The following is a 144179-nucleotide window of genomic DNA, read 5'->3' on the forward strand; positions in this document are numbered from 1 at the left end:
ATGGTCGTTTCTACGTTCCGGGCAACCTAGGCTTCACTCTAGGGCGTAGCTCCACCAGATCGAATAGCTCCGGCCTTAGAAGTCAACGCCTGAAGCATAAAATACAATAAAGGTACAACAGCTTTTCCATCGTGTATCAGAAGTAATTGCAACCAGTGTGAAAGTAATGGCCATTTCTACTTTCCGGGCAACCTAGGCGTCACTCTAGGGCGTTGCTCCACCACATCTAATAACTGCGGCCTTAGAAGTCAACGCCAGGAGCATAAAATACAATATAAATACAACAGCTTTGCCATCGTATAAAATGAATAATTGCAAACAGTGTGAAAGTAATGGTCATTTCACCGTTCCGGGCAACATAGGCTTCACTCTAGGGCATTGCTCCAGCAGATCGAATAGCTAGAATCTTTGAAGTCAACGCCCGAAACATAGAATGCAATATAAATACAACAGTTTTTCCATCGTATAAAACGAATTATAGCAACCAGTGTGAAAGTGATGGTCATTTCTACGATACGGGCAACCTAGGCTTCACTCTAGGGCGTTGTTCCACCAGATCGAATAGTTAGGGCGCAAGAAGTCGACGCCAGGGGCATAAAATACAATATAAATACAACAGCTATTCCATCGTATAAAACGAAGAATTGCAACCAGTATGAAAGTTATGGTCATTTCTACGTTCCGGGCAACCCAGGCTTCTCCCTAGGGCGTTAGTCCACCAGATCGTATGGTTAGGGCCTTAGAAGTCAACGCCCGAACCATAAAATGCAATAAAAATACAACAGTTCTTCCATCGTATAACTGGATTAATTACAACCAGTTTGAAAGTGATGGCCAATTCTACGTTCCGGGCAACCTAGGATTCACTCTAGGGCGTTGTTCCACCAGATGAAACAGTTAGGGCCTTAGAAGCCAACGCCCGAAGCATTAAATACCAAATAAATAGAACAGTTTTTCCATTGTATAAAACGATTAATTGCTACCAGTGTAAAAGTTATGGTCATTTCTCCTTTCCGGGCAACCTAGGCTTCACTCTAGGGCGTTGCTCCACTCGATCGAATAGCTAGGGCCTTAGAAGTCAACGCCAGAAGCATAAAATACAATATAAATACAACAGCTTTTCCATCGTACAAAACGAATAATTGCAACCAGTGTGAAAGTTATGGTCATTTCTACGTTCCGGCAACCTAGGCTTCACTCTAGGGCGTTGCTCCACCAGATCGATTAGTTAGGGCCTTTGAAGTCAACGCCCGAAGCATAAAATACAAAATAAGTAAAACAGTTCTTCCATCGCATAAATCGAATAATTGCTACCAGTGTGACAGTTATGGGCATTTCTACGTTCCGTGCATCCTGGGCTTTACCCTAGGGCGTTGTTCCACCAGATGGAATAGTCAGGGCCTAAGAATTCAACGCCAGAAGCATAAAATACGATATAAATACAACAGCTTTTCCATCGTATAAAACGAATAATTGCAAACAGTGTGGAAGTTATGGTCATTTCTACGTTCGGGGCAACCTAGGCTTCACTCTAGCGCGGTGCTCCACCAGATCAAATAGTTGGGGCCTAAGAAGTCAACGCCAGAAGCATAAAATACAACATAAATACAACAGATTTTCCATCGTATATAATGTATATTTTCAAAGAGTGTGAAAGTAATGGTCATTTCTACGTACCGGGCAACCTGGGCTCCATTCTAGGGCGTTGCTCCACCAAACCGAATAGCTAGGACCTTAGAAGTCAACGCCAGAAGCATAAAATACAATAAAGATGCAAAAGTTTTTCCATCGTATAACAGGAATAACTGCAAACAGTATGAAAGTACTGGTCATTTCTACGTTCCGGGTAACCCTGGTTTCACTCTAGGGCGTTGCTCCACCAGATCGAATAGCTAGGGACTTAGAATACAACGCCATAAGAATAAAATACATTATAAGTACAACAGTTTTTCCATCGTATAAAATGAATAATTGCAACCAGTGTGAAAGTTATGGTCATTTCTACATTCCGAGCAACCTAGGCTTCACTCTAGGGCGTTGCTCCACCTGATCGAATAGTTAGGGCCTTAGAAGTCAACGCCAGAAGCATAAAATACAATAAAGATGCAACAGTTTTTCCATCGTATAACAGGAATAACTGCAAACAGTGTGAAAGTAATGGTCATTTCTACGTTCCCGGCAACCTAGGTTTCACTCTAGGTCGTTGCTCCACCAGATCGAATAGTTAGGGCCTAAGGAGTCAACGACAGAAGCATAAAATACGATATAAATACAACAGCTTTTCCATCGTATATAATGTATATTTGCAAACAGTGTGAAAGTAATGGTCATATCCACGTTCCGAGCAACCTAGGCTTCACTCTAGGGCGTTGCTCCACCAGATCGAATAATTAGGGCCTTAGAAGTCAGCGCCAGAAGCATAAAATACAATATAAACACAACGGCTTTTACGTAGTATAGAAGGAATAATTGCTACCAGTGTGAAGGTTATGGTCATTTCTACGCTCCGGGCAACCTATTCTTCACTCTAGGGCGTTGCTCCACCAGATCGAATAGTTAGGGCCTTAGAAGTCAACGCCAGAAGCATAAAATACAATATAAATACAACAGCTTTTCCGTCGTATATAATGTATATTTGCAAACAGTGTGAAAGTGATGGCCATTTCTACGTCCCGGGCAACCTAGACTTCACTCTAGGATGCTGGTCCACCAGATCCAATAGATAGGGCTTAGGAAGTCAACGCCAGAAGCATAAAATACAATATAAATATAACAGTTTTTCCATCGTATAAAACGAATAATTGCAACCAGTCTGAAAGTAATGGTCATTTCTACGTGCCGGGTAACCTAGGCTTCACTCCAGGGCGTTGCTCCACCAGACCGAATAGTTAGGCCCTTAGAAGTCAACGCCGGAAGCATAAAATACAACATAAATACAACAGCTTTTCCATCGCATATAATGTATATTTGCAAACAGTGTGAAAGTAATAGTTATTTCTACGATCCGCGTAACCAAGGCTTCACTCTCGGGAGTAGCTCCACCACTTCGAATAGCTCCGGCCTTAGAAGTCAACGCCTGAAGCATAAAATACAATAAAGGTACAACAGCTTTTCCATCGTATACCAGGAATAATTGCAACCAGTGTGGAAGTTATGGTCAGTTCTACGTTGCGGGCAACCTAGGCTTCACTCTAGGGCGTTGCTCCACCAGATCGAATAGATAGGGCCTTAGAAGTCAACGCCAGAAGCATAAAATACAATCGAGATGCAACAGTTTTTCCATCATATAACAGGAATAATTGCAACCTGTGTGAAGGTAATGGTCATTTCTACGTTCCGTGCAATCTAGGCTTCACTCCAGGGTGTTGCTCCATCACACGTAATAACTACGGCCTTAGAAGTCAACGCCAGGAGCATAAAATACAATATAAATACAACAGCTTTTCAATCGTATATAATGTATATTGGCAAACAGTGTCAAAGTTATGGCCATTTCTTCGTTGCGGGCACCCTAGGCTTAACTCTAGGGCGTTGCTCCACCAGATCGAATAGATAGGGCCTTAGAGGTCAACGCCAGAAGCCTAAAATACAATAAAGATGCAACAGTTTTTCCATCGTATAACAGGAATAATTGCAACCAGTGTGAAGGTAATGGTGATTTCTACGTTCCGTGCAATCTAGGCTTCACTCTGTGGCGTCGCTCCACCAGATCGAATAGCTAGGGCCTAAGAAGTCAACGCCAGAAGCATAGAATACAATATAAATACAACGGTTTTTCCATCGTATATAATGTATATTTGCAAACAGTGTGAAAGTAATGGTCGTTTCTACGTTCCGGGCAACCTAGGCTTCACTCTAGGGCGTAGCTCCACCAGATCGAATAGCTCTGGCCTTAGAAGTCAACGCCTGAAGCATAAAATACAATAAAGGTACAACAGCTTTTCCATCGTGTATCAGAAGTAATTGCAACCAGTGTGAAAGTAATGGCCATTTCTACTTTCCGGGCAACCTAGGCGTCACTCTAGGGCGTTGCTCCACCACATCTAATAACTGCGGCCTTAGAAGTCAACGCCAGGAGCATAAAATACAATATAAATACAACAGCTTTGCCATCGTATAAAATGAATAATTGCAAACAGTGTGAAAGTAATGGTCATTTCACCGTTCCGGGCAACATAGGCTTCACTCTAGGGCATTGCTCCAGCAGATCCAATAGCTAGAATCTTTGAAGTCAACGCCCGAAACATAGAATACAATATAAATACAACAGTTTTTCCATCGTATAAAACGAATTATAGCAACCAGTGTGAAAGTGATGGTCATTTCTACGATACGGGCAACCTAGGCTTCACTCTAGGGCGTTGTTCCACCAGATCGAATAGTTAGGGCGCAAGAAGTCGACGCCAGGGGCATAAAATACAATATAAATACAACAGCTATTCCATCGTATAAAACGAAGAATTGCAACCAGTATGAAAGTTATGGTCATTTCTACGTTCCGGGCAACCCAGGCTTCTCCCTAGGGCGTTAGTCCACCAGATCGTATGGTTAGGGCCTTAGAAGTCAACGCCCGACGCATAAAATGCAATAAAAATACAACAGTTTTTCCATCGTATAACAGGATTAATTGCAACCAGTATGAAAGTGATGGTCATTTCTACGTTCCGGGAAACCTAGGCTTCACTCTAGGGCGTTGCTCCACTAGATCGAGTAGCTAGGGCCTTAGAAGTCAACGCCAGAAGCATAAAATACAATATAAATACAACAGCTTTTCCATCGTATAAAACGAGTAATTGCAACCAGTGTGAAACTTATGGTCATTTCTACGTTCCGAGCACCCTAGGCGTCACTCTAGGGCGTTGTTCCACCACATCTAATAGCTACGGCCTTAGAAGTCAACCCCAGATGAATAAAATACAGTAAAGGTGCAACAGCTTTTCCATCGTACAAAACGAATAATTGCAACCAGTGTGAAAGTTATGGTCATTTCTACTTTCCGGGCAACCTAGGCTTCATCCTAGGGCGTCGCTCCAACAGATTGATGAGTTAGGAGCTTAGAAGTCAATGCCCGAAGCATAAAATGCAATAAAAATACAACAGTTTTTCCATCATATAACAGGAATATTTGCAAACAGATTGAAAGTGATGGTCATTTCTACGTTCCGGGCAACCTAGGCTTCACTCTAGGGCGTTTTTCCACCAGGTCGAACAGTTAGGGCCTAAGAAGTCAACGCCAGAAGCATAAATTACAATATAAATGTAACAGCTTTTCCATCGTATAAAACGAATGATAGCAACCAGTGTGAAAGTTATAGTCATTTCTACGTTCCGGCAACCTAGGCTTCACTCTAGGGCGTTGCTCCACCAGATCGATTAGTTAGGGCCTTAGAAGTCAACGCCCGAAGCATAAAATACAATAAAGATGCAAAAGTTTTTCCATCGTATAACAGGAATAACTGCAAACAGTATGAAAGTACTGGTCATTTCTACGTTCCGGGTAACCTTGGTTTCACTCTAGGGCGTTGCTCCACCAGATCGAATAGCTAGGGACTTAGAATACAACGCCATAAGAATAAAATACAATATAAGTACAACAGTTTTTCCATCGTATAAAATGAATAATTGCAACCAGTGTGAAAGTTATGGTCATTTCTACATTCCGAGCAACCTAGGCTTCACTCTAGGGCGTTGTTCCACCTGATCGAATAGTTAGGGCCTTAGAAGTCAACGCCAGAAGCATAAAATACAATAAAGATGCAACAGTTTTTCCATCGTATAACAGGAATAACTGCAAACAGATTGAAAGTGATGGTCATTTCTACGTTCCGGGCAACCTAGGCTTCACTCTAGGGCGTTTCTCCACCAGATCGAATAGTTAGGTCCTTAGAAGTCAACGCCAGAAGCATAAAATACGATATAAATACAACAGCTTTTCCATCGCCTAAAACGAATAACTGCAACCAGTGTGGAAGTTATGGTCATTTCTACGTATCGGGCAACCTAGGCTTCACTCTAGGGCGTTGCTCGACCAGATAGAATAGTTAGGGCCTTAGAAGGCAACGCCCGAAGCATAAAATACAAAATAAATAAAACAGTTTTTCCATCGTTTAAAACGAATAATTGCAACCAGTATGAAAGTTAACGTCATTTCTACTTTCCGGGCAACATAGGCTTCACCCTTGGTCGTTGCAGCAACAGATTGAATAGTTAGGGCCTTAGAAATCAACGCCCGAAGCATAAAATACAAAATAAATAGAACAGTTTTTCCATCGTATAAAACGAATGATAGCAACCAGTGTGAAAGTTATGGTCATTTCTACGTTCCGGGCAACCTAGGCTTCACTCTGGGGCGTTGCGCCACCAGATCAAATAGTTAGTGCCTAAGAAGTCAACGCCAGAAGCATAAAATACAACATTAATACAACAGATTTTCCATCGTATATAATGTATATTTGCAAACAGTGTGAAAGTAATGGTCATTTCCATGTACCGGGCAACCTAGGCCCCACTCTCGAGGGTTGCTCCACCAAATCGAATAGCTAGGGCCTTAGAAGTCAACGCCAGAAGCATAAAATACAATAAAGATGCAAAAGTTTTTCCATCGTATAACAGGAATAACTGCAAACAGTGTGAAAGTAATGGTCATTTCCATGTACCGGGCAACCTAGTCTTCACTCTAGGCCGTTGTTCCACCAGATCGAATAATTAGGGCCTAAGAAGTCAACGCCAGAAGAATAAGATACAATATAAGTACAAAAGCTTTTCCATCGTATAAAATGAATAATTGCAAACATTGTGATAGTAATGGTCATTTCTACGTTCCGGTCAACCTAGGCTTCGCTCTATGGCGTTGCTCCACCAGATCGAATAGGTATGGCCTTAGAAGTCAACGCCCGAAGCATAAAATACAAAATAAAAGGAACAGTTTTTCCATCGTATAAAATGAATAATTGCAACCAGTGTGATGGTAATGGTCATTTCTACGTTCCGGGAAACCTAGGCTTCACTCTAGGGCGTTGCTCCACCAGATCGAATAGTTAGGTCCTAAGAAGTCAACTCCAGAGGCATAAAACACAATATAAATACAAGAGGTTTTCCATCTTATATAACGAATATTTGCAACCGGTGTGAAAGTTATAGTCATTTCTATGTTCCGGGCAAACCTAGGCTTCACTCTAGGGCGTTGCTCCACCAGATCGAATAGTTAGGGCCTAAGAAGTCAACGCCAGAAGCATAAGATACAAAAATACAACAGTCTTTCCATCGTACGACAGGAATAACTACAACCAGTGTGAAGGTAATAGTCATTTCTACGTTCCGGGCAACCTAGGCTTCACCCTAGGGCGTTGTTCCACCAGATGGAATAGTTAGGGCCTAAGAAGTCAGCGCCAGACGCATAAAATACGATATAAATACAACAGCTTTTCCATCGTATAAAACGAATAATGGTAACCAGTGTGAAAGTTATGGTCATTTGTACGTTCCGGGCAACCTAGGCTTCACTCTAGGGCGTTGCTCCACCAGATCGAATAGTTGGGGCCTAAGAAGTCAACGCCAGAAGCATAAAATACAATCTAAGTACAACAGTTTTTCCACCGAATAAAATGAATAATTGCATACATTGTGAAAGCAATGGTCATATCTACGTTCCGGGCAACCTAGGCTTCACTCTAGGGCGTTGCTCCACCAGATCGAATAGCTAGGGACTTAGAATTAAATGCCAGAAGCATAAAATGCAATATATATATAACAGTTTTTCCATCGTATAAAATGAATAATTGCAACCAGTGTGATGGTAATGGACATTCCTACGTTCCGGGAAACCTAGGCTTCACTCTAGGGCGTTGCTCCACCAGATCGAATAGTTAGGGCGTAAGAAGTCAGCGCCAGAAACATAAAAAACAATATAAATACAACAGCTTTTCCATCGTATAAAACGAATAATTGCAACCAGTGTGAAAGTTATGGTCATTTCTACATTCCGGGCTATCTAGGCTTCACTCTAGGGCGTTGCTCCACCAGATAGAATAGTTAGGGCCTAAGAAGTCAACACCAGAAGCATAAAACACTATATAAATACAACAGCTTTTCCATCGTATAAAACGAATAATTGCAACCAGTATGAAACTTATGGTCATTTCTACTTTCCGAGCTACCTAGGCTTCACCCTAGGTCGTTGCTCCAACAGATTGAATAGTTAGGGCCTTAGAAGTCAACGCCCGAACCATAAAATGCAAAAAAAATACAACAGTGTTTCCATCACCTATCAGGAACAATTGCAACCAGTTTGAAAGTGATGGCCAATTCTACGTTCCGGGCAATATAGGTTTCACTCCAGGGCGTTGCTCCACCAGACCGAATGGTTACGGCCAAAGAAGTCAACGCCAGAAGCATAAAATACGATATAAATGCAACAGCTTTTCCATCGTATAAAACGAATAATTGCAACCAGTGTGAAAGTAATGGTCATTTCTACGTTCCGAGCACCCTAGGCGTCTCTCTAGGGCGTTGCTCCACCACATCTAATAGCTACGGCCTTAGAAGTCAACGCCAGAGGCATAAAATACAATATAAATACAACAGTCTTTCCATCATATAACAGGAATAATTGCAACCAGTTTGAAAGTGATGGCCATTTCTACGTTCCGGGCAACCTAGGCTTCACTCTATGGCGTTCTTCCACCACATCGAATAGTTAGGGCCTAAGAAGTCAACGCCGGAAGCATAAAATACAATATAAATATAACAGTTTTTCCATCGTATAAAACGAATAATAGCAGCCAGTGTGGAAGTTATGGTCATTTCTACGTTCCGGACAACCTAGGCTTCACTCTACGGCGTTGCTCCACCAGATCAAACAGTTAGGGCCTTAGAAGCCAACGCCCGAAGTATTAAATACAAAATAAATAGAACAGTTTTTCCATTGTATAAAACGATTAATTGCTACCAGTGAAAAAGTTATGGTCATTTCTCCTTTCCGGGCAACCTAGGCTTCACTCTAGGGCGTTGCTCCACTAGATCGAATAGCTAGGGCCTTAGAAGTCGACGCCAGAAGCATAAAATACAATATAAATACAACAGCTTTTCCATCGTCTAAAACGAATAATTGCAAGCGGTATGAAACTTATGGTCATTTCTACTTTCCGGGCAACCTAGGCTTCACCCTAGGGCGTCGTTCCACCAGATCGAATAGTTAGGGCCTAAGAAGTGAACGCCAGAAGCATAAAATGCAATAAAAATACAACAGTTCTTCCATCGTATAACTGGATTAATTGCAACCAGTTTGAAAGTGATGGCCAATTCGACGTTCCGGGCAACCTAGGATTCACTCTAGGGCGTTGTTCCACCAGATGAAACAGTTAGGGCCTTAGAAGCCAACGCCCGAAGCATTAAATACCAAATAAATAGAACAGTTTTTCCATTGTATAAAACGATTAATTGCTACCAGTGTAAAAGTTATGGTCATTTCTCCTTTCCGGGCAACCTAGGCTTCACTCTAGGGCGTTGCTCCACTCGATCGAATAGCTAGGGCCTTAGAGGTCAACGCCAGAAGCATAAAATACAATATAAATACAACAGCTTTTCCATCGTACAAAACGAATAATTGCAACCAGTGTGAAAGTTATGGTCATTTCTACGTTCCAGCAACCTAGGCTTCACTCTAGGGCGCTGCTCCACCACATCGATTAGTTAGGGCCTTAGAAGTCAACGCCCGAAGCATAAAATACAAAATAAGTAAAACAGTTTTTCCATCGCATAAATCGAATAATTGCTACCAGTGTGACAGTTATGGGCATTTCTACGTTCCGTGCATCCTGGGCTTTACCCTAGGGCGTTGTTCCACCAGATGGAATAGACAGGGCCTAAGAATTCAACGCCAGAAGCATAAAATACGATATAAATACAACAGCTTTTCCATCGTATAAAACGAATAATTGCAAACAGTGTGGAAGTTATGGTCATTTCTACGTTCGGGGCAACCTAGGCTTCACTCTAGCGCGGTGCTCCACCAGATCAAATAGTTGGGGCCTAAGAAGTCAACGCCAGAAGCATAAAATACAACATAAATACAACAGATTTTCCATCGTATAAAACGAATAATTGCAACCAGTCTGAAAGTAATGGTCATTTCTACGTGCCGGGCAACCTAGGCTTCACTCTAGGGCGTTGCTCCACCAGACCGAATAGTTAGGCCCTTAGAAGTCAACGCCGGAAGCATAAAATACAACATAAATACAACAGCTTTTCCATCGCATATAATGTATATTTGCAAACAGTGTGAAAGTAATAGTTATTTCTACGATCCGCGTAACCTAGGCTTCACTCTCGGGAGTAGCTCCACCACTTCGAATAGCTCCGGCCTTAGAAGTCAACGCCTGAAGCATAAAATACAATAAAGGTACAACAGCTTTTCCATCGTATACCAGGAATAATTGCAACCAGTGTGGAAGTTATGGTCAGTTCTACGTTGCGGGGAACCTAGGCTTCACTCTAGGGCGTTGCTCCACCAGATCGAATAGTTAGGGCCTTAGAAGACAACGCCAGAAGCATAAAATACAATAAAGCTGCAACAGTTTTTCCATCGTATAACAGGAATAATTGCAACCAGTGTGAAGGTAATGGTACGTTCTACGTTCCGGTCAACCTATGCTTCACTCTAGGGCCGTGCTGTACCAGATTAAATAGTTAGGGCCTAAGAAGTCAACGCCAGAAGCATAAAACACAATATAAATACAACAACTTTTCCATCGTATATAATGTATATTTGCAAACAGTGTGAAAGTAGTGGTCATTTCCATGTTCCGGGCAACCTAGTCTTCACTCTAGGGCGTTGTTCCACCAGATCGAATAGTTAGGGCCTAAGAAGTCAACGCCGGAAGAATAAAATACAATATAAGTACAAAAGTTTTTCCATCGTATAAAATGAATAATTGCAAACATTGTGAAAGTATTGGTCATTTCTACGTTCCGGGCATCCTAGGCTTCACCGTACGGCGTTCTTCCACCACATCGAATAGCTACGGCCTCCGAAGTCAACGCCTGAAGTATAAAATACAATAAAAATACAACAGTCTTTCCATCCTATAACAGGAATAATTGCAACCCGTGTGAAAGTGATGGTCATTTCAACGTTCCGGGCAACATAGGCTTCACACTAGGGCGTTGCTCCACCAGATCAAACAGTTAGGGCCTTAGAAGTCAACGCCCGAAGCATTAAACACAAAATAAATAGAACAGTTTTTCCATTGTATATAATGTATATTTGCAAACAGTGTGAAAGTAATGGTCATTTCCATGTTCCGGGCAACCTATGCTTCACTCTAGGGCGGTGCTCCAACAGATTAGATAGTTAGGGCCTTAAAAGTCAATGCCCGAAGCATAAAATGCAATAAAAATACAACAGTTTTTCCATCATATAACAGGAATCATTGCAACCAATTTGAAAGTGATGGTCATTTCTACGTACCGGACAACCTAGGCTTCACTCCAGGGCGTTGCTCCACTAGATGGAATAGCTAGGGCCTTAAAAGTCAACGCAAGAAGCATAAAATACAATATAAATACAACACTTTTTCCATCGTATAAAACGAATAATTGCAACCAGTATGAAACTTATGGTCATTTCTACTTTCCGCGCAACGTAGGCTTCACCCTAGGGCGTTGCTCCAACAGATTGAATAGTTAGGACCTTAGAAGTCAATGCCCGTAGCATAAAATGCAATAAAAATACAACAGTTTTTCCATCATATAACAGGAATAATTGCAACCAGTTTGAAAGTGATGGTCATTCCTACGTTCCGGGCAACCTATGCTTCACTCTAGGGCGTTGCTCCACCAAATCGCGTAGTTAGGGCCTTAGAAGTCCACGGCCGGAGCATAAAATACAAAATAAATAGAACAGTTTTTCCATTGTAAGAAGCGAATAATTGCTGCCAGTGTGAAAGTTATGTTTATTTCTACGTTCCGGGCAACCTAGGCTTAACTGTAGGGTGTTGCTCCAACAGATCGAATAGGTAGGGCCATAGAAGTCAACGCCCGGAGCATAAAATACAATAAAGATGCAACAGTTTTTCCATCGTATAACAGGAACAATTGCAACCAGTGTGAAAGTAATGGTCAGTTCTACGTTCCGGGCAAACTAGGTTTCACTCTAGGGCGTTGCTCCACCAGATCGAATAGTTAGGGCCTAAGAAGTCAACGCCAGAAACATAAAATACGATATAAATACCACAGTTATTGCATCGTATAAAACGAATAATTGCAACCAGTATGAAACTTATGGTCATTTCTACTTACCGAGCAACCTAGGCTTCACCCTAGGGCGTTGCTCCACCAGATCGAATAGTTAGTGCCTTAGAAGTCAACGCCAGAAGCATAAAATACAATAAAAATACAACAGTTTTTCCATCGTATAAAACGAATAATTGCAACCAGTATGAAACTTATGGTCATTTCTACTTTTCGAGCAACCTAGGCTTCAACCCTATGGCGTTGCACCAACAGATAGAATAGTTAGGGCCTTAGAAGTCAACGCCCGAAGCATAAAATGCAATAAAAATACAACAGTGTTTCCATCATATAACAGGAATAATTGCAACCAGTTTGAAAGTGATGGTCATTTCTACGTTCCGGGCAACCTATGCTTCACTCTAGGGCGTTGCTCCACCAAATCGCGTAGTTAGGGCCTTAGAAGTCCACGGCCGGAGCATAAAATACAAAATAAATAGAACAGTTTTTCCATTGTAAGAAGCGAATAATTGCTGCCAGTGTGAAAGTTATGTTTATTTCTACGTTCCGGGCAACCTAGGCTTAACTGTAGGGTGTTGCTCCACCAGATCGAATAGTTAGGGCATAAGAAGTGAACGCCAGAAGCATAAAATGCAATATAAATACAACAGTTTTTCCATCGTATAAAACGAATAATTGCAACCAGTATGAAACTTATGGTCATTTCTACGTTCCGGGCAACCTAGGCTTCACTCTATGGCGTTCTTCCACCACATCGAATAGCTACAGCCTCAGAAGTCGACGCCTGAAGTATAAAATACCATAAAAATACAACAGTCTTTCCATCCTATAACAGGAGTAATGGCAACCCGTGTGAAAGTGATGGTCATTTCTACGTTCCAGGATACCTAGGCTTCACTGTAGGGCGTTGTTCCAACAGATCGATTAATTAGGGCCTAAGAAGTCAACGGCCGAAGCATAAAATACAAAATAAATAGAACTGTTTTTCTATCGTATAAAACGAATAATTGCTACCGGTGTGAAAGTTATATCCATTTCTACGCTGCGGGCAACCTAGGCTTCACCCTAGGGCGTTGTTCCACCAGATGGAATAGTTAGGGCATAAGAAGTCAACGCCAGAAGCATAAAATACAATATAAGTACAACAGTTTTTCCATCGTATAAAATGAATAATTGCAAATATTGCGAAAGTAATGGTCATTCCACGTACCGGGCAACCTAGGCGTCACTCTAGTGCGTTGCTCCACCACATCTAATATCTACGGCCTTAGACGTCAACGACAGAATCATAACATACAATACAGATGCAACAGCTTTTCCATCGTATAAAACGAATAATTGCAACCAGTGTGAAAGTTATTGTCATTTCTACTTCCCACGCAACCTAGGCTTCACCCTAGGGCGTTGCTCCAACAGATTGAATAGTTAGGACCTTAGAAGTCAGTGCCCGAAGCATAAAATGCAATAAAAATACAACAGTCTTTCCATCATATAACAGGAATAATTGCAACCAGTTTGAAAGCGATGGTCATTTCTACGTTCCGGGCAACCTAGGCTTCACTCTAGGGCGTTGCTCCACCAGATCCAATAGTTAGTGCCTTAGAAGTCAACGCCAGAAGCATAATATACAATATAAATACAACAGTTTTTCCATCGTATAAAACGAATAATAGCAACCAGTGTGAAAGTTATGGTCATTTCTCCGTTCCCGGCAACCTAGACTTCACCCCAGGGCGTTGTCCCGCCAGAACGAATAGTTAGGGCCCAAGAAGTGAACGCCAGAAGCAGAAAATACAATATAAATAAAACAGTTTTTCCATCCTATAACAGGAGTATTTGCAACGAGTTTGAAAGTGATGGTAATTTCTACGTTCCGGGAAACTTAGGCTTCACCCTAGGGCGTTGCTCCACTAGATCGAATAGTTAGTGCCTTAGAAGTCAATGCCAGAAGCATAAAATACAATATAAATACAATAGTTTTTCCATCGTATAAAACGAATAATTACAACCAGTATGGAAGTCAACGCCATTTCTACTTTCCGCGCAACCTAGGCTTCACCCTAGGGCGTTGCTCCAACAGATAGAATAGTTAGGGCCTAAGAAGTGAACGCCAGAAGCATAAAATACAATATAAATACAACAGTTTTTCCATCGTATAAAAGGATTAATTGCAACCAGTTTGAAAGTGATGGTCATTTCTACGTTCCGGGCAACCTAGGCTTCACTCTAGGGCGTTGCTCCAACAGGTTGAATAGTTAGGGCCTTAGAAGTCAATGCCCGAAGCATAAAATGCAATAAAAATACAACAGTTTTTCCATCATATAACCGGAATAATTACAACCAGTTTGAAAGTGATGGTCATTTCTACGTTCCGGGCAACCTAGGCTTCACTCTATGGCGTTCTTCGACCACATCGAATAGCTACAGCCTCAGAAGTCGACGCCTGAAGTATAAAATACCATAAAAATACAACAGTCTTTCCATCCTATAACAGGAATAATGGCAATCCGTGTGAAAGTGATGGTCATTCCTACGTTCCAGGATACCTAGGCTTCACTCTAGGGCGTTGTTCCAACAGATCGATTAATTAGGGCCTAAGAAGTCAACGGCCGAAGCATAAAATACAAAACAAATAGAACTGTTTTTCTATCGTATAAAACTAATAATTGCTACCGGTGTGAAAGTTATATCCATTTCTACGCTGCGGGCAACCTAGGCTTCACCCTAGGGCGTTGTTCCGCCAGATGGAATAGTTAGGGCATAAGAAGTCAACGCCAGAAGCATAAAATACAATATAAGTACAACAGTTTTTCCATCGTATAAAATGAATAATTGCAAATATTGCGAAAGTAATGGTCATTCCACGTACCGGGCAACCTAGGCGTCACTCTAGTGCGTTGCCCCACCACATCTAATAGCTACGGCCTTAGACGTCAACGACAGAATCATAACATACAATACAGATGCAACAGCTTTTCCATCGTATAAAACGAATAATTGCAACCAGTGTGAAAGTTATTGTCATTTCTACTTCCCGCGCAACCTAGGCTTCACCCTAGGGCGTTGCTCCAACAGATTGAATAGTTAGGACCTTAGAAGTCAGTGCCCGAAGCATAAAATGCAATAAAAATACAACAGTTATCCACCATATAACAGGAATAATTGCAACCAGTTTGAAAGCGATGGTCATTTCTACGTTCCGGGCAACCTAGGCTTCACTCTAGGGCGTTGCTCCACCAGATCCAATAGTTAGTGCCTTAGAAGTCAACGCCAGAAGCATAATATACAATATAAATACAACAGTTTTTCCATCGTATAAAACGAATAATAGCAACCAGTGTGAAAGTTATGGTCATTTCTCCGTTCCCGGCAACCTAGACTTCACCCCAGGGCGTTGTCCCGCCAGATCGAATAGTTAGGGCCCAAGAAGTGAACGCCAGAAGCATAAAATACAATATAAATACAACAGTTTTTCCATCATATAACAGGAGTATTTGCAACGAGTTTGAAAGTGATGGTAATTTCTACGTTACGGGAAACTTAGGCTTCACCCTAGGGCGTTGCTCCACTAGATCGAATAGTTAGTGCCTTAGAAGTCAACGCCAGAAGCATAAAATACAATATAAATACAACAGTTTTTCCATCGTATAGAACGAATAATTGCAACCAGTATGGAAGTCAACGCCATTTCTACTTTCCGCGCAACCTAGGCTTCACCCTAGGGCGTTGCTCCAACAGATAGAATAGTTAGGGCCTTAGAAGTCAACGCCGGAAGCATAAAATGCAATAAAAATACAACAGTTTTTCCATCGTATAAAAGGATTAATTGCAACCAGTTTGAAAGTGATGGTCATTTCTACGTTCCGGGCAACCTAGGCTTCACTCTAGGGCGTTGTTCGACCAGATCGAATAGTTAGGGCCTAAGAAGTGAACGCCAGAAGCATAAAATACAATATAAATACAACAGTTTTTCCATCATATAAAACGAGTAATTGCAACCAGTATGAAAGTTGTGCTCATTTCTACTTTCCGGGCAACCTAGGCTTCACTCTAGGGCGTTGCTCCACCAGATCGAGTAGTTAGGGCCTTAGAAGACAACGCCAGAAGCATAAAATACAATAAAGATGCAACAGTTTTTCCATCGTATATCAGGAATAATTGCAACCAGTGTGAAAGTAATGGCATATCATTGTTCCGGGCAACTTAGGCTTCACTCTACTGCGTTGCTCCACCAGATCAAACAGTTAGTGCCTTAGAAGTCAACGCCAGAAGCATAAAATACAATATAAATACAACAGTCTTTCCATCGTATAAAACGAATAATTGCAACCAGTATGAAAGTAAACGTCATTTCTACGTTCCGGGCAACCTAGGCTTCACCCAAGGGCGTTGTTCCACCAGATCGAATAGTTAGGGCCTAAGAAGTGAACGCCAGAAGCATAAAATACGGTATAAATACAACAGTTTTTCCATCGTATAAAACGAATAATTGCAACCAGTATGAAAGTTATGGTCATTTCTACTTTCCGTGCAACCTAGGCTTCACCCTAGGGCGTTGCGCCAACAGATTGAATAGTTAGGGCCTTAGAAGTCAACGCACGAAGCACGAAATACAAAATAAATAGAACAGTTGTTCCATCGTATAAAACGAATAATTACAACCAGTATGGAAGTCAACGCCATTTCTACTTTCCGCGCAACCTAGGCTTCACCCTAGGGCGTTGCTCCAACAGATAGAATAGTTAGGGCCTTAGAAGTCAACGCCGGAAGCATAAAATGCAATAAAAATAAAACAGTTTTTCCATCGTATAAAAGGATTAATTGCAACCAGTTTGAAAGTGATGGTCATTTCTACGTTCCGGGCAACCTAGGCTTCACTCTAGGGCGTTGTTCGACCAGATCGAATAGTTAGGGCCTAAGAAGTGAACGCCAGAAGCATAAAATACAATATAAATACAACAGTTTTTCCATCATATAAAACGAGTAATTGCAACTAGTATGAAAGTTGTGCTCATTTCTACTTTCCGGGCAACCTAGGCTACACCCTAGGGCGTTGCTCCAACAGGTTGAATAGTTAGGGCCTTAGAAGTCAATGCCCGAAGCATAAAATGCAATAAAAATACAACAGTTTTTCCATCATATAACCGGAATAATTACAACCAGTTTGAAAGTGATGGTCATTTCTACGTTCCGGGCAACCTAGGCTTCACTGTATGGCATTCTTCCACCACATCGAATAGCTACAGCCTCAGAAGTCGACGCCTGAAGTATAAAATACCATAAAAATACAACAGTCTTTCCATCCTATAACAGGAATAATGGCAATCCGTGTGAAAGTGATGGTCATTTCTACGTTCCAGGATACCTAGGCTTCACTCTAGGGCGTTGTTCCAACAGATCGATTAATTAGGGCCTAAGAAGTCAACGGCCGAAGCATAAAATACAAAATAAATAGAACTGTTTTTCTATCGTATAAAACTAATAATTGCTACCGGTGTGAAAGTTATATCCATTTCTACGCTGCGGGCAACCTAGGCTTCACCCTAGGGCGTTGTTCCACCAGATGGAATAGTTAGGGCATAAGAAGTCAACGCCAGAAGCATAAAATACAATATAAGTACAACAGTTTTTCCATCGTATAAAATGAATAATTGCAAATATTGCGAAAGTAATGGACATTCCACGTACCGGGCAACCTAGGCGTCACTCTAGTGCGTTGCCCCGCCACATCTAATAGCTACGGCCTTAGACGTCAACGACAGAATCATAACATACAATACAGATGCAACAGCTTTTCCATCGTATAAAACGAATAATTGCAACCAGTGTGAAAGTTATTGTCATTTCTACTTCCCGCGCAACCTAGGCTTCACCCTAGGGCGTTGCTCCAACAGATTGAATAGTTAGGACCTTAGAAGTCAGTGCCCGAAGCATAAAATGCAATAAAAATACAACAGTTATCCACCATATAACAGGAATAATTGCAACCAGTTTGAAAGCGATGGTCATTTCTACGTTCCGGGCAACCTAGGCTTCACTCTAGGGCGTTGCTCCACCAGATCCAATAGTTAGTGCCTTAGAAGTCAACGCCAGAAGCATAATATACAATATAAATACAACAGTTTTTCCATCGTATAAAACGAATAATAGCAACCAGTGTGAAAGTTATGGTCATTTCTCCGTTCCCGGCAACCTAGACTTCACCCCAGGGCGTTGTCCCGCCAGATCGAATAGTTAGGGCCCAAGAAGTGAACGCCAGAAGCATAAAATACAATATAAATACAACAGTTTTTCCATCATATAACAGGAGTATTTGCAACGAGTTTGAAAGTGATGGTAATTTCTACGTTCCGGGAAACTTAGGCTTCACCCTAGGGCGTTGCTCCACTAGATCGAATAGTTAGTGCCTTAGAAGTCAACGCCAGAAGCATAAAATACAATATAAATACAACAGTTTTTCCATCGTATAGAACGAATAATTGCAACCAGTATGGAAGTCAACGCCATTTCTACTTTCCGCGCAACCTAGGCTTCACCCTAGGGCGTTGCTCCAACAGATAGAATAGTTAGGGCCTTAGAAGTCAACGCCGGAAGCATAAAATGCAATAAAAATACAACAGTTTTTCCATCGTATAAAAGGATTAATTGCAACCAGTTTGAAAGTGATGGTCATTTCTACGTTCCGGGCAACCTAGGCTTCACTCTAGGGCGTTGTTCGACCAGATCGAATAGTTAGGGCCTAAGAAGTGAACGCCAGAAGCATAAAATACAATATAAATACAACAGTTTTTCCATCATATAAAACGAGTAATTGCAACCAGTATGAAAGTTGTGCTCATTTCTACTTTCCGGGCAACCTAGGCTTCACTCTAGGGCGTTGCTCCACCAGATCGAGTAGTTAGGGCCTTAGAAGACAACGCCAGAAGCATAAAATACAATAAAGATGCAACAGTTTTTCCATCGTATATCAGGAATAATTGCAACCAGTGTGAAAGTAATGGCATATCATTGTTCCGGGCAACTTAGGCTTCACTCTACTGCGTTGCTCCACCAGATCAAACAGTTAGGGCCTTAGAAGTCAACGCCAGAAGCATAAAATACAATATAAATACAACAGTCTTTCCATCGTATAAAACGAATAATTGCAACCAGTATGAAAGTAAACGTCATTTCTACGTTCCGGGCAACCTAGGCTTCACCCAAGGGCGTTGTTCCACCAGATCGAATAGTTAGGGCCTAAGAAGTGAACGCCAGAAGCATAAAATACGGTATAAATACAACAGTTTTTCCATCGTATAAAACGAATAATTGCAACCAGTATGAAAGTTATGGTCATTTCTACTTTCCGTGCAACCTAGGCTTCACCCTAGGGCGTTGCGCCAACAGATTGAATAGTTAGGGCCTTAGAAGTCAACGCACGAAGCACGAAATACAAAATAAATAGAACAGTTGTTCCATCGTATAAAACGAATAATTGCTATCAGTGTGAAAGTTATGGTAATTTCTACGTTCCGGGCAACCTAGGCTTCACTCTATGGCGTTGTTCCACCAGATCGAAAAGTTAGGGCCTAAGAGATCAACGCCAGTAGCATAAAATACAATATAAATATAACAGTTTTTCCATCGTATAAAACAAATAATAGCAAACAGTGTGAAAGTTATGGTAATTTCTACGTTCCGGGCAACCTAGGCTTCACCCTAGGGCGTTGTTCCACCAGATCGAATAGTTCGGGCCTAAGAAGTTAACGCCAGAAGCATAAAATACAATATAAATACAACAGTTTTTCCATCCTATAAAACGAATAATTGAGACCAGAACGAAAGTTATGGTCATTTCTACTTTCCGGGCAACCTAGGCTTCACGCTTGGGCGTTGGTCCAACAGGTTGAGTAGTTAGGGCCTTAGAAGTCAACGCCCGAAGCATAAAATGCAATAAAAATACAAAAGCTTTTCCATCGAATAAAAGGATTAATTGCAACCAGTTTGAGAGTGATGGTAATTTCTACGTTCCGGGCAACCTAGGCTTCACCCTAGGGCGTTGTTCCACCAGATGGAATAGTTAGGGCATAAGAAGTCAACGCCAGAAGCATAAAATACGGTATAAATACAACAGCTTTTCCATCGTATAAAACGAATAATTGCGACCAGTGTGAATGTTATGGTCATTTCTACTTTCCGGGCAAACTAGGCTTCACTCTAGGGCGTTGCTCCACCAGATCGAGTAGTTAGGGCCTTAGAAGACAACGCTAGAAGCATAAAATACAATAAAGATGCAACAGTTTTTCCATCGTATATCAGGAATGATTGCAACCAGTGTGAAAGTAATGGCATATCATTCTTCCGGGCAACTTAGGCTTCACTCTAGGGCGTTGCTCCACCAGATCGAATAGTTAGTGTCTTAGAAGTCAACGCCAGAAGCATAAAAAACAATATAAATACAACAGTTTTTCCATCTTATAAAACGAATAATTGCAACCAGTATGAAGATTAACCTCATTTCTACTTTCCGGGCAACCTAGGCTTCACCCTAGGGCGTTGCTCCAACCGATTGAATAGTTAGGGCCTTAGAAGTCAACGCCGGTAGCATAAAATGCAATAAAAATACAACAGTTTTTCCATCATATAACAGGAATATTTGCAACCAGTTTGAAAGTGATGGTAATTGCTACGTCCCGGGCAACTTATGCTTCACTCTAGGGCGTTGCTCCACCAGATCGAATAGTTAGTGCCTTAGAAGTCAACGCCAGAAGCATAAAATACAATATAAATACAAAAGATTTTCCATCGTATAAAACGAATAATTGCATCCAGTATGAAAGATAACGTCATTTCTACTTTCTGGGCAACCTAGGCTTCACCCTAGGGCGTTACTCCAACAGATTGAATAGTTAGGGCCTTAGAAGTCAACGCACGAAGCACGAAATACAAAATAAATAGAACAGTTGTTCCATCGTATAAAACGAATAATTGCTATCAGTGTGAAAGTTATGGTAATTTCTACGTTCCGGGCAACCTAGGCTTCACTCTATGGCGTTGTTCCACCAGATCGAAAAGTTAGGGCCTAAGAGATCAACGCCAGTAGCATAAAATACAATATAAATATAACAGTTTTTCCATCGTATAAAACAAATAATAGCAAACAGTGTGAAAGTTCTGGTCATTTCTACGTTCCGGGCAACCTAGGCTACACTCTAGGGCGTTGCTCCACCAGATCGAATAGTTAGGGCGTTAGAAGTCAACGCCCGAAGCGTAAAATACAAAATAAATAGAACAGTTTTTCCATTGTATATAACGAATAATTGCTACCAGTGTGAAAGTTATGGTCATTTCTACGTTCCGGCAACCTAGGCTTCACCCTAGGGCGTTGTTCCACCAGATCGAATAATTCGGGCCTAAGAAGTTAACGCCAGAAGCATAAAATACAATATAAATACAACAGTTTTTCCATCCTATAAAACGAATAATTGAGACCAGAACGAAAGTTATGGTCATTTCTACTTTCCGGGCTACCTAGGCTTCACGCTTGGGCGTTGGTCCAACAGGTTGAGTAGTTAGGGCCTTAGAAGTCAACGCCCGAAGCATAAAATGCAATAAAAATACAAAAGCTTTTCCATCGTATAAAAGGATTAATTGCAACCAGTTTGAGAGTGATGGTAATTTCTACGTTCCGGGCAACCTAGGCTTCACCCTAGGGCGTTGTTCCACCAGATGGAATAGTTAGGGCATAAGAAGTCAACGCCAGAAGCATAAAATACGGTATAAATACAACAGCTTTTCCATCGTATAAAACGAATAATTGCGACCAGTGTGAATGTTATGGTCATTTCTACTTTCCGGGCAAACTAGGCTTCACTCTAGGGCGTTGCTCCACCAGATCGAGTAGTTAGGGCCTTAGAAGACAACGCCAGAAGCATAAAATACAATAAAGATGCAACAGTTTTTCCATCGTATATCAGGAATGATTGCAAGCAGTGTGAAAGTAATGGCATATCATTGTTCCGGGCAACTTAGGCTTCACTCTACTGCGTTGCTCCACCAGATCAAACAGTTAGGGCCTTAGAAGTCAACGCCAGAAGCATAAAATACAATATAAATACAACAGTCTTTCCATCGTATAAAACGAATAATTGCAACCAGTATGAAAGTAAACGTCATTTCTACGTTCCGGGCAACCTAGGCTTCACCCAAGGGCGTTGTTCCACCAGGTCGAATAGTTAGGACCTAAGAAGTGAACGCCAGAAGCATAAAATAAAATATAAATCCAACAGTTTTTCCATCATATAAAACGAATAATTGCAACCAGTATGAAAGCTATGGTCATTTCTACTTTACGGGCAACCTAGGCTACACCCTAGGCGTTGCTACAGCAGATTGAATAGTTAGGGCCTCATAAGTCAATGCCCGAAGCATAAAATGCAATAAGAATACAACAGCTTTTCCATCATATAACAGCAATAATTGCAACCAGTTTGAAAGTGATGGTCATTTCTACGTTCCGGGTAACCTAGGCTCCACTCTAGGGCGTTGCTCCACCAGATCGAACAGCTAGGGCATAAGAAGTCAACGCCAGAAGCATAAAATACGGTATAAATACAACAGCTTTTCCATCGCATAAAGCGAATAATAGCAACCAGTGTGAACGTTATGGGCATTTCTACGTTCCGGGCAACCTAGCCTTCACCACAGGGCGTTGTTCCACCAGATCGAATAGTTAGTGCCTAAGAAGTGAACGCCAGCAGCATAAAATACAATATAAATACAACAGTTTTTCCATCATATAACAGGAATAATTGCAACCAGTTTGAAAGTGATGGTCATTTCTACGTTCCGTGCAACCTAGGCTTCACTCTATGGCGTTCTTCCACCACATCGAATAGCTACGGCCTCAGAAGTCAACGCCTGAAGCATAAAATACATTAAAAATACAACAGTCTTACCATCCTATAACAGGGATAATTGCAACCCGTGTGAAAGTGATGGTCATTTGTACGTTCCAGGCAACCTAGGCTTCACTCTAGGGCGTTGTTCCACCAGATCGAATTGTTAGGGCCTAAGAAGTCAACGCCAGAAGCATAAGATACATAATAAATATAACAGTTTTTCCGTCGTATAGAACGAGTAATAGCATCCAGTGTGAAAGTTATGGTCATTTCTACGTTCCGGGCAACCTAGGCTTCACTCTAGGGCGTTGCTCCGCCAGATCAAACAGTTAGGGCCTTAGAAGTCAACGCCCGAAGCATAAAATACAAAATAAACAGAACAGTTTCTCCATTGTATAAAACGAATAATTGCTACCAGTGTAAAAGCTATGGTCATTTCTATTTTACGGGCAACCTAGGCTACACCCTAGGGCGTTGCTCCTACAGATTGAATAGTTAGGGCCTTAGAAGTCAATGCCCGAAGCATAAAATGCAATAAAAATACAACAGTTTTTCCATCATATAACAGGAATATTTGCAACCAGTTTGAAAGTGATGGTAATTGCTACGTCCCGGGCAACTTATGCTTCACTCTAGGGCGTTGCTCCACCAGATCGAATAGTTAGTGCCTTAGAAGTCAACGCCAGAAGCATAAAATACAATATAAATACAACAGTTTTTCCATCGTATAAAACGAATAATTGCAACCAGTATGAAAGATAACGTCATTTCTACTTTCTGGGCAACCTAGGCTTCACCCTAGGGCGTTACTCCAACAGATTGAATAGTTAGGGCATAAGAAGTCAACGCCAGAAGCATAAAATACAATATAAATACAACAGTTTTTCAATCGCATAAAACGAGTAATTGCAACCAGTATGAAATTTAACGTCATTTCTACTTTCCGGGCAACCTAGGCTTCACCCTAGGGCGTTGCTCCAACAGATTGAATAGTTAGGGCCTTAGAAGTCAACGCCCGAAGCATAAAATACAAAATAAATAGTACAGTTTTTCCATTGTATACAACGAATAATTGCTACCGGTGTGAAAGTTATGGTCATTTCTACGTTCCGGGCAACCTAGGCTGCACCATAGGGCGTTGTTCCACCAGATCGAATTGTTAGGGCCTAAGAAGTCAACGCCAGAAGCATAAGATACATAATAAATATAACAGTTTTTCCGTCGTATAGAACGAATAATAGCATCCAGTGTGAAAGTTATGGTCATTTCTACGTTCCGGGCAACCTAGGCTTCACTCTAGGGCGTTGCTCCACCAGATCGAATAGTTAGGGCGTTAGAAGTCAACGCCCGAAGCGTAAAATACAAAATAAATAGAACAGTTTTTCCATTGTATATAACGAATAATTGCTACCAGTGTGAAAGTTATGGTCATTTCTACGTTCCGGCAACCTAGGCTTCACCCTAGGGCGTTGTTCCACCAGATCGAATAGTTCGGGCCTAAGAAGTTAACGCCAGAAGCATAAAATACAATATGAATACAACAGTTTTTCCATTCTATAAAACGAATAATTGAGACCAGAACGAAAGTTATGGTCATTTCTACTTTCCGGGCAACCCAGGCTTCACGCTTGGGCGTTGGTCCAACAGGTTGAGTAGTTAGGGCCTTAGAAGTCAACGCCCGAAGCATAAAATGCAATAAAAATACAAAAGCTTTTCCATCGTATAAAAGGAATAATTGCAACCAGTTTGAGAGTGATGGTAATTTCTACGTTCCGGGCAACCTAGGCTTCACCCTAGGGCGTTGTTCCACCAGATGGAATAGCTTGGGCCTTAGAAGTCAACGCCAGAAGCATAAAATACAATATAAATACAACAGTCTTTCCATCGTATAAAACGAGTAATTGCAACCAGTATGAAAGTAAACGTCATTTCTACGTTCCGGGCAACCTAGGCTTCACCCAAGGGCGTTGTTCCACCAGATCGAATAGTTAGGACCTAAGAAGTGAACGCCAGAAGCATAAAATACAATATAAATACAACAGTTTTTCCATCATATAAAACGAATAATTGCAACCAGTATGAAAGCTATGGTCATTTCTACGTTCCGGGCAACCTAGACTTCACTCTAGTGCGCTGCTCCACCAGATCGAATAGTTAGGGACTTAGAAGTCAACGCCAGAAGCATAAAATACAATAAAGATGCAACAGTTATTCCATTGTATAGCATGGATAGTTGCAACCAGTGTGAAAGTTATGGTCATTTCTACGTTCCGGGCAACCTAGGCTTCACCCTAAGGCGTTGTTCCACCAGATGGAAAAGTTAGGGCCTAAGAAGTCAACGCCCGAAACATAAAACACGATATAAATACAACAGCTTTCCATCGTATAAAACGAATTATTGCAACCAGTGTGAAGGTTATGGTCATTACTCCGTTCCGGGCATCCTAGACTTAACTCTGAGGCATTGCTCCACCAGATGGAATAGCTACGACCTTAGAAGTCAAAGCCAGAAGCAGAAAATACAATAAAAATGCAACAGTTTTTCCATCGTATAGCATGACAAATTGCAACCAGAATGAAAGTAATGATCATTTCGACGTTTCGGGCATCCTAGACTTAACTCTGATGCGTTGCTACACCGGATCGAAGAGTTAGGGCCGTAGATGTCAGCTCCAGAAGCATAAACTACAAAATAAATGGAACAGTCTCTCCATCGTATAAAACGGATAATTGCAACCTGTGTGTAGGTTATGGTCATATATACGTTCCGGGTAACCTAGGCTTCACTGTAGGGTGTTGCTCCACCAGATCGAATAGCTAGGGGCTTAGAATTAAACGCCAGAAGCATGAAATACAATAAAAATACAACAGTTTTTCCATCCTATAACAGGAATAATGGCAACCCGTGTGAAAGTGATGGTCATTTCTACGTTCCAGGATACCTAGGCTTCACTCTAGGGCGTTGTTCCAACAGATCCATTAATTAGGGCATAAGAAGTCAACGGCCGAAGCATAAAATACAAAATAAATAGAACTGTTTTTCTATCGTATAAAACGAATAATTGCTACCGGTGTGAAAGTTATGGTCATTTCTACGTTCCGGGCAACCTAGGCTGCACCATAGGGCGTTGTTCCACCAGATGGAATAGTTAGGGTCTAAGAAGTCAACACCGGAAGCATAAAATACAATATAAAAACAACAGCTTTGCCATCGTAGAAATCGAATAATTGCAACCTGTGTGAAGGTTATGGTCATATCTACGTTCCGGGCAACCTAGGCTTCACTCTAGGGCGTTGCTCCACCAGATCGTATAGTTAGGGCCTTAGAACTCAACGCCAGAAGCATAAAATGCAATAAATATACAAGAGTTTTTCCATCGTATAACAGGAATAATTGCAACCAGTGTGAATGTGGTGGTCATTTCTACGTTCCGGGCAACCTAGGTTTCACTCTAGGGCGTTGTTCCACCAGATCGAATAGTTAGGGCCTAAGAAGTGAACGCCAGAAGCATAAAATGCAATATAAATACAACAGTTTTTCCATCGTATAAAACGAATAATTGCAACCAGTATGAAACTTATGGTCATTTCTACGTTCCGGGCAACCTAGGCTTCACTCTATGGCGTTCTTCCACCACATCGAATAGCTACAGCCTCAGAAGTCGACGCCTGAAGTATAAAATACCATAAAAATACAACAGTCTTTCCATCCTATAACAGGAATAATGGCAACCCGTGTGAAAGTGATGGTCATTTCTACGTTCCAGGATACCTAGGCTTCACTCTAGGGCGTTGTTCCAACAGATCGATTAATTAGGGCATAAGAAGTCAACGGCCGAAGCATAAAATACAAAATAAATAGAACTGTTTTTCTATCGTATAAAACGAATAATTGCTACCGGTGTGAAAGTTATATCCATTTCTACGCTGCGGGCAACCTAGGCTTCACCCTAGGGCGTTGTTCCACCAGATGGAATAGTTAGGGCATAAGAAGTCAACGCCAGAAGCATAAAATACAATATAAGTACAACAGTTTTTCCATCGTATAAAATGAATAATTGCAAATATTGCGAAAGTAATGGTCATTCCACGTACCGGGCAACCTAGGCGTCACTCTAGTGCGTTGCTCCACCACATCTAATAGCTACGGCCTTAGACGTCAACGACAGAATCATAACATACAATACAGATGCAACAGCTTTTCCATCGTATAAAACGAATAATTGCAACCAGTGTGAAAGTTATTGTCATTTCTACTTCCCGCGCAACCTAGGCTTCACCCTAGGGAGTTGCTCCAACAGATTGAATAGTTAGGACCTTAGAAGTCAGTTCCCGAAGCATAAAATGCAATAAAAATACAACAGTTATCCATCATATAACAGGAATAATTGCAACCAGTTTGAAAGCGATGGTCATTTCTACGTTCCGGGCAACCTAGGCTTCACTCTAGGGCGTTGCTCCACCAGATCCAATAGTTAGTGCCTTAGAAGTCAACGCCAGAAGCATAATATACAATATAAATACAACAGTTTTTCCATCGTATAAAACGAATAATAGCAACCAGTGTGAAAGTTATGGTCATTTCTCCGTTCCCGGCAATCTAGACTTCACCCCAGGGCGTTGTCCCGCCAGATCGAATAGTTAGGGCCCAAGAAGTGAACGCCAGAAGCATAAAATACAATATAAATACAACAGTTTTTCCATCATATAACAGGAGTATTTGCAACGAGTTTGAAAGTGATGGTAATTTCTACGTTCCGGGAAACGTAGGCTTCACCCTAGGGCGTTGCTCCACTAGATCGAATAGTTAGTGCCTTAGAAGTCAACGCCAGAAGCATAAAATACAATATAAATACAACAGTTTTTCCATCGTATAAAACGAATAATTGCAACCAGTATGGAAGTCAACGCCATTTCTACTTTCCGCGCAACCTAGGCTTCACCCTAGGGCGTTGCTCCAACAGATAGAATAGTTAGGGCCTTAGAAGTCAACGCCGGAAGCATAAAATGCAATAAAAATACAACAGTTTTTCCATCGTATAAAAGGATTAATTGCAACCAGTTTGAAAGTGATGGTCATTTCTACGTTCCGGGCAACCTAGGCTTCACTCTAGGGCATTGTTCGACCAGATCGAATAGTTAGGGCCTAAGAAGTGAACGCCAGAAGCATAAAATACAATATAAATACAACAGTTTTTCCATCATATAAAACGAGTAATTGCAACCAGTATGAAAGTTGTGCTCATTTCTACTTTCCGGGCAACCTAGGCTACACCCTAGGGCGTTGCTCCACCAGATCGAGTAGTTAGGGCCTTAGAAGTCAACGCCAGAAGCATAAAACACAATATAAATACAACAGTTTTTCCATTGTATAAAACGAATAATTGCAACCAGTATGAAAGATAACGTCATTTCTACTTTCTGGGCAACCTAGGCTTCACCATAGGGCGTTAATCCAACAGATTGAATAGTTAGGGCCTTAGAAGTCAACGCCGGAAGCATAAAATGCAATAAAAATACAACAGATTTTCCATCGTATAAAAGGATTAATGGCAACCAGTTTGAAAGTGATGGTCATTTCTACGTTCCGGGCAACCTAGGCATCACTCCAGGGCGTTGCTCCACCAGATCGAATAACTAGGGCCTTAGAAGTCAACGCCAGAAGCATAAAATACAATATAAATACAACAGTTTTTCCATCGTATAAAACGAATAATTGCAACCAGTATGAAAGTTATGGTCATTTCTACTTTCCGGGCAACCTAGGCTTCACCCTAGGGCGTTGCTTCAACAGATTGAATATTTAGGGCCTTAGAAGTCAACGCCCGAAGCATAAAATACAAAATAAATAGAACAGTTTTTCCATCGTATACAACGAATAATTGCTACCGGTGTGAAAGTTATGGTCATTTCTACGTTCCGCGCAACCTAGGCTGCACCATAGGGCGTTGTTCCACCAGATGGAATAGTTAGGGCATAAGAAGTCAACGCCAGAAGCATAAAATACAATATAAATACAACAGTTTTTCAATCGCATAAAACGAGTAATTGCAACCAGTATGAAATTTAACGTCATTTCTACTTTCCGGGCAACCTAGGCTTCACCCTAGGGCGTTGCTCCAACAGATTGAATAGTTAGGGCCTTAGAAGTCAACGCCCGAAGCATAAAATACAAAATAAATAGTACAGTTTTTCCATTGTATACAACGAATAATTGCTACCGGTGTGAAAGTTATGGTCATTTCTACGTTCCGGGCAACCTAGGCTGCACCATAGGGCGTTGTTCCACCAGATGGAATAGTTAGGGTCTAAGAAGTCAACACCGGAAGCATAAAATACAATATAAAAACAACAGCTTTGCCATCGTAGAAATCGAATAATTGCAACCTGTGTGAAGGTTATGGTCATATCTACGTTCCGGGCAACCTTGGCTTCACTGTAGGGTGTTGCCCCACCAGATCGAATAGGTAGGGCCTTAGGAGACAACGCCCGAAGCATAAAATACAAAATAAACAGAACAGTTTTTCCATTGTATAAAACGTATAATTGCTACCAGTGTAAAAGATATGGTCATTTCTACGTTCCGGGCAACCTAGGCTTCACCCTAGGGCGTTGTTCCACCAGATCGAATAGTTAGGGCCTAAGAAGTCTACGCCTGAAGCATAAAATACATTAAAAATACAACAGTCTTTCCATCCTATAACAGGAATAATTGCAACCCGTGTGAAAGTGATGGTCATTTGTACGTTCCAGGCAACCTAGGCCTCACTCTAGGGCGTTGTTCCACCAGATCGAATTGTTAGGGCCTAAGAAGTCAACGCCAGAAGCATAAGATACATAATAAATATAACAGTTTTTCCGTCGTATAGAACGAATAATAGCATCCAGTGTGAAAGTTATGGTCATTTCTACGTTCCGGGCAACCTAGGCTTCACTCTAGGGCGTTGCTCCGCCAGATCAAACAGTTAGGGCCTTAGAAGTCAACGACCGAAGCATAAAATACAATATAAATACAACAGTTTTTCCATCATATAAAACGAATAATTGCAACCAGTATGAAAGCTATGGTCATTTCTACTTTACGGGCAACCTAGGCTACACCCTAGGGCGTTGCTACAGCAGATTGAATAGTTAGGGCCTTATAAGTCAATGCCCGAAGCATAAAATGCATTAAGAATACAACAGCTTTTCCATTATATAACAGCAATAATTGCAACCAGTTTGAAAGTGATGGTCATTTCTACGTTCCGGGTAACCTAGGCTCCACTCTAGGGCGTTGCTCCACCAGATCGAACAGCTAGGGCATAAGAAGTCAACGCCAGAAGCATAAAATACGGTATAAATACAACAGCTTTTCCATCGCATAAAGCGAATAATAGCAACCAGTGTGAACGTTATGGGCATTTCTACGTTCAAGGCAACCTAGGCTTCACCACAGGGCGTTGTTCCACCAGATCGAATAGTTAGGGCCTAAGAAGTGAACGCCAGCAGCATAAAATACAATATAAATACAACAGTTTTTCCATCATATAACAGGAATAATTGCAACCAGTTCGAAAGTGATGGTCATTTCTACGTTCCGTGCAACCTAGGCTTCACTCTATGGCGTTCTTCCACCACATCGAATTGCTACGGCCTCAGAAGTCAACGCCTGAAGCATAAAATACATTAAAAATACAACAGTCTTTCCATCCTATAACAGGGATAATTGCAACCCGTGTGAAAGAGATGGTCATTTGTACGTTCCAGGCAACCTAGGCTTCACTCTAGGGCGTTGTTCCACCAGATCGAATTGTTAGGGCCTAAGAAGTCAACGCCAGAAGCATAAGATACATAATAAATATAACAGTTTTTCCGTCGTATAGAACGAATAATAGCATCCAGTGTGAAAGTTATGGTCATTTCTACGTTCCGGGCAACCTAGGCTTCACTCTAGGGCGATGCTCCAACAGATTGAATAGTTAGGGCCTTAGAAGTCAACGCCCGAAGCATAAAATACAAAATAAATAGAACAGTTTTTCCATCGTATACAACGAATAATTGCTACCGGTGTGAAAGTTATGGTCATTTCTACGTTCCGGGCAACCTAGGCTACACCCTAGGGCGTTGCTCCTACAGATTGAATAGTTAGGGCCTTAGAAGTCAATGCCCGAAGCATAAAATGCAATAAAAATACAACAGTTTTTCCATCATATAACAGGAATATTTGCAACCAGTTTGAAAGTGATGGTAATTGCTACGTCCCGGGCAACTTATGCTTCACTCTAGGGCGTTGCTCCACCAGATCGAATAGTTAGTGCCTAAGAAGTCAACGCCAGAAGCACAAAATACAATATAAATACAACAGTTTTTCCATCGTATAAAACGAATAATTGCAACCAGTATGAAAGATAACGTCATTTCTACGTTCTGGGCAACCTAGGCTTCACCCTAGGGCGTTACTCCAACAGATTGAATAGTTAGGGCCTTAGAAGTCAACGCCCGAAGCATAAAATACAAAATAAATAGAACAGTTTTTCCATCATATACAACGAATAATTGCTACCGGTGTGAAAGTTATGGTCATTTCTACGTTCCGGGCAACCTAGGCTGCACCATAGGGCGTTGTTCCAACAGATGGAATAGTTAGGGCATAAGAAGTCAACGCCAGAAGCATAAAATACAATATAAATACAACAGTTTTTCAATCGCATAAAACGAGTAATTGCAACCAGTATGAAATTTAACGTCATTTCTACTTTCCGGGCAACCTAGGCTTCACCCTAGGGCGTTGCTCCAACAGATTGAATAGTTAGGGCCTTAGAAGTCAACGCCCGAAGCACAAAATACAAAATAAATAGTACAGTTGTTCCATTGTATTCAACGAATAATTGCTACCGGTGTGAAAGTTATAGTCATTTCTACGTTCCGGGCAACCTAGGCTGCACCATAGGGCGTTGCTCGACCAGATGGAATAGTTAGGGTCTAAGAAGTCAACACCGGAAGCATAAAATACAATATAAAAACAACAGCTTTGCCATCGTAGAAATCGAATAATTGCAACCTGTGTGAAGGTTATGGTCATATCTACGTTCCGGGCAACCTTGGCTTCACTGTAGCGTGTTGCCCCACCAGATCGAATAGGTAGGGCCTTAGGAGACAACGCCCGAAGCATAAAATACAAAATAAACAGAACAGTTTTTCCATTGTATAAAACGAATAATTGCTACCAGTGTAAAAGATATGGTCAGTTCTACGTTCCGGGCAACCTAGGCTTCACCCTAGGGCGTTGTTCCACCTGATCGAATAGTTAGGGCCTAAGAAGTCTACGCCTGAAGCATAAAATACATTAAAAATACAACAGTCTTTCCATCCTATAACAGGAATAATTGCAACCCGTGTGAAAGTGATGGTCATATGTACGTTCCAGGCAACCTAGGCCTCACTCTAGGGCGTTGTTCCACCAGATCGAATTGTTAGGGCCTAAGAAGTCAACGCCAGAAGCATAAGATACATAATAAATATAACAGTTTTTCCGTCGTATAGAACGAATAATAGCATCCAGTGTGAAAGTTATGGTCATTTCTACGTTCCGGGCAACCTAGGCTTCACTCTAGTGCGCTGCTCCACCAGATCGAATAGTTAGGGACTTAGAAGTCAACGCCAGAAGCAGAAAATACAATAAAGATGCAACAGTTATTCCATTGTATAGCATGGATAGTTGCAACCAGTGTGAAAGTTATGGTCATTTCTACGTTCCGGGCAACCTAGGCTTCACCCTAAGGCGTTGTTCCACCAGATGAAAAAGTTAGGGCCTAAGAAGTCAACGCCCGAAACATAAAACACGATATAAATACAACAGCTTTCCATCGTATAAAACGAATTATTGCAACCAGTGTGAAGGTTATGGTCATTACTCCGTTCCGGGCATCCTAGACTTAACTCTGAGGCATTGCTCCACCAGATGGAATAGCTACGACCTTAGAAGTCAAAGCCAGAAGCAGAAAATACAATAAAAATGCAACAGTTTTTCCATCGTATAGCATGACAAATTGCAACCAGAATGAAAGTAATGATCATTTCGACGTTTCGGGCATCCTAGACTTAACTCTGATGCGTTGCTACACCGGATCGAAGAGTTAGGGCCGTAGATGTCAGCGCCAGAAGCATAAACTACAAAATAAATGGAACAGTCTCTCCATCGTATAAAACGGATAATTGCAACCTGTGTGTAGGTTATGGTCATATATACGTTCCGGGTAACCTAGGCTTCACTGTAGGGTGTTGCTCCACCAGATCGAATAGCTAGGGGCTTAGAATTAAACGCCAGAAGCATGAAATACAATAAAAATACAACAGTTTTTCCATCGTATAACAGGAGTAATTGCAGCCAGTGTGAATGTAATGGTATGTCCTACAGTCCGGGCAACCTAGGCTTCACTCTAGGGCGTTGTTCCACCAGATCGAATAGTCAGGGCCTAAGAAGTTAACGCCAGAAGCATAAAATACAATATAAATACAACAGCTTTGCCATCGCATAAAATGAAAAATTGCAAACAGTGTGAAAGTTATGTTCATTTCTACGTTCCGGTCAACCTAGGCTTCACTGTAGGGTCTTGCTCCTCCAGATCAAATAGGTAGGGCCATAGAAGTCAACGCCCGAAGCATAAAATACAATAAATATACAAGAGCTTTTCCATCGTATAAAACGAATAATAGCAACCTGTGTGAAAGTAATGGACATTTCTACGTTCCGGGCATCCTGGACGTCACTCTACGGCGTGGCTCCAGCACATCTAATAGCTACGGCCTTAGAAGTCAACGCCAGAAGCATAAAACACAATATAAATACAACAGCTTTGCCATCGCATAAAATGAAAAATTGCAAACAGTGTGAAAGTTATGTCCATTTCTACGTTCCGGTCAACCTAGGCTTCACTGTAGGGTCTTGCTCCACCAGATCGATTAGGTAGGGCCATAGAAGTCAACGCTCGAAGCATAAAATACAATAAATATACAAGAGTTTTTCCATCGTATAACAGGAATAATTGCAACCATTGTGAATGTGGTGGTCATTTCTACGTTCCGGGCAACCTAGGTTTCACTCTAGGGCGTTGCTCCACCAGATCGCATAGCTACGGCCTTAGAAGTCAACGCCAGAGGCATAAAATACAATATAAATACAACAGCTCTTCCATCGTATAAAACGAATAATTGCTACCAGTGTAAAAGTTATGGTCATTTCTACGTTCCGGGCAACCTAGGCTTGACCCCAGGGCGTTGTTCCACCAGATCGAATAGTTAGAGCCTAAGAATTGAACGCCAGAAGCATATAATGCAATATAAATACAACAGTTTTTCCATCGTATAAAACGAATAGTTGCAACCAGTATGAAACTTATGGTCATTTCTACGTTCCTGACAACCTAGGCTTCACTGTAGTGTGTTGCTCCACCAAATCGAATAGGTGGGGCCATAGAAGTCAACGCCCGAAGCATAAAATACAATAAATATACAAGAGTTTTTCCACCGTATAACAGGAATAATTGCAACCAGTGTGAAAGGTATGCTAATTTCTACGTTCCTGGCAACCTAGGTTTCACTCTAGGGCGTTGCTCCACCAGATCGCATAGAAAGGGCCTTAGAAGTCAACGCCCGAAGCATAAAATACAATAAAGATGCAACAGTTTTTCCATCGTATAACAGGAATAATTGCAACAAGTGTGAAGGTAATGGTATGTCCTACTTTCCGAGCAAGCTTGGCTTCACCCTAGGGTGTTGCTAAACCAGATCGAATAGGTAGTGCCCTAGAAGTCAGCGCCAGAAGCATAAAATACAATATAAATACAACAGTTTTTCCATCGTATAAAACGAATACTTGCAACCAGTATGAAAGTTATGGTCATTGCTACTTTCCGGGCAACCTAGGCTTCACCCTAGGGCGTTGCTCCAACAGATTGAATAGTTAGGGCCTTAGAAGACAACGCCGGAAGCATGAAATACAAAATAAATAGAACAGTTGTTCCAACGTATAAAACGAATAATTGCTACCAGTGTGAAAGTTATGGTAATTTCTACGTTCCGGGCAACCTAGGTTTCACTCTTGGGCGTTGCTCCACCAGATCGCATAGCTAGGGACTTAGAATTCAACGCCATAAGAATAAAATACAATATAAGTACAACAGTTTTTCCATCGTATAAAATGAATAATTGGAAAGATTGTGAAAGTAATGGTCATTTCTACGAGCCAGGCAACCTAGGAGTCACTCTAGGGCGTTACTCCACCACATCTAATAGCTACGGCCTTAGAAGTCAACGCCAGAAGCATAAAATACAATATAAATACAACACCTTTTCCATCGTATAAAATGAATAATAGCAAACAGTGTGAAAGTAATGGTCATTTCTACGTTCCGGCAACCTAGGCGTCACTCTAGGGTGTTGTTCCACCACAGCTAATAGCTACGGCCTTAGAAGTCAACGACAGAAGCATAAAATACAATATAAATACAACAGCTTTTCCATCGTATAACAGGAATAATTGCAACAAGTGTGAAGGTAATGGTATGTCCTACGTTCCGAGCAAGTTTGGCTTCACCCTAGGGTGTTTCTAAACCAGATCGAATAGTTAGGGCCTTAGAAGTCAACGCCCGAAGCATAAACTACAAAATAAATGGAACAGTTTTTCCATTGTATAAAACGAATAATTGCTACCAGTGTGAAAGTTATGGTCATTTTTACGTGCCGGGCAACCTAGGCTTCACTCTAGGGCGTTGATCCGCCAGATCGTATAGTTAGGGCCTTAGAAGTCAACGCCAGGGGCATAAAATAAAATAAAGATGCAACAGTTTTTCCATCGTATAAAACGAATAATTGAAACCAGTGGAAAAGTAATGGTCATTTCTACGTTCCGGGCAACCTAGGCTTCACCCTAGGGCGCTGCTCCACCAGATCGAATAGGTAGTGCCCTAGAAGTCAGCGCCAGAAGCATAAAATACAATATAAATCTAACAGTTTTTCCATCGTATAAAACGAATAATTGCAACCAGTATGAAAGTTATGGTCATTTCTACTTTCCGGGCAACCTAGGCTTCACCCTAGGGCGTTGCTCCACCACATCTAATAGCTACGGCCTTAGAAGTCAACGCCAGAAGCATAAAATACAATATAAATACAACACCTTTTCCATCGTATAACAGGAATAATTGCAACCAGTGTGAAAGTAATAGTCATTTCTACGTTCCGGGCAACGTAGGCTTCACTCTGGGCCGTTGCAACACCAGATCGAATAGTTAGGGCCTTAGAAGTCAACGCCCGAAGCATAAAATAATATATAAATAGAACAGTTTTTCCATCGTGTAAAAAGAATAATTGCTACCAGTGTGAAAGTTATGGTCATTTCTACGTTCAGGGCAACCTAGGCTTCACTCTAGGGCGTTACTCCACCAGATCGAATAGTTAGGGCCTTAGAAGTCAACACCAGAAGCATAAAATACAATAAAGATGCAACAGTTTTTCCATCGTATAACAGGAATAATTGCAACCAGTGTGAAGGTAAAGGTATGTCCTACGCTCCGGGCAACCTAGGCTTCACTCCAGGGCGTTGCTCCACCAGATCGTATAGTTAGGGCCTTAGAAGTCAACGCCAGAAGCATAAAATACAAAATAAATAGAACAGTTTTTCCATTGTATAAAGCGAATAATTGCTGCCAGTGTGAAAGTTATGTTTATTTCTACGTTCCGGGCAACCTAGGCTTAACTGTAGGGTGTTGCTCCAACAGATCGAATAGGTAGGGCCATAGAAGTCAACGCCCGGAGAATAAAATACAATAAATATACAAGAGTTTTTCCATCCTATAACAGGTATAATGGCAACCCGTGTGAAAGTGATGGTCATTTCTACGTTCCAGGATACCTAGGCTTCACTCTAGGGCGTTGTTCCAACAGATCGAATTGTTAGGGCCTAAGAAGTCAACCCCAGAAGCATAAAATACAATATAAATGTAACAGTTTTTCCATCGTATAAAACGAACAATAGCAGCCAGTGTGAAAGTTATGGTCATTTCTACGTTCCGGGCAACCTAGGCTTCACTCTAGGGCGTGGCTCCACCAGATCAAACAGTTAGGGCCTTAGAAGCCAACGCCCGAAGCACTAAATACAAGATAAATAGAACAGTTTTTCCATTGTATAAAACGAATAATTGCTACCAGTGTGAAAGTTATGGTCATTTTTACGTGCCGGGCAACCTAGGCTTCACTCTAGGGCGTTGATCCACCAGATCGTATAGTTAGGGCCTTAGAAGTCAACGCCAGGGGCATAAAATAAAATAAAGATGCAACAGTTTTTCCATCGTATAAAACGAATAATTGAAACCAGTGGAAAAGTAATGGTCATTTCTACGTTCCGGGCAACCTAGGCTTCACCCTAGGGCGCTGCTCCACCAGATCGAATAGGTAGTGCCCTAGAAGTCAGCGCCAGAAGCATAAAATACAATATAAATCTAACAGTTTTTCCATCGTATAAAACGAATAATTGCAACCAGTATGAAAGTTATGGTCATTTCTACTTTCCGGGCAACCTAGGCTTCACCCTAGGGCGTTGCTCCACCACATCTAATAGCTACGGCCTTAGAAGTCAACGCCAGAAGCATAAAATACAATATAAATACAACACCTTTTCCATCGTATAACAGGAATAATTGCAACCAGTGTGAAAGTAATTGTCATTTCTACGTTCCGGGCAACGTAGGCTTCACTCTGGGCCGTTGCTACACCAGATCGAATAGTTAGGGCCTTAGAAGTCAACGCCCGAAGCATAAAATAATATATAAATAGAACAGTTTTTCCATCGTGTAAAAAGAATAATTGCTACCAGTGTGAAAGTTATGGTCATTTCTACGTTCAGGGCAACCTAGGCTTCACTCTAGGGCGTTACTCCACCAGATCGAATAGTTAGGGCCTTAGAAGTCAACACCAGAAGCATAAAATACAATAAAGATGCAACAGTTTTTCCATCGTATAACAGGAATAATTGCAACCAGTGTGAAGGTAAAGCTATGTCCTACGCTCCGGGCAACCTAGGCTTCACTCCAGGGCGTTGCTCCACCAGATCGTATAGTTAGGGCCTTAGAAGTCAACGCCAGAAGCATAAAATACAATATAAATACAACAGTTTTTCCATCATATAAAACGAATAATTGCAACCAGTATGAAAGCTATGGTCATTTCTACGTTCCGGGCAACCTAGACTTCACTCTAGTGCGCTGCTCCACCAGATCGAATAGTTAGGGACTTAGAAGTCAACGCCAGAAGCATAAAATACAATAAAGATGCAACAGTTATTCCATTGTATAGCATGGATAGTTGCAACCAGTGTGAAAGTTATGGTCATTTCTACGTTCCGGGCAACCTAGGCTTCACCCTAAGGCGTTGTTCCACCAGATGAAAAAGTTAGGGCCTAAGAAGTCAACGCCCGAAACATAAAACACGATATAAATACAACAGCTTTCCATCGTATAAAACGAATTATTGCAACCAGTGTGAAGGTTATGGTCATTACTCCGTTCCGGGCATCCTAGACTTAACTCTGAGGCATTGCTCCACCAGATGGAATAGCTACGACCTTAGAAGTCAAAGCCAGGAGCAGAAAATACAATAAAAATGCAACAGTTTTTCCATCGTATAGCATGACAAATTGCAACCAGAATGAAAGTAATGATCATTTCGACGTTTCGGGCATCCTAGACTTAACTCTGATGCGTTGCTACACCGGATCGAAGAGTTAGGGCCGTAGATGTCAGCGCCAGAAGCATAAACTACAAAATAAATGGAACAGTCTCTCCATCGTATAAAACGGATAATTGCAACCTGTGTGTAGGTTATGGTCATATATACGTTCCGGGTAACCTAGGCTTCACTGTAGGGTGTTGCTCCACCAGATCGAATAGCTAGGGGCTTAGAACTAAACGCCAGAAGCATGAAATACAATAAAAATACAACAGTTTTTCCATCGTATAACAGGAGTAATTGCAGCCAGTGTGAATGTAATGGTATGTCCTACAGTCCGGGCAACCTAGGCTTCACTCTAGGGCGTTGTTCCACCAGATCGAATAGTCAGGGCCTAAGAAGTTAACGCCAGAAGCATAAAATACAATATAAATACAACAGCTTTGCCATCGCATAAAATGAAAAATTGCAAACAGTGTGAAAGTTATGTTCATTTCTACGTTCCGGTCAACCTAGGCTTCACTGTAGGGTCTTGCTCCTCCAGATCAAATAGGTAGGGCCATAGAAGTCAACGTCCGAAGCATAAAATACAATAAATATACAAGAGCTTTTCCATCATATAAAACGAATAATAGCAACCTGTGTGAAAGTAATGGACATTTCTACGTTCCGGGCATCCTGGACGTCACTCTACGGCGTGGCTCCAGCACATCTAATAGCTACGGCCTTAGAAGTCAACGCCAGAAGCATAAAACACAATATAAATACAACAGCTTTGCCATCGCATAAAATGAAAAATTGCAAACAGTGTGAAAGTTATGTCCATTTCTACGTTCCGGTCAACCTAGGCTTCACTGTAGGGTCTTGCTCCACCAGATCGATTAGGTAGGGCCATAGAAGTCAACGCCCGAAGCATAAAATACAATAAATATACAAGAGTTTTTCCACCGTATAACAGGAATAATTGCAACCAGTGTGAAAGGTATGCTAATTTCTACGTTCCTGGCAACCTAGGTTTCACTCTAGGGCGTTGCTCCACCAGATCGCATAGAAAGGGCCTTAGAAGTCAACGCCCGAAGCATAAAATACAATAAAGATGCAACAGTTTTTCCATCGTATAACAGGAATAATTGCAACAAGTGTGAAGGTAATGGTATGTCCTACTTTCCGAGCAAGCTTGGCTTCACCCTAGGGTGTTGCTAAACCAGATCGAATAGGTAGTGCCCTAGAAGTCAGCGCCAGAAGCATAAAATACAATATAAATACAACAGTTTTTCCATCGTATAAAACCAATACTTGCAACCAGTATGAAAGTTATGGTCATTGCTACTTTCCGGGCAACCTAGGCTTCACCCTAGGGCGTTGCTCCAACAGATTGAATAGTTAGGGCCTTAGAAGACAACGCCGGAAGCATGAAATACAAAATAAATAGAACAGTTGTTCCAACGTATAAAACGAATAATTGCTACCAGTGTGAAAGTTATGGTAATTTCTACGTTCCGGGCAACCTAGGTTTCACTCTTGGGCGTTGCTCCACCAGATCGCATAGCTAGGGACTTAGAATTCAACGCCATAAGAATAAAATACAATATAAGTACAACAGTTTTTCCATCGTATAAAATGAATAATTGGAAAGATTGTGAAAGTAATGGTCATTTCTACGAGCCAGGCAACCTAGGAGTCACTCTAGGGCGTTACTCCACCACATCTAATAGCTACGGCCTTAGAAGTCAACGCCAGAAGCATAAAATACAATATAAATACAACACCTTTTCCATCGTATAAAATGAATAATAGCAAACAGTGTGAAAGTAATGGTCATTTCTACGTTCCGGCAACCTAGGCGTCACTCTAGGGTGTTGCTCCACCACAGCTAATAGCTACGGCCTTAGAAGTCAACGACAGAAGCATAAAATACAATATAAATACAACAGCTTTTCCATCGTATAACAGGAATAATTGCAACAAGTGTGAAGGTAATGGTATGTCCTACGTTCCGAGCAAGTTTGGCTTCACCCTAGGGTGTTTCTAAACCAGATCGAATAGTTAGGGCCTTAGAAGTCAACGCCCGAAGCATAAACTACAAAATAAATGGAACAGTTTTTCCATTGTATAAAACGAATAATTGCTACCAGTGTGAAAGTTATGGTCATTTTTACGTGCCGGGCAACCTAGGCTTCACTCTAGGGCGTTGATCCGCCAGATCGTATAGTTAGGGCCTTAGAAGTCAACGCCAGGAGCATAAAATAAAATAAAGATGCAACAGTTTTTCCATCGTATAAAACGAATAATTGAAACCAGTGGAAAAGTAATGGTCATTTCTACGTTCCGGGCAACCTAGGCTTCACCCTAGGGCGCTGCTCCACCAGATCGAATAGGTAGTGCCCTAGAAGTCAGCGCCAGAAGCATAAAATACAATATAAATCTAACAGTTTTTCCATCGTATAAAACGAATAATTGCAACCAGTATGAAAGTTATGGTCATTTCTATTTTCCGGGCAACCTAGGCTTCACCCTAGGGCGTTGCTCCACCACATCTAATAGCTACGGCCTTAGAAGTCAACGCCAGAAGCATAAAATACAATATAAATACAACACCTTTTCCATCGTATAACAGGAATAATTGCAACCAGTGTGAAAGTAATAGTCATTTCTACGTTCCGGGCAACGTAGGCTTCACTCTGGGCCGTTGCTACACCAGATCGAATAGTTAGGGCCTTAGAAGTCAACGCCCGAAGCATAAAATAATATATAAATAGAACTGTTTTTCCATCGTGTAAAAAGAATAATTGCTACCAGTGTGAAAGTTATGGTCATTTCTACGTTCAGGGCAACCTAGGCTTCACTCTAGGGCGTTACTCCACCAGATCGAATAGTTAGGGCCTTAGAAGTCAACACCAGAAGCATAAAATACAATAAATATGCAACAGTTTTTCCATCGTATAACAGGAATAATTGCAACCAGTGTGAAGGTAAAGGTATGTCCTACGCTCCGGGCAACCTAGGCTTCACTCCAGGGCGTTGCTCCACCAGATCGTATAGTTAGGGCCTTAGAAGTCAACGCCAGAAGCATAAAATACAAAATAAATAGAACAGTTTTTCCATTGTATAAAGCGAATAATTGCTGCCAGTGTGAAAGTTATGTTTATTTCTACGTTCCGGGCAACCTAGGCTTAACTGTAGGGTGTTGCTCCAACAGATCGAATAGGTAGGGCCATAGAAGTCAACGCCCGGAGAATAAAATACAATAAATATACAAGAGTTTTTCCATCCTATAACAGGTATAATGGCAACCCGTGTGAAAGTGATGGTCATTTCTACGTTCCAGGATACCTAGGCTTCACTCTAGGGCGTTGTTCCAACAGATCGAATTGTTAGGGCCTAAGAAGTCAACGCCAGAAGCATAAAATACAATATAAATGTAACAGTTTTTCCATCGTATAAAACGAACAATAGCAGCCAGTGTGAAAGTTATGGTCATTTCTACGTTCCGGGCAACCTAGGCTTCACTCTAGGGCGTGGCTCCACCAGATCAAACAGTTAGGGCCTTAGAAGCCAACGCCCGAAGCACTAAATACAAGATAAATAGAACAGTTTTTCCATTGTATAAAACGAATAATTGCTACCAGTGTGAAAGTTATGGTCATTTTTACGTGCCGGGCAACCTAGGCTTCACTCTAGGGCGTTGATCCACCAGATCGTATAGTTAGGGCCTTAGAAGTCAACGCCAGGGGCATAAAATAAAATAAAGATGCAACAGTTTTTCCATCGTATAAAACGAATAATTGAAACCAGTGGAAAAGTAATGGTCATTTCTACGTTCCGGGCAACCTAGGCTTCACCCTAGGGCGCTGCTCCACCAGATCGAATAGGTAGTGCCCTAGAAGTCAGCGCCAGAAGCATAAAATACAATATAAATCTAACAGTTTTTCCATCGTATAAAACGAATAATTGCAACCAGTATGAAAGTTATGGTCATTTCTACTTTCCGGGCAACCTAGGCTTCACCCTAGGGCGTTGCTCCACCACATCTAATAGCTACGGCCTTAGAAGTCAACGCCAGAAGCATAAAATACAATATAAATACAACACCTTTTCCATCGTATAACAGGAATAATTGCAACCAGTGTGAAAGTAATTGTCATTTCTACGTTCCGGGCAACGTAGGCTTCACTCTGGGCCGTTGCTACACCAGATCGAATAGTTAGGGCCTTAGAAGTCAACGCCCGAAGCATAAAATAATATATAAATAGAACAGTTTTTCCATCGTGTAAAAAGAATAATTGCTACCAGTGTGAAAGTTATGGTCATTTCTACGTTCAGGGCAACCTAGGCTTCACTCTAGGGCGTTACTCCACCAGATCGAATAGTTAGGGCCTTAGAAGTCAACACCAGAAGCATAAAATACAATAAAGATGCAACAGTTTTTCCATCGTATAACAGGAATAATTGCAACCAGTGTGAAGGTAAAGCTATGTCCTACGCTCCGGGCAACCTAGGCTTCACTCCAGGGCGTTGCTCCACCAGATCGTATAGTTAGGGCCTTAGAAGTCAACGCCAGAAGCATAAAATACAAAATAAATAGAACAGTTTTTCCATTGTATAAAGCGAATAATTGCTGCCAGTGTGAAAGTTATGTTTATTTCTACGTTCCGGGCAACCTAGGCTTAACTGTAGGGTGTTGCTCCAACAGATCGAATAGGTAGGGCCATAGAAGTCAACGCCCGGAGAATAAAATACAATAAATGTACAAGAGTTTTTCCATCCTATAACAGGAATAATGGCAACCCGTGTGAAAGTGATGGTCATTTCTACGTTCCAGGATACCTAGGCTTCACTCTAGGGCGTTGTTCCAACAGATCGAATAGTTAGGGCCTAAGAAGTCAACGCCAGAAGCATAAAATACAATATAAATGTAACAGTTTTTCCATCGTATAAAACGAACAATAGCAGCCAGTGTGAAAGTTATGGTCATTTCTACGTTCCGGGCAACCTAGGTTTCACTCTAGGGCGTTGCTCCACCAGATCAAACAGTTAGGGCCTTAGAAGCCAACGCCAGAAGCATAAAACACAATATAAATATAACAGTTTTTTCATCGTATAAAACGAATAATAGCAACCAGTGTGAAAGTTATGCTCATTTCTACATTCCGGGCAACATAGGCTTCACTCTAGGGCGTTGCTCCACCAGATCAAACAGTTAGGGCCTTAGATATCAACGCCAGAAGCATAAAATACAATAAAGGTGCAACAGTTTTCCCATCGTATAAAATGAATAATTGCATACATTGTGAAAGCAATGGTCATTTCTACGTTCCGGGCAACCTAGGCTTCACCATAGGGCGTTGTTCCACCAGATGGAATAGTTAGGGCCTAAGAAGTCAACGACTGAAGCATAAAATGCAATAAAAGTACAACAGTTTTTTCATCGTATAACAGGAATAATTGCAACCAGTGTGAAAGTAAAGGTCATTTCTACGTTCCGGGCAACCTATGCTTCACTCTAGGGCGTTGCTCCACCAGATCGAGTAGGTAGGGCCTTAGAAGTCCACGGCCGAAGCATAAAATACAAAATAAATAGAACAGTTTTTCCATTGTAAAAAGCGAATAATTGCTGCCAGTGTGAAAGTTATGGTCATTTCTACGTTCCGGGCAACCTAGGCTTCACTCTAGGGCGTTGTTCCACCAGATCGAAAAGTTGGGGCCTAAGAAATCAACGCCAGAAGCATAAAATACAATATAAATACAACAGCTTTGCCATCGCATAAAATGAAAAATTGCAAACAGTGTGAAAGTCATGTTCATTTCTACGTTCCGGTCAACCTAGGCTTCACTGTAGGGTCTTGCTCCACCAGATCGAATAGGTAGGGCCATAGAAGTCAACGCCCGAAGCATAAAATACAATAAATATACAACAGCTTTTCCATCGTATAACTGGAATAATTGCAACCAGTGTGAAAGTAATGGTCATTTCTACGTTCCAGGCAACCTAGGCTTCACTCTAGGGCGTTGCTCCTCCAGATCGAATAGTTAGGGCCTTAGAACTCAACGGCCGAAGCATAATATACAAAATAAATAGAACAGTTTTTCTATCGTATAAAACGAATAATTGATGCCAGTGTGAAAGTTATGTTCATTTCTACGTTCCGGGCAACCTAGGCTTCACTGTAGTCTGTTGCTCCAACAGATCGAATAGGTGGAGCCACAGAAGTCAACGCCCGAAGCATAAAATACAATAAATATACAAGAGTTTTTCCATCGTATAACAGGAATAATTGCAACCAGTGTGAAAGTGATGATCATTTCTACGTTCCGGCCAACCTAGGCTTCACTCTAGAGCGTTACTCCACCAGATCGAATAGTTAGGGCCTTAGAAGTCAACACCAGAAGCATAAAATACAATAAAGATGCAACAGTTTTTCCATTGTATAACAGGAATAATTGCAACGAGTGTGATAGTAATGGTTATTTCTACGTTCCGGGCAACCTAGGTTTCACTCTAGGGCGTTGCTCCACGAGATCGAAAAGCTAGGAACTTAGAATTCAACGCCAGAAGAATAAAATACAATATAAGTACAACAGTTTCCCCATCGTATAAAATGAATAATTGCATACATTGTGAAAGCAATGGTCATTTCTACGTTCCGGGCAACCTAGGCTTCACCCTAGGGCGTTGTTCCACCAGATGGAATAGTTAGGGCCTAAGAAGTCAACGCCAGAAGCATAAAATGAAATAAAAATACAACAGCATTTCCATTGTATAACAGGAATAATTGCTACCAGTGTGAAAGTGATGGTCATTTCTACGATCCGGGTAACCCATGTTTTACTCTAGGGCAATACTCCGCCACATCGAATAGCTACGGCGGTAGAAGTCAACGACTGAAGCATAAAATGCAATAAAAGTACAACAGTTTTTTCATCGTATAACAGGAATAATTGCAGCAAGCCTGAAGGTAATGGTCATTTCTACGTTCCGGGCACCCTAGGCATCAGTCTTGGGCGTTGTTCCACCAGATGGAATAGTTAGGGCCTAAGAAGTCAACGCCAGAAGCATAAAATACGATATAAATACAACAGCTTTTCCATCGTATAAAACGAATAATGGTAACCAGTGTGAAAGTTATAGTCATTCCTACGTGCTGGGCAACCTAGGCGTCACTCTAGGGCGTTGCTCCACCACATCGAATAGCTACGGCCTTAGAAGTCAACGCCTGAAGCAAAAAAAGGCAATAAAAATGCAACAGTTTTTTCATCGTATAACAGGAATAATTGCAACAAGCGTGAAGGTAATGGTCATTTCTACGTTCCGGGCACCCTAGGCATCACTCTTGGGCGTTGTTCCACCAAATGGAATGGTTAGGGCCTAAGAAGTCAGCGCCAGAAGCATAAAATACGATACAAATACAACAGCTTTTCCATCGTATAAAACGAATATTGGTAACCAGTGTGAATGTTATGGTCATTTCTAGGTTCCGGGCAACCTAGGCTTCACTCCAGGACGATGCTCCTCCAGATCGAATAGTTAGGGACTAAGAAGTCAACGCCAGAAGCATAAAATACAATAAAGATGCAACAGTTGTTCCATCGTATAACAGGGATAACTGCAAACAGTGTGAAAGTACAGGTCATTTCTACGTTCCGGGTAATCCAGGTTTCACTATAGGGCGTTGCTCCACCAGATGGAATAGCTAGGGACTTAGAATTCAACGCCAGAAGAATAAAATACAATCTAAGTACAGCAGCTTTTCCACCGAATAAAATGAATAGTTGCATACATTGTGAAAGCAACGGTCATTTCTACGTTCCGGGCAACCTAGGCTTCACTCTAGGGCGTTGCCCCACCAGATCGAATAGCTAGGGACTTAGAATTCAATGCCAGAAGCATGAAATACAAAATAAATAGAACAGTTCTTCCATGTATAAAACGAATAATTGCTATCAGTGTGAAAGTTATGGTCATTTCTACGTTCCGGGCAACCTAGGCTTCACTCCAGGGCGTTGCTCCTACAGATTGAGTAGTTAGGGCCTTAGAAGTCAATGCCCGAAGCATAAAATGCAATAAAAATACAACAGTTTTTCCATCGTATAGCAGGAATAATTTGCAACGAGTGTGATAGTAGTGGTCATTTCTGCGTTCCGGGCAACCTAGGTTTCACTCCAGGGCGTTGCTCCTCCAGATCGAATAGTTACGGACTAAGAAGTCAACGTCAGAAGCATAAAATACGATAGAGATGCAACAGTTTTTCCATCGTATAGAACGAATAATTGCAACCAGTGTGAAAGTTATGGTCATTTCTACATTCCGAGCAACCTAGGCTTCACTCTAGGGCGTTGCACCACCAGATCGAATAGTTAGGGCCTTAGAAGTCAATGCCCGAAGCATAAAATGCAATAAAAGTGCAACAGTTTTTCCATCGTATAACAGGAATAATTGCTACCAGTGTGAAAGTGATGGTCATTTCTACGATCCGGGTAACCCAGGTTTCATTCTAGGGCAATACTCCGCCACATCGAATAGCTACGGCCGTAGAAGTCAACGACTGAAGCATAAAATGCAATAAAAGTACAACAGTTTTTTCATCGTATAACAGGAATAATTGCAGCAAGCCTGAAGGTAATGGTCATTTCTACGTTCCGGGCACCCTAGGCATCAGTCTTGGGCGTTGTTCCACCAGATGGTATAGTTAGGGCCTAAGAAGTCAACGCCCGAAGCATAAAATACGATATAAATACCACAGCTTTTCCATCATATTAAATGAATAATTGCAAACAGTGTGAAAGAAGTGGTCATTTCTACGTTCCGAGCAACCTAGGCTTCACCATAGGGCGTTGCTCCAACAGATTGAATAGTAAGGGCCTTAGAAGACAATGCCCGAAGCATAAAATGAAATAAAAATACAACAGCTTTTCCATTGTATAACTGGCTATAATAGCAACCAGTTTGAAAGTGATGGTCATTTCTACGTTCCGGGTAACCCAGGTTTCACTCTAGAGCATTGCTCCACCACATCGAATAGCTACGGCCGTAGAAGTCAACGACTGAAGCATAAAATGCAATAAAAGTACAACAGTTTTTTCATCGTATAACAGGAATGATTGCTGCAAGCGTGAAGGTAATTTTCATTTCTACGTTCCGGCCACCCTAGGCATCACTCTTGGGCGTTGTTCCACCAGATGGAATAGTTAGGGCCTAAGAAGTCAACGCCAGAAGCATAAAATACGATACAAATGCAACAGCTTTTCCATCGTATAAAACGAATAATGGTAACCAGTGTTAACGTTATGGTCATTTCTACGTTCCGGGCAACCTAGGCTTCACTCTAGGACGATGGTCCACGAGATCGAATAGTTAGGGCCTAAGAAGTCAACGCCAGAAGCATAAAATACAATAAAGATGCAACAGTTGTTCCATCGTATAACAGGAATAACTGCAAACAGTGTGAAAGTACAGGTCATTTCTACGTTCCGGATAATCCAGGTTTCACTCTAGGGCGCTGCTCCACCAGATCGAATAGCTAGGGACTTAGAATTCAACGCCAGAAGAATAAAATACAATCTAAGTACAACAGTTTTTCCACCGAGTAAAATGAATAATTGCATACATTGTGAAAGCAATGGTCATTTCTACGTTCTGGGCAACCTAGGCTTCACTCTAGGCCGTTGCTCCACCTGATCGAATAGCTAGGGACTTAGAATTCAATGCCAGAAGCATAAAATGCAATATATATATATAACAGCTTTTCCATGTATAAAACGAATAATTGCTACCAGTGTGAAATAGTTGTTCATTTCTACGTTCCGGGCAACCTAGGCTTCAACCTAGGGCGTTGTTCCACCAGATGGAATAGTTAGGGCCTAAGAAGCCAACGCCCGAAGCATAAAATACGATATAAATACAACAGCTTTTCCATCATGTTAAATGAATAATTGCAAACAGTGTGAAAGAAGTGGTCATTTCTACGTTCCGAGCAACCTAGGCTTCACTCTAGGGCGGTGCTCCAGCATATCGAATAGCTACGGCCTTAGAAGCCTACGCCTGAAGCACAAAATACAATAAAAATACAACAGTCTTTTCATGGTATAACAGGAATAATTGCAACAAGCGTGAAAGTAAAGATCATTTCGGCGTTTCGGGCATCCTAGACTTAACTCTGAGGCATTGCTCCACCAGATCGAGTAGTTAGTGCCCAAGAAGTCCACGCCAGAAGCATAAAATACAATATAAATATAATAGTTTTTTCATCGTATAAAACGAATAATAGCAACCAGTGTGAAAGATATGGTCATTTCTACATTCCGGGCAACCTAGGCTTCACTCTAGGGCGTTGCTCCACCAGATCAAACAGTTAGGGCCTTAGATGTCAACGCCAGAAGCATAAAATACAATAAAGGTGCAACAGTTTTTCCATCGTATAACAGGTATAACTGCATCCAGTGTGAAAGTACTGGTCACTTCTACGTTCCGGGCAACCTAGGCTTCACTCTAGGGCGTTGCTCCACCAGATCAAACAGTTAGGGTCTTAGAAGCCAACGCCCGAAGCATTAAATACAAAATAAATAGAACAGTTTTTCCATCGTATAAAACGAGTAATTGCAACCAGTATGAAGGTTAACGTCATTTCTACTTCCCGGGCAACCTAGGCTTCACCCTATTGCGTTGCTCCAACAGATTGAATAGTTGGGGCCTTAGAAGTCAACGCCCGAAGCATAAACGGCAATAAAAATACAACAGTTTTTCCATCGTATAACAGGATTAATTGCAACCGGTTTGAAAGTGATGGCCAATTCTACGTTCCGGGCAACCTAGGCTTCACTCTAGGGCGTTGCTCCACCAGATCGAATGGTTGGTGCCTTAGAAGTCAACGACAGAAGCATAAAATACAATATAAATACAACAGTTTTTCCATCGTATAAAACGAATAATTGCAACCAGTATGAAACTTATGGTCATTTCTACTTTCCGAGCAACCTAGGCTTCACCATAGGGCGTTGCTCCAACAGATTGAATAGTTAGGGCCTTAGAAGTCAATGCCCGAAGCATAAAATGAAATAAAAATACAACAGCTTTTCCATTGTATAACAGGAATAATAGCAACCAGTTTGAAAGTGATGGTCATTTCTACGTTCCGGGTAACCCAGGTTTCACTCTAGGGCATTACTCCACCACATCGAATAGCTACGGCCGTAGAAGTCAACGACTGAAGCATAAAATGCAATAAAAGTACAACAGTTTTTTCATCGTATAACAGGAATAATTGCAGCAAACGTGAAGGTAATGGTCATTCCTACGTTCCGGGCACCCTAGGCATCGCTCTTGGGCGTTGTTCCACCAGATGGAATAATTAGGGCCTAAGAAGTCAACGCCAGAAGCATAAAATACGATACAAATGCAACAGCTTTTCCATCGTATAAAACGAATAATGGTAACCAGTGTGAAAGTTATGGTCATTTCTACGTTCCTGGCAACATAGGCTTCACTCTAGGACGATGGTCCACGAGATCGAATAGTTAGGGCCTAAGAAGTCAACGCCAGAAGCATAAAATACAGTAAAGATGCAACAGTTGTTCCATCGTATAACAGGAATAACTGCAAACAGTGTGAAAGTACAGGTCATTTCTACGTTCCGGATAATCCAGGTTTCACTCTAGGGCGTTGCTCCACCAGATCGAATAGCTAGGGACTTAGAATTCAACGCCAGAAGAATAAAATACAATCTAAGTACAACAGTTTTTCCACCGAATAAAATGAATAATTGCATACATTGTGAAAGCAATGGTCATTTCTACGTTTCGGGCAACCTTGGCTTCACTCTAGGCCGTTGCTCCACCAGATCGAATAGCTAGGGACTTAGAATTCAATGCCAGAAGCATAAAATGCAATATATATATAACAGCTTTTCTATGTATAAGACGAATAATTGCTACCAGTGTGAAATAGTTGGTCATTTCTACGTTCCGGGCAACCTAGGCTTCAGCCTAGGGCGTTGTTCCACCAGATGGAATAGTTAGGGCCTAAGAAGTCAACGCCAGAAGCATAAAATGAAATAAAAATACAACAGCTTTTCCATTGTATAACAGGAATAATTGCTACCAGTGTGAAAGTGATGGTCATTTCTACGATCCGGGTAACCCAGGTTTCACTCTAGGGCAATACTCCGCCACATCGGATAGCTACGGCCGTAGAAGTCAACGACTGAAGCATAAAGTACGATATAAATACAACAGCGTTTCCATCGTATAAAACGAATAATGGTAACCAGTGTGAAAGTTATAGTCATTCCTACGTGCTGGGCAACCTAGGCGTCACTCTAGGGCGTTGCTCCACCACATCGAATAGCTACGGCCTTAGAAGTCAACGCCTGAAGCAAAAAATGCAATAAAAATGCAACAGTTTTTTCATCGTATAACAGGAATAATTGCAACAAGCGTGAATGTAATGGTCATTTCTACGTTCCGGGCACCCTAGGCATCACTCTTGGGCGTTGTTCCACCAAATGGAATGGTTAGGGCCTAAGAAGTCAGCGCCAGAAGCATAAAATACGATACAAATACAACAGCTTTTCCATCGTATAAAACGAATAATGGTAACCAGTGTGAATGTTATGGTCATTTCTACGTTCCGGGCAACCTAGGCTTCACTCCAGGACGATGCTCCACCAGATCGTATAGTTAGGGCCTTAGAAGTCAACGCCCGAAGCATAAAATACAAAATAAATAGAACAGTTTTTCCATCGTATAAAACGAATAATTAATACCAGTGTGAAAGTTATGGTCATTTCTACTTTCCGGGCAACCTACGCTTCTCCCTAGGGCGTTGTTCCACCAGATGGAATAGTTAGGGCCTAAGAAGTCAACGCCAGAAGCATAAAATACGATATAAATACAACAGCTTTTCCATCGTATAAAACGAATAATTGCAACCAGTGTGAAAGTTATGGTCATTTCTATGTTCCGGGCAACCTAGGCTTCACCCTTGGACGTTGCTCCTACAGATTGAGTAGTTAGGGCCTTAGAAGTCAATGCCCGAAGCATAAAATGCAATAAAAATACAACAGTTTTTCCATCGAATAGCAGGAATAATTTGCAACGAGTGTGATAGTAGTGGTCATTTCTGCGTTCCGGGCAACCTAGGTTTCACTCCAGGGCGTTGCTCCACCAGATCGAATAGTTAGGGACTAAGAAGTCAACGCCAGAAGCATAAAATACAATAAAGGTGCAACAGTTTTTCCATCGTATAACAGGTATAACTGCAACCAGTGTGAAAGTACTGGTCATTTCTACGTTCCGGGTAACCTAAGTTTCACTCTAGGGCGTTGCTCCACGAGATCGAAAAGCTAGGAACTTAGAATTCAACGCCAGAAGAATAAAATACAATATAAGTACAACAGTTTTCCCATCGTATATAATGAATAATTGCATACATTGTGAAAGCAATGGTCATTTCTACGTTCCGGGCAACCTAGGCTTCACCCTAGGGCGTTGTTCCACCAGATGGAATAGTTAGGGCCTAAGAAGTCAATGCCAGAAGCATAAAATGAAATAAAAATACAACAGCATTTCCATTGTATAACAGGAATAATTGCTACCAGTGTGAAAGTGATGGTCATTTCTACGATCCGGGTAACCCATGTTTCACTCTAGGGCAATACTCCGCCACATCGAATAGCTACGGCCGTAGAAGTCAACGACTGAAGCATAAAATGCAATAAAAGTACAACTTTTTTTTCATCGTATAACAGGAATAATTGCAGCAAGCCTGAAGGTAATGGTCATTTCTACGTTCCGGGCACCCTAGGCATCAGTCTTGGGCGTTGTTCCACCAGATGGAATAGTTAGGGCCTAAGAAGTCAACGCCAGAAGCATAAAATACGATATAAATACAACAGCTTTTCCATCGTATAAAACGAATAATGGTAACCAGTGTGAAAGTTATAGTCATTCCCACGTGCTGGGCAACCTAGGCGTCACTCTAGGGCGTTGCTCCACCACATCGAATAGCTACGGCCTTAGAAGTCAACGCCTGAAGCAAAAAATGCAATAAAAATGCAACAGTTTTTTCATCGTATAACAGGAATAATTGCAACAAGCGTGAAGGTAATGGTCATTTCTACGTTCCGGGCACCCTAGGCATCACTCTTGGGCGTTGTTCCACCAAATGGAATGGTTAGGGCCTAAGAAGTCAGCGCCAGAAGCATAAAATACGATACAAATACAACAGCTTTTCCATCGTATAAAACGAATAATGGTAACCAGTGTGAATGTTATGGTCATTTCTACGTTCCGAGCAACCTAGGCTTCACTCCAGGACGATGCTCCACCAGATCGAATAGTTAGGGCCTTAGAAGTCAACGCCCGAAGCATAAAATACAAAATAAATAGAACAGTTTTTCCATCGTATAAAACGAATAATTAATACCAGTGTGAAAGTTATGGTCATTTCTACTTTCCGGGCAACCTACGCTTCTCCCTAGGGCGTTGTTCCACCAGATGGAATAGTTAGGGCCTAAGAAGTCAGCGCCAGAAGCATAAAATACGATACAAATACAACAGCTTTTCCACCGTATAAAACGAATAATGGTAACCAGTGTGAATGTTATGGTCATTTCTAGGTTCCGGGCAACCTAGGCTTCACTCCAGGACGATGCTCCTCCAGATCGAATAGTTAGGGACTAAGAAGTCAACGCCAGAAGCATAAAATACAATAAAGATGCAACAGTTGTTCCATCGTATAACGGGGATAACTGCAAACAGTGTGAAAGTACAGGTCATTTCGACGTTCCGGGTAATCCAGGTTTCACTATAGGGCGTTGCTCCACCAGATGGAATAGCTAGGGACTTAGAATTCAACGCCAGAAGAATAAAATACAATCTAAGTACAGCAGCTTTTCCACCGAATAAAATGAATAGTTGCATACATTGTGAAAGCAACGGTCATTTCTACGTTCCGGGCAACCTAGGCTTCACTCTAGGGCGTTGACCCACCAGATCGAATAGCTAGGGACTTAGAATTCAATGCCAGAAGCATAAAATACAAAATAAATAGAACAGTTCTTCCATGTATAAAACGAATAATTGCTACCAGTGTGAAAGTTATGGTCATTTCTACGTTCCGGGCAACCTAGGCTTCACTCCAGGGCGTTGTTCCACCAGATGGAATAGTTAGGGCCTAAGAAGTCAACGCCAGAAGCATAAAATACGATATAAATACTACAGCTTTTCCATCGTATAAAACGAATAATTGCTACCAGTGTGAAAGTTATGGTCATTTCTACGTTCCGGGCAACCGAGGCTTCACCCTAGGGCGTTGTTCCACCAGATGGAATAGTTAGGGCCTAAGAAGTCAACGCCAGAAGAATAAAATACAAAATAAACACAACAGCCTTTACACCGTATAAAACGAATAATTGCAACCTGTGTGAAGGTTATGGTCATATCTACGTTCCGGGCAACATAGGCTTCACTGTAGGGCGTTGCTCCACCAGATCGAAATGTTAGGGCCTAAGAAGTCAACGCCCGAAGCATAAAATACGATATAAATACAACAGCTTTTCCATCATATTAAATGAATAATTGCAAACAGTGTGAAAGAAGTGGTCATTTCTACGTTCCGAGCAACCTAGGCTTCACTCTAGGGCGGTGCTCCACCATATCGCATAGCTACGGCCTTAGAAGCCTACGCCTGAAGCACAAAATACAATAAAAATACAACAGTCTTTTCATGGTATAACAGGAATAATTGCAACAAGCGTGAAAGTAATGATCATTTCGGCGTTTCGGGCATCCTAGACTTAACTCAGAGGCATTGCTCCACCAGATCGAATAGTTAGGGCCTAAGAAGTAAACGCCAGAAGCATAAAATACAATATAAATATAACAGTTTTCCCACCGTATAAAACGAATAATAGCAACCAGTGTGAAAGTTATGGTCATTTTTACATTCCGGGCAACCTAGGCTTCGCTCTAGGGCGTTGCTCCACCAGATCAAACAGTTAGGGCCTTAGATGTCAACGCCAGAAGCATAAAATACAATAAAGGTGCAACAGTTTTTCAATCGTATAACAGGTATAACTGCAACCAGTGTGAAAGTACTGGTCATTTCTACGTTCCGGGTAACCTAGGTTTCACTCTAGGCCGTTGCTCCACGAGATCGAAAAGCTAGGGACTTAGAATTCAACGACAGAAGAATAAAATACAATATAAGTACAACAGTTTTTCCATCGTATAAAATGAATATTTGCAAACATTGTGAAAGCAATGGTCATTTCTACGTTCCGGGCAACCTAGGCTTCACTCTAGGGCGTTGCCCCACCAGATCGAATAGCTAGGGACTTAGAATTCAATGCCAGAAGCATAAAATACAAAATAAATAGAACAGTTCTTCCATGTATAAAACGAATAATTGCTACCAGTGTGAAAGTTATGGTCATTTCTGCGTTCCGGGCAACCTAGGCTTCACCCAAGGGCGTTGCTCCACCAGATCGAATAGTTACGGCCTAAGAAGTCAACGCCAAAAGCATAAAACACGATATAAATACAACAGCTTTTCCATAGTATAAAAGGAATAATTGCAAACATGTGTGAAAGTAATGGTCATTTCTACGTTCCGGGCAACCTAGGCTTCACCCTACGGCGTTGTTCCACCAGGTCGAATAGCTAGGGACTTAGAATTCAACGCCATAAGAATAAAATACAATATAAATATGACTGATTTTCCATCGTTTATATCGAATAATAGGAACCAGTGTGAAAGTTATGGTCATTTCTACTTTCCGGGCAACCTAAGCTTCACTCTAGGGCGTTGCTCCACCACATCAAACAGTTAGGGCCTTAGAAGTCAACGCCCGAAGCATAAAATACAAAATAAATATAACAGTTTTTCCATCGTATAAAACGAATAATAGCAACCAGTGTGAAAGTTGTGGTCACTTCTACGTTCCGGGCAACCTAGGCTTCACTCTAGGGCGTTGCTCCACCAGATCAAACAGTTAGGGTCTTAGAAGCCAACGCCCGAAGCATTAAATACAAAATAAATAGAACAGTTTTTCCATCGTATAAAACGAGTAATTGCAACCAGTATGAAGGTTAACGTCATTTCTACTTCCCGGGCAACCTAGGCTTCACCCTATTGCGTTGCTCCAACAGATTGAATAGCTGGGGCCTAAGAAGTCAACGCCAGAAGCATAAAATACGATAAAGATGCAACAGTTTTTCCATCGTATAAAACGAATAATAGCAACCAGTGTCATAGTTATGGTCATTTCTACATTCCGAGCAATCTAGGCGTCACTCTAGGGCGTTGCTCCAGCAGATCGAATAGTTAGGTCCTTAGAAGTCAACGCCAGAAGCATAAAATACGATATAAATGCAACAGCTTTTCCATAGTATAAAAGGAATAATTGCAAACAGTGTGAAAGTAATGGTCATTTCTACGTTCCGGGCAACCTAGGCTTCACCCTACGGCGTTGTTCCACCAGGTCGAATAGTTAGGGCCTAAGAATTCAACACCAGAAGAATAAAACATAAAATAAACACTACAGCCTTTACACCGTATAAAACGAATTATTGCAACCTGTGTGAAGGTTACGGTCATATCTTCGTTCCGGGCAACATAGGCTTCACTGTAGGGCGTTGCTCCACCAGATCGAAATGTTAGGGCCTAAGAAGTCAACGCCCGAAGCATAAAATACGATATAAATACAACAGCTTTTCCATCATATTAAATGAATAATTGCAAACAGTGTGAAAGAAGTGGTCATTTCTACGTTCCGAGCAACCTAGGCTTCACTCTAGGGCGGTGCTCCACCATATCGAATAGCTACGGCCTTAGAAGCCTACGCCTGAAGCACAAAATACAATAAAAATGCAACAGTCTTTTCATGGTATAACAGGAATAATTGCAACAAGCGTGAAAGTAATGGTCATTTCGGCGTTTCGGGCATCCTAGACTTAACTCTGAGGCATTGCTCCACCAGATCGAATAGTTAGGGCCTAAGAAGTAAACGCCAGAAGCATAAAATACAATATAAATATAACAGTTTTCCCACCGTATAAAACGAATAATAGCAACCAGTGTGAAAGTTATGGTCATTTTTACATTCCGGGCAACCTAGGCTTCACTCTAGGGCGTTGCTCCACCAGATCAAACAGTTAGGGCCTTAGATGTCAACGCCAGAAGCATAAAATACAATAAAGGTGCAACAGTTTTTCAATCGTATAACAGGTATAACTGCAACCAGTGTGAAAGTACTGGTCATTTCTACGTTCCGGGTAACCTAGGTTTCACTCTAGGCCGTTGCTCCACGAGATCGAAAAGCTAGGGACTTAGAATTCAACGACAGAAGAATAAAATACAATATAAGTACAACAGTTTTTCCATCGTATAAAATGAATATTTGCAAACATTGTGAAAGCAATGGTCATTTCTACGTTCCGGGCAACCTAGGCTTCACTCTAGGGCGTTGCCCCACCAGATCGAATAGCTAGGGACTTAGAATTCAATGCCAGAAGCATAAAATACAAAATAAATAGAACAGTTCTTCCATGTATAAAACGAATAATTGCTACCAGTGTGAAAGTTATGGTCATTTCTGCGTTCCGGGCAACCTAGGCTTCACCCAAGGGCGTTGCTCCAACAGATTGAATAGTTAGGGCCTTAGAAGTCAATACCCGAAGCATAAAGTGCAATAAATATACAACAGTTTTTCCACCGTATAGCAGGAATAATTTGCAACCATTGTGATAGTAGCGGTCATTTCTACGTTCCGGGCTACCTAGGTTTTTCTCCAGGGCGTTGCTCCACCAGATCGAATAGTTACGGCCTAAGAAGTCAACGCCAAAAGCATAAAACACGATATAAATACAACAGCTTTTCCATAGTATAAAAGGAATAATTGCGAACATGTGTGAAAGTAATGGTCATTTCTACGTTCCGGGCAACCTAGGCTTCACCCTACGGCGTTGTTCCACCAGGTCGAATAGCTAGGGACTTAGAATTCAACACCATAAGAATAAAATACAATATAAATATGACTGATTTTCCATCGTTTATATCGAATAATAGGAACCAGTGTGAAAGTTATGGTCATTTCTACTTTCCGGGCAACCTAAGCTTCACTCTAGGGCGTTGCTCCACCACATCAAACAGTTAGGGCCTTAGAAGTCAACGCCCGAAGCATAAAATACAAAATAAATATAACAGTTTTTCCATCGTATAAAACGAATAATAGCAACCAGTGTGAAAGTTATGGTCACTTCTACGTTCCGGGCAACCTAGGCTTCACTCTAGGGCGTTGCTCCACCAGATCAAACAGTTAGGGTCTTAGAAGCCAACGCCCGAAGCATTAAATACAAAATAAATAGAACAGTTTTTCCATCGTATAAAACGAGTAATTGCAACCAGTATGAAGGTTAACGTCATTTCTACTTCCCGGGCAACCTAGGCTTCACCATATTGCGTTGCTCCAACAGATTGAATAGCTGGGGCCTAAGAAGTCAACGCCAGAAGCATAAAATACGATAAAGATGCAACAGTTTTTCCATCGTATAAAACGAATAATAGCAACCAGTGTCAAAGTTATGGTCATTTCTACATTCCGAGCAATCTAGGCGTCACTCTAGGGCGTTGCTCCAGCAGATCGAATAGTTAGGTCCTTAGAAGTCAACGCCAGAAGCATAAAATACGATATAAATGCAACAGCTTTTCCATAGTATAAAAGGAATAATTGCAAACAGTGTGAAAGTAATGGTCATTTCTACGTTCCGGGCAACCTAGGCTTCACCCTACGGCGTTGTTCCACCAGGTCGAATAGTTAGGGCCTAAGAATTCAACACCAGAAGAATAAAACATAAAATAAACACTACAGCCTTTACACCGTATAAAACGAATTATTGCAACCTGTGTGAAGGTTACGGTCATATCTTCGTTCCGGGCAACATAGGCTTCACTGTAGGGCGTTGCTCCACCAGATCGAAATGTTAGGGCCTAAGAAGTCAACGCCCGAAGCATAAAATACGATATAAATACAACAGCTTTTCCATCATATTAAATGAATAATTGCAAACAGTATGAAAGAAGTGGTCATTTCTACGTTCCGAGCAACCTAGGCTTCACTCTAGGGCGGTGCTCCACCATATCGAATAGCTACGGCCTTAGAAGCCTACGCCTGAAGCACAAAATACAATAAAAATGCAACAGTCTTTTCATGGTATAACAGGAATAATTGCAACAAGCGTGAAAGTAATGGTCATTTCGGCGTTTCGGGCATCCTAGACTTAACTCTGAGGCATTGCTCCACCAGATCGAATAGTTAGGGCCTAAGAAGTCGACGCCTGAAGCATAAAATGCAATATAAATATAACAGTTTTTTCATCGTATAAAACGAATAATAGCAACCAGTGTGAAAGTTATGCTCATTTCTACATTCCGGGCAACCTAGGCTTCACTCTAGGGCGTTGCTCCACCGGATCAAACAGTTAGGGCCTTAGATATCAACGCCAGAAGCATAAAATACAATAAAGGTGCAACAGTTTTTCCATCGTATAACAGGTATAACTGCAACCAGTGTGAATGTAATGGTCATTTCTACGTTCCGGGTAACCTAGGTTTCACTCTAGGGCGTTGCTCCACGAGATCGAAAAGCTAGGGACTTAGAATTCAACGCCAGAAGAATAAAATACAATATAAGTACAACAGTTTTTCCATCGTATAAAATGAATATTTGCAAACATTGTGAAAGTAATGGTCATTTCTACGTTCCGGGCAACCTATGCGACACTCTAGAGCGTTGCCCCACCACATCTAATAGCTACGGCCTTAAAAGTCAACGCCAGAAGAATAAAGTTCAATATAAATACAACAGCTTTTCCATCGTATAAAATGAATAATTGCAAACAGTATGAAAGTACTGGTCATTTCTACGTTCCGGGTAACCTAGGTTTCACTCTAGGGCGTTGCTCCACCAGATCGAATAGCTAGGGACTTAGGATTCAACGCCATAAGAATAAAATACAATATAAATATAACTGATTTTCCATCGTTTATATCGAATAATAGGAACCAGTGTGAAAGTTATGGTCATTTCTACTTTCCGGGCAACCTAAGCTTCACTCTAGGGCGTTGCTCCACCACATCAAACAGTTAGGGCCTTAGAAGTCAACGCCCGAAGCATAAAATACAAAATAAATATAACAGTTTTTCCATCGTATAAAACGAATAATAGCAACCAGTGTGAAAGTTATGGTCACTTCTACGTTCCGGACAACCTAGGCTTAACTCTAGGGCGTTGCTCCACCAGATCAAACAGTTAGGGTCTTAGAAGCCAACGCCCGAAGCATTAAATACAAAATAAATCGAACAGTTTTTCCATCGTATAAAACGAGTAATTGCAACCAGTATGAAAGTTAACGTCATTTCTACTTCCCGGGCAACCTTGGCTTCACCCTATTGCGTTGCTCCAACAGATTGAATAGTTGGGGCCTTAGAAGTCAACGCCCGAAGCATAAACGGCAATAAAAATACAACAGTTTTTCCATCGTATAACAGGGTTAATTGCAACCGGTTTGAAAGTGATGGCCAATTCTACGTTCCGGGCAACCTAGGCTTCACTCTAGGGCGTTGCTCCACCAGATCGAATGGTTAGTGCCTTAGAAGTCAACGCCAGAAGCATAAAATGAAATAAAAATACAACAGCTTTTCCATTGTATAACAGGAATAATTGCTACCAGTGTGAAAGTGATGGTCATTTCTACGATCCGGGTAACCCAGGTTTCACTCTAGGGCAATACTCCGCCACATCGGATAGCTACGGCCGTAGAAGTCAACGACTGAAGCATAAAATACGATATAAATACAACAGCTTTTCCATCGTATAAAACGAATAATGGTAACCACTGTGAAAGTTATAGTCATTCCTACGTGCTGGGCAACCTAGGCGTCACTCTAGGGCGTTGCTCCACCACATCGAATAGCTACGGCCTTAGAAGTCAACGCCTGAAGCAAAAAATGCAATAAAAATGCAACAGTTTTTTCATCGTATAACAGGAATAATTGCAACAAGCGTGAAGGTAATGGTCATTTCTACGTTCCGGGCACCCTATGCATCACTCTTGGGCGTTGTTCCACCAAATGGAATGGTTAGGGCCTAAGAAGTCAGCGCCAGAAGCATAAAATACGATACAATTACAACAGCTTTTCCATCGTATAAAACGAATAATGGTAACCAGTGTGAATGTTATGGTCATTTCTACGTTCCGGGCAACCTAGGCTTCACTCCAGGACGATGCTCCACCAGATCGAATAGTTAGGGCCTTAGAAGTCAACGCCCGAAGCATAAAATACAAAATAAATAGAACAGTTTTTCCATCGTATAAAACGAATAATTAATACCAGTGTGAAAGTTATGGTCATTTCTACTTTCCGGGCAACCTACGCTTCTCCCTAGGGCGTTGTTCCACCAGATGGAATAGTTAGGGCCTAAGAAGTCAACGCCAGAAGCATAAAATACGATATAAATACAACAGCTTTTCCATCGTATAAAACGAATAATTGCAACCAGTGTGAAAGTTATGGTCATTTCTATGTTCCGGGCAACCTAGGCTTCACCCTTGGACGTTGCTCCTACAGATTGAGTAGTTAGGGCCTTAGAAGTCAATGCCCGAAGCATAAAATGCAATAAAAGTGCAACAGTTTTTCCATCGTATAACAGGAATAATTGCTACCAGTGTGAAAGTGATGGTCATTTCTACGATCCGGGTAACCCAGGTTTCATTCTAGGGCAATACTCCGCCACATCGAATAGCTACGGCCGTAGAAGTCAACGACTGAAGCATAAAATGCAATAAAAGTACAACAGTTTTTTCATCGTATAACAGGAATAATTGCAGCAAGCCTGAAGGTAATGGTCATTTCTTCGTTCCGGGCACCCTAGGCATCAGTCTTGGGCGTTGTTCCACCAGATGGAATAGTTAGGGCCTAAGAAGTCAACGACCGAAGCATAAAATACGATATAAATACCACAGCTTTTCCATCATATTAATTGAATATTTGCAAACAGTGTGAAAGAAGTGGTCATTTCTACGTTCCGAGCAACCTAGGCTTCACCATAGGGCGTTGCTCCAACAGATTGAATAGTTAGGGCCTTAGAAGACAATGCCCGAAGCATAAAATGAAATAAAAATACAACAGCTTTTCCATTGTATAACTGGCTATAATTGCAACCAGTTTGAAAGTGATGGTCATTTCTACGTTCCGGGTAACCCAGGTTTCACTCTAGAGCATTGCTCCACCACATCGAATAGCTACGGCCGTAGAAGTCAACGACTGAAGCATAAAATGCAATAAAAGTACAACAGTTTTTTCATCGTATAACAGGAATGATTGCTGCAAGCGTGAAGGTAATGGTCATTTCTACGTTCCGGCCACCCTAGGCATCACTCTTGGGCGTTGTTCCACCAGATGGAATAGTTAGGGCCTAAGAAGTCAACGCCAGAAGCATAAAATACGATACAAATGCAACAGCTTTTCCATCGTATAAAACGAATAATGGTAACCAGTGTGAAAGTTATGGTCATTTCTACGTTCCGGGCAACCTAGGCTTCACTCTAGGACGATGGTCCACGAGATCGAATAGTTAGGGCCTAAGAAGTCAACGCCAGAAGCATAAAATACAATAAAGATGCAACAGTTGTTCCATCGTATAACAGGAATAACTGCAAACAGTGTGAAAGTACAGGTCATTTCTACGTTCCGGATAATCCAGGTTTCACTCTAGGGCGCTGGTCCACCAGATCGAATAGCTAGGGACTTAGAATTCAATGCCAGAAGCATAAAATGCAATATATATATAACATCTTTTCTATGTATAAGACGAATAATTGCTACCAGTGTGAAATAGTTGGTCATTTCTACGTTCCGGGCAACCTAGGCTTCAGCCTAGGGCGTTGTTCCACCAGATGGAATAGTTAGGGCCTAAGAAGTCAACGCCAGAAGCATAAAATGAAATAAAAATACAACAGCTGTTCCATTGTATAACAGGAATAATTGCTACCAGTGTGAAAGTGATGGTCATTTCTACGATCCGGGTAACCCAGGTTTCACTCTAGGGCAATACTCCGCCACATCGGATAGCTAGGGCCGTAGAAGTCAACGACTGAAGCATAAAATACGATATAAATACAACAGCTTTTCCATCGTATAAAACGAATAATGGTAACCAGTGTGAAAGTTATAGTCATTCCTACGTGATGGGCAACCTAGGCGTCACTCTAGGGCGTTGCTCCACCACATCGAATAGCTACGGCCTTAGAAGTCAACGCCTGAAGCAAAAAATGCAATAAAAATGCAACAGTTTTTTCATCGTATAACAGGAATAATTGCAACAAGCGTGAAGGTAATGGTCATTTCTACGTTCCGGGCAACCTAGGCTTCACTCCAGGACGATGCTCCACCAGATCGAATAGTTAGGGCCTTAGAAGTCAACGCCCGAAGCATAAAATACAAAATAAATAGAACAGTTTTTCCATCGTATAAAACGAATAATGGTAACCAGTGTGAAAGTTATGGTCATTTCTACTTTCCGGGCAACCTACGCTTCTCCCTAGGGCGTTGTTCCACCAGATGGAATAGTTAGGGCCTAAGAAGTCAACGCCAGAAGCATAAAATACGATATAAATACAACAGCTTTTCCATCGTATAGAATGAATAATTGCAACCAGTGTGAAAGATATAGCCATTTCTACATTTCGAGCAACCTAGGCTTCACTCTAGGGCGTTGTTCCACCAGATCGAATAGTTAGGGCCTGAGAAGTGAACGCCAGAAGCATAAAACACAATATAAATACAACAGCTTTTCCATCGTATAAAACGAATAATTGCAACCAGTGTGAAAGTTATGGTCATTTCTGCGTTCCGGGCAACCTAGACTTCACGCAAAGGCGTTGCTCCAACAGATTGAATAGTTAGGGCCTTAGAAGTCAATGCCCGAAGCATAAAATGCAATAAATATACAACAGTTTTTCCATCGTATAGCAGGAATAATTTGCAACCAGTGTGATAGTAGTGGTCATTTCTACGTTCCGGGCTACCTAGGTTTCTCTCCAGGGCGCTGCTCCACCAGATCGAATAGTTACGGCCTAAGAAGTCAACGCCAGAAGCATAAAATACGATAAAGATGCAACAGTTTTTCCATCGTATAAAACGAATAATTGCAACCAGTGTGAAAGTTATGGTCATTTCTACATTCCGGGCAACCTGGGCGTCACTCTAGGGCGTTGCTCCAGCAGATCGAATAGTTAGGTCCTTAGAAGTCAACGCCAGAAGCATAAAATACGATATAAATACAACAGCTTTTCCATAGTATAAAAGGAATAATTGCAAACAGTGTGAAAGTAATGGTCATTTCTACGTTCCGGGCAACCTAGGCTTCACTCTACGGCGTTGTTCCACCAGATCGAATAGTTAGGGCCTAAGAAGTCAACACCAGAAGAATAAAATACAAAATAAACACAACAGCCTTTACACGGTATAAAATGAATTATTGCAAACAGTATGAAAGTACTGGTCATTTCTACGTTCCGGGTAACCTAGGTTTCACTCTAGGGCGTTGCTCCACCAGATTGAATAGCTAGGGACTTAGAATTCAACGCCATAAGAATAAAATACAATATAAGTACAACAGTTTTTCCATCGTATAAAATGAATAATTGCAACCAGTGTGAAACTTATGGTCATTTCTACATTTCGAGCAACCTAGGCTTCACTCTAGGGCGTTGCTTCATCTGATCGAATAGTTAGGGCCTTAGAAGTCAACGCTAGAAGCAAAATATACAATAAAGATGCAACAGTTTTTCCATCGTATAACAGGAATAGCTGCAAACAGTGTGAAAGTACTGGTCATTTCTACGTTCCGGGTAATCCAGGTTTCACTCTAGGGCGTTGCTCCACCAGATCGAACAGCTAGGGACTTAGAATTCAATGCCAGAAGCATAAAATGCAATATATATATAACAGCTTTTCCATGTATAGAACGAATAATTGCTACCAGTGTGAAATAGTTGGTCATTTCTACGTTCCGGGCAACCTAGGCTTCACCCTAGGGCGTTGTTCCACCAGATGGAATATTTAGGGCCTAAGAAGTCAACGCCAGAAGCATAAAATACAATAAAGATGCAACAGTTTTTCCATCGTATAACAGGAATAATTGCAACCAGTGTGAAGGTAATGGTATGTTCTACGTTCCGGGCAACCTAGGTTTCACTCTAGGGCGTTGCTCCACGAGATCGAAAAGCTAGGGACTTAGAATTCAACGACAGAAGAATAAAATACAATATAAGAACAACAGTTTTTCCATCGTATAAAATGAATATTTTCAAACATTGTGAAAGTAATGGTCATTTCTACGTTCCGGGCAACCTATGCGCCACTCTAGAGCGATGCTCCACCACGTCTAAAAGCTACGGCCTTAAAAGTCAACGCCAGAAGAATAAAATGCAATATAAATACAACAGCTTTTCCATCGTATAAAATGAATTATTGCAAACAGTATGAAAGTACTGGTCATTTCTACGTTCCGGGTAACCTAGGTTTCACTCTAGGGCGCTGCTCTACCAGATCGAATAGCTAGCGACTTAGAATTCAACGCCATAAGAATAAAATACAATATAAATATAACAGTTTCTCCATCGTATAAAACGAATATTAGCAGCTAGAGTGAAAGTTATGGTCATTTCAACGTTCCGGGCAATCTAGGCTTCACACTAGGGCGTTGCTCCTCCAGATCAATCAGTTAGGGCCTTAGAAGTCAACGCCCGAAGCATAAAATGCAAAATAAATAGAACAGTTTTTCCATTGTATAAAACGAATAATTGCTACCAGTGTAAAAGTTATGGTCATATCTACGTTCCGGGCAACCTAGGCTTCACTCCAGGGCGTTGTTCCACCAGATGGAATAGTTAGGGCCTAAGAAGTCAACGCCAGAAGCATAAAATACGATATAAATACTACAGCTTTTCCATCGTATATAATGTATATTTGCAAACAGTGTGAAAGTAATGGTCATTTCTACGTTCCTGGTAACCTAGGCTTCACTCTAGGGCGTTGTCCCACCAGATCGAATAGTTAGGGCGTAAGAAGTCAACGCCAGAAGTATAAAATGCAATATAAGTACAACAGTTTACCATCGTATAAAATGAATAATTGCAAACATTGTGAAAGTAATGGTCATTTCTACGTGCCGGGCAACCTAGGCGTCACTCTTGGGCGTTGCTCCACCACAGCTAAAAGCTACGGCCTTAGAAGTCAACGCCAGAAGCATAAAATACAATAAATATGCAACAGATTTTCCATCGTATAGCATGACTAATTGCAACCAGTGCGAAAGTAATGACCATTTCGACGTTCCGGGCATCCTAGGCTTAACTCTGTGGCGTTGCTCCACCAAATCGAAGAGATAGGGCCTTAGAAGTCAACGCCAGAAGCATAAAATACAATATAAATACAACAGCTTTGCCATCGTATAAAATGAATTATTGCAAACAGTGTGAAGGTAATGGTCATTTCTACGTTCCGAGCAACCTAGGCTTCACCGTAGGGCGTTGTCCCACCAGATGGAATAGTTGGGGCCTAAGAAGTCAACGCCAGAAGGATAAAATACAACATAAATACAACAGTTTTTCCATCGTATAGAATGAATAATTGCAACCAGTGTGAAAGATATAGCCATTTCTACATTTCGAGCAACCTAGGCTTCACTCTAGGGCGTTGTTCCACCAGATCGAATAGTTAGGGCCTGAGAAGTGAACGCCAGAAGCATAAAACACAATATAAATACAACAGTTTTTCCATCGTATAAAACGAATAATTGCAACCAGTGTGAAAGTTATGGTCATTTCTGCGTTCCGGGCAACCTAGGCTTCACCCAAAGGCGTTGCTCCAACAGATTGAATAGATAGGGCCTTAGAAGTCAATGCCCGAAGCATAAAATGCAATAAATATACAACAGTTTTTCCATCGTATAGCAGGAATAATTTGCAACCAGTGTGATAGTAGTGGTCATTTCTACGTTCCGGGCTACCTAGGTTTCTCTCCAGGGCGCTGCTCCACCAGATCGAATAGTTACGGCCTAAGAAGTCAACGCCAGAAGCATAAAATACGATAAAGATGCAACAGTTTTTCCATCGTATAAAACGAATAATTGCAACCAGTGTGAAAGTTATGGTCATTTCTACGTTCCGGGCAACCTAGGCTTCACCCTAGTGCGTTGTTCCACCAGATGGAATAGTTAGGGCCTAAGAAGTCAACGCCAGAAACATAAAATACGATATAAATACAACAGCTTTTCCATCATATAAAACGAATAATGGTAACCAGTGTGAAAGTTATGGTCATTTCTACGTTCCGGGCAACCTAGGCTTCACTCTAGGACGTTGCTCCACCTGACCGAATAGTTAGGGCCTAAGAAGTCAACGCCAGAAGCATAAAATACAATAAAGTTGCAACAGTTTTTCCATCGTATAACAGGAATAATTGCAACCAGTGTGAAAGTTATGGTCATTTCCACGTTCCGGGCAACCTAGGCTTCACCCTAGTGCGTTGCTACACCAGATCGAATAGTTAGGGCCTTATAAGTCATCGCCTGAAGCATACAATACAATAAAGATGCAACAGTTTTTCCATCGTATAGCATGAATAGTTGCAACCAGTGAGAAATTAATGATCATTTCGACGTGTCGGGCATCCTAGACTTAACTCTGAGGCATTGCTCCACAAGACCGAATAGTTAGGGCCTAAGAAGTCAACGCCAGAAGCATAAAATACAATATAAATACAATAGCTTTTCCATCGTATAAAACGAATAATTGCACCCAGTGTGAAAGTTATGGTCATTTCTACGTTCCGGGCAACATAGGCTTCACTCTTGGACGTTGCCCCGCCAGATCGAATAGCTAGGACCTTAGAATTCAAATACAGAAGCAGAAAATACAATAAAAATGCAACAGTTCTTCAATCGTACAGCATGAATAATTGCAACCAGTGTGAAAGTAACGATCATTTCGACGTTTCGGGCATCCTAGACTTAACTCTGAGGTATTGCTCCACAAGATCGAATAGTTAGGGCCTAAGAAGTCAACGCCAGAAGCATAAAATACAATATAAATACAATAGCTTTTCCATCGTATAAAACGAATAATTGCAACCAGTGTGAATGTAATGGTCATTTCTACGTCCCGGGCAACCTAGGCTTCACTCTAGGGCGTGGCTCCACCAGATGGAATAGTTAGTGCCTTAGAAATCAACGCCAGAAGCATAAAATACAATAAAGATGCAACAGTTTTTCCATCGTATAGCATGAATAGTTGCAACCAGTGAGAAATTAATGATCATTTCGACGTGTCGGGCATCCTAGACTTAACTCTGAGGCATTGCTCCACCAGGTCGAAGTGTTAGGGCCTTGGAATTCAACGCCAGAAGCATAAACTACAAAATAAATACAACAGTCTTTCAATCGTGTAAAACGAATAATTGCAACCTGTGTGAAGGTTATGGTCATATCTACGTTCCGGACAACCTAGGCTTCACTGTAGGGTGTTGCTCCACCAGATCGAATAGGTAGGGCCATAGAAGTCAATGCCCGAAGCTAAAAATACGATAAATATAAAAGAGTTTTTCCATCGTATAACGGGAATAATTGCAACCAGTGTGAAAGTGATGGTCATTTCTACGTTCCGGGCATCCTAGGCTTAACTCTGAGGCCTTGCTCCACCAAATCGAAGAGATAGGGCCTTGGAAGTCAACGCCAGAAGCATAGAATACAATATAAATACAACAGCTTTTCCATCGTATAAATCGAATAATTGCACCCAATGTGAAAGTTATAGTCATTTCTGCGTTCCGGGCAACCTAGGCTTCACTCTAGGGCGTTGCCCCACCAGATCGAATAGCTAGGGACTTAGAATTCAATGCCAGAAGCATAAAATACAAAATAAATAGAACAGTTCTTCCATGTATAAAACGAATAATTGCTACCAGTGTGAAAGTTATGGTCATTTCTACGTTCCGGGCAACCTAGGCTTCACTCCATGGCGTTGTTCCACCAGATGGAATAGTTAGGGCCTAAGAAGTCAACGCCAGAAGCATAAAATACGATATAAATACTACAGCTTTTCCATCGTATGAAACGAATAATTGCTACCAGTGTGAAAGTTATGGTCATTTCTACGTTCCGGGCAACCGAGGCTTCACCCTAGGGCGTTGTTCCACCAGATGGAATAGTTAGGGCCTAGGAAGTCAACGCCAGAAGCAGAAAATACGATAAAGATGCAACAGTTTTTCCATCGTATAACAGGAATAATTGCAACCAGTGTGAAGGTAATGGTATGTTCTACGTTCCGGGCAACCTAGGCTTCACTCTAGGGCGGTGCTCCACTAGGTTAAATAGTTAGGGCCTAAGAAGTCAACGCCAGAAGCATAAAATACAATATAAATACAACAGCCTTTCCATTGTATATAATGTATATTTGCAAACAGTGTGAAAGTAATGGTCATTTCTACGTTCCTGGTAACCTAGGCTTCACTCTAGGGCGTTGTCCCACCAGTTCGAATAATTAGGGCCTAAGAAGTCAACGCCAGAAGTATAAAATGCAATATAAGTACAACAGTTTACCATCGTATAAAATGAATAATTGCAAACATTGTGAAAGTAATGGTCATTTCTACGTGCCGGGCAACCTAGGCGTCACTCTAGGGCGTTGCTCCACCACAGCTAAAAGCTACGGCCTTAGAAGTCAACGCCAGAAGCATAAAATACAGTAAATATGCAACAGATTTTCCATCGTATAGCATGACTAATTGCAACCAGTGCGAAAGTAATGACCATTTCGACGTTCCGGGCATCCTAGGCTTAAGTCTATGGCGTTGCTCCACCAAGTCAAAGAGATAGGGCCTTAGAAGTCAACGCCAGAAGCATAAAATACAATATAAATACAACAGCTTTGCCATCATATAGAATGAATTATTGCAAACAGTGTGAAGGTAATGGTCATTTCTACGTTCCGAGCAACCTAGGCTTCACTGTAGGCTGTTGCTCCGCCAGATCGAATAGGTAGGGCCTTAGAAGTCAACGCCAGAAGCATAAAATACAAAATAAATAGAACAGTTTTTCCATGTATAAAACGAATAATTGCTACCAGTGTGAAAGTTATGGTCATTTCTACGTTCCGGGCAACCTAGGCTTCACTCCAGGGCGTTGTTCCACCAGATGGAATAGTTAGGGCCTAAGAAGTCAACGCCAGAAGCATAAAATACGGTATAAATACCACAGCATTTCCATCGTATAAAACGAATAATTGCTGCCAGTGTGAAAGTTATGGTCATTTCTACGTTCCTGGCAACCGAGGCTTCACCCTAGGGCGTTGTTCCACCAGACGGAATAGTTAGGGCCTAAGAAGTCAGCGCAAGAAGCATAAAATACGATATAAATACAACAGCTTTTCCATCGTATAAAATGAATAATTGCAACCTGTGTGAAGGTTATGGTCATACCTTCGGTCCGTGCAACCTAGGCTTCACTGTAGGGTGTTGCTCTACCAGATCGAATAGGTAGGGCCATGGAAGTCAACGCCCAAGCAAAAAATACAATATATATACAAGAGTTTTTCCATCGTATAACAGGAATTATTGCAACCAGTGTGAAAGTGATGATCATTTCTACGTTCCGGGCAACCTAGGCTTCACTCTGGGGCGTTGTTCCAACAGATCGAATAATTAGGGCCTAAGAAGTCAACGCCAGAAGCATAAAATACAATATAAATATAACCGTTTTTCCATTGTATAAAACGAATAATAGCAACCAGTGTGAAAGCTATGGTCAATTCTACGTTCCGGGCAACCTAGGCTTCACTCTAGGCCGTTGTTCCACCCGATCGAATAGTTAGAACCTTAGAAGTCAACGCCCGAAGCATAAAATACAAAATAAATAGAACAGCTGTTCCATGTATATAACGAATAATTGTTTCCAGTGTGAAAGTTATGATCATTTCTACGTTCCGGGCAACCTAGGCTTCACCGTAGGGCGTTGTCCCACCAGATGGAATAGTTGGGGCCTAAGAAGTCAACGCCAGAAGGATAAAATACAACATAAATACAACAGTTTTTCCATCGTATAAAAGGAATAATTGCAAAAACTGTGTAAGTAATGGTCATTACTACGTTCGGGCAAGCTAGGCTTCACTCTACGGCGTTGCTCCACCAGATCGAATAGTTAGGGCCTAAGAAGTCAACGCCAGAAGCATAAAATACGATATAAATACAACAGCATTTCCATCGTATTAAATGAATAATTGCAAACAGTGTGAAAGTAGTGGTCATTTCTACGTTCCGGGCAACCTAGGCTTCACTGTATGGCGTTCGTCCACCACATCGAATATATACGGTCTCTGAAGTCCACGCCTGAAGCATAAAATACAATAAAAATGCAACAGCCTTTTCATCGCATAACAGGAATAATTGCAACAAGCGTGAAAGTCGTGATCATTTCGGCGTTTCGGGCATCCTAGACTTAACTCTGAGGCATTGCTCCACCAGATCGAATAACTAGGGCCTTAGAAGTCAACGCCCGAAGCATAAAATACATAATAAATAGAACGGTTTTACCATTGTATAAAACGAATAATTGCTACGAGTGTAAAAGCTATGGTCATTTCTACGTTCCGGGCAACCTAGGCTTCACTCCACGGCGTTGTTCCACAAGATCGAATAGTTAGTGCCTAAGTAGACAACGCCAGAAGCATAAAATACAATATAAATAGAACAGTTTTTCCATTGTATAAAGCGAATAATTGCTACCAGTGTGAAAGTTATGGTCATTTCTACTTTCCGAGCAACCTAGGCTTCAACCTAGGGCGTTGCTCCAACAGATTGAATAGTTAGGGCCTTAGAAGTCAACGCCCGAAGCATAAAATACATAATAAATAGAACGGTTTTACCATTGTATAAAACGAATAATTGCTACGAGTGTAAAAGCTATGGTCATTTCTACGTTCCGGGCAACCTAGGCTTCACTCCAGGGCGCTGCTCCACCAGATCAAATAGTTAGGTCCTTAGAAGTCAATGCCAGAAGCATAAAATACGATATAAATACAACAGCTTTTCCATCGTATAAAAGGAATAATTGCAAACAGTGTGAAAGTAATGGTCATTTCTACGTTCCAGGCAACCTAGGCTTCACTCTAGGGCGTTGTTCCACAAGATCGAATAGTTAGTGCCTAAGTAGACAACGCCAGAAGCATAAAATACAATATAAATAGAACAGTTTTTCCATTGTATAAAGCGAATAATTGCTACCAGTGTGAAAGTTATGGTCATTTCTACGTTCCGCGCAACCTGGGCTCTACTCTAGGGAGCTGTTTCACCAGATGGAATAGTTAGGGCCTAAGAAGTCAACGCCAGAAGCATAAAATACGATATAAATACAACAGCTTTTCCATCGTATAAAACAAGTAATTGCAACCAGTGTGAAAGTTATGGTCATTTCTACTTTCTGGGCAACCTAAGCTTCACTCTAGGGCGTTGCTCCACCACATCAAACAGTTAGGTCCTTAGAAGTCAACGCCCGAAGCATAAAATACAAAATAAATATAACAGTTTTTCCATCGTATAAAACGAATAATAGCAACCAGTGTGAATGTTATGGTCACTTCTACGTTCCGGGCAACCTAGGCTTCACTCTAGGGCGTTGCTCCACCAGATCAAACAGTTAGGGTCTTAGAAGCCATCGCCCGAAGCATTAAATACATAATAAATAGAACAGTTTTTCCATCGAATAAAACGTATAATTGCAACCAGTATGAAAGTTAACGTCATTTCTACTTCCCGGGCGACCTAGGCTTCACCCTATTGCGTTGCTCCAACGAATAGAATAGTTAGGGCCTTAGAAGTCAACGCCCGAACCATAAAATGCAAAAAAAATACAGCAGTGTTTCCATCATATAACAGGTATAACTGCAACCAGTTTGCAATTGATGGCCAATTCTACGTTCCGGGCAACCGAGGCTTCACCCTTGGGCGTTGTTCCACCAGATGGAATAGTTAGGGCCTAAGAAGTCAACGCCAGAAGCATAAAATACAATAAAGATGCAAGAGTTTTTCCATCGTATAACAGGAATAATTGCAACCAGTGTGAAGGTAATGGTATGTTCTACGTTCCGGGCAACCTAGGCTTCACTCTAGGGCGGTGCTCCACCAGGTTAAATAGTTAGGGCCTAAGAAGTCAACGCCAGAAGCATAAAATACAATATAAATACAACAGCCTTTCCATCGTATATAATGTATATTTGCAAACAGTGTGAAAGTAATGGTCATTTCTACGTTCCGAGCCACCTAGGCTTCACTCTGGGGCGTTGTTCCAACAGATCGAATAATTAGGGCCTAAGAAGTCAACGCCAGAAGCATAAAATACAATATAAATATAACAGTTTTTCCATCGTATAAAACGAATAATAGCAACCAGTGTGAAAGCTATGGTCATTTCTACGTTCCGGGCAACCTAGGCTTCACTCTAGGCCGTTGTTCCACCCGATCGAATAGTTAGGGCCTTAGAAATAAACGCCAGAAGCATAAAATACAATAAAGATGCAACAGTTTTTCCATCGTACAACAGGAATAACTGCAACCAGTGTGAAAGTACTGGTCATTTCTACGTTCCGGGTAACCTAGGTTTCACACCAGGGCGTTGCTCCACCAGATAGAATAGCTAAGGACTTATAATTCAACGCCAGAACGCTAAAATACAATATAAGTACAACAGTTTTTCCATCGTATAAAATGAATAATTGCAGACATTGTGAAAGTAATGGTCATTTCTACGTTCCGGGCAACCTAGGTTTCACTCTAGGGCGTTGCTCCACCAGATCGAATAGTTAGGTCCTTAGAAGTCAACGCCAAAAGCATAAAATACGATATAAATACAACAGCTGTTCCATCGTAAAAAACGAACAATAGCAGCCAGTGTGAAAGTTATGGTCATTCCTAAGTTCCATGCAACCTAGGCTTCACTCTACGGCGTTGTTCCACCAGGTCGAATAGTTAGGGCCTAAGAAGTCAACACCAGAAGAATAAAATACAAAATAAACACTACAGCCTTTACACCCTATAAAACGAATAATTGCAACCTGTGTGAAGGTTAAGGTCATATCTACGTCCCGGGCAACATAGGCTTCACTGTAGGGCGTTGCTCCACCAGATCGAAATGTTAGGGCCTAAGAAGTCAACGCCCGAAGCATAAAATACGATCTAAATACAACAGCTTTTCCATCATATTAAATGAATAATTGCAAACAGTGTGAAAGAAGTGGTCATTTCTACGTTCCGAGCAACCTAGGCTTCACTCTAGGGCGGTGCTCCACCATATCGAATAGCTACGGCCTTAGAAGCCTACGCCTGAGGCACAAAATACAATAAAAATACAATAGTCTTTTCATGGTATAACAGGAATAATTGCAACAAGCGTGAAAGTAATGATCATTTCGGCGTTTCGGGCATCCTAGACTTAAGTCTGAGGCATTGCTCCACCAAATCGAATAGTTAGGGCCTAAGAAGTCAACGCCAGAAGCATAAAATACAATATAAATATAACAGTTTTTCCATCGTATAAAACGAATAATAGCAACCAGTGTGAAAGTTATGGTCATTTCTACATTCTGGGAAACCTAGGCTTCACTCTAGGGCGTTGCTCCACCAGATCAAACAGTTAGGGCCTTAGATGTCAACGCCAGAAGCATAAAATACAATAAAGGTGCAACAGTTTTTCCATCGTATAACAGGTATAACTGCAACCAGTGTGAAAGTACTGGTCATTTCTACGTTCCGGGTAACCTAGGTTTCACTCTAGGGCGTTGCACCACGAGATCGAAAAGCTAGGGACTTAGAATTCAACGACAGAAGAATAAAATACAATATAAGTGCAACAGTTTTTCCATCGTATAAAATGAATATTTGCAAGCATTGTTAAAGTGATGGTCATTTCTACGTTCCGGGCCACCTATGCGACACTCTAGAGCGTTGCTCCACCACATCTAATAGCTACGGCCTTAAAAGTCAATGCCAGAAGAATAAAATGCAATATAAATACAACAGCTTTTCCATCGTATAAAATGAATAATTGCAAACAGTGTGAAAGTACTGGTCATTTCTACATTTCGAGCAACCTAGGCTTCACTCTAGGGCGTTGCTTCATCTGATCGAATAGTTAGGGCCTTAGAAGTCAACGCCAGAAGCAAAATATACAATAAAGATGCAACAGTTTTTCCATCGTATAACAGGAATAACTGCCAACAGTGTGAAAGTACTGGTCATTTCTACGTTCCGGGTAACCTAGGTTTCACCCTAGGGCGTTGTTCCACCAGATCGAATTGTTAGGGCCTAAGAAGTGAACGCCAGAAGCATAAAATACAATATAAATACAACAGTTTATCCATCATATAAAACGAATAATTGCAACCAGTATGAACGTTATGGTCATTTCTACTTTCCGGGCAACCTGGTCTTCACCCTAGGGCGTTGCTCCACCACATCAAACAGTTAGGGCCTTAGAAGTCAACGCCCGAAGCATAAAATACAAAATAAATATAACAGTTTTTCCATCGTATAAAACGAATAATAGCAACCAGTGTGAATATTATGGTCACTTCTACGTTCCGGGCAACCTAGGCTTCACTCTAGGGCGCTGCTCCACCAGATCAAACAGTTAGGGTCTTAGAAGCCAACGCCCGAAGCATTAAATACAAAATAAATAGAACAGTTCTTCCATCGTACAAAACGAATAATTACAACCAGTATGAAAGTTAACGTCATTTCTACTTCCCGGGCAACCTAGGCTGCACCCTATTGCGTTGCTCCAACAGATTGAATAGCTAGGGCCTAAGAAGTCAACGCCAGAAGAATAAAATGCAATATAAGTACAACAGTTTACCATCGTATAAAATGAATAATTGCAAACATTGTGAAAGCAATGGTCATTTCTACGTGTCGGGCAACCTAGGCGTCACTCTAGGGCGTTGCTCCACCACAGCTAAAAGATACGGCCTTAGAAGTCAACGCCAGAAGCATAAAATACAATAAATATGCAACAGATTTTCCATCGTATAGCATGACTAATCGCAACCAGTGCGAAAGTAATGACCATTTCGACGTTCCGGGCATCCTAGGCTTAACTCTGTGGCGTTGCTCCACCAAATCGAAGAGATAGGGCCTTAGAAGTCAACGCCAGAAGCATAAAATACAATATAAATACAACAGCTTTGCCATCGTATAAAATGAATTATAGCAAACAGTGTGAAGGTTATGGTCATTTCTACGTTCCGGGCAACCGAGGCTTCACCCTAGGGCGTTGTTCCACCAGATGGAATAGTTAGGGCCTAAGAAGTCAGCGCAAGAAGCATAAAATACGATATAAATACAACAGCTTTTCCATCGTATAAAATGAATAATTGCAACCTGTGTGAAGGTTATGGTCATATCTTCGGTCCGTGCAACCTAGGCTTCACTGTAGGGTGTTGCTCTACCAGATCGAATAGGTAGGGACATAGAAGTCAACGCCCAAGCATAAAATACAATATAAATACAACAGTTTTTCCATCGTATAAAACGAATAATTGCAACCAGTATGAAACTTATGGTCATTTCTACTTTCCGAGCAACCTAGGCTTCACCCTAGGGCGGTGGTCCAACAGATTGAATAGTTAGGGCCTTAGAAGTCAATGCCCGAAGCATAAAATGAAATAAAAATACAATAGCTTTTCCATCGTATAGCAGGAATAATTGCAACCAGTGTGAAAGTGATGGTCATTTCTACGGTCCGGGTAACCCAGGTTTCACTCTAGGGCATTACTCCACCACATCGAATAGCTACGGCCGTAGAAGTCAACGACTGAAGCATAAAATGCAATAAAAGTACAACAGTTTTATCATCGTATAACAGGAATAATTGCAGCAAGCGTGAAGGTAATGGTCATTTCTACGTTCCGGGCACCCTAGGCATCACTCTTGGGCGTTGTTCCACCAAATGGAACAGTTAGGGCCTAAGAAGTCAACGCCAGAAGCATAAAATACAATAAAGATGCAACAGTTGTTCCATCGTATAACAGGAATAACTGCAAACAGTGTGAACGTACAGGTCATTTCTACGTTCCTGGCAACCTAGGTTTCACTCTAGGGCGTTGCTCCACCAAATCGAATAGCTAGGGCCTTAGAAGTCAACGCCAGAAGCATAAAATACGATATAAATACAACAGCTTTTCCATCGTATAAAAGGAATAATTGCAAAAACTGTGTAAGTAATGGTCATTACTACGTTCGGGCAAGCTAGGCTTCACTCTACGGCGTTGCTCCACCAGATCGAATAGTTAGGGCCTAAGAAGTCAACGCCAGAAGCATAAAATACGATATAAATACAACAGCATTTCCATCGTATTAAATGAATAATTGCAAACAGTGTGAAAGTAGTGGTCATTTCTACGTTCCGGGCAACCTAGGCTTCACTGTATGGCGTTCGTCCACCACATCGAATATATACGGTCTCTGAAGTCCACGCCTGAAGCATAAAATACAATAAAAATGCAACAGCCTTTTCATCGCATAACAGGAATAATTGCAACAAGCGTGAAAGTCGTGATCATTTCGGCGTTTCGGGCATCCTAGACTTAACTCTGAGGCATTGCTCCACCAGATCGAATAATTAGGGCCTTAGAAGTCAACGCCCGAAGCATAAAATACATAATAAATAGAACGGTTTTACCATTGTATAAAACGAATAATTGCTACGAGTGTAAAAGCTATGGTCATTTCTACGTTCCGGGCAACCTAGGCTTCACTCCACGGCGTGTTCCACAAGATCGAATAGTTAGTGCCTAAGTAGACAACGCCAGAAGCATAAAATACAATATAAATAGAACAGTTTTTCCATTGTATAAAGCGAATAATTGCTACCAGTGTGAAAGTTATGGTCATTTCTACTTTCCGAGCAACCTAGGCTTCAACCTAGGGCGTTGCTCCAACAGATTGAATAGTTAGGGCCTTAGAAGTCAACGCCCGAAGCATAAAATACATAATAAATAGAACGGTTTTACCATTGTATAAAACGAATAATTGCTACGAGTGTAAAAGCTATGGTCATTTCTACGTTCCGGGCAACCTAGGCTTCACTCCAGGGCGTTGCTCCACCAGATCAAATAGTTAGGTCCTTAGAAGTCAATGCCAGAAGCATAAAATACGATATAAATACAACAGCTTTTCCATCGTATAAAAGGAATAATTGCAAACAGTGTGAAAGTAATGGTCATTTCTACGTTCCAGGCAACCTAGGCTTCACTCTAGGGCGTTGTTCCACAAGATCGAATAGTTAGTGCCTAAGTAGACAACGCCAGAAGCATAAAATACAATATAAATAGAACAGTTTTTCCATTGTATAAAGCGAATAATTGCTACCAGTGTGAAAGTTATGGTCATTTCTACGTTCCGCGCAACCTGGGCTCTACTCTAGGGAGCTGTTCCACCAGATGGAATAGTTAGGGCCTAAGAAGTCAACGCCAGAAGCATAAAATACGATATAAATACAACAGCTTTTCCATCGTATAAAACAAGTAATTGCAACCAGTGTGAAAGTTATGGTCATTTCTACTTTCTGGGCAACCTAAGCTTCACTCTAGGGCGTTGCTCCACCACATCAAACAGTTAGGTCCTTAGAAGTCAACGCCCGAAGCATAAAATACAAAATAAATATAACAGTTTTTCCATCGTATAAAACGAATAATAGCAACCAGTGTGAATGTTATGGTCACTTCTACGTTCCGGGCAACCTAGGCTTCACTCTAGGGCGTTGCTCCACCAGATCAAACAGTTAGGGTCTTAGAAGCCATCGCCCGAAGCATTAAATACAAAATAAATAGAACAGTTTTTCCATCGAATAAAACGTATAATTGCAACCAGTATGAAAGTTAACGTCATTTCTACTTCCCGGGCGACCTAGGCTTCACCCTATTGCGTTGCTCCAACGAATAGAATAGTTAGGGCCTTAGAAGTCAACGCCCGAACCATAAAATGCAAAAAAAATACAGCAGTGTTTCCATCATATAACAGGTATAACTGCAACCAGTTTGCAATTGATGGCCAATTCTACGTTCCGGGCAACCGAGGCTTCACCCTTGGGCGTTGTTCCACCAGATGGAATAGTTAGGGCCTAAGAAGTCAACGCCAGAAGCATAAAATACAATAAAGATGCAAGAGTTTTTCCATCGTATAACAGGAATAATTGCAACCAGTGTGAAGGTAATGGTATGTTCTACGTTCCGGGCAACCTAGGCTTCACTCTAGGGCGGTGCTCCACCAGGTTAAATAGTTAGGGCCTAAGAAGTCAACGCCAGAAGCATAAAATACAATATAAATACAACAGCCTTTCCATCGTATATAATGTATATTTGCAAACAGTGTGAAAGTAATGGTCATTTCTACGTTCCGAGCCACCTAGGCTTCACTGTAGGCTGTTGCTCCGCCAGATCGAATAGGTAGGGCCTTAGAAGTCAACGCCAGAAGCATTAAATACAAAATAAATTGAACAGTTTTTCCATGTATAAAACGAATAATTGCTACCAGTGTGAAAGTTGTGGTCATTTCTACGTTCCGGGCAACCTAGGCTTCGCTCCAGGGCGTTGTGCCACCAGATGGAATAGTTAGGGCCTAAGAAGTCAACGCCAGGAGCATAAAATACGGTATAAATACTACAGCTTTTCCATCGTATAAAACGAATAATTGCTACCAGTGTGAAAGTTATGGTCATTTCTACGTTCCGGGCAACTGAGGCTTCACCCTAGGGCGTTGTTCCACCAGATGGAATAGTTAGGGCCTAAGAAGTCAACGCCAGAAGCATAAAATACGATATAAATACAACAGCTTTTCCATCGTATAAAATGTATAATTGCAACCTGTGTGAAGGTTATGGTCATATCTTCGGTCCGTGCAACCTAGACTTCACTGTAGGGTGTTGCTCTACCAGATCGAATAGGTAGGGCCATAGAAGTCAACGCCCAAGCATAAAATACAACAAATATACAAGAGTTTTTCCATCGTATAACAGGAATTATTGCAACCAGTGTGAAAGTGATGGTCATTTCTACGTTCCGGGCAACCTAGGCTTCACTCTGGGGCGTTGTTCCAACAGATCGAATAATTAGGGCCTAAGAAGTCAACGCCAGAAGCATAAAATACAATATAAATATAACAGTTTTTCCATCGTATAAAACGAATAATAGCAACCAGTGTGAAAGCTATGGTCATTTCTACGTTCCGGGCAACCTAGGCTTCACTCTAGGCCGTTGCTTCACCCGATCGAATAGTTAGGGCCTTAGAAGTCAACGCCCGAAGCATAAAATACAAAATAAATAGAACAGCTGTTCCATGTATAAAATGAATAATTGTTTCCAGTGTGAAAGTTATGATCATTTCTACGTTCCGGGCAACCTAGGCTTCACCATAGGGCGTTGTTCCACCAGATGGAATAGCTGGGGCCTAAGATGTCAACGCCAGAAGCATAAAATACAATAAAGATGCAACAGTTTTTCCATCGTATAACAGGAATAATTGCAACCAGTTTGAAAGTGATGGTCATTTCTACGTTCCAGGGAACCTAGGCTTCACTCTAGGGCGTCGTTCCACCAGATCGAATAGCTAGTGCCTAAGAAGTCAACGCCAGAAGCATAAAATACAATATAAATATAACAGTTTTTCCATCGTATAAAACGAATATTAGCAACCAGTGTGAAAGTTATGGTCATTTCTACGTTCCGGGCAACCTAGGCTTCACTCTAGGGCGTTGCACCACCAGATCAACCAGTTAGGGCCCTAGAAGCCAACGCCCGAAGCATTAAATACAAAATAAATAGAACAGTTTTTCCATCGAATAAAACGAATAATTGCAACCAGTATGAAAGTTAACGTCATTTCTACTTCCCGGGCAACCTGGGCTTCACCCTAGGGCGTTGCTCCAACAGATTGAATAGTTAGGGCCTTAGAAGTCAACGCCCGAAGCATAAAATACAATAAATATACAAGAGCTTTTCCATCGTATAACAGGAATAATTGCAACCATTGTGAAAGTGATGGTCATTTCTACGTTCCGGGCAACCTAGGCTTCACTCTAGGGCGTTACTCCACCAGATCGAATAGGTATGGCCATAGAAGTCAACACCAGAAGCATAAAATACAATAAAGATGCAACAGTTTTTCCATCGAATAACAGGAGTAATTGCAACCAGTGTGAATGTGGTGGTCATTTCTACGTTCCGGGCAACCTAGGCTTCACTCTAGGGCGTTGTTCCACCAGATAGAATAGGTAGGGCTTAAGAAGTCAACGCCAGAAGCATAAAATACGATATAAAATCTACAGCTTTTCCATCGTATAAAACGAATAATTGCTACCAGTGTTAAAGTTATGGTCATTTCTACGTTCCGGGCAACCGAGGCTTCACCCTAGGGCGTTGTTCCACCAGATGGAATAGTTAGGGCCTAAGAAGTCAACGCCAGAAGCATAAAATACAATATAAATACAACAGCCTTTCCATCGTATAGCAGGAATAATTTGCAACCAGTGTGATAGTAGTGGTCATTTCTGCGTTCCGGGCAACCCAGGTTTCACTCCAGGGCGTTGCTCCACCAGATCGAATAGTTAGGTCCCTAGAAGTCAACGCCCGAAGCATAAAATACGATATAAATACAACAGATTTTCCATCCTATAAAAGGAATAATTGCAAACAGTGTGAAAGTAATGGTCATTTCTACGTTCCGGGCAACCTAGGCTTCACTCTAGGGCGTTGCTCCACCAGATCGAATAGTTAGGGCCTTAGAAGTCAACGCCCGAAGCTTAAAATACAGAATAAATAAAACAGTTTTTCCATCGTATAAAACGAAAAATTGCTACCAGTGTGAAAGTTATGGTCATTTCTACGTTCCGCGCAATCTGGGCTTTACCCTAGGGCGTTGTTCCACCAGATGGAATAGTTAGGGCCTAAGAAGTCAACGCCAGAAGCATAAAATACGATATAAATACAACAGCTGTTCCATCGTATAAAAGGAATAATTGCAAACAGTGTGAAGGTAATGGTCATTTCTACGTTCCGGGCAACCTAGGCTTCACCCTAATGCGTTGCTACACCAGATCGAATAGTTAGGGCCTTAGAAGTCATCGCCTGAAGCATACAATACAATAAAAATACAACAGTTTTACCATCGTATAACAGGAATAATTGCAACGATTGTGAAAGATATGGTCATAACCACGTTCCGGGCAACCTAGGCTTCACTCTAGGGCGTTGTTCCACCAGATCGAATAGTTAGGGCCTAAGAAGTGAACGCCAGAAGCATAAAATACAATATAAATATAACTGATTTTCCATCGTATAAAACGAATAATAGCAACCAGTGTGAAAGTTATGGTCACTTCTACGTTCCGGGCAACCTAGGCTTCACTCTAGGGCGTTGCTCCACCAGATCAAACAGTTAGGGTCTTAGAAGCCCACGCCCGAAGCATTAAATACAAAATAAATAGAACAGTTTTTCCATCGTATAAAACGAATAATTGCAACCAGTATGAAAGTTAACGTCATTTCTACTTCCCGGGCAACATAGGCTTCACCCTAGGGCGTTGCTCCAACAGATTGAATAGTTAGGGCCTTAGAAGTCAACGCCCGAAGCATAAAAGGCAATAAAAATACAACAGTTCTTCCATCGTATAACAGGATTAATTGCAACCAGTTTGAAAGTGATGGCCAATTCTACGTTCCGGGCAATCTAGGCTTCACTCTAGGGCGTTGCTCCACCAGATCGAATGGTTAGTGCCTTAGAAGTCAACGCCGGAAGCTTAAATACAATATAAATACAACAGTTATTCCATCGTATAAAACGAATAATTGCAACCAGTACGAAATTTATGGTCATTTCTACTTTCCGAACAACCTAGGCTTCACCCTAGGGCGTTGCTCCAACAGATTGAATAGTTAGGGCCTTAGAAGTCAATGCCCGAAGCATAAAATGAAATAAAAATACAATAGCTTTTCCATTGTATAGCAGGAATAATTGCAACAAGTGTGAAAGTGATGGTCATTTCTACGATCCGGGTAACCCAGGTTTCACTCTAGGGCATTACTCCACCACATCGAATAGCTACGGCCGTAGAAGTCAACGACTGAAGCATAAAATGCAATAAAAGTACAACAGCTTTTTCATCGTATAACAGGAATAATTGCAGCAAGCGTGAAGGTAATGGTCATTTCTACGTTCCGGGCACCCTAGGCATCACTTTTGGGCGTTGTTCCACCAAATGGAACAGTTAGGGCCTAAGAAGTCAACGCCAGAAGCATAAAATACGATAAAGATGCAACAGTTGTTCCATCGTATAACAGGAATAACTGCAAACAGTGTGAAAGTACAGGTCATTTCTACGTTCCTGGCAACCTAGGTTTCACTCTAGGGCGTTGCTCCACCAAATCGAATAGCTAGGGCCTTAGAAGTCAACGCCAGAAGCATAAAATACAATAAAGATGCAAAAGTTTTTCCATCGTATAACAGGAATAACTGCAAACAGTATGAAAGCACTTGTCATTTCTACGTACCGGGTAACCTAGGTTTCACCCTAGGGCGTTGTTCCACCAGATCGAATAGTTAGGGCCTAAGAAGTGAACGCCAGAAGCATAAAATACAATATAAATACAACAGCTTTTCCATTGTATAACAGGAATAATTGCAACCAGTGTGAAAGTGATGGTCATTTCTACGATCCGGGTAACCTAGGCTTCACTCTAGGGCGTTGTTCCACAAGATCGAATAGTTAGTGCCTAAGTAGACAACGCCAGAAGCATAAAATAAAATATAAATAGAACAGTTTTTCCATCGTATAAAACGAATAATTGCAACCAGTGTGGAAGTTATGGTCATTTCTACGTTCTGGGCAACCTAGGCTTCACTCTAGGGCGGTGATCCGCCAAATCGAATAGCTAGGGCCTTAGAAGTCAACGCCAGAAGCATAAAATACAATGAAGATGCAAAAGTTTTTCCATCGTATAAAAGGAATAACTGCAAACAGTATGAAAGTACTGGACATTTCTACGTTCCGGGTAACCTAGGTTTCACTCTAGGGCGTTGCTCCACCAGATCGAATAATTACGGCCTAAGAAGTCAACGCCAGAAGCATAAAATACGATAAAGATGCAACAGTTTTTCCATCGTATAAAACGAATAATTGCAATCAGTGTGAAAGTTATGGTCATTTCTACATTCCGAGCAACCGAGGCTTCACTCTAGGGCGTTGCTCCACCAGATCGAATAGTTAGGTCCTTAGAAATCAACGCCAGAAGCATAAAATACGATATAAATACAACAGCTGTTCCATCGTGTAAAAGGAATAATTGCAAACAGTGTGAAGGTAACGGTCATTTCTACGTTCCGGGCAACCTAGGCTTCACTCTACGGCGTTGTTCCACCAGATCGAATAGTTAGGGCCTAAGAAGTCAACACCAGAAGAATAAAATACAATAAAAATACAACAGACTTTCCATCCCATAAGAGGAATAATTGCAACCCGTGTGAAAGTGACGGTCATTTCTCCGTTCCAGGCAACCTAGGCTTCACTCTAGGGCGTTGTTCCACAAGATCGAATAGTTAGTGCCTAAGTAGACAACGCCAGAAGCATAAAATACGATATAAATACAACAGCTTTTCCATGGTATAAAAGGAATAATTGCAAACAGTGTGAAAGTAATGGTCATTTCTACGTTCCGGGCAACCTAGGCTTCACTCTAGGGCGTTGCTCGACCAGATCGAATAGTTACGGCCTAAGAAGTCAACGCCAGAAGCATAAAATACGATATAAATACAACAGCTTTTCCATCGTATAAAACAAGTAATTGCAACCAGTGTTAATGTTATGGTCATTTCAACGTTCCGGGCTGCCTAGGCTTCACCCTAGGCCGTTGTTCCACCAGATCGAATAGTTAGGGCCTAAGAAGTGAACGCCAGAAGCATAAAATGCAATAAAAATACAACAGTTTTTCCATCGTATAGCAGGAATAATTTGCAACCAGTGTGATAGTAGTGGTCATTTCTGCGTTCCGGGCAAACCAGGTTTCACTCCAGGGCGTTGCTCCACCAAATCGAATAGCTACGGCCTAAGAAGTCAACGCCAGAAGCATAAAATACGATAAAGATGCAACAGTTTTTCCATCGTATAAAACGAATAATTGCAATCAGTGTGAAAGTTATGGTCATTTCTACATTCCGAGCAACCTAGGCTTCACTCTAGGGCGTTGCTCGACCAGATCGAATAGTTAGGGCCTTAGAAGTCAACGCCCGAAGCTTAAAATACAAAATAAATAAAACAGTTTTTCCATCGTATAAAACGAAAAATTGCTACCAGTGTGAAAGTTATGGTTATTTCTACGTTCCGCGCAATCTGGGCTTTACCCTAGGGCGTTGTTCCACCAGATGGAATAGTTAGGGCCTAAGAAGTCAACGCCAGAAGCATAAAGAACGATATAAATACAACAGCTTTTCCATCGTATAAAACGAATAATTGCAACAAGTGTGGAAGTTATGGTCATTTCTACGTTTTGGGCAACCTAGGCTTCACTCTAGGGCGGTGCTCCGCCAAATCGAATAGCTAGGGCCTTAGAAGTGAACGCCAGAAGCATAAAATAAAATAAAGATGCAAAAGTTTTTCCATCGTATAAAACGAATAATTGCAATCAGTGTGAAAGTTATGGTCATTTCTACATTCCGATTAACCGAGGCTTCACTCTAGGGCGTTGCTCCACCAGATCGAATAGTTAGTGCCTAAGTAGACAACGCCAGAAGCATAAAATACGATATAAATACAACAGCTTTTCCATCGTATAAAAGGAATAATTGCAAACAGTGTGAAAGTAATGGTCATTTCTACGTTCCGGGCAACCTAGGCTTCACTCTAGGGCGTTGCTCGACCAGATCGAATAGTTACGGCCTAAGAAGTCAACGCCAGAAGCATAAAATACGATATAAATACAACAGCTTTTCCATCGTATAAAACAAGTAATTGCAACCAGTGTTAATGTTATGGTCATTTCAACGTTCCGGGCTGCCTAGGCTTCACCCTAGGCCGTTGTTCCACCTGATCGAATAGTTAGGGCCTAAGAAGTGAACGCCAGAAGCATAAAATGCAATAAAAATACAACAGTTTTTCCATCGTATAGCAGGAATAATTTGCAACCAGTGTGATAGTAGTGGTCATTTCTGCGTTCCGGGCAAACCAGGTTTCACTCCAGGGCGTTGCTCCACCAAATCGAATAGCTACGGCCTAAGAAGTCAACGCCAGAAGCATAAAATACGATAAAGATGCAACAGTTTTTCCATCGTATAAAACGAATAATTGCAATCAGTGTGAAAGTTATGGTCATTTCTACATTCCGAGCAACATAGGCTTCACTCTAGGGCGCTGCTCCACCAGATCGAATAGTTAGGTCCTTAGAAGTCAACGCCAGAGGCATAAAATACGATATAAATACAACAGCTTTTCCATCGTATAAAAGGAATAATTGCAAACAGTGTGAAAGTAATGGTCATTTCTACGTTCCGGGCAACCTAGGCTTCACTCTAGGGCGTTGCTCGACCAGATCGAATAGTTAGGGCCTTAGAAGTCAACGCCCGAAGCTTAAAATACAAAATAAATAAAACAGTTTTTCCATCGTATAAAACGAAAAATTGCTACCAGTGTGAAAGTTATGGTTATTTCTACGTTCCGCGCAATCTGGGCTTTACCCTAGGGCGTTGTTCCACCAGATGGAATAGTTAGGGCCTAAGAAGTCAACGCCAGAAGCATAAAGAACGATATAAATACAACAGCTTTACCATCGTATAAAACGAATAATTGCAACAAGTGTGGAAGTTATGGTCATTTCTACGTTTTGAGCAACCTAGGCTTCACTCTAGGGCGGTGCTCCGCCAAATCGAATAGCTAGGGCCTTAGAAGTGAACGCCAGAAGCATAAAATAAAATAAAGATGCAAAAGTTTTTCCATCGTATAACAGGAATAACTGCAAACAGTATGAAAGTACTGGACATTTCTACGTTCCGGGTAACCTAGGTTTCACTCTAGGGCGTTGCTCCACCAGATCGAATAGCTAGCGACTTAGAATCCAACGCCATAAGAATAAAATACAATATACGTACCACAGTTTTTCCATCGTATAAAATGAAAAATTGCAACCAGTGTGAAAGTTATGGTCATTTCTACATTTCGAGCAACCTAGGCTTCACTCTAGGGCGTTGCTCCACCTGATCGAATAGTTAGGGCTTTAGAAGTCAACGCCAGAAGCATAAAATACAATATAAATACAACAGTTTTTCCACCATATAAAACGAATAATTACAACCAGTATGAAAGTTATGGTCATTTCTACTTTCCGGGCAACCTAGGCTTCACCCTAGGGCGTTGCACGAACAGATTGAATAGTTAGGGCCTCAGAAGTCAACGCCCGAAGTATAAAATACAAAATAAATAGAGCAGTTTTTCCATCGTATAAAACGAATAGTTGCTACCGGTGTGAAAGTTATGGTCATTTCTACGTTCCGGGCTACCTATGCTTCACTCTAGGGCGGTGCTCTACCAGATTAAATAGATAGTGCCTAAGAAGTCAACGCCAGAAGTATAAAATACAATTAAATACAACAGCTTTTCCATCGTATATGATGTATATTTGCAAACAGTTCGAAAGTAATGGTCATTTCCATGTCCCGGGCAACCTAGTCTTCACCCTAGGGCGTTGCTCCACCACATCTAATAGCTACGGCCTTAGAAGTCAGCCCCAGATGAATAAAATACAATAAAGATGCCACAGCTTTTCCATCGTATAAAACGAATAATTGCAACCAGTGTGAAAGTTATGGTCATTTCTACTTTCCCGGCAACCTAGGCTTCACCCTAGGGCGTTGTTCCACCAGATCGAATAGTTAGGTCATAAGAAGTCAACGCCAGAAGCATAAAATACAATATAAATATAACAGTCTTTCCATCGTATAAAACGAAAGATAGCAACCAGCGTGAAAGTTATGGTCATTTCTACGTTCCAGGCAACCTAGGCTTCACTCTAGGGCGTTGCTCCACCAGATCGAATAGTTAGGGCCTCAGAAGTCAACGCCCGATGCATAAAATACAAAATAAATAAAACCGTTTTTCCATCGTATAAAACGAATAATTGCTACCAGTGTGAAAGTTATGGTCATTTCTGCGTTCCGCGCAACCTGGGCTTTACCCTAGGGCGTTGTTCCACCAGATGGAAGAGTTAGGTCCTAAGAAGTCAACGCCCGAAGCATAAAATACAAAATAAATAGGTCAGTTTTTCCATCGTATAAAATGAATAATTGCTACCAGTGTGAAAGTTATGGTCATTTCTACTTTCTGGGCAACCTACTCTTCCCCCTAGGGCGTTGATCCACCAGATTGAATAGTTAGGGCCTAAGAAGTCGACGCCAGAAGCATAAAATACAATATAAATATAACAGTCTTTCCATCGTATAAAACGAAAGATAGCAACCAGTGTGAAAGTTATGGTCATTTCTACGTTCCGGGCAATCTAGGCTTCACTCTAGGGCGTTGCTCCACCACATCGAATAGCTACGGCCTTAGAAGTCAACGCCTGAAGCAAAAAATGCAATAAAAATGCAACAGTTTTTTCATCGTATAACAGGAATAATTGCAACAAGCGTGAAGGTAATGATCATTTCTACGTTCCGGGCAACCTAGGCTTCACTCTAGGGCGTTGTTCCACCAGATCGAATAGTTAGGGCCTAAGAAGTGAACGCCAGAAGCATAAAATACAATATAAATATAACTGATTTGCCATCGTTTATATCGAATAATAGGAACCAGTGTGAAAGTTATGGTCATTTCCACGTTCCGGGCAACCTAGGCTTCACCCTAATGCGTTGCTACACCAGATCGAATAGTTAGGGCCTTAGAAGTCATCGCCTGAAGCATACAATACAATAAAAATACAACAGTTTTACCATCGTATAACAGGAATAATTGCAACGATTCTGATAGATATGGTCATAACCACGTTCCGGGCAACCTAGGCTTCACTCTAGGGCGTTGCTCCACCAGATCGAATAGGTAGGGACTTAGAATTCAATGCCAGAAGCATTAAATGCAATATAAATATATAACAGCTTTTCCATGTATAAAACGAATAATTGTTACCAGTGTGGAATAGTTGGTCATTTCTACGTTCCGGGCAACCTAGGCTTCACCCTAGGGCGTTGCTCCACCAGATGGAATAGTTAGGGCCTAAGAAGTCAGCGCCAGAAGCATAAAATACGATATAAATACAACAGCTTTTCCATCGTATAAAACGAATAATGGTAACCAGTGTGAAAGTTATGGTCATTTGTACGTTCCGGGCAACCTAGGCTTCACTCTAGGGCGTTGCTCCACCAGATCGAATAGTTGGGGCCTAAGAAGTCAACGCCAGAAGCATAAAATACAATCTAAGTACAACAGTTTTTCCACCGAATAAAATGAATAATTGCATACATTGTGAAAGCAATGGTCATTTCAACGTTCCGGGCAACATAGGCTTCACCCTGGGGCGTTGTTCCACCTGATGGAATAGTTAGGGCCTAAGAAGTCTACGCCAGAAGCATAAAATACAATAAAGATGCAACAGTTTTTCCATCGTATGACAGGAATAATTGCAACCAGTGTGAAGGTAATGGTATGTTCTACGTTCCGGGCAACCTAGGCTTCACTCTAGGGTGGTGCTCCGCCTGGTTAAATAGTTAGTGCCTAAGAAGTCAACGCCAGAAGCACAAAACACAATATAAATACAACAGCCTTTCCATCGTATATAATGTATATTTGCAAACAGTGTGAAAGTAATGGTCATTTCTACGTTCCTGGCAACCTAGGCTTGACTCTAGGGCGTTGTTCCACCAGATCGAATAGTTAGGGCCTAAGAAGTCAACGCCAGAAGAATAAATTGCAATATAAGTACAACAGTTTACCATCGTATAAAATGAATAATTGCAAACATTGTGAAAGTAATGGTCATTTCTACGTTCCGGGCAACCTGAGCTTCACTCTAGGGCGTTGCTCCACCACATCAAACAGTTAGGGTCTTAGAAGCCCACGCCCGAAGCATTAAATACAAAATAAATAGAACAGTTTTTCCATCGTATAAAACGAATAATTGCAACCAGTATGAACGTTAACGTCATTTCTACTTCCCGGGCAACATAGGCTTCACCCTAGGGCGTTGCTCCAACAGATTGAATAGTTAGGGCCTTAGAAGTCAACGCCCGAAGCATAAAAGGCAATAAAAATACAACAGTTCTTCCATCGTATAACAGGATTAATTGCAACCAGTTTGAAAGTGATGGCCAATTCTACGTTCCGGGCAATCTAGGCTTCACTCTAGGGCGTTGCTCCACCAGATCGAATGGTTAGTGCCTTAGAAGTCAACGCCGGAAGCATAAAATACAATATAAATACAACAGTTATTCCATCGTATAAAACGAATAATTGCAACCAGTACGAAACTTATGGTCATTTCTACTTTCCGAACAACCTAGGCTTCACCCTAGGGCGTTGCTCCAACAGATTGAATAGTTAGGGCCTTAGAAGTCAATGCCCGAAGCATAAAATGAAATAAAAATACAATAGCTTTTCCATTGTATAGCAGGAATAATTGCAACAAGTGTGAAAGTGATGGTCATTTCTACGATCCGGGTAACCCAGGTTTCACTCTAGGGCATTACTCCACCACATCGAATAGCTACGGCCGTAGAAGTCAACGACTGAAGCATAGAATGCAATAAAAGTACAACAGCTTTTTCATCGTATAACAGGAACAATTGCTGCAAGCGTGAAGGTAATGGTCATTTCTACGTTCCGGGCACCCTAGGCATCACTGTTGGGCGTTGTTCCACCAGATGGAATAGTTAGGGCCTAAGAAGTCAACGCCAGAAGCATAAAATACGATTTAAATGCAACAGCTTTTCCATCGTAGAAAACGAATAATGGCAACCAGTGTGAAAGTTATGGTCATTTCCACGTTCCGAGCAACTTAGGCTTCACTCTAGGGACTTGCTCCACCAGATCGAATGGTTAGTGCCTTAGATGTCAACGCCACATGCATAAAATACAATAATGGTGCAACAGTTTTTCCATCGTATAACAGGAATAATTGCAACCAGTGTGAAGGTAACGGTATGTTCTACGTTCCGGGCAACCTAGGCTTCACTCTAGAGCGTTGCTCCACCAGATCGAATAGATAGGGCCTTAGAAGTCAACGCCCGAAGCATAAAATGCAAAATAAATAGAACAGTTGTTCCATTGTATAAAACGAATAACTGCAACCAGTGTGAAAGTACTGGTCATTTCTATGTTCCGGGCAACCTAGGCTTCACTCTAGGGCATTGCTCCACCAGATCGAATAGTTAGGGCCTTAGAAGTCAACGCCCGAAGCATAAAACGCAATAAAGGTGCAACAGTTTTTCCATCGTGTAACAGGAATAATTGCAAACAGTGTGAAAGCAATGGTCATTTCTACGTTCCGAGCAACCTAGGCTTCACTCTAGGGTGGTGCTCCACCAGATCGAATAGTTAGGTCCTTAGAAGTCAACGCCAGAAGCATAAAATACGATATAAATACAACAGCTTTTCCATGGTATAAAAGGAATAATTGCAAACAGTGTGAAAGTAATGGTCATTTCTACGTTCCGGGCAACCTAGGGTTCACTCTACGGCGTTGCTCCACCAGGTCGAATAGTTAGGGCCTAAGAAGTCAACGCCAGAAGCATAAAATACAATATAAATACAACAGTTCTTCCATTGTATAAAACGAATAATTGCTACCAGTGTAAAAGTTATGGTCATTTCTACGTTCCGGGCAACCTAGGCTTCACCCTAGGGCGTTGTTCCACCAGATCGAATAGATAGGTCCTTAGAAGTCAACGCCAGAAGCATAAAATACGATATAAATACAACAGCTTTTCCATGGTATAAGAGGAATAATTGCAAACAGTGTGAAAGTAATGGTCATTTCTACGTTCCGGGCAACCTAGGCTTCACTCTACGGTGTTGCTCCACCAGGTCGAATAGTTAGGGCCTAAGAAGTCAACGCCAGAAGCATAAAATTCAATATAAATACAACAGTTCTTCCATTGTATAAAACGTATAATTGCTACCAGTGTAAAATTATTGTCATTTCTACGTTCCTGGCAACCTAGGCTTCACACTAGGGCGTTGTTCCACCAGATCGAATAGTTAGGGCCTAAGAAGTGAACGCCAGAAGCATAAAATACAATATAAATACAACAGTTTTTCCATCGCATAAAACGAATAATTGCAACCAGCGTGAAAGTTATGGTCATTTCTACATTCCGAACAACCTAGGCTTCACTCTAGGGCGTTGCTCCAACAGATTGAATAGTTAGGGCCTTAGAAGTCAACGCCCGAAGCATAAAATGCAATAAAAATACAACAGTTTTCCCATCGTATAACAGGATTAATTGTAACCAGTTTGAAAGTGATGGTCATTTCTACGTTCCGGGCCACCTAGGCTTCACTCTAGTGCGCTGCTCCACTAGATTGAATAGCTAGGGCCATAGAAGTCAACGCCAAAAGCATAAAATACAATATAAATAGAACAGTTTTTGTATCGTGTAAAACGCATAATTGCAACCAGTGTGAAAGCTATGGTCATTTCTACATTCCGAGCAACCTAGGCTTCACTCTAGGGCGTTGCTCCGACAGATTGAATAGTAAGGTCCTTAGAAGTCAACGCCCGAAGCATAAAATGCAATAAAAATACAACAGTTCTTCCATCGTACAACAGGATTCATTGCAACCAGTTTGAAAGTGATGGTCATTTCTACGTTCCGGGCAACCTAGGCTTCACTCTAGGGCGTTGCTCCACTAGATCGAATAGCTAGGGCCTTAGAAGTCAACGCCAGAAGCATAAAATACGATATAAATACAACAGCTTTTCCATCCTATAACAGGAGTAATTGCAACCTGTGTGAGAGTGACGGTCATTTCTACGTTCCGGGCAACCTAGGCTTCACCCTAGGGCGTTGTTCCACCACATCGAATAGTTAGGGCCTAACAAGTGAACGCCAGAAGCATAAAATACAATATAAATACAACAGTTTTTCCCTCGTATAAAACGAATAATTGCAACCAGTTTGAAAGTGATGGTCATTTCTACGTTCCGGGTAACCTAGGCTTCACTCTAGGGCGTTGCTCCAACAGATTGAATAGTTAGGGCCTTAGAAGTCAGCGCCCGAAGCATAAAATGCAATAAAAATACAACAGTTTTTCCATCGTATAACAGGATTAATTGCAACCAGTTTGAAAGTGTTGGTCATTTCTACGTCACGGGCAACCTAGGCTTCACTCTAGGGCGTTGCTCCACCATATCAAACAGTTAGGGCCTAAGAAGTGAACGCCAGAAGCATAAAATACAATATAAATACAACAGTTTTTCCATCGTATAAAACGAATAATTGCTACCCTTGTAAAAGTTATGGTCATTTCTACGTTCCGGGCAGCCTAGGCTTTACTCTAGGGCGGAGCTCCACCATATCGAATAGCTACGGCCTTAGCAGCCTACGCCTGAAGCATAAAATACAATAAAAATACAACGGTGTTTTCATCGTATAACAGGAATAATTGCAACAAGCGTGAAAGTAATAATCATTTCGGCGTTTCGGGCATCCTAGTCTTAACTCTGAGGCATTGCTCCACCAGATCGAATAGTTAGGGCCTAAGAAGTCAACGCCAGAAGCATAAAATACCATATAAATACAACAGTTTTTCCATTGTATAAAACGAATAATTGCTACCAGTGTAAAAGTTATGGTCATTTCTACGTTCCGGGCAACCTAGGCTTCACCCTAGGGCGTTGTTCCACCAGATTGAATAGTTAGGGCCTAAGAAGTGAACGCCAGAAGCATAAAATACAATATAAAAACAACAGTTTTTCCATCGTAAAAAACGAATAATTGCAACCAGTGTGAAAGTTATGGTCATTTCTACATTCCGAGCAACCTAGGCTTCACTCTAGGTCGTTGCTCCAACAGATTGAATAGCTAGGGCCTTAGAAGTCAACGCCAGAGGCATAACATACAATATAAATACAACAGCTTTTCCATTGTATAAAACGAATAATTTCTACCAGTGTAAAAGTTATGGTCATTTCTACGTTCCGGGCAACCTACGCTTCACCCTAGGGCATTGTTCCATCAGATCGAATAGTTAGGGCCTAAGAAGTGAACGCCAGAAGCATAAAATACAATATAAATACAACAGTTTTTCCATCGTATAAAACGAATAATTGCTACCAGTGTGAAAGTTATGGTCACTTCTACTTTCCGGGCAACCTAGACTTCACCCTAGGGCGTTGTTCCACCAGATGGAATAGTTAGATCCTAAGAAGTCAACGCCAGAAGCATAAAATACGATATAAATACAACAGCTTTTCCATCGTACAAAACGAATAATTGCAGCCAGTGTGAAAGTTATGGTCATTTCTACGTTCTGGGCAACCTAGGCTTCCCACTAGGGCGTTGCTCCAACAGATTGCATAGCTAGGGCCTTAGAAGCCAATGCCCGAAGCATAAAATGCAATAAAAATACAACAGTTTTTCCATCGTATAGCAGGAATAATTTGCAACCAGTGTGAAGGTTATGGTCATATCCACGTTCCGGGCAACCTAGGCATCACTGTAGGGCGTTGCTCCACCAGATCGAATAGTTAGGTCCTTAGAGGTCAACGCCAGAAGCATAAAATACAATATAAATACAACAGTTTTTCTCTCGTATAAAACGAATAATTGCAACCAGTTTGAAAGTGATGGTCATTTCTACGTTCCGGGTAACCTAGGCTTCACTCTAGGGTGTTGCTCCAACACATTGAATAGTTAGGGCCTTAGAAGTCAGCGCCCGAAGCATAAAATGAAATAAAAATACAACAGTTTTTCCATCGTATAACAGGATTAATTGCAACCAGTTTGAAAGTGTTGGTCATTTCTACGTCACGGGCAACCTAGGCTTCACTCTAGGGCGTTGCTCCACCATATCAAACAGTTAGGGCCTAAGAAGTGAACGCCAGAAGCATAAAATACAATATAAATACAACAGTTTTTCCATCGTATAAAACGAATAATTGCTACCCGTGTAAAAGTTATGGTCATTTCTACGTTCCGGGCAGCCTAGGCTTTACTCTAGGGCGGAGCTCCACCATATCGAATAGCTACGGCCTTAGAAGCCTACGCCTGAAGCATAAAATACAATAAAAATACAACGGTGTTTTCATCGTATAACAGGAATAATTGCAACAAGCGTGAAAGTAATGATCATTTCGGCGTTTCGGGCATCCTAGTCTTAACTCTGAGGCATTGCTCCACCAGATCGAATAGTTAGGGCCTAAGAAGTCAACGCCAGAAGCATAAAATACAATCTAAGTACAACAGTTTTTCCACCGAATAAAATGAATAATTGCATACATTGTGAAAGCAATGGTCATTTCAACGTTCCGGGCAACATAGGCTTCACCCTGGGGCGTTGTTCCACCTGATGGAATAGTTAGGGCCTAAGAAGTCTACGCCAGAAGCATAAAATACAATAAAGATGCAACAGTTTTTCCATCGTATGACAGGAATAATTGCAACCAGTGTGAAGGTAATGGTATGTTCCACGTTCCGGGCAACCTAGGCTTCACTCTAGGGTGGTGCTCCGCCTGGTTAAATAGTTAGGGCCTAAGAAGTCAACGCCAGAAGCACAAAACACAATATAAATACAACAGCCTTTCCATCGTATATAATGTATATTTGCAAACAGTGTGAAAGTAATGGTCATTTCTACGTTCCTGGCAACCTAGGCTTCACTCTAGGGCGTTGTTCCACCAGATCGAATAGTTAGGGCCTAAGAAGTCAACGCCAGAAGAATAAAATGCAATATAAGTACAACAGTTTACCATCGTATAAAATGAATAATTGCAAACATTGTGAAAGTAATGGTCATTTCTACGTTCCGGGCAACCTGAGCTTCACTCTAGGGCGTTGCTCCACCACATCAAACAGTTAGGGTCTTAGAAGCCCACGCCCGAAGCATTAAATACAAAATAAATAGAACAGTTTTTCCATCGTATAAAACGAATAATTGCAACCAGTATGAACGTTAACGTCATTTCTACTTCCCGGGCAACATAGGCTTCACCCTAGGGCGTTGCTCCAACAGATTGAATAGTTAGGGCCTTAGAAGTCAACGCCCGAAGCATAAAAGGCAATAAAAATACAACAGTTCTTCCATCGTATAACAGGATTAATTGCAACCAGTTTGAAAGTGATGGCCAATTCTACGTTCCGGGCAATCTAGGCTTCACTCTAGGGCGTTGCTCCACCAGATCGAATGGTTAGTGCCTTAGAAGTCAACGCCGGAAGCATAAAATACAATATAAATACAACAGTTATTCCATCGTATAAAACGAATAATTGCAACCAGTACGAAACTTATGGTCATTTCTACTTTCCGAACAACCTAGGCTTCACCCTAGGGCGTTGCTCCAACAGATTGAATAGTTAGGGCCTTAGAAGTCAATGCCCGAAGCATAAAATGAAATAAAAATACAATAGCTTTTCCATTGTATAGCAGGAATAATTGCAACAAGTGTGAAAGTGATGGTCATTTCTACGATCCGGGTAACCCAGGTTTCACTCTAGGGCATTACTCCACCACATCGAAAAGCTACGGCCGTAGAAGTCAACGACTGAAGCATAGAATGCAATAAAAGTACAACAGCTTTTTCATCGTATAACAGGAACAATTGCTGCAAGCGTGAAGGTAATGGTCATTTCTACGTTCCGGGCACCCTAGGCATCACTGTTGGGCGTTGTTCCACCAGATGGAATAGTTAGGGCCTAAGAAGTCAACGCCAGAAGCATAAAATACGATTTAAATGCAACAGCTTTTCCATCGTAGAAAACGAATAATGGCAACCAGTGTGAAAGTTATGGTCATTTCCACGTTCCGAGCAACTTAGGCTTCACTCTAGGGACTTGCTCCACCAGATCGAATGGTTAGTGCCTTAGATGTCAACGCCACATGCATAAAATACAATAATGGTGCAACAGTTTTTCCATCGTATAACAGGAATAATTGCAACCAGTGTGAAGGTAACGGTATGTTCTACGTTCCGGGCAACCTAGGCTTCACTCTAGAGCGTTGCTCCACCAGATCGAATAGATAGGGCCTTAGAAGTCAACGCCCGAAGCATAAAATGCAAAATAAATAGAACAGTTGTTCCATTGTATAAAACGAATAACTGCAACCAGTGTGAAAGTACTGGTCATTTCTATGTTCCGGGCAACCTAGGCTTCACTCTAGGGCATTGCTCCACCAGATCGAATAGTTAGGGCCTTAGAAGTCAACGCCCGAAGCATAAAACGCAATAAAGGTGCAACAGTTTTTCCATCGTGTAACAGGAATAATTGCAAACAGTGTGAAAGCAATGGTCATTTCTACGTTCCGAGCAACCTAGGCTTCACTCTAGGGTGGTGCTCCACCAGATCGAATAGTTAGGTCCTTAGAAGTCAACGCCAGAAGCATAAAATACGATATAAATACAACAGCTTTTCCATGGTATAAAAGGAATAATTGCAAACAGTGTGAAAGTAATGGTCATTTCTACGTTCCGGGCAACCTAGGGTTCACTCTACGGCGTTGCTCCACCAGGTCGAATAGTTAGGGCCTAAGAAGTCAACGCCAGAAGCATAAAATACAATATAAATACAACAGTTCTTCCATTGTATAAAACGAATAATTGCTACCAGTGTAAAAGTTATGGTCATTTCTACGTTCCGGGCAACCTAGGCTTCACCCTAGGGCGTTGTTCCACCAGATCGAATAGATAGGTCCTTAGAAGTCAACGCCCGAAGCATAAAATGCAATAAAAATACAACAGTTTTCCCATCGTATAACAGGATTAATTGCAACCAGTTTGAAAGTGATGGTCATTTCTACGTTCCGGGCCACCTAGGCTTCACTCTAGTGCGCTGCTCCACTAGATTGAATAGCTAGGGCCATAGAAGTCAACGCCAAAAGCATAAAATACAATATAAATAGAACAGTTTTTGCATCGTGTAAAACGCATAATTGCAACCAGTGTGAAAGCTATGGTCATTTCTACATTCCGAGCAACCTAGGCTTCACTCTAGGGCGTTGCTCCGACAGATTGAATAGTAAGGTCCTTAGAAGTCAACGCCCGAAGCATAAAATGCAATAAAAATACAACAGTTCTTCCATCGTACAACAGGATTCATTGCAACCAGTTTGAAAGTGATGGTCATTTCTACGTTCCGGGCAACCTAGGCTTCACTCTAGGGCGTTGCTCCACTAGATCGAATAGCTAGGGCCTTAGAAGTCAACGCCAGAAGCATAAAATACGATATAAATACAACAGCTTTTCCATCCTATAACAGGAGTAATTGCAACCTGTGTGAGAGTGACGGTCATTTCTACGTTCCGGGCAACCTAGGCTTCACCCTAGGGCGTTGATCCACCACATCGAATAGTTAGGGCCTAACAAGTGAACGCCAGAAGCATAAAATACAATAAAAATACAACAGTTTTTCCATCGTATAAATCGAATCATTGCAACCAGTGTGAATGTAATGGTCATTTCTACGTTCCGGGCAACCTAGGCTTCACTCTAGGGCGTTGCTCCACTAGATCGAATAGCTAGGGCCTTAGAAGCCAACGCCAGAAGCATAAAGTATAAAATAAATAGAACAGTTTTTCCATCGTATAAAACGAATAATTGCTACCAGTGTGAAAGTTATGGTCACTTCTACTTTCCGGGCAACCTAGACTTCACCCTAGGGCGTTGTTCCACCAGATGGAATAGTTAGATCCTAAGAAGTCAACGCCAGAAGCATAAAATACGATATAAATACAACAGCTTTTCCATCGTACAAAACGAATAATTGCAGCCAGTGTGAAAGTTATGGTCATTTCTACGTTCTGGGCAACCTAGGCTTCCCACTAGGGCGTTGCTCCAACAGATTGCATAGCTAGGGCCTTAGAAGCCAATGCCCGAAGCATAAAATGCAATAAAAATACAACAGTTTTTCCATCGTATAGCAGGAATAATTTGCAACCAGTGTGAAGGTTATGGTCATATCCACGTTCCGGGCAACCTAGGCATCACTGTAGGGCGTTGCTCCACCAGATCGAATAGTTAGGTCCTTAGAGGTCAACGCCAGAAGCATAAAATACAATATAAATACAACAGTTTTTCTCTCGTATAAAACGAATAATTGCAACCAGTTTGAAAGTGATGGTCATTTCTACGTTCCGGGTAACCTAGGCTTCACTCTAGGGTGTTGCTCCAACAGATTGAATAGTTAGGGCCTTAGAAGTCAGCGCCCGAAGCATAAAATGAAATAAAAATACAACAGTTTTTCCATCGTATAACAGGATTAATTGCAACCAGTTTGAAAGTGTTGGTCATTTCTACGTCACGGGCAACCTAGGCTTCACTCTAGGGCGTTGCTCCACCATATCAAACAGTTAGGGCCTAAGAAGTGAACGCCAGAAGCATAAAATACAATATAAATACAACAGTTTTTCCATCGTATAAAACGAATAATTGCTACCCGTGTAAAAGTTATGGTCATTTCTACGTTCCGGGCAGCCTAGGCTTTACTCTAGGGCGGAGCTCCACCATATCGAATAGCTACGGCCTTAGAAGCCTACGCCTGAAGCATAAAATACAATAAAAATACAACGGTGTTTTCATCGTATAACAGGAATAATTGCAACAAGCGTGAAAGTAATGATCATTTCGGCGTTTCGGGCATCCTAGTCTTAACTCTGAGGCATTGCTCCACCAGATCGAATAGTTAGGGCCTAAGAAGTCAACGCCAGAAGCATAAAATACAATCTAAGTACAACAGTTTTTCCACCGAATAAAATGAATAATTGCATACATTGTGAAAGCAATGGTCATTTCAACGTTCCGGGCAACATAGGCTTCACCCTGGGGCGTTGTTCCACCTGATGGAATAGTTAGGGCCTAAGAAGTCTACGCCAGAAGCATAAAATACAATAAAGATGCAACAGTTTTTCCATCGTATGACAGGAATAATTGCAACCAGTGTGAAGGTAATGGTATGTTCTACGTTTCGGGCAACCTAGGCTTCACTCTAGGGTGGTGCTCCGCCTGGTTAAATAGTTAGGGCCTAAGAAGTCAACGCCAGAAGCACAAAACACAATATAAATACAACAGCCTTTCCATCGTATATAATGTATATTTGCAAACAGTGTGAAAGTAATGGTCATTTCTACGTTCCTGGCAACCTAGGCTTCACTCTAGGGCGTTGTTCCACCAGATCGAATAGTTAGGGCCTAAGAAGTCAACGCCAGAAGAATAAAATGCAATATAAGTACAACAGTTTACCATCGTATAAAATGAATAATTGCAAACATTGTGAAAGTAATGGTCATTTCTACGTTCCGGGCAACCTGAGCTTCACTCTAGGGCGTTGCTCCACCACATCAAACAGTTAGGGTCTTAGAAGCCCACGCCCGAAGCATTAAATACAAAATAAATAGAACAGTTTTTCCATCGTATAAAACGAATAATTGCAACCAGTATGAACGTTAACGTCATTTCTACTTCCCGGGCAACATAGGCTTCACCCTAGGGCGTTGCTCCAACAGATTGAATAGTTAGGGCCTTAGAAGTCAACGCCCGAAGCATAAAAGGCAATAAAAATACAACAGTTCTTCCATCGTATAACAGGATTAATTGCAACCAGTTTGAAAGTGATGGCCAATTCTACGTTCCGGGCAATCTAGGCTTCACTCTAGGGCGTTGCTCCACCAGATCGAATGGTTAGTGCCTTAGAAGTCAACGCCGGAAGCATAAAATACAATATAAATACAACAGTTATTCCATCGTATAAAACGAATAATTGCAACCAGTACGAAACTTATGGTCATTTCTACTTTCCGAACAACCTAGGCTTCACCCTAGGGCGTTGCTCCAACAGATTGAATAGTTAGGGCCTTAGAAGTCAATGCCCGAAGCATAAAATGAAATAAAAATACAATAGCTTTTCCATTGTATAGCAGGAATAATTGCAACAAGTGTGAAAGTGATGGTCATTTCTACGATCCGGGTAACCCAGGTTTCACTCTAGGGCATTACTCCACCACATCGAATAGCTACGGCCGTAGAAGTCAACGACTGAAGCATAGAATGCAATAAAAGTACAACAGCTTTTTCATCGTATAACAGGAACAATTGCTGCAAGCGTGAAGGTAATGGTCATTTCTACGTTCCGGGCACCCTAGGCATCACTGTTGGGCGTTGTTCCACCAGATGGAATAGTTAGGGCCTAAGAAGTCAACGCCAGAAGCATAAAATACGATTTAAATGCAACAGCTTTTCCATCGTAGAAAACGAATAATGGCAACCAGTGTGAAAGTTATGGTCATTTCCACGTTCCGAGCAACTTAGGCTTCACTCTAGGGACTTGCTCCACCAGATCGAATGGTTAGTGCCTTAGATGTCAACGCCACATGCATAAAATACAATAATGGTGCAACAGTTTTTCCATCGTATAACAGGAATAATTGCAACCAGTGTGAAGGTAACGGTATGTTCTACGTTCCGGGCAACCTAGGCTTCACTCTAGAGCGTTGCTCCACCAGATCGAATAGATAGGGCCTTAGAAGTCAACGCCCGAAGCATAAAATGCAAAATAAATAGAACAGTTGTTCCATTGTATAAAACGAATAACTGCAACCAGTGTGAAAGTACTGGTCATTTCTATGTTCCGGGCAACCTAGGCTTCACTCTAGGGCATTGCTCCACCAGATCGAATAGTTAGGGCCTTAGAAGTCAACGCCCGAAGCATAAAACGCAATAAAGGTGCAACAGTTTTTCCATCGTGTAACAGGAATAATTGCAAACAGTGTGAAAGCAATGGTCATTTCTACGTTCCGAGCAACCTAGGCTTCACTCTAGGGTGGTGCTCCACCAGATCGAATCGTTAGGTCCTTAGAAGTCAACGCCAGAAGCATAAAATACGATATAAATACAACAGCTTTTCCATGGTATAAAAGGAATAATTGCAAACAGTGTGAAAGTAATGGTCATTTCTACGTTCCGGGCAACCTAGGGTTCACTCTACGGCGTTGCTCCACCAGGTCGAATAGTTAGGGCCTAAGAAGTCAACGCCAGAAGCATAAAATACAATATAAATACAACAGTTCTTCCATTGTATAAAACGAATAATTGCTACCAGTGTAAAAGTTATGGTCATTTCTACGTTCCGGGCAACCTAGGCTTCACCCTAGGGCGTTGTTCCACCAGATCGAATAGATAGGTCCTTAGAAGTCAACGCCAGAAGCATAAAATACGATATAAATACAACAGCTTTTCCATGGTATAAGAGGAATAATTGCAAACAGTGTGAAAGTAATGGTCATTTCTACGTTCCGGGCAACCTAGGCTTCACTCTACGGTGTTGCTCCACCAGGTCGAATAGTTAGGGCCTAAGAAGTCAACGCCAGAAGCATAAAATTCAATATAAATACAACAGTTCTTCCATTGTATAAAACGTATAATTGCTACCAGTGTAAAATTATGGTCATTTCTACGTTCCTGGCAACCTAGGCTTCACACTAGGGCGTTGTTCCACCAGATCGAATAGTTAGGGCCTAAGAAGTGAACGCCAGAAGCATAAAATACAATATAAATACAACAGTTTTTCCATCGCATAAAACGAATAATTGCAACCAGCGTGAAAGTTATGGTCATTTCTACATTCCGAACAACCTAGGCTTCACTCTAGGGCGTTGCTCCAACAGATTGAATAGTTAGGGCCTTAGAAGTCAACGCCCGAAGCATAAAATGCAATAAAAATACAACAGTTTTCCCATCGTATAACAGGATTAATTGTAACCAGTTTGAAAGTGATGGTCATTTCTACGTTCCGGGCCACCTAGGCTTCACTCTAGTGCGCTGCTCCACTAGATTGAATAGCTAGGGCCATAGAAGTCAACGCCAAAAGCATAAAATACAATATAAATAGAACAGTTTTTGTATCGTGTAAAACGCATAATTGCAACCAGTGTGAAAGCTATGGTCATTTCTACATTCCGAGCAACCTAGGCTTCACTCTAGGGCGTTGCTCCGACAGATTGAATAGTAAGGTCCTTAGAAGTCAACGCCCGAAGCATAAAATGCAATAAAAATACAACAGTTCTTCCATCGTACAACAGGATTCATTGCAACCAGTTTGAAAGTGATGGTCATTTCTACGTTCCGGGCAACCTAGGCTTCACTCTAGGGCGTTGCTCCACTAGATCGAATAGCTAGGGCCTTAGAAGTCAACGCCAGAAGCATAAAATACGATATAAATACAACAGCTTTTCCATCCTATAACAGGAGTAATTGCAACCTGTGTGAGAGTGACGGTCATTTCTACGTTCCGGGCAACCTAGGCTTCACCCTAGGGCGTTGTTCCACCACATCGAATAGTTAGGGCCTAACAAGTGAACGCCAGAAGCATAAAATACAATATAAATACAACAGTTTTTCCCTCGTATAAAACGAATAATTGCAACCAGTTTGAAAGTGATGGTCATTTCTACGTTCCGGGTAACCTAGGCTTCACTCTAGGGCGTTGCTCCAACAGATTGAATAGTTAGGGCCTTAGAAGTCAGCGCCCGAAGCATAAAATGCAATAAAAATACAACAGTTTTTCCATCGTATAACAGGATTAATTGCAACCAGTTTGAAAGTGTTGGTCATTTCTACGTCACGGGCAACCTAGGCTTCACTCTAGGGCGTTGCTCCACCATATCAAACAGTTAGGGCCTAAGAAGTGAACGCCAGAAGCATAAAATACAATATAAATACAACAGTTTTTCCATCGTATAAAACGAATAATTGCTACCCTTGTAAAAGTTATGGTCATTTCTACGTTCCGGGCAGCCTAGGCTTTACTCTAGGGCGGAGCTCCACCATATCGAATAGCTACGGCCTTAGCAGCCTACGCCTGAAGCATAAAATACAATAAAAATACAACGGTGTTTTCATCGTATAACAGGAATAATTGCAACAAGCGTGAAAGTAATAATCATTTCGGCGTTTCGGGCATCCTAGTCTTAACTCTGAGGCATTGCTCCACCAGATCGAATAGTTAGGGCCTAAGAAGTCAACGCCAGAAGCATAAAATACCATATAAATACAACAGTTTTTCCATTGTATAAAACGAATAATTGCTACCAGTGTAAAAGTTATGGTCATTTCTACGTTCCGGGCAACCTAGGCTTCACCCTAGGGCGTTGTTCCACCAGATTGAATAGTTAGGGCCTAAGAAGTGAACGCCAGAAGCATAAAATACAATATAAAAACAACAGTTTTTCCATCGTAAAAAACGAATAATTGCAACCAGTGTGAAAGTTATGGTCATTTCTACATTCCGAGCAACCTAGGCTTCACTCTAGGTCGTTGCTCCAACAGATTGAATAGCTAGGGCCTTAGAAGTCAACGCCAGAGGCATAACATACAATATAAATACAACAGCTTTTCCATTGTATAAAACGAATAATTTCTACCAGTGTAAAAGTTATGGTCATTTCTACGTTCCGGGCAACCTACGCTTCACCCTAGGGCATTGTTCCATCAGATCGAATAGTTAGGGCCTAAGAAGTGAACGCCAGAAGCATAAAATACAATATAAATACAACAGTTTTTCCATCGTATAAAACGAATAATTGCTACCAGTGTGAAAGTTATGGTCACTTCTACTTTCCGGGCAACCTAGACTTCACCCTAGGGCGTTGTTCCACCAGATGGAATAGTTAGATCCTAAGAAGTCAACGCCAGAAGCATAAAATACGATATAAATACAACAGCTTTTCCATCGTACAAAACGAATAATTGCAGCCAGTGTGAAAGTTATGGTCATTTCTACGTTCTGGGCAACCTAGGCTTCCCACTAGGGCGTTGCTCCAACAGATTGCATAGCTAGGGCCTTAGAAGCCAATGCCCGAAGCATAAAATGCAATAAAAATACAACAGTTTTTCCATCGTATAGCAGGAATAATTTGCAACCAGTGTGAAGGTTATGGTCATATCCACGTTCCGGGCAACCTAGGCATCACTGTAGGGCGTTGCTCCACCAGATCGAATAGTTAGGTCCTTAGAGGTCAACGCCAGAAGCATAAAATACAATATAAATACAACAGTTTTTCTCTCGTATAAAACGAATAATTGCAACCAGTTTGAAAGTGATGGTCATTTCTACGTTCCGGGTAACCTAGGCTTCACTCTAGGGTGTTGCTCCAACACATTGAATAGTTAGGGCCTTAGAAGTCAGCGCCCGAAGCATAAAATGAAATAAAAATACAACAGTTTTTCCATCGTATAACAGGATTAATTGCAACCAGTTTGAAAGTGTTGGTCATTTCTACGTCACGGGCAACCTAGGCTTCACTCTAGGGCGTTGCTCCACCATATCAAACAGTTAGGGCCTAAGAAGTGAACGCCAGAAGCATAAAATACAATATAAATACAACAGTTTTTCCATCGTATAAAACGAATAATTGCTACCCGTGTAAAAGTTATGGTCATTTCTACGTTCCGGGCAGCCTAGGCTTTACTCTAGGGCGGAGCTCCACCATATCGAATAGCTACGGCCTTAGAAGCCTACGCCTGAAGCATAAAATACAATAAAAATACAACGGTGTTTTCATCGTATAACAGGAATAATTGCAACAAGCGTGAAAGTAATGATCATTTCGGCGTTTCGGGCATCCTAGTCTTAACTCTGAGGCATTGCTCCACCAGATCGAATAGTTAGGGCCTAAGAAGTCAACGCCAGAAGCATAAAATACAATCTAAGTACAACAGTTTTTCCACCGAATAAAATGAATAATTGCATACATTGTGAAAGCAATGGTCATTTCAACGTTCCGGGCAACATAGGCTTCACCCTGGGGCGTTGTTCCACCTGATGGAATAGTTAGGGCCTAAGAAGTCTACGCCAGAAGCATAAAATACAATAAAGATGCAACAGTTTTTCCATCGTATGACAGGAATAATTGCAACCAGTGTGAAGGTAATGGTATGTTCCACGTTCCGGGCAACCTAGGCTTCACTCTAGGGTGGTGCTCCGCCTGGTTAAATAGTTAGGGCCTAAGAAGTCAACGCCAGAAGCACAAAACACAATATAAATACAACAGCCTTTCCATCGTATATAATGTATATTTGCAAACAGTGTGAAAGTAATGGTCATTTCTACGTTCCTGGCAACCTAGGCTTCACTCTAGGGCGTTGTTCCACCAGATCGAATAGTTAGGGCCTAAGAAGTCAACGCCAGAAGAATAAAATGCAATATAAGTACAACAGTTTACCATCGTATAAAATGAATAATTGCAAACATTGTGAAAGTAATGGTCATTTCTACGTTCCGGGCAACCTGAGCTTCACTCTAGGGCGTTGCTCCACCACATCAAACAGTTAGGGTCTTAGAAGCCCACGCCCGAAGCATTAAATACAAAATAAATAGAACAGTTTTTCCATCGTATAAAACGAATAATTGCAACCAGTATGAACGTTAACGTCATTTCTACTTCCCGGGCAACATAGGCTTCACCCTAGGGCGTTGCTCCAACAGATTGAATAGTTAGGGCCTTAGAAGTCAACGCCCGAAGCATAAAAGGCAATAAAAATACAACAGTTCTTCCATCGTATAACAGGATTAATTGCAACCAGTTTGAAAGTGATGGCCAATTCTACGTTCCGGGCAATCTAGGCTTCACTCTAGGGCGTTGCTCCACCAGATCGAATGGTTAGTGCCTTAGAAGTCAACGCCGGAAGCATAAAATACAATATAAATACAACAGTTATTCCATCGTATAAAACGAATAATTGCAACCAGTACGAAACTTATGGTCATTTCTACTTTCCGAACAACCTAGGCTTCACCCTAGGGCGTTGCTCCAACAGATTGAATAGTTAGGGCCTTAGAAGTCAATGCCCGAAGCATAAAATGAAATAAAAATACAATAGCTTTTCCATTGTATAGCAGGAATAATTGCAACAAGTGTGAAAGTGATGGTCATTTCTACGATCCGGGTAACCCAGGTTTCACTCTAGGGCATTACTCCACCACATCGAATAGCTACGGCCGTAGAAGTCAACGACTGAAGCATAGAATGCAATAAAAGTACAACAGCTTTTTCATCGTATAACAGGAACAATTGCTGCAAGCGTGAAGGTAATGGTCATTTCTACGTTCCGGGCACCCTAGGCATCACTGTTGGGCGTTGTTCCACCAGATGGAATAGTTAGGGCCTAAGAAGTCAACGCCAGAAGCATAAAATACGATTTAAATGCAACAGCTTTTCCATCGTAGAAAACGAATAATGGCAACCAGTGTGAAAGTTATGGTCATTTCCACGTTCCGAGCAACTTAGGCTTCACTCTAGGGACTTGCTCCACCAGATCGAATGGTTAGTGCCTTAGATGTCAACGCCACATGCATAAAATACAATAATGGTGCAACAGTTTTTCCATCGTATAACAGGAATAATTGCAACCAGTGTGAAGGTAACGGTATGTTCTACGTTCCGGGCAACCTAGGCTTCACTCTAGAGCGTTGCTCCACCAGATCGAATAGATAGGGCCTTAGAAGTCAACGCCCGAAGCATAAAATGCAAAATAAATAGAACAGTTGTTCCATTGTATAAAACGAATAACTGCAACCAGTGTGAAAGTACTGGTCATTTCTATGTTCCGGGCAACCTAGGCTTCACTCTAGGGCATTGCTCCACCAGATCGAATAGTTAGGGCCTTAGAAGTCAACGCCCGAAGCATAAAACGCAATAAAGGTGCAACAGTTTTTCCATCGTGTAACAGGAATAATTGCAAACAGTGTGAAAGCAATGGTCATTTCTACGTTCCGAGCAACCTAGGCTTCACTCTAGGGTGGTGCTCCACCAGATCGAATAGTTAGGTCCTTAGAAGTCAACGCCAGAAGCATAAAATACGATATAAATACAACAGCTTTTCCATGGTATAAAAGGAATAATTGCAAACAGTGTGAAAGTAATGGTCATTTCTACGTTCCGGGCAACCTAGGGTTCACTCTACGGCGTTGCTCCACCAGGTCGAATAGTTAGGGCCTAAGAAGTCAACGCCAGAAGCATAAAATACAATATAAATACAACAGTTCTTCCATTGTATAAAACGAATAATTGCTACCAGTGTAAAAGTTATGGTCATTTCTACGTTCCGGGCAACCTAGGCTTCACCCTAGGGCGTTGTTCCACCAGATCGAATAGATAGGTCCTTAGAAGTCAACGCCAGAAGCATAAAATACGATATAAATACAACAGCTTTTCCATGGTATAAGAGGAATAATTGCAAACAGTGTGAAAGTAATGGTCATTTCTACGTTCCGGGCAACCTAGGCTTCACTCTACGGTGTTGCTCCACCAGGTCGAATAGTTAGGGCCTAAGAAGTCAACGCCAGAAGCATAAAATTCAATATAAATACAACAGTTCTTCCATTGTATAAAACGTATAATTGCTACCAGTGTAAAATTATGGTCATTTCTACGTTCCTGGCAACCTAGGCTTCACACTAGGGCGTTGTTCCACCAGATCGAATAGTTAGGGCCTAAGAAGTGAACGCCAGAAGCATAAAATACAATATAAATACAACAGTTTTTCCATCGCATAAAACGAATAATTGCAACCAGCGTGAAAGTTATGGTCATTTCTACATTCCGAACAACCTAGGCTTCACTCTAGGGCGTTGCTCCAACAGATTGAATAGTTAGGGCCTTAGAAGTCAACGCCCGAAGCATAAAATGCAATAAAAATACAACAGTTTTCCCATCGTATAACAGGATTAATTGTAACCAGTTTGAAAGTGATGGTCATTTCTACGTTCCGGGCCACCTAGGCTTCACTCTAGTGCGCTGCTCCACTAGATTGAATAGCTAGGGCCATAGAAGTCAACGCCAAAAGCATAAAATACAATATAAATAGAACAGTTTTTGTATCGTGTAAAACGCATAATTGCAACCAGTGTGAAAGCTATGGTCATTTCTACATTCCGAGCAACCTAGGCTTCACTCTAGGGCGTTGCTCCGACAGATTGAATAGTAAGGTCCTTAGCAGTCAACGCCCGAAGCATAAAATGCAATAAAAATACAACAGTTCTTCCATCGTACAACAGGATTCATTGCAACCAGTTTGAAAGTGATGGTCATTTCTACGTTCCGGGCAACCTAGGCTTCACTCTAGGGCGTTGCTCCACTAGATCGAATAGCTAGGGCCTTAGAAGTCAACGCCAGAAGCATAAAATACGATATAAATACAACAGCTTTTCCATCCTATAACAGGAGTAATTGCAACCTGTGTGAGAGTGACGGTCATTTCTACGTTCCGGGCAACCTAGGCTTCACCCTAGGGCGTTGTTCCACCACATCGAATAGTTAGGGCCTAACAAGTGAACGCCAGAAGCATAAAATACAATATAAATACAACAGTTTTTCCCTCGTATAAAACGAATAATTGCAACCAGTTTGAAAGTGATGGTCATTTCTACGTTCCGGGTAACCTAGGCTTCACTCTAGGGCGTTGCTCCAACAGATTGAATAGTTAGGGCCTTAGAAGTCAGCGCCCGAAGCATAAAATGCAATAAAAATACAACAGTTTTTCCATCGTATAACAGGATTAATTGCAACCAGTTTGAAAGTGTTGGTCATTTCTACGTCACGGGCAACCTAGGCTTCACTCTAGGGCGTTGCTCCACCATATCAAACAGTTAGGGCCTAAGAAGTGAACGCCAGAAGCAAAAATACAATATAAATACAACAGTTTTTCCATCGTATAAAACGAATAATTGCTACCCTTGTAAAAGTTATGGTCATTTCTACGTTCCGGGCAGCCTAGGCTTTACTCTAGGGCGGAGCTCCACCATATCGAATAGCTACGGCCTTAGAAGCCTACGCCTGAAGCATAAAATACAATAAGAATACAACGGTCTTTTCATCGTATAACAGGAATAATTGCAACAAGCGTGAAAGTAATGATCATTTCGGCGTTTCGGGCATCCTAGTCTTAACTCTGAGGCATTGCTCCACCAGATCGAATAGTGAGGGCCTAAGAAGTAAACGCCAGAAGCATAAAATACCATATAAATACAACAGTTTTTCCATTGTATAAAACGAATAATTGCTACCAGTGTAAAAGTTATGGTCATTTCTACGTTCCGGGCAACCTAGGCTTCACCCTAGGGCGTTGTTCCACCAGATTGAATAGTTAGGGCCTAAGAAGTGAACGCCAGAAGCATAAAATACAATATAAAAACAACAGTTTTTCCATCGTAAAAAACGAATAATTGCAACCAGTGTGAAAGTTATGGTCATTTCTACATTCCGAGCAACCTAGGCTTCACTCTAGGTCGTTGCTCCGACAGATTGAATAGTAAGGTCCTTAGAAGTCAACGCCCGAAGCATAAAATGCAATAAAAATACAACAGTTCTTCCATCGTACAACAGGATTCATTGCAACCAGTTTGAAAGTGATGGTCATTTCTACGTTGCGGGCAACCTAGGCTTCACTCTAGGGCGTTGCTCCACTAGATCGAATAGCTAGGGCCTTAGAAGTCAACGCCAGAAGCATAAAATACGATATAAATACAACAGCTTTTCCATCCTATAACAGGAGTAATTGCAACCTGTGTGAGAGTGACGGTCATTTCTACGTTCCGGGCAACCTAGGCTTCACCCTAGGGCGTTGTTCCACCACATCGAATAGTTAGGGCCTAACAAGTGAACGCCAGAAGCATAAAATACAATAAAAATACAACAGTTTTTCCATCGTATAAATCGAATCATTGAAACCAGTGTGAATGTAATGGTCATTTCTACGTTCCGGGCAACCTAGGCTTCACTCTAGGGCGTTGCTCCACTAGATCGAATAGCTAGGGCCTTAGAAGCCAACGCCAGAAGCATAAAGTATAAAATAAATACCACAGTTTTTCCATCGTATAAAACGAATAATTGCTACCAGTGTGAAAGTTATGGTCACTTCTACTTTCCGGGCAACCTAGACTTCACCCTAGGGCGTTGTTCCACCAGATGGAATAGTTAGAGCCTAAGAAGTCAACGCCAGAAGCATAAAATGCGATATAAATACAACAGCTTTTCCATCGTACAAAACGAATAATTGCAGCCAGTGTGAAAGTTATGGTCATTTCTACGTTCTGGGCAACCTAGGCTTCCCACTAGGGCGTTGCTCCAACAGATTGCATAGCTAGGGCCTTAGAAGCCAATGCCCGAAGCATAAAATGCAATAAAAATACAACAGTTTTTCCATCGTATAGCAGGAATAATTTGCAACCAGTGTGAAGGTTATGGTCATATCCACGTTCCGGGCAACCTAGGCATCACTGTAGGGCGTTGCTCCACCAGATCGAATAGTTAGGTCCTTAGAGGTCAACGCCAGAAGCATAAAATACAATATAAATACAACAGTTTTTCCCTCGTATAAAACGAATAATTGCAACCAGTTTGAAAGTGATGGTCATTTCTACGTTCCGGGTAACCTAGGCTTCACTCTAGGGCGTTGCTCCAACTGATTGAATAGTTAGGGCCTTAGAAGTCAGCGCCCGAAGCATAAAATGCAATAAAAATACAACAGTTTTTCCATCGTATAACAGGATTAATTGCAACCAGTTTGAAAGTGTTGGTCATTTCTACGTCACGGGCAACCTAGGCTTCACTCTAGGGCGTTGCTCCACCATATCAAACAGTTAGGGCCTAAGAAGTGATCGCCAGAAGCATAAAATACAATATAAATACAACAGTTTTTCCATCGTATAAAACGAATAATTGCTACCCGTGTAAAAGTTATGGTCATTTCTACGTTCCGGGCAGCCTAGGCTTTACTCTAGGGCGGAGCTCCACCATATCGAATAGCTACGGCCTTAGAAGCCTACGCCTGAAGCATAAAATACAATAAAAATACAACGGTGTTTTCATCGTATAACAGGAATAATTGCAACAAGCGTGAAAGTAATAATCATTTCGGCGTTTCGGGCATCCTAGTCTTAACTCTGAGGCATTATTCCACCAGATCGAATAGTTAGGGCCTAAGAAGTCAACGCCAGAAGCATAAAATACCATATAAATACAACAGTTTTTCCATTGTATAAAACGAATAATTGCTACCTGTGTAAAAGTTATGGTCATTTCTACGTTCCGGGCAACCTAGGCTTCACCCTAGGGCGTTGTTCCACCAGATTGAATAGTTAGGGCCTAAGAAGTGAACGCCAGAAGCATAAAATACAATATAAAAACAACAGTTTTTCCATCGTAAAAAACGAATAATTGCAACCAGTGTGAAAGTTATGGTCATTTCTACATTCCGAGCAACCTAGGCTTCACTCTAGGTCGTTGCTCCAACAGATTGAATAGCTAGGGCCTTAGAAGTCAACGCCAGAGGCATAACATACAATATAAATACAACAGCTTTTCCATTGTATAAAACGAATAATTTCTACCAGTGTAAAAGTTATGGTCATTTCTACGTTCCGGGCAACCTACGCTTCACCCTAGGGCATTGTTCCATCAGATCGAATAGTTAGGGCCTAAGAAGTGAACGCCAGAAGCATAAAATACAATATAAATACAACAGTTTTTCCATCGTATAAAACGAATAATTGCAACCAGCGTGAAAGTTATGGTCATTTCTACATTCCGAACAACCTAGGCTTCACTCTAGGGCGTTGCTCCAACAGATTGAATAGTTAGGGCCTTAGAAGTCAACGCCCGAAGCATAAAATGCAATAAAAATACAACAGTTTTCCCAACGTATAACAGGATTAATTGCAACCAGTTTGAAAGTGATGGTCATTTCTACGTTCCGGGCCACCTAGGCTTCACTCTAGTGCGCTGCTCCACTAGATTGAATAGCTAGGGCCATAGAAGTCAACGCCAAAAGCATAAAATACAATATAAATAGAACAGTTTTTGCATCGTGTAAAACGCATAATTGCAACCAGTGTGAAAGCTATGGTCATTTCTACATTCCGAGCAACCTAGGCTTCACTCTAGGGCGTTGCTCCGACAGATTGAATAGTAAGGTCCTTAGAAGTCAACGCCCGAAGCATAAAATGCAATAAAAATACAACAGTTCTTCCATCGTACAACAGGATTCATTGCAACCAGTTTGAAAGTGATGGTCATTTCTACGTTCCGGGCAACCTAGGCTTCACTCTAGGGCGTTGCTCCACTAGATCGAATAGCTAGGGCCTTAGAAGTCAACGCCAGAAGCATAAAATACGATATAAATACAACAGCTTTTCCATCCTATAACAGGAGTAATTGCAACCTGTGTGAGAGTGACGGTCATTTCTACGTTCCGGGCAACCTAGGCTTCACCCTAGGGCGTTGATCCACCACATCGAATAGTTAGGGCCTAACAAGTGAACGCCAGAAGCATAAAATACAATAAAAATACAACAGTTTTTCCATCGTATAAATCGAATCATTGCAACCAGTGTGAATGTAATGGTCATTTCTACGTTCCGGGCAACCTAGGCTTCACTCTAGGGCGTTGCTCCACTAGATCGAATAGCTAGGGCCTTAGAAGCCAACGCCAGAAGCATAAAGTATAAAATAAATAGAACAGTTTTTCCATCGTATAAAACGAATAATTGCAACCAGTGTGAAAGTTATGGTCATTTCTACATTCCGAGCAACCTAGGCTTCACTCTAGGTCGTTGCTCCAACAGATTGAATAGCTAGGGCCTTAGAAGTCAACGCCAGAGGCATAACATACAATATAAATACAACAGCTTTTCCATTGTATAAAACGAATAATTTCTACCAGTGTAAAAGTTATGGTCATTTCTACGTTCCGGGCAACCTACGCTTCACCCTAGGGCATTGTTCCATCAGATCGAATAGTTAGGGCCTAAGAAGTGAACGCCAGATGCATAAAATACAATATAAATAAAACAGTTTTTCCATTGTAGAGAACGAATAATTGCAACCAGTGTGAAAGTTATGGTCATTTCTATATTCCGAGCAACCTAGGCTTCACTCTAGGGTGGTGCTCCACCAGATCGAATAGTTAGGTTCTTAGAAGTCAACGCCAGAAGCATAAAATACGATATAAATACAACAGCTTTTCCATGGTATAAAAGGAATAATTGCAAACAGTGTGAAAGTAATGGTCATTTCTACGTTCCGGGCAACCTAGGCTTCACTCTACGGCGTTGCTCCACCAGGTCGAATAGTTAGGGCCTAAGAAGTCAACGCCAGAAGCATAAAATACAATATAAATACAACAGTTCTTCCATTGTATAAAACGAATAATTGCTACCAGTGTAAAAGTTATGGTCATTTCTACTTCCCGAGCAACCTAGGCTTCACTCTAGGGCGTTGCTCCAACAGATTGAATAGTTAGGGCCTTAGAAGTCAACGCCCGAAGCATAAAATGCAATAAAAATACAACAGTTTTCCCATCGTATAACAGGATTAATTGCAACCAGTTTGAAAGTGATGGTCATTTCTACGTTCCGGGCCACCTAGGCTTCACTCTAGGGCGCTGCTCCACTAGATTGAATAGCTAGGGCCATAGAAGTCAACGCCAAAAGCCTAAAATACAATATAAATACAACAGTTTTTCCATCGTGTAAAACGCATAATTGCAACCAGTGTGAAAGCTATGGTCATTTCTACATTCCGAGCAACCTAGGCTTCACTCTAGGGCGTTGCTCCGACAGATTGAATAGTAAGGTCCTTAGAAGTCAACGCCCGAAGCATAAAATGCAATAAAAATACAACAGTTTTTCCATCGTATAACAGGATTAATTGCAACCAGTTTGAATGTGATGGTCTTTTCTACGTTCCGGGCAACCTAGGCTTCACTCTAGGGCGTTGCTCCACTAGAACGTATAGTTAGGGCCTAAGAAGTCAACGCCAGAAGCATAAAATACGATATAAATTCAACAGCTTTTCCATCGTATAAAACGAATAATGGTAACGAGTGTGAAAGTTATGGTCATTTCTACGTTCCGGTCAACCTAGGCTTCACTCTAGGACGTTGCTCCACCAGATCGAATAGTTAGGGCCTATGAAGTCAACGCCAGAAGCATAAAATACAATAAAGGTGCAACAGTTTTTCCATCGTATAACAGGAATAATTGCAACCAGTGTGAAGGTAATGGTATGTTCTACGTTCCGGGCAACCTAGGCTTCACTCTAGGGCGGTGCTCCACCAGATCAAACAGTTACGGCCTAAGAAGTCAGCGCCAGAAGCATAAATTACAATATAAGTACAACAGCTTTTCCATCGTATATAATGTATATTTGCAAACAGTGTGGAAGTAATTGTCATTTCTACGTTCCGGGCAACCTAGGCTTCACGCTAGAGTGTTGCTCCACCAGATGGCATAGCTAGGGCCTTGGAAGTCAACGCCCGAAGCATAAAATGCAAAATAAATAGAACAGTTTTTCCATTGTATAAAACGAATAACTGCAACCAGTGTGAAAGTACTGGTCATTTCTACGTTCCGGGTAACATATGTTTCACTCTAGGGCGTTGCTCCACCAGAACGAATAGCAAGGGACTTAGAATTTAACGCCAGAAGGATAAAATGCAATATAAGTACAACAGTTTTTTCATCGTATAAAACGAATAATTGCTACCAGTGTAAAAGTTATGGTCATTTCTACGTTCCGGGCAACCTAGGCTTCACCCTAGGGCGTTGTTCCACCAGATCGAATAGTTAGGACCTTAGAAGACAATGCCCGAAGCATAAAATGCAATAAAAATACAACAGTTTTTCCATCATATAACAGGAATAATTGCAACCAGTGTGAAAGTTATGGTTATTTCTACATTCCGAGCAACCTAGGCTTCACTCTAGGGCGTTGTTCCACCAGCTCGAATAGTTAGGGCCTAAGAAGTGAACGCCAGAAGCATTAAATACAATAAAAATCCAACAGTTTTTCCATCGTATAACAGGAATAATTGCAACCCGTGTGAAAGTGATGGTCATTTCTACGTTCCGGGCAGCCTATGCTTCACCCTATGTCGTTGTTCCACAAGATCGAATAGTTAGGGCCTAACAAGTGAACGCCAGAAGCATAAAATACAATATAAATACAACACTTTTTCCATCGTATAAAACGAATAATTGCAACCAGTGTGAAAGTAATGGTCATTTCTACATTCCGAGCAACCTAGGCTTCACTCTAGGGCGTTGCACCAACAGATTGAATAGTTAGGGCCTTAGAAGTCAACGCCCGAAGCATAAAATGCAATAAAAATACAACAGTTTTTCCATCGTATAACAGGTTTAATTGCAACCAGTTTGAAAGTGATGGTCATTTCTGCGTTCCGGGCAACCTAGGCTTCACTCTAGGGCGTTGCTCCACTAGATCGAATAGCTAGGGCCCTAGAAGTCAACGCCAGAAGCATAAAATACGATATAAATACAACAGCTTTTCCATCCTATAACAGGAATAATTGCAACCCGTGTGAGAGTGATGGTCATTTCTACGTTCCGGGTAACCTAGGCTTCACCCTAGGGCGTTGTTCCACCAGATCGAATAGTTAGGGACTAACAAGTGAACGCCAGAAGCATAAAATACAATATAAATACAACAGTTTGTCCATCGTATAAATCGAATAATTGCAACCAGTGTGAAAGTAATGGTCATTTCTACGTTCCGGGCAGCCTAGGCTTCACTCTAAGGCGTTGCTCCACTAGATCGAATAGCTAGGGCCTTAGAAGACGACGCCAGAAGCATAAAATACGATATAAATACAACAGCTTTTCCATCGTATAAAAGGAATAATTGCAAACAGTGTGAAAGTAATGGTCATTTCTACGTTCCGGGCAACCTAGGCTCCACCCTAGGGCGTTGTTCCACCAGATCGAATAGTTAGGGCCTAAGAAGTGAACGCCAGAAGCATAAAATACAGTATAAATACAACAGATTTTCCATCATATAAAACGAATAATTGCAACCAGTGTGAAAGCTATGGTCATTTCTACATTCCGAGCAACCTAGGCTTCACTCTAGGGCGTTGCTCCAACAGATTGAAGAGTCAGGGCCTTATAAGTCAACGCCCGAAGCATAAAATGCAATAAAAATACAACAGTTTTTCCATCGTATAACGGGATTAATTGCAACCAGTTTGAATGTGATGGTCTTTTCTACGTTCCGGGCAACCTAGGCTTCACTCTAGGGCGTTGCTCCACTAGATCGTATAGTTAGGGCCTAAGAAGTCAACGCCAGAAGCATAAAATACGATATAAATTCAACAGCTTTTCCATCGTATAAAACGAATAATGGTAACCAGTGTGAAAGTTATGGTCATTTCTACGTTCCGGTCAACCTAGGCTTCACTCTAGGACGTTGCTCCACCAGATCGAATAGTTAGGGCCTATGAAGTCAACGCCAGAAGCATAAAATACAATAAAGGTGCAACAGTTTTTCCATCGTATAACAGGAATAATTGCAACCAGTGTGAAGGTAATGGTATGTTCTACGTTCCGGGCAACCTAGGCTTCACTCTAGGGCGGTGCTGCACCAGATCAAATAGTTACGGCCTAAGAAGTCAGCGCCAGAAGCATAAATTACAATATAAGTACAACAGCTTTTCCATCGTATATAATGTATATTTGCAAACAGTGTGGAAGTAATTGTCATTTCTACGTTCCGGGCAACCTAGGCTTCACGCTAGAGTGTTGCTCCACCAGATGGCATAGCTAGGGCCTTGGAAGTCAACGCCCGAAGCATAAAATGCAAAATAAATAGAACAGTTTTTCCATTGTATAAAACGAATAACTGCAACCAGTGTGAAAGTACTGGTCATTTCTACGTTCCGGGTAACATATGTTTCACTCTAGGGCGTTGCTCCACCAGAACGAATAGCAAGGGACTTAGAATTTAACGCCAGAAGGATAAAATGCAATATAAGTACAACAGTTTTTTCATCGTATAAAACGAATAATTGCTACCAGTGTAAAAGTTATGGTCATTTCTACGTTCCGGGCAACCTAGGCTTCACCCTAGGGCGTTGTTCCACCAGATCGAATAGTTAGGACCTTAGAAGACAATGCCCGAAGCATAAAATGCAATAAAAATACAACAGTTTTTCCATCATATAACAGGAATAATTGCAACCAGTTTGAAAGTGATGGTCATTTCTACGTTACGGGAAACCTAGGCTTCACCCTAGGGCGTTGCTCCACTAGATCGAATAGTTAGGGCAATAGAAGTCAACGCCAGAAGCATAAAATACGATATAAATACAACAGCTTTTCAATCGTATAAAAGGAATAATTGCAAACAGTGTGAAAGTAATGGTCATTTCTACGTTCCGGGCAACCTAGGCTTCACCTTAGGGCGTTGCTCCACCAGATTAAACAGTTAGGGCCTTAGAAGTCAACGCCCGAAGCATAAAATACAAAATAAATAGAACAGTTTTTCCATTGTATAAAACGAATAATTGCTACCATTGAAAAAGTTATGGTCATTTCTACGTTCCAGGCAACCTAGGCTTCACCCTAGGGCGTTGTTCCACCAGATCGAATAGTTAGGGCCTAAGAAGTGAACGCCAGAAGCATAAAATACAGTATAAATACAACAGTTCTTCCATCGTATAAAACGAATAATTGCAACCAGTGTGAAAGTTATGGTTATTTCTACATTCCGAGCAACCTAGGCTTCACTCTAGGGCGTTGTTCCACCAGCTCGAATAGTTAGGGCCTAAGAAGTGAACGCCAGAAGCATTAAATACAATAAAAATCCAACAGTTTTTCCATCGTATAACAGGAGTAATTGCAACCCGTGTGAAAGTGATGGTCATTTCTACGTTCCGGGCAGCCTAGGCTTCACCCTAGGGCGTTGTTCCACAAGATCGAATAGTTAGGGCCTAACAAGTGAACGCCAGAAGCATAAAATACAATATAAATACAACACTTTTTCCATCGTATAAAACGAATAATTGCAACCAGTGTGAAAGTAATGGTCATTTCTACATTCCGAGCAACCTAGGCTTCACTCTAGGGCGTTGCACCAACAGATTGAATAGTTAGGGCCTTAGAAGTCAACGCCCGAAGCATAAAATGCAATAAAAATACAACAGTTTTTCCTTCGTATAACAGGATTAATTGCAACCAGTTTGAAAGTGATGGCCATTTCTACGTTCCGGGCAACCTAGGCTTCACTCTAGGGCGTTGCTCCACTAGATCGAATAGCTAGGGCCTTAGAAGTCAACGCCAGAAGCATAAAATACGATATAAATACAACAGCTTTTCCATCCTATAACAGGAATAATTGCAACCCGTGTGAGAGTGATGGTCATTTCTACGTTCCGGGCAACCTAGGCTTCACCCTAGGGCGTTGTTCCACCAGATCGAATAGTTAGGGACTAACAAGTGAACGCCAGAAGCATAAAATACAATATAAATACAACAGATTTTCCATCCTATATCAGGAATAATTGCAACCCGTGTGAGAGTGATGGTCATTTCTACGTTCCGGGCAACCTAGGCTTCACCTTAGGGCGTTGTTCCACCAGATCGAATAGTTAGGGACTAACAAGTGAACGCCAGAAGCATAAAATACAATATAAATACAACACTTTTTCCATCGTATAAATCGAATAATTGCAACCAGTGTGAAAGTAATGGTCATTTCTACGTTCCGGGCAGCCTAGGCTTCACTCTAAGGCGTGGCTCCACTAGATCGAATAGCTAGGGCCTTAGAAGACGACGCCAGAAGCATAAAATACGATATAAATGCAACAGCTTTTCCATCGTATAAAAGGAATAATTGCAAACAGTGTGAAAGTAATGGTCATTTCTACGTTCCGGGCAACCTAGGCTTCACTCTAGGGCGTTGCTCCACCAGATCAAACAGTTAGGGCCTTAGAAGTCAACGCCCGAAGCATAAAATACAAAATAAATAGAACAGTTTTTCCATTGTATAAAACGGATAATTGCTACCAGTGTAAAAGTTATGATCATTTCTACGTTCCGGGCAACCTAGGCTTCACCCACGGGCGTTGTTCCATCAAATCGAATAGTTAGGGCCTAAGAAGTGAACGCCAGAAGCATGAAATACAATATAAATACAACAGCCTTTCCATCGCATAAAAGGTATAATTGTACCCAGTGTGAAAGTAATGGTCATTTCTACGTTCCGGGCAACCTAGGCTTCACTCTAGGGCGTTGCTCCACCAGATGCAATGGTTAGGACCTAAGAAGTCAATGCCCGAAGCATAAAATGCAATAAAAATACAACAGTTTTTCCGTCATATAACAGGAATAATTGCAACCAGTTTGAAAGTGATGGTCATTTCTACGTTCCGGGGAACCTCGGCTTCACTCTAGGGCGTTGCTCCGCCAGATCGAATAGTTAGTGCATTAGAAGTCAACGCCGGAAGCATAAAATGCAATATAAATAGAACAGTTTTTCCATCGTATAAAACGAATAATTGCAACCAGTATGAAAGTTAACGTCATTTCTTCTTTCCGGGCAACCTAGGCTTCACACTTGGGCGTTGCTCCAACAGATTGAATAGTTAGGGCCTTAGAAGTCAACGCCGGCAGCATAAAATGCAATAAAAATACAACAGTTTTTCCATCGTATAAAAGGATTAATTGCAACCAGTTTGAAAGTGATGGTCATTTCTACGTTCCGGGCAACCTAGGCTTCACTCTAGGGCGTTGTCCCACCAGATCGAATTGTTAGGGCCTAAGAAGTCAACGCCAGAAGCATAAGATACAATATAAATATAACAGTTTTTCCAATGTATAGAACGAATAATAGCAACCAGTGTGAAAGTTATGGTCAATTCTACGTTCCGGGCAACCTAGGCTTCACTCTAGGGCGTTGCTCCACCAGATCTAACAGTGAGGGCCTTAGAAGTCAACGCCCGAAGCATAAAATAGAAAATAAATTGAACAGTTTTTCCATTGTATAAAACGAATAATTGCTACCAGTGTAAAAGTTATGGTCATTTCTACGTTCCGGGCAACCTAGGTTTCACCCTAGGGCGCTGTTCCATCAGATCGAATAGTTAGGGCCTAAGAAGTGAACGCCACAAGCATAAAATACAATATAAATACAACAGTTTTTCCATCATATAAAACGAGTAATTGCAAACAGTATGAATGTTAACGTCATTTCTTCTTTCCGGGCAACCTAGGCTTCACCCTTGGGTGTTGCTCCAACAGATTGAATAGTTAAGGCATTAGAAGTCAACGCCGGAAGCATAAAATGCAATAAAAATTCAACAGTTTTTCCATCGTATAAAAGGATTAATTGCAACCAGTTTGAAAGTGATGGTCATTTCTACGTTCCGGGCAACCTAGGCTTCACTCTAGGGCGTTGCTGCACCAGATCGAATAGTTAGGGCCTTCGAAGTCAACGCCAGAAGCATAAAATACAATAAAGGTGCAACAGCTTTTCCATCGTATAAAACGAATAATTTCAGCCAGTGAGAATGTTATGGTAATTTTTACATTCCGAGCAACCTAGGCTTCACCCTATGGTGTTGATCCACCAGATAGAATAGTTAGGGCCTTAGAAGTCAACGCCAGAAGCATAAAATTCAATAAAGATGCAACAGTTTTTCCATCGTATAACAGGAGTAACTGCAAACAGTGTGAAAGTACTGGTCATTCCTACGTTCCGGGTAACCTAGGCTTCACTCTAGGGCGTTGTTCCACCAGATCGAACAGTTAGGGCCTAAGAAGGCAACTCCAGAAGCATAAAATACAATATAAATATAACAGTTTTTCCATCGTATAAAGCGAATAATAGCAACCAGTGTGAAAGTTATGGTCATTTCTACGTTCCGGGCAACCTAGGCTTCACCACAGGGCGTTGCTCCACCAGATCGAATAGTTAATGCCTTAGAAGTCAACGCCAGAAGCATAAAAAACAATATAAATACAACAGTTTTTCCATCGTATAAAACGAATAATTGCAATCAGTATGAAAGTTAACGTCATTTCTACTTTCCGGGCAACCTAGGCTTCACCCTAGGGCGTTGCTCCAACAGATTGAATAGTTAGGGCCCTAGAAGTGAACGACGGAAGCATAAAATGCAATAAAAATACAACAGTTTTTCCATCGTATAAAACGAATGATTGCTACCAGTATGGAAGTGATGGTCATTTCTACGTTCCGGGGAACCTAGGCCTCACTCGAGTGTGTTGTTCCACCAGATTGAATAGTTCGGGCCTAAGAAATCAACGCCAGAAGCATAAAATACAACTTAAATATAACAGTTTTTCCATCGTATAAAACGAATAATTTCAACCAGTGTGAATGTTATGGTCATTTTTACATTCCGAGCAACCTAGGCTTCACTCTAGGGTGTTGATCCACCAGATCGAATAGTTAGGGCCTAAGAAGTCAACGCCAGAAGAATAAAATGCAATATAAGTACAACAGTTTACCATCGTATAAAATGAATAATTGCAAACATTGTGAAAGTAATGGTCATTTCTACGTGCCGGGCAACCTAGGCGTCACTCTAGGGCGTTGCTCCACCAGATCGAATAGCTAGAGACTTCGAATTCAACTCCAGAAGCATAAAATACAATATAAATAAAACAGTTTTTCCATCGTATAACAGGAATAATTGCAACTAGTAGGAATATAATGGCCATATCTACGATCCTTGCAACCTACGTTTTACTCTATGGCGTTGCACCACCAGACGGAATAGTTATGGCCTAAGAAGTCAACGCCAGAAGCATAAAATACGATATAAATACAACAGCTTTTCCATCATATAACAGGAATAATTGCAACCAGTGTGAAAGTGATGGTCATTTCTACGTTCCCGGCAACCTAGGCTTCACTATAGGGCGTTGCTCCACCAGATCGAATAGTTAGGGCCTTAGAAGTCAACATCAGAAACATAAAATACAGTATAAATATAACAGTTCTTCCATTGTATAAAACGATTAATTGCTACCAGTGTGAAAGTTGTGGTCATTTCTACGTTCCGGGCAACGTAGGCTTCACCCTAGGGCGTTGTTCCACCAGATGGAATAGTTAGGGCCTAAGAAGACAACGCCAGAAGCAAAAAATACGATATAAATACAACAGCTTTTCCATCGTATAAAACGTATAATTGCAACCAATGTGAAAGTAATGATCATTTCGGCGTTTCGTGCATCCTAGACTTAACTCTGAGGCGCTGCTCCACCAGATAGAAGAGTTAGGGCCTTAGAAGTCAACGCCAGAAGCATAAAATACAAAATAAATAGAGACAGTTTTTCCATTGTATACAACGAATAATTGCTACCAGTATGAAAGTTATGATCATTTCTACGTTCCGGGCAACCTAGGCTTCACTCTAGGGCGTTGCTCCACCAGATCGAACAGTTAGGGCCTTAAAAGTCAACGCCAGAAGCATAAACTACAAAATAAATACAACAGTCTTTCCATCGTATAAAACGAATAATTGCAACCTATGAGAAGATTATGGTCATGTCCACGTTCCGGGCAACCTAGGCTTCACTGTAGGGTGTTGCTCCAACAGGTCGAATAGGTAGTGCCATAGAAGTCAGCGCCCAAGCATAAAATACAATAAATATACAAGAGTCTTTCCATCGTATAACCGGAATAATTGCAACCAGTGTGAAAGTGATGGTCATTTCTACGTTCCGGGCAGCCTAGGCTTCACTCTAGGATGTTGCTCCACCAGCCCGAATAGTTAGGGCCTTATAAGTCGACACCCGAAGCATAAAATACAAAAGAAATTGTACAGCTTTTCCATCGTATAACAGGAATAATTGCAACCTGTTTGAAGGTAATGGTATGTGCTACGTTCCGGGCAACCTACGCTTCACTCTATGGCGGTGCTCCACCAGATCGAATAATTAGGGCCTAAGAAGTAAACGCCAGAAGCATAAAATACAATATAAATACAACAGCTTTTCTATCGTATATAATGTATATTTGCAAACAGTGTGATCGTAATGGTCATTGCTACGTTCCGGGCAACCTAGGCTTCACTCTAGGGCGTTGTTCCACCAGATCGAATAGTTAGCGCCTAAGAAGTAAACGCCAGAAGAATAAAATACAATATAAGTACAACAGTTTTTCCATCGTATAAAATGAATAATTGCAAACATTGTGAAAGTACTGGTCATTTCTACGTTCCGGGTAACCTAGGTTTAACTCTAGGGCGTTGCTCCACCAGATCGAATAGCTAGGGACTTAGAAATCAACGCCAGAAGAATAAAATACAATATAAGTACAACAGTTTTTCCATCGTATAAAACGAATAATTGCAAACATTGTGAAAGTAATCGTCATTTCTACGTTCCGGGCAACCTAGGCGTCACACTAGGGCGTCGCTCCACCACATCTAATAGCTACGGCCTTACAAGTCAACGCCAGAAGCATAAAATACAATATAAATACAACAGCTTTTCCATCGTATAAAACGAATAATTGCAAATAGTGAGAAAGTAATGGTCATTTCTAGGTTCCGGGCAACCTAGGCTTCACTCTAGGGCGTTGCTCCACCACATCGAATAGCTACGGCCTTAAAATACAACGGCAGAAGCATAAAATACATAATAAATACAACAGTTTTTCCATCGTATAAAACGAATAATTGCAACCAGTGTGAAAATAATGTTCATTTCTACTTTCCGGGCACCCTAGGCTTCACTCTATGGCGCTGCTCCACCAGATCGAATAGTTAAGGCGTAGGAAGTCAACGCCAGAAGCACCAAATACAAAATAAATACAACAGTTTTTCCATCGTATAAAACGAATAATTGCAACAAGTGTGAAAGTAACGGTCATTTCTACGTTCCCGGCAACCTAGGCTTCACTATAGGGCGGTGCTCCACCAGATCGAATAGTTAGGGTCTATGAAGTCAACGCCAGAAGAATAAAATACAATATATGTACAACAGTTTTTCCATGGTATAAAACTAATAATTGCTAACATTGTGAAAGTAAAGGTCATTTCTACGTTCCGGGCAACCTAGGCTTCACCCTAGGGCGTTGTTCCACCAGATGGAATAGTTAGGGCCTAAGAAGTCAACGCTAGAAGCATCAAATACAAAATAAGTACAACAGTTTTTCCATTGTATAAAACGAATAATTGCAACCAGTGTGAAAGTAATGTTCATTTCTACGTCCAGGGCAACCTAGCCTTCACCCTAGGGCGTTGTTCCATCAGATGGTATAGTTAGAGGCTAAGAAGTCGACGCCAGAAGCATAAAATACGATATAAATACAACAGCTTTTCCATCGTATAAAATGAATAATTGCAAACAATGTGAAAGTAATGGTCATAACAGGAATAATTGCAACCAGTGTGAATGTAATGGTCATTTCTACGTTCCGAGTAACCTACGTTTCACTCTAAGGCGGTGCTCCACCAGATCGAATAGTTAGGGTCTATGAAGTCAACGCCAGAAGAATAAAATACAATATATGTACAACAGTTTTTCCATGGTATAAAACTAATAATTGCTAACATTGTGAAAGTAAAGGTCATTTCTACGTTCCGGGGAACCTAGGCGTCACTCTAGGGCGTTGTTCCACCAGATCGAATAATTAGGGCCTTAGATGTCAACGCCAGAAGCATAAAATGCAATACAGATGCAACAGTTTTTCCATCGTATAAAACGAATAATTACAACCAGTGTGAAAGTTATGGACATTTCAACATTCCGAGCAACCTAGGCTACACACTAGGGCGTTGCTCCACCAGATCGAACAGTTGGGGCCTTAGTAGTCAACGCCAGAAGCATAAAATACAATAAAGATGCAACAGTTTTTCCATCGTATAACAGGAATAACTGCAAACAGTGTGAAAGTACTGGTCATTTCTCTGTTTCGGGTAACCTAGGTTTAACTCTAGGGCGTTGCTCCACCAGATCGAATAGCTAGGGACCTAGAAATCAACGCCAGAAGGATAAAATACAATATAAGTACAACAGTTTTTCCATCGTATAAAATGAATAATTGCAAACATTGTGAAAGTAATGGTCATTTCTACGTTCCGGTTAACCTAGGCTTCACTCTAGGGCGTTGCTCCACCAGATCGAACAGTTAGGGCCTTAGTAGTCGACGCCAGAAGCACAAAATACAATAAATATGCAACAGTTTTTCCATCGTGTAACAGGAATAACTGCAAACAGTGTGAAAGTACTGGTCATTTCTACGTTCCGGGTAACCTAGGTTTAACTCTAGGTCGTTGCTCCACCACATCGAATAGCTACGGCCTTAGAATTCAACGTCAGAAACATAAAATACAATATAAATACAACAGTTTTTCCATCGTATAAAACGAATAATTGAACCAGTATGAAAGTTATGGTCATTTCTACTTTGCGGGCAACCTTGGCTTCACTCTAGGGCGTTGCTCCACCACATCTAATTGTTACGGACTTAGAAGCCAAAGCCAGAAGCATAAAATACAATAAGAAATGCAACAGCTTTTTCGTCGAGTAACAGGAATAGTTGCAACAAGCGTGAAGGTAATGGTCATTTCTACGTTCCGGGCAACCTAGGCGTCACTCTAGGGCGTTGCTCCACCACATCCAATAGCTACGGCCTTAGGAGTCAACGCCAGTAGCATAAAATACAATATAAATACGACAGCTCTTCCATTGTATAAAACGAATAATTGCAATCAGTGTGAAAGTTATGGTCATTTCTACGTTCCGGACAACCTAGGGTTCACCCTAGGGCGTTGTTCCACCAGATGGAATAGTTAGGGCCTAAGAAGTCAACGCCAGAAGCATAAAATACGATATAGATACAACAGCTTTTCCATCGTATAACAGGAATAATTGCAACCAGTGTGAAAGTGATGGTCATTTCTATGTTCCCGGCAACCTAGGCTTCACTCTAGGGCGTTGCTCCACCAGATCGAATAGTTAGGGCATTAGAGGGCAACACCAGAAGCATAAAATACAGTATAATTGTAACAATTCTTCCATTGTATAAAACGATTGATTGCTATCAGTGTGAAGGATATGGTCATTTCTACGTTCCGGGCAACCTAGGCTTCACCCTAGGGCGTTGTTCCACCAGATGGAATAGTTAGGGCCTAAGAAGTCAACGCTAGAAGCATCAAATACAAAATAAGTACAACAGTTTTTCCATTGTATAAAACGAATAATTGCAACCAGTGTGAAAGTAATGTTCATTTCTACGTCCAGGGCAACCTAGGCTTCACCCTAGGGCGTTGTTCCATCAGATGGTATAGTTAGAGGCTAAGAAGTCGGCGCCAGAAGCATAAAATACGATATAAATACAACAGCTTTTCCATCGTACAACAGGAATAATTGCAACCAGTGTGAAAGCGATGGACATTTCTATGTTCCCGGCAACCTAGGCTTCACTCTAGGGCGTTGCTCCACCAGATCGAACAGTTGGGGCCTTAGTAGTCAACGCCAGAAGCATAAAATACAATAAAGATGCAACAGTTTTTCCATCGTATAACAGGAATAACTGCAAACAGTGTGAAAGTACTGGTCATTTCTGTGTTTCGGGTAACCTAGGTTTAACTCTAGGGCGTTGCTCCACCAGATCGAATAGCTAGGGACCTAGAAATCAACGCCCGAAGGATAAAATACAATATAAGTACAACAGTTTTTCCATCGTATAAAATGAATAATTGCAAACATTGTGAAAGTAATGGTAATTTCTACGTTCCGGTTAACCTAGGCTTCACTCTAGGGCGTTGCTCCACCAGATCGAACAGTTAGGGCCTTAGTAGTCGACGCCAGAAGCACAAAATACAATAAATATGCAACAGTTTTTCCATCGTGTAACAGGAATAACTGCAAACAGTGTGAAAGTACTGGTCATTTCTACGTTCCGGGTAACCTAGGTTTAACTCTAGGTCGTTGCTCCACCACATCGAATAGCTACGGCCTTAGAATTCAACGTCAGAAACATAAAATACAATATAAATACAACAGTTTTTCCATCGTATAAAACGAATAATTGAACCAGTATGAAAGTTATGGTCATTTCTACTTTCCGGGCAACCTTGGCTTCACTCTAGGGCGTTGCTCCACCACATCTAATTGTTACGGACTTAGAAGCCAAAGCCAGAAGCATAAAATACAATAAGAAATGCAACAGCTTTTTCGTCGAGTAACAGGAATAGTTGCAACAAGCGTGAAGGTAATGGTCATTTCTACGTTCCGGGCAACCTAGGCGTCACTCTAGGGCGTTGCTCCACCACATCCAATAGCTACGGCCTTAGGAGTCAACGCCAGTAGCATAAAATACAATATAAATACGACAGCTCTTCCATTGTATAAAACGAATAATTGCAATCAGTGTGAAAGTTATGGTCATTTCTACGTTCCGGACAACCTAGGGTTCACCCTAGGGCGTTGTTCCACCAGATGGAATAGTTAGGGCCTAAGAAGTCAACGCCAGAAGCATAAAATACGATATAGATACAACAGCTTTTCCATCGTATAACAGGAATAATTGCAACCAGTGTGAAAGTGATGGTCATTTCTATGTTCCCGGCAACCTAGGCTTCACTCTAGGGCGTTGCTCCACCAGATCGAATAGTTAGGGCATTAGAGGGCAACACCAGAAGCATAAAATACAGTATAATTGTAACAATTCTTCCATTGTATAAAACGATTGATTGCTATCAGTGTGAAGGATATGATCATTTCTACGTTCCGGGCAACCTAGGCTTCACCCTAGGGCGTTGTTCCACCAGATGGAATAGTTAGGGCCTAAGAAGTCAACGCTAGAAGCATCAAATACAAAATAAGTACAACAGTTTTTCCATTGTATAAAACGAATAATTGCAACCAGTGTGAAAGTAATGTTCATTTCTACGTCCAGGGCAACCTAGGCTTCACCCTAGGGCGTTGTTCCATCAGATGGTATAGTTAGAGGCTAAGAAGTCGGCGCCAGAAGCATAAAATACGATATAAATACAACAGCTTTTCCATCGTACAACAGGAATAATTGCAACCAGTGTGAAAGCGATGGACATTTCTATGTTCCCGGCAACCTAGGCTTCACTCTAGGGCGTTGCTCCACCAGATCGAATAATTAGGTCCTTAGAGGTCAACACCAGACGCATAAAATACAGTATAAATGTAACAGTTCTTCCATCGTATAAAACGAATAATTGCTACCAGTGTGAAAGTTATGGTCATTTCTACGTTCCGGGCAACCTAGGCTTCATTCTAGGGCGTTGCTCCACTAGATCGAGTAGCTAGGGCCTTAGAAGTCAACGCCAGGAGCATAAAATACGATATAGATACAACAGTTTATCCATCGTATAAAACGAATAATTGCAACCCGTGTGAATGTAATGGTCATTTCTACGTTTCGGGCAACCTAGGCTTCACTTTGGGCCGTTGCTGCGCCAGATCGAATAGTGAGGGCCTAAGAAGTCAACGCCGGAAGCATGAAGTACAATATAAATAGAACACCTTTTCCATCGTATAGAACGAATAGTTGCAATCAGTATGAAAGTTATGTCATTTCTATGTTTCGGGCATCCTACACTTAACTCTGAGGCATTCCTCTACCAGAGCGAATAGTTAGGGCCTAAGAAGTCTACGCCAGAAGCATAAAGTGCTATAAAAATACAACAGTCCTTCCACCGTATAACAGGAATAATTGCAACCAGTGTGAGAGTAATGGTCATTTCTACGTTCCGGCCAACCTAGGCTTCCCTCTAGCGTGTTGCTCCACCAGATAGAATTGCTAGGGCCTTAGAGGTCAACGCCCAAAGCATAAAATACGATAAAAGTACAACAGTTTTTCCATCATATAGCAAGAATAATTTCAATCAGTGTGAAAGTACTGGTCATTTCTACGTTCTGGGTAACCTAGGCTTCACTCTAGGGCGTTGCTCCACCAGATCGAATAGATAGGGCCTAAGATGTCAACGCCAGAAGCATAAAATGCTATAAAAATACAACAGTCCTTCCATCGTATAACAGGAATAATTGTAACCAGTGTGAAAGTAATGGTCATTTCTACGTTCCGGGCAACCTAGGCTTCACTCTAGGGCGTTGTTCAAACAGATCGAATAGTTAGGGACTTAGAATTCAACGCCAGAGGCATAAAATACAACTAAATTGCAGCAGTTTTTCCATCGTATAACAGGAATAACTGCATCCAGTGTGAAAGTACTGGTCATTTCTAGGTTCCGGTTAACCTGGGTTTCACTCTAGGGCGTTGCTCCACCATATCTAATAGCTAGGGACTTAGATGTCAACGCCAGAAGCACAAAATAAATTATAAGTACAACAGTCTTTCCATTGTATAAAACGAATAATTGCAACCAGTGTGAATGTTATGGTCATATCGACGTTCCGGCGAACCTGGGCTTCACTGTAGCGCGTTGCTCCACCAGATCGAATAGGTAGGGCCATAGAAGTCAACACCCGAAACATAAAATACAATAGAGATACAAGAGTTTTTCCATCGTATAACAGGAATAATTGCAACCAGTTTGAAGGTAATGGTATGTGCTACGTTCCGGGCAACCTAGGCTTCACTCTATGGCGGTGCTCCACCAGATCATATAGTTAGGGCCTTAGAAGTCAACGCCAGAAGCATAAAATACAGTAAAGATGCAACGGTTTTTCCATCGTATAAAACGAATAATTGCAACCAGTGTGAAAGTTATGCTCATTTCTACGTTCCGGACAACCTAGGGTTCACCCTAGGGCGTTGTTCACCACATCGAATAGTTAAGGCCTAAGAAGTGAACTCCAGAAGCATAAAATACAATAAAGATGCAACAGCTTTTCCATCGTATAGAACGAATAATTGCAAACAGTGTGAAAGTAATGGGCATTTCGACGTTCCGTGCAGCCTAGGCTTCGCTCTAGGGCATTGCACCACCAGGTCGAATAGTTGGGGCCTTAGAAAGCAACTCCAGACGCATAAAATACAATAAAAATACAACAGTTTTTCCATCGTATAAAAAGAATAATTGTAACCAGTGTGAAAGTAATTGTCATTTCTACGTTTCGGGCAACATACGCTTCACTGTTGAACGTTGCCCCACGAGATCGAATTGCTAGGACCTTAGAAGTCAACGCCAGAATCATAAAATACTATAAAAAAGCAACAGTGTTTCCATCGTATAACAGGAATAACTGCAACCAGTGCGAAAGTACTCGGCATTTCTACGTTACGGGCAACCTAGGGTTCACTCTAGGGCGTTGCTCCGCCAGATCGAATAGTTATGGCCTGAGAAGCCAGCGCCAGAAGCATAAAATACAATATAAATACAACACCCTTTCCATCGTATAACAGGAATAATTGCAACCAGTGCTAAGGCTATGGTCATTTCTACGTTCCGGGCAACCCAGGCTTCATTCTAGGGCGTTGCTCCACTGGATCGAATAGTTAGGGCCTTAGAAGACAACGCCAGAAGCATAAAATACGATATAGATACAACAGTTTTTCCATCGTATAAAAAGAATAATTGCAACCAGTGCGAATGTAATGGTCATTTCTACGTTTCGGGCAACATACGCTTCACCCTTGGACGCTGCCCCCGAGATCGAGTAGTTAAGGCCGAAGAAGTCAACGCCAGAAGCATAAAGTACAATCAAAATGCAACAGTTTTTCCATCGTATAGCATGAATAATTGCAACCAGTGTGAAAGTAATCATCATTTCGACGTTTCGGGCATCCTAGATTTAATTGTGAGGCATTGCTCCACCAGATCGAATACGTAGGGACTTATAAGTCAACGCCAGAAGCATAAAGTACAATAAAAATGCAACAGTTTGTCCACCGTATAACAGGAATAATTGCAACCATTGTGAAAGTGATGGTCATTTCTACGTTTCGGGCAACCTTGGCTTCACTCTAGGGCGCTGCTCCGCCAGATCGAATAGTTAGGGCCTGAGAAGTCAGCGCCAGAAGCATAAAATACAATATAAATACAACACCTTTTCCATCGTATAACAGGAATAATTGCAACCAGTGCTCAGGCTATGGTCATTTCTACGTACCGGGCAACCTAGGCTTCATTCTAGGGCGTTGCTCCACTAGATCGAGTAGCTAGGGCCTTAGAAGTCAACGCCAGGAGCATAAAATACGATATAGATACAACAGTTTATCCATCGTATAAAACGAATAATTGCAACCCGTGCGAATGTAATGGTCATTTCTACGTTTCGGGCAACACACGCTTCACTCTTGGACGCTGCCCCCGAGATCGAATAGCAAGGATCTTAGAAGTCAATGCCAGAAGCATAAAATACAATAAAAATACAGCAGTTTTTCCATCGTATAGCATGAATAATTGCAACCAGTTTGAAAGTAATGGTCATTTCTACGTTCCGGGCAGCCTAGGCTTCACTCTAGGATGTTGCTCCACCAGCCCGAATAGTTAGGGCCTTAGAAGTCGACGCCCGAAGCATAAAATACAAAATAGGTTGAACAGCTTTTCCATCGTATAACAGGAATAATTGCAACCAGTTTGAAGGTAATGGTATGTGCTACGTTCCGGGCAACCTAGGCTTCACTCTATGGCGGTGCTCCACCAGATCAAATAGTTAGGGCCTTAGAAGTCAACGCCAGAAGCATAAAATACAATATAAATACAACAGCTTTTCCACCGTATATAATGTATATTTGCAAACAGTGTGATCTTAATGGTCATTGCTACGTTCCGGGCAACCTAGGCTTCACTATAGGGCGTTGCTCCACCAGATCGAAGAGTTAAGGCCTTAGAAGTCAAAACCAGAAGCATAAAATACAAAATAAATAGGACAGTTTTTCCATTGTATATAACGAATAATTGCTACCAGTATGAAAGCGATGGTCATTTCTACGTTCCGGGCAACCTAGGCTTCACGCTAGGGCGCTGCTCCACCACATCGAATAATTAGGGCCTTAGAAGTCAGCGCCAGAAGCATAAAATACAGTAAAGTTGCAACAGTTTTCCCATCGTATAAAACGAATAATTGCAACCAGTGTGAAAGTTATGGTCATTTCTACATTCCGAGCAACCTAGGCTTCACTCTAGGACGTTGCTCCACCAGATCGAACAGCTAGGGCCTTAGAAGTCAACGTCAGAAGCATAAAATACAATAAAGATGCAACAGTTTTTAGATCGTATAACAGGAATAACTGCTAACAGTGTGAAAGTACTGGTCATTTCCACGTTCCGGGTAACCTAGGTTTAACTCTAGGGCGTTGCTCCACCAGATGGAATAGCTAGGGACTTAGAAATCAACGCCAGAAGCATAAAATACAATATAAATACAACAGCTTTGCCACCGTATAAAATGAATAATTGCAAACAGTGTGAAAGTAATGGTCATTTCTACGTTCCGGGCAACATAGGCTTCACTCTTGGACGTTGCCCCACCAGATCGAATAGCTAGGACCTTAGGGGTCGAAGCCAGAAGCAAAAAATTCAAAATAAATGGAACAGTTTTTCCATTGTATGAAACGAATAATTGTAACCAGTGTGAAAGTGATAGTCATTTCTACGTTTCGGGCAACATACGCTTCACTGTTGAACGTTGCCCCACGAGATCGAATTGATAGGACCTTAGAAGTCAACTCCAGAATCATAAAATACTATAAAAAAGCGACAGTTTTTCCATCGTATAACAGGAATAACTGCAACCAGTGTGAAAGTACTCGTCATTTCTACGTTACGGGCAACCTAGGCTTCACTCTAGGGCGTTGCTCCGCCAGAACGAATAGTTATGGCCTGAGAAGCCAGCGCCAGAAGCATAAAATACAATATAAATACAACACATTTTCCATCGTGTAACAGGAATAATTGCAACCAGTGCTAAGGCTATGGTCATTTCTACGTTTCGGGCAACCTAGACTTCACTCTAGGGCGCTGCTCCACCAAATCGAATAGCTAGGGCCTTAGATGTCAACGTCCAAAGCATAAAATACAATATAAATACAACACATTTTCCATCGTATAACAGGAATAGTTGCAACCAGTGCTAAGGCTATGGTCATTTCTACGTTTCGGGCAACCTATGCTTCAGTCTAGGGCGTTGCTCCACCAAATCGAATAGCTAGGGCCTTAGAAGTCAACGCCAAAAGCATAAAATACGATAAAAATGCTACAGTTTTTCCATCGTATAACAGGAATATCTGCAACCAGTGTGAAAGTACTGGTCATTTGTACGTTCCGCGTAACATAGGCTTCACTCTAGGGCGTTGCTCCACCAGATCAAATAGGTAGGGCCTAAGAAGTCAACGCCAGGAGCATAAAATACTATAAAAATACAACAGCCCTTCCATCGTATAACAGGAATAATTGCAACCAGTGTGAAAGTAATGGTCATTCCTACGTTCCGGGCAACCTAGGCTACCCTCTAGGGTGTTGCTCCACCCGATCGAATAGCTAGGGACTAAGAGGTCAGTGTCAGAAGCATAAAATACAATAAAGATGCAACTGTTTTTCCATCGTATAACAGGAATAATTGCAACCAGTGTGAAAGTAATGGTCATTTCTACGTTCCGGGCAACCTAGGCTTCACTCTAGGGCGGTGCGCCACCAGATCAAACAGTTAGGGCCCAAGAAGTCAACGCCAGAAGCATAAAATACAATATAAATACAACAGCTTTTCCATCGCATATAATGTATATTTGCAAACAGTGTGAAAGTACTGGTCATTTCTACGTTCCTGGCAACCTAGGCTTCACTCTAGGGCATTGTTCCTCGATATCGAATAGTTAGGGACTTAGAATTCATCGCCAGAGGCATAAAATAGAACTAAATTGCAACAGTTTTTCCATCGTATAACAGGAATAACTGCAACCAGTGTGAAAGTACTGGTCATTTCTACGTTCCGGTTAACCTGGGTTTCACTCTATGGCGTTGCTCCACCATATCTAATAGCTAGGGACTTAGAAGTCAACGCCAGAAGCACAAAATAAATTATAAATACAACAGTCTTTCCATTGTATAAAACGAACAATTGCAGGCAGTGTGAATGTTATGGTCATATCGACGTTCCGGCGAACCTGGGCTTCACTGTAGGGCGTTGCTCCACCAGATCGAATAGGTAGGGCCATGGAAGTCAACACTCGAAACATAAAATACAATAGAGATACAAGAGTTTTTCCATCGTATAAGAGGAATAATTGCAACCAGTTTGAAGGTAGTGGGCCTTTCTACGTTCCGGGCAACCTAGTCTTCACTCTAGGAGGGTGCTCCACCAGATCAAATAGTTAGGGCCTAAGAAGTCAACGCCAGAAGCATAAAATACAACATAAATACAACAGCTTTTCCATCGTTTATAATGTATATTTGCAAACAGCGTGAAAGTAATGGTCATTTCTACGTTCCGGGCAACCTAGGCTTCACTCTAGGACGTAGCTCCACCACAAGGAATAGCTCCGGCCTTAGAAGTAAACGCCTGAAGCATAAAATTCAATAAAAGTTCAACAGTTTTTTCATCGTATAACAGGAGTAATTGCAACAAGCGTGAAGGTAATGGTCATTTCAACGTTCCGGGCAATCTAGGCTTCACTCTAGGGCGTAGCTCCACCAGATCAAATAGTTAGGGCCTTAGAAGTCGACGCCAGAGGCACAAAATACAATAAAGACGCAATAGTCTTTCCATCGTATAACAGGAATAACTGCAACCAGTGTGAAAGTACTGGCCATTTCTACGTTCCGTGCAACCTTGGCTTCACTCTAGGGCATTGCTCCACCAGATCGGATAGTTAGGGCCTAAGAAGTCGACGCAAGGAGCATAAAATACGATATAAATGCAACAGCTTTTCCATCGTATAAAACGAATAATTGCTAGCAGTGTGAAAGTAATGGTCATTTCTACGTTCCGAGCACCCTAGGCGTCACTCTGGGGCGTTGCTCCACCACATCTAATAGCTACGGCCTTAGAGGTCAACGCCACAGGCATAAAATACAATATAAATACAACTGCTTTTCCATCGTACAAAATGAATAATTGCCAACAGTGTGAAAGTAATGGTCATATCTACGTTCCGGGCAACCTAGGCTTCACTGTAGGTCGTTGCTCCACCCGATCGAATAGCTAGCGACTTACAATTAAACGCCAGAGGCATAAAATATAATAAATATACAACAGTCTTTCCATCGTATAACAGGAATAATTGCAACCAGTGGGCAAGTAATGGTCATTTCTACGTTCCGGCAGCCTAGGTTTCACTCTACGGCGTTGATACACCAGAGGGAATAGTCATGGCCTAAGAAGGCAACGCTAGAAGCATAAAATACAATAGAGATGCAACATTTTTTCCATTGTATAACAGGAATAACTGCATCCAGTGTGAAAGTACTGGTCATTTCTACATTCCGGGCAACCTAGGCGTAAGTCTAGGGCGTTGCTCCACCACATCTTATAACTACGGCCTTAGAAGTCAACGCCAGGAGCATAAAACAGAATATAAATACAACAGCTTTGCCATCGTATAAAATGAATAATTGCAACCAGTGTGAAAGATATCGTCATTTCTACGTTCCGGGCAACCTAAGCTTCACTGTAGAGCGTTGCTCCACGAGATCGAATACTTAGGGACTTAGGATTCAACGCCAGAAGCGTTATTTTTATAATTATTTATTATAATTATTCGTTTTATACAATGGAAAGACTGTTCTGTTTATTTTGTATTTTATGCTTCGGGCTTTGACTTCAAAGGGCCTACCTGTTCGATCTGGTGGAGCAACGCCCTAGAGTGAAGCCGAGATTGCCCGGAACGTAGAAATGACCATCACTTTCGAACTGGTTGCAATTATTCCTGTTATATGATGGAAAAACTGTTGTACTTTTATTGCATTTTATGCTTCGGGCATTGACTTCTAAGGCCCTAACTATTCAATCTGCTGGAGCAACGCCCTAGTGTGTAGCCTAGGTTGCCTGGAAAGTAGAAATGACCATAACTTTCATACTGGTCGCAATTTCTCGTTTTATATGATGGAAAAACTGTTGTATTCATATTGAATTTTATGCTTCTGGCGTTCACTTCTTAGGCCCTAACTATTCGATCTGGTGGAACAACGCCCTAGGGTGAAGCCTAGGTTGCCTGGAACGTAGAAATGACCATAACTTTTACACTGGTAGCAATTATTCGTTTTATACAAAGGAAAAACTGTTCTATTTATTTTGTATTTTATGCTTCGGGCGTTGACTTCTAAGGCCCTAACTGTTTGTTCTGGTGGAGCAACGCCCTAGAGTGAAGCCTAGGTTGCCCGGAACGTAGAACATACCATTACCTTCACACTGTTTGCAATTATTCCTTTTATACGATGGAAAAGCTGTTGTATTTATATCGTATTTTATGCTTCTGGCGTTGACTTCATAGGCCCTAACTATTCGATCTGGTGGAGCAACGTCCTAGAGTGAAGCCTAGGTTGCCCGGAACGTAGAAATGACCATAACTTTTACACTGGTAGCAATTATTCGTTTTATACAATGGAAAAGCTGTTGTATTTATATTGTATTTTATGCCTCTGGCGTTGTCTTCTAAGGCCCTAGCTATTCGATCTAGTGGAGCAACGCCCTAGAGTGAAGTCTAGGCTGCCCGGAACGTCGAAATGACCATCACTTTCAAACTGGTTGCAATTAATCCTGTTATACCATGGAAAAGCTGTTGTATTTATATCGTATTGTATGCTTCTGGCGTTGACATCTAAGGACCTATCTGTGTGATCTGGTGGAGCAACGCCCTTGGATGAAGCCTAGGTTGCTCAGAATATAGAAATGACTATTACTTCCACACTGTTTGCAATTATTCCTTTTATACGATGCAAAAGCTGTTGTATTTATATCGTATTTTATGCTTCGGGCGTTGACTTCTAAGGCCCTAACTGTTTAATCTGGTGGAGCAACGCCCTAGGGTGAAGCCTAGGTTGCCCGGAACGTAGAAATGGCCATTACTTTCGCACTGTTTGCAATTATTCCTTTTATACGATGGAAAAGCTGTTGTATTTATATCGCATTTTATGCTTCTGGCGTTGACTTCTGTGGCCCTAGCTATTCGATCTAGTGGAGCAACGCCCTAGAGTGAAACCTAGGTTGCCCGGAACGTAGAAATGACCATCACTTTCAAACGGGTTGCAATTTATCCTGTTATACGATGGAAAAACTGTTGTATTTTTATTGCATTTTATGCTTCGGGTGTTGATTTCTTAGGCCCTAACACTTCGATCTGGTGGAGCAACGCCCTACAGTGAAGCCTAGGTTGCCCGGAACGTAGATATGACCATAACCTTCACACAGGTTGCAATTATTCGTTTTATACGGTGTAAAGGCTGTTGTATTTATTTTGTATTTTATTCTTCTGGTGTTGACTTCTTAGGCCCTAACTATTCGATCTGGTGCAACAACGCCGTAGAGTGAAGCCTAGGTTGCCCGGAACGTAGAAATGATCATAACTTTTACACTGGTAGCAATTATCCGTTTTATACAATGGAAAAACTGTTCTATTTATTTTGTATTTTATGCTTCGGGCGTTGACTTCTAAGGCCCTAACTGTTTGATCTGGTGGAGCAACGCCCTAGAGTGAAGCCTAGGTTGCCCGGAACGTAGAAATGACCATTACTTTCACACTGTTTGCATTTATACCTTTTATACGATGGAAAAGCTGTTGTATTTATATCGTATTTTATGCTTCTGGCGTTGGCTTCTAAGGCCGTAGCTATTCGATCTAGTGGAGCAACGCCCTAGAGTGAAGCCTAGGTTGCCCGGAACGTAGAAATGACCATAACTTTCACACTGGTTGCTATTATTCGTTTTAAACGATGGAAAAGCTGTTCTATTTATATTGCATTTTATGCTTCTGGCATTGAATTCTAAGTCCCTAGCTATTCGGTCTGGTGGAACAACGCCCTAGGGTGAAGCCTAGGTTGCCCGGAACGTAGAAATGACCGTCACTCTCACACAGGTTGCAATTACTCCTGTTATAGGATGGAAAAGCTGTTGTATTTATATCGTATTTTATGCTTCTGGCGTTGACTTCTAAGGCCCTAGCTATTCGATCTAGTGGAGCAACGCCCTAGAGTGACGCCTAGGTTGACCGGAACGTAGAAATGACCATTACTTGCACAATGTCTGCAATTATTCATTTTATACGATGAAAAAACTGTTGTACTTATATTGCATTTTATCCTTCTGGCGTTAAATTCTAAGTCCCTAGCTATTCGTTCTGGTGGAGCAACGCCCTAGAGTGAGACATAGGTTACCCGGAACGTAGAAATGACCAGTACTTTCACACTGGTTGCAGTTATTCGTTTTATACAATGGAAAAACAGTTCTATTTATTTTGCATTTTATGCTTCGGGCGTTGACTTCCAAGGCCCTAGCTATTCCATCTGGTGGAGCAACACTCTAGCGTGAAGCCTAGGTTGCCCGGAACGTAGAAATGACAATTACTTCCACACTGTTTGCAAAAATACATTATATACGATGGAAAAGCTGTTGTACTTATATTGTAATTTATGCTTCTGGCGCTGACTTCTTAGGCCGTAACTATTTGATCTGGTGGAGCACCGCCCTAGAGTGAAGCCTAGGTTGCCCGGAACGTAGAACATACCATTACTTTCACACTGGTTGCAATTATTCCTGTTATACGATGGAAAAACTGTTGCACCTTTATTGTATTTTATGCTTCTGGCGTTGACTTCATAGGCCCTAACTATTCGATCTGGTGGAGCATCGTCCTAGAGTGAAGCCTAGGTTGACCGGAACGTAGAAATGACCATAACTTTCACACTGGTTACCATTATTCGTTTTATACGATGGAAAAGCTGTTGAATTTATATCGTATTTTATGCTTCTGGCGTTGACTTCTTAGGCCCTAACTATACGATCTAGTGGAGCAACGCCCTAGAGTGAAGCCTAGGTTGCCCGGAACGTAGAAAAGACCATCACATTCAAACTGGTTGCAATTAATCCTGTTATACGATGGAAAAACTGTTGTATTTTTATTGCATTTTATGCTTCGGGCGTTGACTTATAAGGCCCTGACTCTTCAATCTGTTGGAGCAACGCCCTAGAGTGAAGCCTAGGTTGCTCGGAATGTAGAAATGACCATAGCTTTCACACTGTTTGCAATTATTCCTTTTATACCATGGAAAAGCTGTTGTATTTATATCGTATTTTATGCTTCTGGCGTTGACTTCTAAGGACCTAACTATTCGATCTGGTGGAGCACCACCCTAGAGTGAAGCCTAGGTTGCTCGGAATATAGAAATGACCATAACTTTCACACTGGTTGCAATTATTCGCTTTCTACAATGGAAAAACTGTTTTACTTACATTGTATTTTATGCTTCTGGCGTTCACTTCTTAGGGCCTAACTATTCGATCTGATGGAACAATGCCCTAGGGTGAAGCGTAGGTTGCCCGGAACGTAGAAATGACCATAACTTTTACACTGGTAGAAATTATTCGTTTTATACAATGGAAAAGCTGTTGTATTTATATTGTATGTTATGCTTCTGGCGTTGACTTCTTAGGACCTAACTATTCCATCTGGTGGAACAACGCCCTAGGGTGAAGTCTAGGTTGTCCGGAAAGTAGAAATGACCATAACTTTCACACTGGTAGCAATTATTCGTTTTATATGATGGAAAAACTGTTCTATTTATTTTGTATTTTATGCTTCGGGCGTTGACTTCCAAGGCCCTAGCTATTCCATCTGGTGGAGCAACACTCTAGCGTGAAGCCTAGGTTGCCCGGAACGTAGAAATGACAATTACTTCCACACTGTTTGCAAAAATACATTATATACGATGGAAAAGCTGTTGTACTTATATTGTAATTTATGCTTCTGGCGCTGACTTCTTAGGCCGTAACTATTTGATCTGGTGGAGCACCGCCCTAGAGTGAAGCCTAGGTTGCCCGGAACGTAGAACATACCATTACTTTCACACTGGTTGCAATTATTCCTGTTATACGATGGAAAAACTGTTGCACCTTTATTGTATTTTATGCTTCTGGCGTTGACTTCATAGGCCCTAACTATTCGATCTGGTGGAGCATCGTCCTAGAGTGAAGCCTAGGTTGACCGGAACGTAGAAATGACCATAACTTTCACACTGGTTACCATTATTCGTTTTATACGATGGAAAAGCTGTTGAGTTTATATCGTATTTTATGCTTCTGGCGTTGACTTCTTAGGCCCTAACTATACGATCTAGTGGAGCAACGCCCTAGAGTGAAGCCTAGGTTGCCCGGAACGTAGAAAAGACCATCACATTCAAACTGGTTGCAATTAATCCTGTTATACGATGGAAAAACTGTTGTATTTTTATTGCATTTTATGCTTCGGGCGTTGACTTATAAGGCCCTGACTCTTCAATCTGTTGGAGCAACGCCCTAGAGTGAAGCCTAGGTTGCTCGGAATGTAGAAATGACCATAGCTTTCACACTGTTTGCAATTATTCCTTTTATACCATGGAAAAGCTGTTGTATTTATATCGTATTTTATGCTTCTGGCGTTGACTTCTAAGGACCTAACTATTCGATCTGGTGGAGCACCACCCTAGAGTGAAGCCTAGGTTGCTCGGAATATAGAAATGACCATAACTTTCACACTGGTTGCAATTATTCGCTTTCTACAATGGAAAAACTGTTTTATTTACATTGTATTTTATGCTTCTGGCGTTCACTTCTTAGGGCCTAACTATTCGATCTGATGGAACAATGCCCTAGGGTGAAGCGTAGGTTGCCCGGAACGTAGAAATGACCATAACTTTTACACTGGTAGAAATTATTCGTTTTATACAATGGAAAAGCTGTTGTATTTATATTGTATGTTATGCTTCTGGCGTTGACTTCTTAGGACCTAACTATTCCATCTGGTGGAACAACGCCCTAGGGTGAAGTCTAGGTTGTCCGGAAAGTAGAAATGACCATAACTTTCACACTGGTAGCAATTATTCGTTTTATACGATGGAAAAACTGTTCTATTTATTTTGTATTTTATGCTTCGGTCGTTGACTTCTAAGGCCCTAACTATTCGATCTGGTAGAGCAACGCCCTAGAGTGAAGCCTAGGTTGCCCGGTAAGTAGAAATGACCATAAGTTTCATACTGGTTGCAATTATTCGTTTTATACGATGGAAAAACTGTTGTATTTATATTGTATTTTATGCTTCTGGCGTTCACTTCTTAGGCCCTAACTATTCGATCTGGTGGTACAACGCCCTAGGATGAAGCCTAGGTTGCCCGGAACGTAGGAATGACCATAACTTTTACACTGGCAGCAATTATTCGTTTTATACGATGGAAAAACTGTTCTATTTATTTTTTATTTTATGCTTCGGGCATTGACTTCTAAGGCCCTAACTATTCGATTTGGTGGAGCATCGCCCTAGAGTGAAGCCTAGGTTGCCCGGTAAGTAGAAATGACCATAAGTTTCATACTGGTTGCAATTATTCGTTTTATACGATGGAAAAACTGTTGTATTTATATTGTATTTTATGCTTCTGGCGTTCACTTCTTAGGCCCTAACTATTCGATCTGGTGGTACAACGCCCTAGGATGAAGCCTAGGTTGCCCGGAACGTAGGAATGACCATAACTTTTACACTGGCAGCAATTATTCGTTTTATACGATGGAAAAACTGTTCTATTTATTTTTTATTTTATGCTTCGGGCATTGACTTCTAAGGCCCTAACTATTCGATTTGGTGGAGCATCGCCCTAGAGTGAAGCCTAGGTTGCCCGGAACGTAGAAATGACCATCACTCTCACACAGGTTGCAATAACTCCTGTTATAGGATGGAAAAGCTGTTGTATTTATATCGTATTTTATGCTTCTGGCGTTGACTTCTAAGGCCCTAGCTATTCGATCTAGTGGAGCAACGCCCTAGAGTGAGGCCTAGGTTGCCCGGAACGTAGAAATGACCATTACATTCACACTGGTTGCAATTATTCGATTTATACGATGGAAAAACTGTTGTATTTTTATTGTATTTTATGCTTCTGGCGTTCACTTGTTAAGCCCTAACTTTTCGATGTGGTGGAACAACGCCCTAGGGTGAAGCCTAGGTTGCCCGGAACGTAGAAATGACCGTCACTCTCACACAGGTTGCAATTACTCCTGTTATAGGATGGAAAAGCTGTTGTATTTATATCGTATTTTATGCTTCTGGCGTTGACTTCTAAGGCCCTAGCTATTCGATCTAGTGGAGCAACGCCCTAGAGTGAAGCCTAGGTTGCCCGGAACGTAGAAATGACCATCACTTTCAAACTGGTTGCAATTAATCCTGTTGTACGATGGAAGAACTGTTGTATTTTTATTGCATTTTATGCTTCGGGCGTTGACTTCTAAGGACCTTACTATTCAATCTGTCGGAGCAACGCCCTAGAGTGAAGCCTAGGTTGCTCGGAATGTAGAAATGACCATAGCTTTCACACTGGTTGCAATTATGCGTTTTACACGATGGAAAAACTGTTGTATTTATATTGTATTTTATGCTTCTGGCGTTCACTTCCTAGGCCCTAACTATTCGATCTGGTGGAACAACGCCCTAGGGTGAAGCCTAGGTTGCCTGGAACGTAGAAATGACCATAACTTTTACACTGGTAGCAATTATTCGTTTTATACAAAGGAAAAACTGTTCTATTTATTTTGTATTTTATGCTTCGGGCGTTGACTTCTAAGGCCCTAACTGTTTGTTCTGGTGGAGCAACGCCCTAGAGTGAAGCCTAGGTTGCCCGGAACGTAGAAATGACCATTACTTTCACACTGTTTGCATTTATTCCTTTTATACGATGGAAAAGCTGTTGTATTTATATCGTATTTTATGCTTCTGGCGTTGGCTTCTAAGGCCCTAGCTATTCGATCTAGTGAAGCAACGCCCTAGAGTGAAGCCTAGGTTGCCTGGAACGTAGAAATGACCATTACATTCACACTGGTTGCAATTATTCGATTTATACGATGGAAAAACTGTTGTATTTATATTGTATTTTATGCTTCTGGCGTTCACTTGTTAGGCCCTAACTATTCGATCTGGTGGAACAACGCCCTAGGGTGAAGCCTAGGTTGCCCGGAACGTAGAAATGACCATCACTCTCACACAGGTTGCAATAACTCCTGTTATAGGATGGAAAAGCTGTTGTATTTATATCGTATTTTATGCTTCTGGCGTTGACTTCTAAGGCCCTAGCTATTCGATCTAGTGGAGCAACGCCCTAGAGTGAAGCCTAGGTTGCCCGGAACGTAGA

This window comes from Calliopsis andreniformis, unplaced genomic scaffold, assembly GCF_051401765.1.
Source record: "Calliopsis andreniformis isolate RMS-2024a unplaced genomic scaffold, iyCalAndr_principal scaffold0015, whole genome shotgun sequence".
Taxonomy (NCBI): Eukaryota; Metazoa; Arthropoda; class Insecta; order Hymenoptera; family Andrenidae; genus Calliopsis; species Calliopsis andreniformis.